The sequence below is a fragment of the Oryctolagus cuniculus genome, chromosome X (assembly GCF_051225735.1).
Source record: "Oryctolagus cuniculus isolate XC-2025 breed Fujian yellow rabbit chromosome X, ASM5122573v1, whole genome shotgun sequence".
NCBI classification, from domain to species: Eukaryota; Metazoa; Chordata; class Mammalia; order Lagomorpha; family Leporidae; genus Oryctolagus; species Oryctolagus cuniculus.
In genome coordinates, this window is record NC_142888.1 from 33802071 (window position 1) to 33938151 (window position 136081).

The 136081-nt window shown below is 54.0% G+C and overlaps 8 protein-coding genes and 1 non-coding gene across 24 annotated transcripts in view; 4 read left to right on the forward strand and 5 right to left on the reverse strand.

Annotated features, from left to right (window-relative positions):
* Positions 1-6225: 6225 nt before the first annotated feature.
* On the forward strand, positions 6226-10020 carry MAGIX (MAGI family member, X-linked). Of its 5 annotated transcripts, none has more exons than XM_051827105.3 (7): positions 6278-6398; positions 6491-6535; positions 7300-7446; positions 8111-8193; positions 8271-8507; positions 8608-8779; positions 9503-10020. In XM_051827105.3, the coding sequence occupies exons 1-7, from the start codon at positions 6350-6352 to the stop codon at positions 9799-9801; spliced, it is 1032 nt and encodes a 343-aa protein (XP_051683065.1). In that variant the 5' UTR covers positions 6278-6349; the 3' UTR covers positions 9802-10020. The 5 variants fall into 5 exon arrangements, with proteins under 5 accessions (XP_069923156.1, XP_008270828.1, XP_051683065.1 ...); XM_070067054.2 differs by having other exon boundaries at positions 6282-6398; positions 8274-8507; XM_070067055.2 differs by lacking the exon at positions 6491-6535 and having other exon boundaries at positions 6226-6398; positions 8274-8507.
* Positions 10021-13298: 3278 nt separating this feature from the next.
* On the forward strand, positions 13299-16095 carry PLP2 (proteolipid protein 2; the record flags this gene model as incomplete). The annotated part of the gene is given in 5 exon segments (NM_001082097.1): positions 13299-13456; positions 14584-14736; positions 14838-14933; positions 15502-15592; positions 15795-16095. Coding segments are annotated over 5 exon segments (459 nt in total). The 5' UTR covers positions 13299-13360.
* Positions 16096-16280: 185 nt separating this feature from the next.
* Positions 16281-26102, reverse strand: PRICKLE3 (prickle planar cell polarity protein 3). 3 transcript variants are annotated; one of them, XM_070067051.2, is made up of 9 exons: positions 25664-26102; positions 24438-24523; positions 23071-23254; positions 20340-20453; positions 19538-19675; positions 18764-18967; positions 18478-18664; positions 17594-17896; positions 16281-17009 (listed from the first exon to the last, which is right to left on the reverse strand). In XM_070067051.2, the coding sequence occupies exons 1-9, from the start codon at positions 25703-25705 to the stop codon at positions 16411-16413; spliced, it is 1857 nt and encodes a 618-aa protein (XP_069923152.1). In that variant the 5' UTR covers positions 25706-26102; the 3' UTR covers positions 16281-16410. The 3 variants fall into 3 exon arrangements, 2 of the variants coding, with proteins under 2 accessions (XP_069923152.1, XP_089180453.1); XR_016227994.1 differs by lacking the exon at positions 18478-18664 and having other exon boundaries at positions 25664-26038; XM_089324327.1 differs by lacking the exons at positions 17594-17896; positions 18478-18664 and having other exon boundaries at positions 25664-26038.
* Positions 26103-27250: 1148 nt separating this feature from the next.
* Positions 27251-38487, reverse strand: SYP (synaptophysin). Its single transcript, XM_070067052.2, has 7 exons — positions 38359-38487; positions 37071-37136; positions 35862-35986; positions 32968-33163; positions 32163-32354; positions 30565-30895; positions 27251-28776 (listed from the first exon to the last, which is right to left on the reverse strand). Exons 1-6 carry the CDS (start codon positions 38392-38394, stop codon positions 30569-30571), a joined length of 942 nt encoding a protein of 313 aa, XP_069923153.1. The 5' UTR covers positions 38395-38487; the 3' UTR covers positions 27251-28776; positions 30565-30568.
* A 2776-nt stretch (positions 38488-41263) lies between these two features.
* CACNA1F (calcium voltage-gated channel subunit alpha1 F) lies at positions 41264-67391 on the reverse strand. 4 transcript variants are annotated; one of them, XM_089324330.1, is made up of 49 exons: positions 67367-67391; positions 65678-65927; positions 65195-65300; positions 64840-64979; positions 64442-64584; positions 64209-64361; positions 63439-63635; positions 63228-63331; positions 62605-62762; positions 62246-62338; positions 62053-62146; positions 61858-61884; positions 61574-61734; positions 60525-60750; positions 57857-58064; positions 57643-57763; positions 57449-57530; positions 56256-56301; positions 55989-56040; positions 55426-55443; positions 54903-55041; positions 54609-54738; positions 54111-54170; positions 53807-53913; positions 53614-53701; positions 53126-53233; positions 52971-53023; positions 51871-52017; positions 50868-51069; positions 50626-50784; positions 49326-49436; positions 49137-49220; positions 48419-48439; positions 48061-48189; positions 47341-47406; positions 46980-47071; positions 46359-46518; positions 45951-46078; positions 45570-45666; positions 45298-45400; positions 45097-45198; positions 44791-44921; positions 44457-44591; positions 43524-43693; positions 42873-42980; positions 42628-42755; positions 42402-42514; positions 41810-42007; positions 41264-41575 (listed from the first exon to the last, which is right to left on the reverse strand). In XM_089324330.1, the coding sequence occupies exons 1-49, from the start codon at positions 67389-67391 to the stop codon at positions 41345-41347; spliced, it is 5904 nt and encodes a 1967-aa protein (XP_089180456.1). In that variant the 3' UTR covers positions 41264-41344. The 4 variants fall into 4 exon arrangements, with proteins under 4 accessions (XP_089180456.1, XP_089180455.1, XP_089180457.1 ...); XM_089324329.1 differs by having other exon boundaries at positions 62572-62762; XM_089324331.1 differs by having other exon boundaries at positions 62572-62762; positions 65770-65774; positions 67317-67391.
* On the reverse strand, positions 59155-59271 carry LOC127485048 (small nucleolar RNA SNORA32). The gene has a single exon (XR_007912248.1). It is a non-coding gene; the product is annotated as a small nucleolar RNA SNORA32 (small nucleolar RNA).
* Positions 67392-68566: 1175 nt separating the features above from the next.
* Positions 68567-79856, forward strand: CCDC22 (CCC complex scaffolding subunit CCDC22). Its single transcript, XM_070067057.2, has 17 exons — positions 68567-68841; positions 69925-70102; positions 72578-72710; positions 73687-73793; positions 73936-74002; positions 74134-74312; positions 76242-76436; positions 76954-77016; positions 77102-77221; positions 77622-77741; positions 77821-77937; positions 78064-78165; positions 78262-78369; positions 78600-78695; positions 78915-78974; positions 79055-79129; positions 79464-79856. Exons 1-17 carry the CDS (start codon positions 68792-68794, stop codon positions 79575-79577), a joined length of 1884 nt encoding a protein of 627 aa, XP_069923158.1. The 5' UTR covers positions 68567-68791; the 3' UTR covers positions 79578-79856.
* On the reverse strand, positions 79850-94344 carry FOXP3 (forkhead box P3). Of its 3 annotated transcripts, XM_089324332.1 has the most exons (12): positions 94207-94344; positions 87469-87703; positions 86842-86946; positions 86584-86722; positions 86098-86185; positions 85922-86026; positions 84982-85069; positions 84731-84811; positions 82993-83143; positions 82299-82375; positions 80949-81050; positions 79850-80766 (listed from the first exon to the last, which is right to left on the reverse strand). In XM_089324332.1, the coding sequence occupies exons 2-12, from the start codon at positions 87679-87681 to the stop codon at positions 80617-80619; spliced, it is 1299 nt and encodes a 432-aa protein (XP_089180458.1). In that variant the 5' UTR covers positions 87682-87703; positions 94207-94344; the 3' UTR covers positions 79850-80616. The 3 variants fall into 3 exon arrangements, with proteins under 3 accessions (XP_089180458.1, XP_089180460.1, XP_089180459.1); XM_089324334.1 differs by lacking the exon at positions 86842-86946; XM_089324333.1 differs by lacking the exon at positions 86842-86946 and having other exon boundaries at positions 86524-86722.
* A 4275-nt stretch (positions 94345-98619) lies between these two features.
* The window catches only part of PPP1R3F (protein phosphatase 1 regulatory subunit 3F), a 67463-nt gene continuing 30001 nt past the window's right edge, over positions 98620-136081 (forward strand). Inside the window, exons 1-4 of one of the 5 annotated variants that reach the window (XM_051827109.3) lie at positions 99078-100142; positions 109413-109468; positions 109714-109796; positions 112365-114767. In XM_051827109.3, coding sequence (XP_051683069.1) covers positions 99142-100142; positions 109413-109468; positions 109714-109796; positions 112365-113669 — 2445 coding nt within the window. In that variant the 5' untranslated portion in view covers positions 99078-99141 and the 3' untranslated portion in view covers positions 113670-114767. Of the gene's footprint in view, positions 100143-102681; positions 104704-109412; positions 109469-109713; positions 109797-112364; positions 114768-136081 lie in introns of those variants that run through there. The other 4 variants (XM_051827110.3, XM_089324337.1, XM_089324336.1 and 1 more) reach the window with 4 other exon arrangements.

The following is a 136081-nucleotide window of genomic DNA, read 5'->3' on the forward strand; positions in this document are numbered from 1 at the left end:
TTAAGATACCCAGAGACACCCACCGCGCTCACTCCCTTGATAGTGCAGAAAGTCACCGAATGCCCTCCCCCCCCCAACCCCCGAGCACGGCGGGTCAGCCCGCGGATCCCCGCCTGCCCTCGTCGCGTCCGTGGACCGTGGACCGAGCCACTGCATTGTATTCGTCCTGGGTGTCTCCGAGCATCCTAGGAATTTCTCTGGAGCTCCCCGACTGCCTCTCCCGACCCTGGATGCCACATTCCTCCCCCCCGCCCCCCGTTTCTCCCGGGGGTCCCCCGTTCGCCCCGATTTCCCGAGAAAACACGGCCTCCGCCTTATAGCCCTGGCACCCCGGCCTCCCTCTAAATAGCCTAGACAAGCCCTGTGGGCTGCCTGAGTGCCCTCTCTCAGAGGTCCCGTTTCCCCACATGGCCCAGGCACCTCCAGGGTCCCCCTGCACAGATGTCCAGAGGCCCCCAGCTCCGCCTCCCGATTCACCATGGACTCTGAGTGCCCAGGTGTCCTAGTGACCACAGACGGGCAGACGCCTCCCCGCTCCTCGGTCGCTCCCGCACTTCTGAGAGCGCCCCTCCCCTCCCCTCCCATGGTCTGGTGTATCGCCCCTTGGCTGGGGTGCAGGCACGGGTGTGGGTAGGGGGGCCCTGGGTCCCAGTCTCTGTCGCTCGGTCCCTGCCCGCTGCCACTGCCGCTTGGGTGCCAGAGCTGCAGTGTTTACCACCTGTCACAAGGAAAGGGTGTGGAGCAGACAAGGCAGGGCCTGGGTGGCCGGAGACCTGCAGCTTCTCCCTGCCTCTTCACTGCTCCACGCCCCCAGTGTCAGTGGTGCCCCTGTGCCCCCGTGGCTCCAAGCCCAGTAGTCATCCTGGTGGACTTAGGGTCACCAGATATGTGTTTTGGTCATCTGGTCATGCCTACCTGGCAGTCTGCCCAGGTCTGGACATGGCTGAGGCTGGCCTGTCCTTGTCCCATGGTCCCAATCGCAGGGTGACCTACCTGGCAACAAACAAGGAGGCCCGGTTCTGGGAGTCAGCCAGAGCTTTTGGCATAGCTCTCCCTCAAGTGTTGCTCTGTTAACTGACCACACTGGGTTAGGCTTCTCTCTTTCCACCCAAGGGATGTTGTCATTCCAAACATCTGAGACCCAAGGAGTTAGGGTACAATTGGAGCTCTGACAGCTAAAAAACAAAACAAAACAAAACAAAACAAAACAAAAACCAGCTAGAAACTGGAGCCCAAGACTCCCAGAGAATTCTGCAAACTCCCAACTCAACTTTGTGTATATCTAGTAGGCATTCAGTAAGTTTGCCCAGGACAGTCCTTATCAGGTACAAACATAGAAATGAATGGTGGAGGGGCTGCTGCTCTGGCGCAGTAAGCCAAATCTCCACCTGCAGTGCTGGCCTCCCTTGTGGGCTCTGGATCGAGTCCCATTTGCTCCACTTCTGATCTGGTTCTCTGCTATGGCCTGGGAAGGCAGTGGAAGATGGCCCAAGCGCTTGAGTCCCTGCACCCATGAGGGAACCCAGAGGAAGCTCCTCGCTCCTGGCTTCAGATTGGCCCCTCCCCAGCTATTTCGGCCATTTGAGAATTGAACCACTAAATGGAAGATTTTTATTTCTCTCTCTCTCTCTCTCTCTCTCTCTCTCTCTCTCTCAAGATTTTATTTATTTATTTGAGAGGTAGAGTTACAGACAGTGAGAGGGACAGAGAGAAAGGTCTTCCATTCATTGGTTCACTCCCCATCTAGCTGCAATGGCCGGAGCTGTGCTGATCCCAAGCCAGGAGCCAGGTGCTTCTTCCTGGTCTCCCATGTGGGTGCAGGGGCCCAAGCACTTGGGCCATCTTCTACTGCTTTCCCAGGCCAAAGCAGAGAGCTGGATTGGAAGAGGAGCAGCCGGGACTAGAACCGGCACCCATATGGGATGCTGGTGCTGCAGGCAGAGGATTAACCTACTGCGCCACAGCGCCTGCCCCAACTCTGCCTTTCAAACAAACAAATAAATCTTTAATAAAATCATAAAGAAAAGTATGGTGGGGCCAGGGAGGGGGCTCTCTTGGAGCTTTTGGGTCCACAGTTGGGTTTGGGACCCTGAGCATCACAGTATTGGAGTACTCATGAAGTGGGATAAAGGCTGGGCCCCTGGAGAATGAGGAGGCTCTGAAAGTGCTGAGATGAGATAACATTGAGAGCAGCCAATGTCAGTGGAGGAAAGAGTTGCATTCCAAGTTTGAAAAGGGGTGTATAGGGATAGTCTCCAAGGGGGGGGGGCGTGCAGTCCTTGGGTGCAGTTTCACTATAAGATGTATGGGGTGGTAGTGTGAGAGGACATGTGACTCACCACTTTGCCAAGGAAACAGAGGGCATGAAAGACCTGCCCAGGGCCCGACAGCCAGCAACCAATGCCAGTGTCAATTCACCCCCAACACATGTGGTTGGTGACCACTTCACTATGGGCTGTCGACACACTGTGCCCTGACATCCATTCTGGTGGACTGGGCTACCCCCCTGCTCCACCTGTCACCTCGAGTGTTGTCATAGGTGAATGTGGTCTGAACGGGGACACACAAGACCTCTCTCAGTGAGAGAGAGAGGTCTTTCATCAGCTAGTTTGCTTTCCAAACACCTGCAACAGCCAAGGCTGGATCAAGCTGGCTGAAGCTAGAAGCCTGGAACTCCACCTGGGTCTCCTATGTAGGTAGTAGGCGCAGTTTAATTGGAAGTCGGGTAGCGGGGATGCAAATCAGTACCGTTATGGGATGTGAGTGTCCCAAATGGTGATGTAACCCACTGCACCACCATGCCACCGCAACTATCCAGTTTTTGTTGAGCCTTCTAGTACCACAACATGGAAGAGGACAGTTTTCTCTCTGAGGCTCAGCATTTCAGGAACCTGTATGTGGATGGGGGTGGGTGGGAAGAGTGCTTACAGTTTGAGGAAGGGAGACCCTCGAGGCTCAGTAGCTCCATGGATGGGAGAGGCTTGCCTACTGGCAGGCTGTCTAAGGGCTGAGGATGGTGAGGGGTATTTCCAAGCACAGGTGGCATCAGTGCTGGAGCTAGGTCAGGGAGGGTGCTAACTGAATGGGAGGCTTAAAGATCTGGGATGGGGAATTGCTTCCAGACTGGGAGATACTCAGGCTTGGGGGATTGTGAAGGAAGGAAGGGTCCAGGGATGAATTACAGGGACTGGGGTCCCAGGATGCTGTGTGGGGGTTCACTGGGAGAGCTGACAGCAGCAGGGTCACAATTCTGGGGGCAAGCACAAGGATTGGGGCTGAGAAGTGGTGCTTACGTCACTGAAGCTGCTAGCAGGGTTGGGGATTCAGGAAGAATGTGAACAGGAGGGTGGAACCCTAGCTACTGCAATGTCTGGAGTCTCAACATACCCCTGCAGAAAATGGGAGTGATGACGTGTGTGCGGTCAAGTTGCCAAGGGAATTAAGGATGAGCCTTCCAGGGGCGGGTGCTGTAGCTGCACCCATGTGGGAGACCCGGAAAAAGCTCCTGGCTCCTGGCGTTGAATCGGCTCAGCTCCGCTGTTGTGGCCATTTTGGGAAGTGAACCAGCAAATGGAAGATTCTCTCTCTCTCTCTCTCCCTCTCTCTCTCTCTCTCTCTCTGTGTGTGTGTCTCTACCTCTCTCTGTAACTCTTTCAAATAAATAAAATATATCTTTAAACACACACACATATACATACATACACACAAAGAATGACGCTTCTGATTGCCTGCCTTATACCCAGCTAAGCTATTTGGTAGCAGTAATGGTGCTTATCTTTATTGTTTTCTAAAAATTTATTTATTCATTTGAAAGGCAAAGTGACAGAGAGGGAAGAGAGAGAGAGAGAGAGGGAGAGAACTTCCATCCATTGGTTCACTCTTCAAATGGCCAAATGGCTGCAACAGTCAGGTCTGGGCTAGGCCAAAGTCAGGATCCCAGAATTCCATCCAGATCTCCCACTTGGGTGGCAGGGACCCAAGCCCTTGGGCCATCATCTGCTGATTCCTAGGTGCATTAGCACGAAGCTAGATTGCAAGCAGAGTAGCTGGGACTCTGTTGTCAGCTGCTGCTGGTGGTGTGCCACAGTGCTGGACCTGGTGCATTAATATTAATTAATTAATATTGATTACGATCACACTGAGCTGGGCCAACTGCCCTTTTTTTGTATTTGTGAATTTAATCAAAGCCCCTCTTAGCATCTATCATTCATAAATATATACTAAGTGATCCCTTACACTTCATCTCGTTCGTGAGTCTAAATCCATCACTCCCACAGCGTCACAGAATTCATGAATTTTATCAAGCTTTTTAAAAAAAGATTTTATTTTTATTTATTTATTTGAAAGTCAGAGTTCCACAGAGGGAGAGGCACAGAGAGAGAGAGAGAGAGAGAGAGAGATCTTCCATCTGCTGGTTCACTCCCTAATTGGCCTCAATGGCTGGAGCTGCGGCGATCTGAAGACAGGAGCCAGGAGCTTCTTTCCGGTCTCCCATGTGTGTGCAGGGCCCCAAGGACTTGGCCATCTTCTACTGCTTTTCCAGGCCATAGCAGAGAGCTGGATCAGAAGTGGAGCAGCCGGGACTCGAATCGGTGCCCATATAGGATGCCAGCATTGCAGGTGGCGGCTTTACCTGCTATGCCACAGCACCAGCCCCCCAAGCTTTACTGTATTAATGGACTGAGTTACAATTGACACACAATTTGAAGGTTTTGTTTTTAATTTTATTGGTTTTCATGTTATCTGAAAGGCAGAGAGACAGAGAGAGAGGAATCTTTCATCTGCTGTTTCACTCCCCAAATGCCCCCCCGACAGCCAAGCCTGGGTCAGGTCAAAGTCAGAAGCCCAGAAAGAAATCAGAAGCCAGAGTCAGAAGTTTAGGTCTCCACGTGGGTGGCAGGGACTCAAGTACCATCATCTGCTGCCTCCCGATGTACACATTAGCAGGAAGCTGGATTGGCAATGGCGTATGCCAGACTCCAACCAGGCACTTGGGTACAGGATGAGGGCATCCTGAACTGTGCCTGAGCCAAGCACCTGCCCCCTAATAGATTTTGTATGCAATAAGTTTGCATCTGTGAAACTATCGCTACAATTAAGATAGTGATTCCTAACCGTCCCTGCCAAAAGTTTTCTCCTGAACCTTTGTAACCCTTTCTTCCTGCCCTCCTACCTAATCCCATCCACTTAGGCAATCACTGATCTTGCCTTTGGTCACTACACATCAATTTACATCTTACTAGCTTTTTGTATAAAAGGAATCATGTATCAGGTACCCTTATGAGACTGGGTCTGGCATCTGTTACATAGCATGATTATTTTGAGATCCATTTCAATTGTTCATTCCTGTTTACTTGTTGAGTTGTGCACTATATGCATATATATACCAGTTTGTTCATTCATTTACCTCCTAGGGGACGTTTGGAGTGTTTCCAGTTTTTGGCTATTCACAAATGCTGTGGACGAAATTGTATCTGTCCCTAAATTCATGTTAAAGCCTTAACTGCCACTGTGACTATATCTGGAAATCAGGTTTTTAGGAAGTAATTACGGTGTAGTGTCATCAGGGTGGGGCCCTAATCAGATAGGACTGTGGCCTTATAAGAAGAGGATGAGAACTCAGTTCTCTCTCCCTCTCTCTCTCTCCCTCTCCCTCTCTCCCTCTCTCCCTCTCTTCCCTCCCTCCCTCTTTCTCTTCCTCCTCTTCCTCTGTCCCCATGTGGGGATACACCCATAAGGCAGCCATGTAAAGGCCAAGAAGAGAGCCCCTACCAGGAACCAAATTGACCGGAGTCTTGATCTTGGACTTGAACGGTGAGACATCAGTTTACTTTGTATAAACCAGCTGGATTGTGGTATTTTGTTATGGCAGCCCAAGATGACTAAGACCAGAATAAAGCCGCCATGAACACTTGCATACTAGCCTTTGTGTAGGTGTATGTTTTCTTGCAGGTCAATACTCAGGAGTGAAATGGCCAGATGATATGTATACTTTTAATGTCTTAAGACACTGCCAAACTGTTTCCTAAAGTTGCTTCACCACTTTGCACCTCCAGTAGGCATGTATTAGACTTCCATTTCTTCTATATCGTCCACAGCAATTGGTATAGTCAGACTCAAATGTTAGCCAGGGTCCTCAGTTAGTAAAAACAGCAGCGCCTGAGACGGAGAGGCCAGGATTCCTACAGCAGACCTCCTTGCCGGCGGCTAGGTAGGTCACTTGGCGGGTCTGGCACCGGACCGGCCGGCTTCAGCCACGTTCCGACCTGGGCGGGCGGCCAGGTGAGCGTGCTCCTAGGCTCAAAACACGTCGCTGGCGGCCGTGAGTCCACTTGGCTGACCACTGGCCATGGAGCCGCGTGCGGGGGGCGCCGCGGAACCTAAGGGGAGCAAAGGAGGTACGCGGCGGGGTGGAGGGGGTTGGGGGAAGGAGCACTTTTCTTGCAACCTGGCCCCGCCTTGTTTGCTCCACACTCTTTCCTTGTGACAGGTGGTAAACACTGCAGCTCTGGCGCCCAAGCGGCGGTGGCAGCGGGTAGGGACCGAGCGACAGAGACTGGGACCCAGGGCCCCCCTACCCACACCCGTGCCTGCACCCCAGCCAAGGGGCGATACACCAGACCATGGGAGGGGAGGGGAGGGGCGCTCTCAGAAGTGCGGGAGCGACCGAGGAGCGGGGAGGCGTCTGCCCGTCTGTGGTCACTAGGACACCTGGGCACTCAGAGTCCATGGTGAATCGGGAGGCGGAGCTGGGGGCCTCTGGACATCTGTGCAGGGGGACCCTGGAGGTGCCTGGGCCATGTGGGGAAACGGGACCTCTGAGAGAGGGCACTCAGGCAGCCCACAGGGCTTGTCTAGGCTATTTAGAGGGAGGCCGGGGTGCCAGGGCTATAAGGCGGAGGCCGTGTTTTCTCGGGAAATCGGGGCGAACGGGGGACCCCCGGGAGAAACGGGGGGCGGGGGGGAGGAATGTGGCATCCAGGGTCGGGAGAGGCAGTCGGGGAGCTCCAGAGAAATTCCTAGGATGCTCGGAGACACCCAGGACGAATACAATGCAGTGGCTCGGTCCACGGTCCACGGACGCGACGAGGGCAGGCGGGGATCCGCGGGCTGACCCGCCGTGCTCGGGGGTTGGGGGGGGGAGGGCATTCGGTGACTTTCTGCACTATCAAGGGAGTGAGCGCGGTGGGTGTCTCTGGGTATCTTAAGGGGCATTTCGAGGTCTTGGGACGTCTGGAAGCGTGATGGGTCGTCGAGGCTGGGGGTCGGCGCTGACCTGTCCCCCTTTCCCCCCTGCAGGCCGCAGCTTTCCCCTACCCGCAGCTCCCAGCGCCCGGCAGCTCCTGGCTCGGCTGGACGCGCGCCCCCTGGCGGCGCGAGCTGCGGCCGACGTGTCAGCGCTGGTACGCAGGGCCGGAGCCACATTGCGCCTGCGTCCCAAGGAGGGTGCGTGTGGGAGTGGGGCCTCGGGGGCGGGGCCTTAGGGGGCGGGGTCGGAGAGCAGCTCTGTTCTGAGGTGGCGGGCCCCGCGGGCGGTTAGTGACGCTTCTGGGCGGGGCCAAAGAGTGCTTTTTTTTTTTTGTCTTTTGTTTTTTTGCTTCTTTTTTTTTTCCAGAAGGGCTCTGAGGGTGGGCTGCTGGATTTTTTTTCTGGTCATCAGGACTTGGCACGTCTTTTCCGAGGAGGCGGGGTCTAGAGAGTGCTTAGGGCGGGTCCTCAGAGGAGGGGCGGGCCTGGAATGGTAGGTAGTTTAGAGGCGGGGCCTGGAAGTTTGAGGAGCCCAGTCCCGGAGCAGCACCCTCCGGGGTGGAGCTAAAGGTGTTATTTGAAGGGCGGGGTCTGAGTGTTAGTAGCGGGCAAAGGAAGGTGTCAAGGATTACTCAAATCACTGGCCCAGGGTCATTTGTTAAGAACAGGGTTAGAACAGTTACTCGTGCGGTCTGAACCTTTATGAGAACTTGAGCTTGGAGCCTAGATAACTAAATGATAGCCGAGTGTGTGTGTGTGTGCAGCTTGGTGAGGCAAAGAGCTTAGGCTAGAATGTTAACTCTAGGAGTTGGTCCTTGGTTATTTTCATGGCGTGTTTCCCTTGCCCTCTTTCATCTCTCAGCCGATAGCGCTTTGAATTCTGCCGACATAGAAGTCACAGACAGTCGTCTGCCTCATGTCACTAACACGGAACACCGGCCTCAGGTACCACCTTAGCCCTCTATTTGGAAGCCATCTAACTTGGTACCGGCAATCAATATATATCTGTGTCCTTATTCCAGCAGCGTCGATCAGAGACTCTCACTACGGGGACAGCGCCACCCCTAGTGACTCAGGGTGAAGGACGTGGTACCTCGAAGGCACCCCAGGCCTCTGATCGCTTCTCTGTGGAGCTGGTGCGCGGTTCTGCAGGCTTTGGCCTCACCCTAAGTGGGGGCCGAGATGTAGGAGGGGACGCTCCACTTGTGGTGCGCGGCTTGCTCAAGGACGGGCCAGCACATCGCTCTGGGCGTTTGCAGGTGAGCCCTAGGGCATCCTACATTCCTAGGTGTTATCTCTACCTGCATCAGGTGCTTCCAGCTCTGCCATTTCTACATCACTGCCCCCATGCTCTTGCAGGCCGGGGACCTCGTGCTCTATGTCAACCGAGAGTCAACGCAGGGCCTCACGCATGCCCAGGTGGTGGAGCGGATCCGTGCTGGAGGCCCACGGCTCCGCCTCGTGCTCTGCCGCCCTCTTGAGAGCCAACCTCGAAAGGTTGAGGGGATGGGGAAGTCCCAGAAAGGCCATGGTAGGTTTCCCAGGGCCAGGGACCTGGGAGGATTTGCAGAGTGGAGAGGCTGGGATCTTGGGTGGAAAGGATTTGGTGGCCTCCCTGGTGAACATCAGGGATTTGGCGTCTTGGTTGGGGGATGGGGTGGGTCATGGTATTCTCAAATGTGAGGGCAAGTCCTAGGATAGGAAATTCCGGGGGGGGGGCATTAGAAGTACTGGGAAAGTACTGGGAGGTAAGGGATCTGGGGGGTTGGGGAGGGGACAGTGCATGGGCCGAAGTAAGACCTAGTTCTTGGGGGAAAGGCAGCATGGGTCTCAGCCGGGAGGATACGGGATGGAGATCTAGGGGTCTAGTGCTGAAAGACAAAGGATCCACAAAGGTAAGAATTGGGAGTGAATGATGGTAGGATAAGAGGGCAAGCCGGAGGTCCTACATGGAAGAGGTTGCTTCTCCTAAGGTCAAGGTTGGGTTCCAAATTACATTGCAGGCCGTGAGAAATTATTTGAGGGGCATGTCCTGGATCTAGGAGGGAGGGGTGTCGGGAAAGGAGGTGTCTGGGGTTGTGTGGGGCATCCTGGTCTGGAAGGGCATCTCCAGGGCTTGAAGGGTGTTTTTCCTAACAGATGAGGTCTCCATCTCCTGGAGCCCTTGATATCTTTCCAGTACACTTGGCCAAGGGCCTTGATTTCCTCTCCTCCACTCCATTACCCAATTTAACTGCAGTTGCATTATCTTCAGATTGCAGCCCAGATCCTGGGGGACCAGAAGTGATAAAGTCCCGCGGCTGCACCAGCGCTTCCCCAGTTCAGCCCCCTCCATTCTCCACCACGCCTAAGACTTGGAGCAGCAGCTCGGAGCCTAGTCCAGAGGTGACGCTTCCTCCTCCCGAACGCCGCACGGAAGACCCAGAGGACCACATCCCGGGTTCCCCAGGGCCCTGGCTGGTGCCCAGTCAGGAGCGCCTCTCGCGGGCCCTAGGGGTCCCAGCGCCGGGACAGCTCGCTCAGGAGGTGGCAGCTGGAAGGCGGAGGCACTGAGCATGCAGCAGACGGCTCGGTGCTCAGCTTGGTAGTGCCCAGTCTGGATCTGGCGTGTGCCCCGACAGCCGGGTACTAGAGAGCTTCCTCTGGATATCTGGTCCCCTCCCATGCTACAGTCGACCGTCCCGCACTCCCCTGGCGGCGCCAGTGGTACGGCCCTCCCCAGCCCCGCGCTTCTGGTTCCAGGCGGGGGAGCTAATAAAATGCTTCTATCTAGTCTCGACTTGCCAGGTGCTCCAGGCGGGGTGGGGCCGTCCAGTCCACCGTGTAAAGGAGGGATGGGTCGATCCGGTTTCGAGGAAGGCTTTTTTTTTTTTTTTTGTAACGAGTGACAAACTTCGTGCTGTTGCTTTCATATCTTCTAGCAATCGTCAGCCTGGCGCGTTTTCTCCACTCCTTTCCTCTTCGCCAACTCCTGCTTCTCTCCCATTCATTCATTTTCTTGGGGGTGACCAGGGGGCTCACACAGAATTCCTGCGTGTGGCGTGGCGGAGGGGGATGCCGAGGTGGTCCTGTTGTGGTGGCAGGAAAGCCCCCTCCTCCCCACCCCGCAGATCCTCAATCCCGCCTGGGGATCGTCCGGGCCCCTTCAGCTGTCGCCGGGCTGGCACAGAGGCGGTAGCAAGCGCGGCTTCTTTCACCAGCAGCTTGCGGTCTTCCACTTCCGGCCTACCAGGCCAGCTTTTGCTGACACCCTAAGGGCTGGAGCAGAGGCCCAGGAGCCCCCTTTGGGGGCGGAGCTGGGAAGGTGTGAGTCAGCGTCCTGGCAGGCCAGGCTAAAAAAAGGCTGGTAGAAAACCTTTGGGCCGCACCCCCCTTGTCCATAGATGGTGACAAAACTGTAGTGGGCGCTTCTGTGCACACGCAGCGTCCTCCGGCGCAGGGAGAAGCCCCAGAGTTTCCTCCACGCTGGGAAGCCAGCCCCACAGCAGGACTCCTGCAGGGGTAGCCCCCAGCTGGGCTTAGACCTGGCCTGTTACCGCAGCTATCAGCATATCTTGAACACTGAGCCCTCCCCTCCCCAAGGAGGGAAGCTGTGGTCAAACTGGAACAGGCAACTTTCGCCCCTATGGACAGGGCAGAGAGTAATTAAAGGACCAGGATGTAGGTCCCCGTGTGGCCCTGGAAAGCAGCGAGGGACTGCGAAGCCGAGGGGGGAGGGGTGGGGTATAAAGAGGGGAAGAGGTGAACATTGGCATGATTAGCGCTGTAGACATTGCGGGGGAGTGTGCCGCCTGGGCTTCCAGCTACCCCTGACTCAGCCTGGCAGAGGTGTGGCTCTGCAGGAAAAGGCACGAAAAGAACCTCCAGCCCCAGTCCTATAAACACAGTCACACCCAGGGGGCTAATAATAGTAACCCCAGCCACCACTTCACTTAGCCCTCCTTTTGTTCCTGGCTTTATTTAAATACTTATTTTCATCTAGTTACGCAGGTATTCAGTGACACTATGTTCATTTCACAGAGGCGGAAACTGAGGCCTGGACAGTCAAAATGGCTTGGGACAGGGAGTCTGAAAACAAGATTTGATGGAGGCCTGATTTCTAAGCCAATTCTCTTAATCTTGCCTGCATTCTGCAAGTATTAATTGAACAGCTGTTATCTTGCAGTTAAATGTCATAGGTACTATGGAGATGCTGAGAGAACACGCCATAACTGTTTATTTTTTTTAAAGGGATCATTTTGAAAGGCAGAGTTGGGGGGGTGGGGAATGAGGAGAGAGTTCTTCCATTTTCTGGTTCATTTACCAAATGGTCACAACAGCCAGGGCTGGGCCAGGCCAAAACCAGGAGCCAGGAGCTTCTTCTGGGTCTTCCACGTGGGTGGTAGGGACCCAATCACTTGGGCCATCTTTTGCTGCTTTCCCAGGTGCATTAGCATGGAGTTGGATCGGAAGTGGAGCAGCCAGGAATCCAGTCAGCACCTATGTGGGATGCTGGGGTCACAGGCAGCAGCTTAACCCACTAAGCTGCAATGCTGGCCTAAAAATTTCTATCCTTGTGCAGCTGTTGTGATGGGATTAGACAGATGTCAGACAAGAAAGAAAAAAATGAATAAATAAAATATAATGTCAGAGTGACAAAGGCCTCAAAAGGAAATTATGTTGGCGAATTAGGTTGGTGGTTATAAGGGCTGCTAACTTCTTTGAAGACAGACATTTGAGGGGGAACTTGAATGACCAGAGGCCACATGTAAGAAGAGTTGGAGGAAGAACTTTGACAGCAGTGGGAGGAGCAAGTGCAAAGGCCCTGAGGTGGCCAAGTTTGTGTTGGTCCAGAAACTCAGGCATATTCTCACATAGCTTGGAAAGCATAAATTCAGCACTGGGAAAAGTCTGTTTCATTCCTCCTCTATTCAATTACTCCTTTGGCAACCTGGGCTGAGAGAGAGGAGTCCTTTCATTGTGGGGGACCTCTTGTTTGAGGGGGGAAGGGCAGGCAGGCCCTTGGGCTGAGCCCTCCTTGCCCTGCAGCTATTCCCAGAATTGAGGTTCATGTTTCAGATGCAGAAATTCCGAAATTCAGGCTGAGCCCGAGTCGGGGTGGGATTACTTGCTCAGGATAGAACACTGCAACTGTCATCAGCTCGTTCACTCAGCCATGCACCCTGGGAGCCATCCCCTGATCTTGGCAAGCTCCCAGCAATAAACTTATGCCCATTTCCCCATTCGCCATCTAAGAGCTGGGTCCACAACCCCTCTCCTTAGAACGAGAAAACGAGACCAATGCCCGCCTCCTGTTACTGAGCTGTTTGAAGTTCCCCAGCAGGATCGCATTCTCATCTCTGCTAAGAGATTAGTCCCGCAGCCTGGGATGCTTTATCTGCTATTTCCAGGTCGGAAAAAACTCTGAAAACCCACTGTTCCCCTCACTGATCTGGCCCCATTTGGCTACAAAACCTGACCTGATCCTAACAAGGAACGGGCTTCAATCCTCCTTATTATTTGTGAATAGTCACATTCTCCCTTAAGGAACTCTTAACGTGTTTTGCTGTTGTTTTAACGTCAGCAGTCCCAGCCCCTGATGAGAGTGTTAAGGAACACACCATATACGCACGGGGAAAAACTTTCTAAAATTCCAAATATTCTCCATTCTAGAAACCTGCCCAGCGCCGTGTGTTTCAGGTTCAACCCTGGCCCCCGGCCGTTTTTTCAGCTAAAGAAACTGAGTCACTCGGTCCCAAATCCAAATTCCCACGGTGCTGAGTCGGCGCAGCCCCGGGCGCGTTCGCATTCAGAAAGTGCGAAGGGTCTCCCCATAATTGCGCCAGGTGCCCCGAGCTGCCAAGCACCCCGGAGATGGGGCACCTCTGGGGCTGCGACTGCCCATAGTGTCCGGGACGGGCGGGGCGAGGGGGCTTCCGGGGCGGCAGCCACCTGGCCCGGCCCCCTCCGGCCCCGCCCGCTTCTGCTCGGTGCGGGTGATTCACTCCCTCCTTCGCCCCGGGGGCCCCCTTCCCGGCCAGACGGCGGGCAAGACGGGCTGGGTGTACAGTGTCCTCGAACCCGCCAGCAAGCTAGTAGATTCTCCGCGGTCCCAGAGACTCCGGCCCACGCCATGGCGGACTCCGAGCGCTTCTCGGCCCCCGGCTGTTGGGCCGCCTGCACCACTTTCTCGCGCACCCGAAAGGGAATTCTCCTGTTAGCTGAGATTGTGAGCGTGCCGGGACAGGCGGGTGGGCGGAGGCGCTGTGGCGGGGGCGGGGGGGGGGCACTGGACCACGCGGAACTGCATGGGCTGGGGTAAGGCAGGCATGTGGTCGGGGCGCTGGGCAGAGGGGCGCAGGTGAGTGGGATCGTGCTAGAGGCCTGCAACTCGGGGCGCAGGGCGAGCCGGTGGGGTTTGACTAAGGTGGTCGAGAACTGGTGGCCCACGGGGCATAGCAAGTAGCCCGTAATGCATATAGGAGGTTTCGTGGGGGGAGCCCGCATGGACTCATCCGCGGAGGCATAGAAAGGGTCTTGGGGTCCCGGGAGGTGGGGGCCTCCCGTGGCAGGGCGTGGCGCGGCCTGGGCACTGGCTGGCGGGCTGGCAGCGCGCCCAGGGGCGGGGCCTGTTGGGGAGCGGCCCCGCGCTAGTCCCAAAGGGTAGGGCGCTCCACCCTTCGCCAGTTCTTCCTCGCCCTTCTGGGATCCGGCGGGAGGTCCTTAGCTCTTCCAGCCGTTTGGGAACCTGTAGTTTCCCCGTCCCCCTCAAATTGGGTGCCACCTTTGTGTCACTCGTGAAAGCAGTATGGCGCCTTTAACGGAGCCCTGCCTCTCTGGTGTTACTCCGCTTCCCAAAGGGGTTGCCCGGGGAACCTCACGTCCCCGGCCACCCCCCCCCCCCCGCCGCGCCGCCCGCCCCAAGGCCACGAAGCTGGCGCGGGTGGAGAAGCTCACAGAACACCTGGTAAAGCCACTCCCCTCAGGGCGCTCACATGCTGGAAGGGAGAAGGGGACAAACTGAGTCCCTCTCCCCAACTTTATTGCTTATCTGCTGAGTGGCCCTGGGTCAGTTGCTAAACCTCTCTGAGCCTGATTTTTCTCATATGTAAGACAGAAATACTTATGCTAGGACCCAGCTCATCAGGTTGGTGTGATGATTGCGTACATTTGCATTTGTTAGGAACACAGTGAAGACACAGAAAGTGTTTTCGCTTTAATTCAGTGTCATTTTTCCCAGTCCTGGCCCACGCTTAAGTTTGAGCCCACCCCCACATCCCCCCGCCGCCGACTGAAGTCAACCACCTCAGCCCTGGAAGCTGATCGCGGCGTCTTTTGCCCATGTTACCCTTCCAGATACTCTGCCTGGTGATTCTGATCTGCTTCAGCGCCGGGACTTCGGGGTACTCCTCCCTGTCAGTGGTTGAGATGGTCCTGGCTATTGTCTTCTTTGTCATCTACATGTGTGACCTGCATACCAGGGCGCCATTCATCAACTGGCCCTGGAGTGTGAGGAAGGGGGCCAGCAGGGGCGAGGCTGGGGAGGGGGGCAGGGGGAGGTGGTCGGGAACTCTGTGTGCTGACTTCCCTCTTCTGCTTGCACCTCGCAGGATTTCTTCCGGACTCTCATTGCAGCGATCCTCTACCTGATCACTTCCATTTTTGTCCTTGTTGAGAGAGGGAACCACTCGAAAATCGCTGCAGGGGTAAAGGCGGCGGGGGGGGGGGGGGGAGGGGGGGGAGGACTTCAAAAGCACTGAGAACAGGGTTTGAGGATCCAGGGGCCATTTTTGTGGCTACTTCCTGCAGAAAGTATGTGACCCTCCCCCTACCCCCAGCGGACCATACTTGCCCTAAGGGCTTGCAGGAAAGTCTGGCCTCACCTCTCCCCACCTCCCCGCTTTGCTTCCCAAGATGTTCATCTGCTATACAGGGCTGTCCCTTGCCCCACGCAGGGACCTTTTGGGGAGGTATAAACAGATGGCTGCTTTGTCACACTAGGCAACCATCTGCTAGAACTTTGTCGCAAACCCAGTATGAACCGCATCCCCTCCATGTGGGGTGTGGCTGCCCTGTGTTGAGAGGAGCTAGGAAGAAAGATGGGATAGATTTCAGTCCCCCTGGCCTTTCGCTAGGCCTGCCTGGTTTCCCAGGCAGGGGCTTGAGTCACCACCCTGCATGGGAGTCGCTGGAGGTGGTGACCACAGGGAGGTAAGAAGGGCAGTAGGCTGGCTGACCAGCTAGGTCAGTCCTCAGTCCTGTGTGCACTTCCAGGTCCTGGGTCTCCTCGCTACCTGCCTCTTTGGCTATGATGCCTATTTTACCTTCCCTCTTCGGCAGCAGAGACATACAGCAGCCCCCACTGGTAAGTGTGTGTATGGAGGAGGGGTGGGGAGGGGTCACTGAGAGAGCAGAGGAGAGGAAATGGATTTCCCATGGAAGGAATGCCATCCGGTCCCTTATTGTACTTATGGCTCTTGTACCGGAAATACTGTAAGTTTCACCGTTCCCGGCTGTAAAATGGGCATGTGGGTCCAGCCAATGCGTCCTCTCTTTTCCTCCTGCAGACCCCACTGATGGCCCGGTGTAGGTTGACCTCCCCTCATGTCTCTCTGCAACCAGAAAACGACTCCTCCATGGATATACCCCACCACCACCACCAGGACTCCCAACCTTGTCAGTCCATCCTCCTGGGTGTGGCCACTTTTCTGGGTGTGCCTGAGTCCTCCTCCCTTCTGTGGTACCCAAAAAGAAACACCAGTTCTGCCTGGACCCGTGCCTCCACCTAAGCCACAAATTGAGGGAGGAGGGCGCCTCAGATTTCTGTTTCCAGGCCCCAGGTATAACCTACTCCAAGTAACTTCTTCCGTGTGCATGTGTATGTGGGTGTGGGTGTGTGTGGGGGGGTGGTTCTGTGGAAGGATACAGAAATAATAAACATTGTTAAAATATACGATAATGAGTAAGTTAATCCTTCGAGTCAAATGGTGGTAAATCTTAAGCCGAAGGGGGGAAATGACAGTTGGAATAAGGAGGTAAAGAAGCCAGACCTATTTTACAACAAATATTAAATTACTTCAATGATACAAACACATGGAGGCAAGAGGAAGGGGATTTTTGACTTTAAATTGTGTGTGTGGGGGGGTGCAGGGCAGAGGTCATGGACACTGGAGAATGGAGCCTTCAAGCCACGATGCAGTTCTTGTCTCGGCTCTGGCGAGGCACCCTGGGCCGTGAGTCCCCGGGAAATGATGGGGATCCGGAATTGGGGGTCTCAGTGGCAGCGTCCTGAGCCGGCACCGGCCTGCACAGGTGCGGGGGCAGCGGGATGCGCTCCCCTAGGAAGAAGCCATCTTCCTCTGAGGACTCGGAACTGGGGCTGGAGGGCGAGCTGGAGCAAGATCCTGAGTCCGACCCCGAGCCCAGGTCGCACTGGTGGTGGCGACGTCTGCCAGGGTGGTGGTGGTGGTGGCGGTGGTGATGGTGGTGGTGGTGGCGACGGCGGCGGCGACTGGGGGCCCTGGGTGGGGGGCTACGTGGCCTGCGGCGCTGGGCGGGAGGTGCACTCAGGGTCCGTCGCGGACCTCCCTCAGACACCAGAGGGTCTCGGAAGCTGACCCGCGGAGTGCTCTGGCGACCGAAAGTGCTGTCCTCGGGGCATGGGGCCGGCTGGCCGGGGGACTCCGAGGGTGGCTCGGGGACGCTGCGAAGCCCCAGCTCCGGCATGGAGTGGCGGTGAGGGGCCCCTCTCAGAAAGCGGGACGGCTCCTCCGGGCCTGCAGCTGGACAAGGAGAGACGGGCCGACTACCTGTGTGGGTGTCGGCTGGCCGGCCGGCCGCCCATCCCGCAGGGACGCCCGTGGAAAGGCCTTTCCGCGAGCAGCAGTGGCGAAGCAGGGGCAGGGAACGCGGAGTGCGGGCAGCGTGAGGCCAGTGCACGTTGCGGGGCAGCGAGGGAAGGAAGTCTGCACGGATGGAGCAAGCCGGGATAGGTGTCTGGGGCGTGGCCTGGGAATGGGGAAGCGGTTTGGGAGGGGAGGGGGCGGGGCATAGGCTGGAGCCCACAGCAGGTTGCGAGAGAATGAAGGCGGGGTCTATGGGCAGAGGGTGAAGGGTGGTGGGTTGGAGGAAAGGGGGAGGAATTGGGCTCAAGCAAGGACAAGCTGAGGTAGGGGACAGGGCGTGCATAGAAACCGGGCTGAATCAGGGCTCGCTCTCCAGGTGGGTGTAGTTTGGGCTGGCGACTAGTTCTGCACGGGCATGGGGGAAGGGGCTGGCGATGAGATGCGGGCGCGGCGCAGGTTGCAGCTGGGAAAAGGCCAGGGCTGCGGCGGGGGGCGGGGCTGCGGCTGGGTGTGGCTCTTACCAGGCGCCGACTCGGTACAGGTGCCTTTGGAGGAGGTCTCAGACGCCCCCTCCGCAGCAGCCGGGAAAGAGGCTGTGTCAGCTGCCAGCGGTGCAGTGACCGTGCCCTCGCTCCAGCTGCGGGGGCCGGGCCCTGGAGCTGTAGGCTCGGCCCCAAGGCTGCAGGCTCGCGAGCAGAAGATTAGGCCACGGCGTGGCAGGAAGGGGCGACCCAGCAGGGGCCGCCCGCAGCGACTACAGCAGAAGCAGCGGTCTGAGGCGTGCCAGTGCTGACCCTCATAAGCCATCTGGCCCTGGTCCAGGCCTGTGGGAACCGAAGGGGGGGAAACTGAGGCAGGGTACTCTGGGGGCCTCCCCTTTTCCCAAATGCGGCCCTTCTCTGGAGAAAGCAGAAGGTGGGGGTGGTCGCGGGACTCTGAGGCATGGGCCAGGCTCAGACATCAGGTGTGGAGTGAGGCAGTGGAAGGCAGGACCTGAAGAAAGGGCCTGGGTGGTGGGTGCAGGGCTTAGAAGGTAGGGTGTGGGGAGAGGAGTGGGTCTTACAGCGCAGGGTGTAGCTAGAAGGGAGGAGGTAACCTAGGCTGGTGGAGGGGAGTAGAAGAGAATAGGGCATTGCTCCGGAGGCGGGGGGGGGGGGAGTAAAGGCCCTGTTTAGAGGGCAGCCCAAGGGCCTGGGAATTGGAGGGTGCTCTCGGGGCTGGGTCTAGCTGTTGTGTAGGTGAGGTTCAGGAGGTATGGCAGAGCCAGTGGCCTTGGAAGTGGGACTTACAGGAAAGGGTACAGGCCTGTGGTGCTGGGGCTAGACTTAAAAGAAAGGGTATATTATGGGGCCTGAGGTCCAGCTGTCCATGCACCCCTCTGTGCAGTCCCACCACGGTCACCCACCAATGTGCTCTCCACAGGCATCACAGTACTCGGCGTGGCGGGCCTCGTAGCAGGTGCAGCAGTGGGGGCGGCTCTGACGCATGACATAGCGCTGGCCTCCCAGCGAAGTTTCACATTCAAAGCAGCAAAAGTGGCCCATGTGCCAGTGCCGGCCCTCAGCCTCTGTGCACTCTGGGGAGAAGATGATCTGGAGGGTGCAGACCACCTGTGGCTGTCAGAAGGGCCTGCCCCTGCCCCCGCCCCTGCCCGCCCTCCACTCCTACCTCTGGGCAGAGAATGCACAAACCTCATCGCAGGCCTGGCAGCGTGGGCGCAGGCGTTCGGCATGGTGGCGCCCACAGTAGACCTTGCCAGCGTGATAGAAGTAGATGAGGTCAACTAGCAGCTCCCGGCACGTGGTGCACACGAAGCACTGCGGGTGCCAGCAGGCGCCCAGGCCTGCGCGGCTGGCAAACACTGCGATGTCGCCGCCTCCAATCTGCTTCCCGCACTGCCAGATGACAGAGAGACGTTCCTAGTCCCCAAGATGGTCCGATGGATACCGCACTTGGCACGCCTTTGGGATGGGCCCTTTCTACAGGATACCTTTGACACAGGCCCCACCTATACCCAAGGCTGAAGGAAGGGGGCACTGGTCCTGCTCATAGGGCAAACCATAGAGACAGGCCCTGCCCATCTGGGTGGCTTTACAGGCAAACCTCCCTTAAGGGGGGGGGGAGATTCAGAGACTGGCCAGGGAGCCATAGAGACAGTTACCACCCTCACTGGCATCTTAACAACAGGAATTACCTAACAGGCCCCACCCACCATGGAGAGGGCCTTGGAGACAAATTCCACCTGCTGCCAGGCTCTGCTACTATGGATCACTTCTTAAGGAAAAACCCTGGCCATGAGAGGACCAGAGACAGCCCCCAGCCCCCTCCTCCTTCCACTGCATATAGAGAAGGCACATCGGCTTAAGCGGCAGCCCTCAGCTTCCCAGGCCTGGGAGGTGGGTCTGCCCCCCCCTAGGACTTGCCACAAAGGCACTGTTCACTCACTGAGGTTTTCCATGGCTCACCTCCTCACAGATGGCCCCAGTGATAGTCACTGGGAACATGCGCACGGTGCCACGCCCCAAATTCTCTCGCTTCCGCTGCTGGCTGAAGGCTCTCAGCTCTTTCTTCTCATCCTCCTCCAGTGCCGTGCAGTACTGTGCCTGGGTTAGGGGCAGGGGAGCAGGAGCAGCGGTTCCAGGTTCCTCCCCCGCCCCCCCCCCCCTTGATGCCTGCCTCTGCCCATCTTCCAGTATTCACCCACACTCAAATTGTTGACTGCTACAGGGGACTGCCGCTTGCCACGCTGGCATCCCATATCAGAGTGCCAGTTGGAATTCCAGCTGCTCTGCTTCCTATGTAGCTCCCTGCTAATGTGCCTGGGAAAGTAGAGGAAGAGGGCCCAAGTGATTGGGCTCCTGCCACCCTTGCGGGAGACCTGGATGGAGTTCCAGCCTCCTGGGCTTTGGCCAGTTGCATCCATCTGGGGAGTGAATCAGCAGATGGAAAATCTCTATCTCTTTCTCACTCTGTCACTAGGTTTCTCAGATAAATAAATAAATCTTTTTTTTTTAAAGTTTACTTCTAGGCCTGTGTGTTGCTGGCTCACCTGCCTGAGAACCTCCCTCTCCCTCTTACCTCTTCTTCCAAGGTCCACCTGTGGCTTTGCCAAGGAATGTCCCTTGATGGGCCCTGCCTTTCTGTGCCTCTCACCTCACCTGGGCTCAGCTTTCCTCTTCTGAGGCCTGCCCACTTCTTTCCCACTGCTCTGCTCCTGCGCAGGCTGTGCCCGGTACCCGGTGTACGCTTGCTGTCTTCTCTGCTCACCTCACTGTCGTGGGGGGGCAGCTGGTGCAGCAGCTGCTTGATCCTGTATTTCTCCCCAGGACTGTTGACATAAGGGACTTTGTCCTCTGGGAGGCAGCTGAAAAACTGGTATACCTGGGAGGACATGGTGGGTGGGAGAGAATAATGGAGATTAGGGGTGAGTGGGGCCCCGACCTCTCCAAGAAATTTTAAGTCCTTTGAAGGGAACTTCTCCTGACTGCCCCACGTCTCCTTTGCAAAGGCCAGATGATTCCTCTCTGCTCCATAACACACCGAGGGTTCCCTCACACCTGGACCCCACTTCCCTCTCCAGCCCGGCTCTGCTTTTCTCCTCTTTATAGCAAAGCCTCAGAAACAATGTGAGAGCACGCACGCACGCACGTGCACGCCACTTCCTCACCTCCCGGTCTCTCTTGAGCCTATTCCAGCAAGCTTCCTCCACCCTCCTCCCCTGAACTTCCTTCAAAACTGTCAAGGTCACTGGATGTCTGCATTGTTAAAGTAATTGTTCGGTCCTTGTTGGACTTGACCCATCAGCACCTGCTGGTCACGCCCTCTGCCTGGAAACACTTTCTTCCTTTGGCTTTGGCTTCCTTTGGTCCCAGTTTCCCTCCCACCTTATTGGGGGCTCCCTTTTTTCTGTGCTTTTGGTTTCTCTTCAACTAGCTGACTCCTAAATGCGTGTGTATGTGTGTGTGGTGGTGGGGGGGCGGTGTCTTGGGACTCAATCCTTGCTCCTCTTGCCTATGTCTCCATTCACTCCCTTGGGAATTGCATCTGCTCTCATGGCTGTAAATGTCACCTATGGGCTTGGGTGTCACCAATCACCTACCTCTTGCCCTCTGACCTTGTCCCTGAGTTTTAGGCCACGTGGCCACTTAGGTGTCTCAAACTTCAGATGGCCAAAACCAAACTTAATGCTCCTATGCTTCAATCTTGCCCCTGCCTTGGCCAGACCCCATGCCAGTGAAGCTTCTCATTTAGGGGGTTGTCTTTCTCTCCGCTCCCTCTCACCCTCACAAGCAAATCACCTAAGCTCAGCTCTACTTTCCAAAAGTATCCAAGATTGGACTCACTATTTCCACTGCCAACACTGTCCTTGGCCAATGGGACAATGGCAGCGGTTGCCTCCTCACTAGCACCCCTGTGTCCACCACTCCCAAGGCTGCTCCACGCTCCGCAGCCAGGGGGATCCTGCTAAACCGTAAGACAAATCACATCCCTCCTCAGCTCACAACCCTCTTGTGGCTTCCCCTTCATTCAGAGTCAAGGCGAAAGTCTTCTTCATGGCCCCTAGCACCTGCCTAAGTTCACCTCCAACTGCTCTCCCTGCACTCACTCTCACCAGTGGCCCTAGCCTCCTTGTTGTTTTTCAAACATACAGGCCAAGCTCAGTCCTGCCTCAGGGCCTTGGCAGCAGCTGTGTCCCTTGCCTGGGATGGATCTAACCTCAGACACCTGTGAGGCTCACCTCTTCACCTCCTTTAAGGCAGCTCAAATGTTGAATTCTCACTGAGGCTTACCTAGGCTCACTCGCTCGCTTGCTCGTTCTCTCTCTCTTTCCCTTTCTCCACTTCTCTCCCTGCTTTTTATTGCATAGTCCTTACATCATTGGACACACAGAATCGGCCCTCTGTATCCAGGGGTTCTGCCTGTGTGGATTCAACCAATGACAGACCAAAGAGATTTGAAAGCACTTAACACATTCAGATGCTTTCTTATCATCATTCCCTAAACACTACAGCATCACAACGACTTACATAGCATTTACGCTGTATTAGGTATTATAAGCGACCCAGAGATGACTTTATGCATATGGGAGGATGTGTAGGTTCTTCACTAAGACAACACCATTGTATATAAGGACTTCGGAGGTCTGGCGCCATGGCTCACTTGGTTAATCCTTCGCCTGTACCGCTGGCATCCCATATGGGCTCCAGGTTCTAGCCCCGGCTGCCCCTCTTCCAGTCCAGCTTTCTGCTGTGGCCCGGGAGGGCAGTGAAGGATGGCCCAAGTGCTTGGGCCTTGCACCCGCATGAGAGATCAGGAAGAAGCTCCTGGCTCCTGGCTTTGGATCGGCACAGTGCCGGCCTTAGCGGCCACTGGGGGAGTGAACCAATGGAAGGAAGATCTGTCTCTCTCTCTCACTGTCTATAACTCTACCTGTCAAATAAAAAAAAAAAGGACTTCGAACACTCTCTAATTTTAGTATCTGTGGGAGTCCTGGAATCAACACCCTTGACAACACTGAGGGATGCCTGTATATTTTGCAGGTGTGTTTATGGGCTGGTTCTCCTTCCAGGAAGCCAACCTCCATCTGGGAGGATATGGTATTTTGTGTTCTCTTCTCTGCCATGTCCTTGGTGCCTAGAACACTGCCACACAGTAGGTGCTGCCTGTCTAGTGGTGGAGGGAATCAATCCAGGAAGACTGGCCAGTGAAGTGCTGGGGCAAAGGGTAGAACAAGGGTGGGGTGAAGAGACTCTGAGGAAGTGCTCTAGTGGACCACTCAGGGGTCCTTGTGAGGTGTGTATGTGCGCGGGGGGGGGGCGGGCGACCCCCCATCACAGAGCAAGGACACCCTCAGTTGTGACTACACACTCTAGCTAGCACTGCTGCAGAAACAGGCTCCCAACTGAGTGTGTGTGTGTGTGTGTGTGTGCGTGCGCATGCGCACTTGCAGGCCCATGCACCCACAGGAGAGCAAGAGTAGTAGTTGGCCTCTGGTCACCTGCTCAGGCTTCAGGCCCGGGGGTACCCAGGCATACTCCTCTGATGCACAGCCTGAGTCATCGTCCGAGATGGAGTGGCGCTGGAAGTCAGAGATTAGCCGACACATGATGCGTTCCAGGTCCACAGGCACGGCGTGCACTGCGTGCTCCTCCCGCGGGCATTTGCAGTGCTGGCAGATCTTTCTGGGGGGGGAGGGCAGCGTGAGGGTCAGTTAGTAAAGAGTTGCCCACTCTGACCCCTGAGCAGTCCACTTCCAACTCAGGGGCGGGGACTCGCCTATTATCACCATCTCCTAAGGGCTTTGGGGCAGGGGACCGGACTGACAGGAGGTGGAGCTATGAGCCGGGGTCTGGCTGTGGACAGGACAAGGGGGAGTATGGTGTTGGCTGTGAAAGGCTCAGATTCCAGCTGAGGGCTGCTAAGACTGGGGACAGGGGCCGCCGGCACTGTGGCGTAGCGGGTAAAGCCACCACCGGTAGTGCCAGCATCCCATATGGGCGCTGGTTTGAGTCCCGGCTGCTCCACTTCCAATCCAGTTCCCTGCTAATGTACCTGGGAAAAGCAGCTGAAGATGGCCCAATTTGTTGGGCCCCTGTCACCCATGTGGGAGACCCAAAAGAAGCTCCTGGCTGCGGCCTGGCCCTCTCTCTCTGCCTCTGCCTCTCCTCTGTAACTCTGACTTTCAAATAAACACATAAATATTCTTTAAAAAAAAAAAAAAAAGACTGGGGACAAAGAATGCGACTCTGAACTGGGGGTGGAGCTGAGAGCCCGGATGTCCCCGAGGTAGGCGTGGGGCTCGGAGACTGAGTTTGGAGGAGTAAATCTAAGGGCTTCCTCTCAGGATGAGTTCTGCGTTTTGCAGGGGAATCTTCCCCATAGGCAGGGCTGTAGCCTGTGATGGGGCTCTGAACATGTGGGTGGGCGGGGCTGTGAGCCTGTGGGTCCGGCCTGAGTCTGGGGCTGTGGGCTCCGTCTGTAGTATTTCATGAGATTTTCTGGGTACAGGGCTCCAGTAGGAGGAGAGGCGTTCTGAGCCTAAGAGAGAGTCTGAGGTCGGTGAGTGGTGCTCAGAGCTTAGGACGGAGCGTCTTCTGAGGAATGGAACTCAGAGGCTCCGGCAGAACAGTTCTGGGGGCGGGGGCTGCGGAGGGTGGCGCGCTCCTGGGAACTGGGATCTTGGAAATGAGTCCGAGGGCGGGACTCTGAATCTGAGCGTGAGGCGGCCCTACTCAATGGTCTGTGGGCGGAACTCAATCCTGGGGGCGTGGCCTAAGCTTCGGGGAGAGGGGGTCCCTTGAAGGTGGGGCTCTGGCAAAGACTGAGGCCCTGGGGCCATGTGTGTGTGTGTTGGGGGTCACTTACCTCCAGCCGTGCAGCAGGAAGCCGGGGCACTGCTCTCGGCAGGAGTTGCAGGGCTGGCCCCGGTCTGGGTCTTCTGCCTCTGGAGGCTGTAGTGGGCGGGGTGCAGATGAAGGGCCAGGCGAGGCTCAGGAACGGGGAGGGAGAAGTCAACGCCTGCCTCTCCACTCCCAAGCCCGCGACCGCACGCTGGGGCCTGTCCCACTAGGGCAGCGCTGGGCAGGCTGGGACAGCGCCTGGATCGCGGGGGAGGGGGCCACAATCGAGCAGAGGTGGGGCAGCTGAGGCCACCTCCTTGTATGCCCCCCCTTCAGGGAATTCCCCTCCCTCTGGCCTGTCTGGGACACCTCTCTCCCCCAAGCCACAGGCTCCTCCAGGCTCCAGAATGCAGGGGCTTTGCCCACCAGAGCCCACAGTCCCTCATCTTGGCATCTCCTTCCCGGTTTCATCTGAGCCCCTTCTCCAGCCAGGAGGCCAGCGGCACTCCAAGTCCACAAGGCAGGAGTCTGAGACCCCCCCCATTCTTCCTCAGGATCCCCTGCTCCCCCCTTCTTTTGGAAAATCAGGACCCCTTCCCCCAAACCCTGGCCTCACCCCTCACACCCAAGGAATTGGGGATCCTCTCCCAGGGTCTCAGGAGGCCCCTGCTCCATTTAGGAATCTTCACCCCAAGAAACCTTGGCTTTCACCCCTCATATCCTAGGACTATCCACACCTCTGCACTACCAAACCCAGACCCCACTTTCCCGGTCAGAGAAGCCCCCTCCTATCTAGGAAATCAAATGCCCTTGGCTCCGGTGCAAGCCTGAAAGCCTTGTTCCCCCGAAGCCCTAAGCGTTGGGGCACCTCAGGACCCAATCCCTCACTCCACATTCCCCAAGGTATGGTCCCGCTTCCCTCAGAAGTTCAAGAAGTCCCTTTCGACCCAAGACCCCAGGACCCACTCTGTTGGCCCCCGGAATCCTCTCCCATAATTCCCAGGAGAAGTGAGCCACTAGGTGCTGGCGTGTGGAGAATGGATTAGGGAGCGTGAGCCACTAGCTCTACACAGTTCTTCACCCATATGCCTGCAACAGCCCTGGTGCCCAGGTGTGGGAAGGCAGGGGCTGAGGGCTCACAGATCCTCTGTGGGACTCCTACTCGCTACTCCTAAGTTCTGCCCCCTTGTTCGGGCCTCAGTGAGCCCTGACTGCCCCCCACCCCCACCCCTTGCCCTGAGTCCAGCTCACCGCACGCCCCGATCGGCGCCTCCGAGACCCACGCGCGAACATGGCGCGCCCGGGCAGGGTCAAGCTGGGCCGGGTCGGGCGAATGGAATCCTCGCGGCCGTCAGGCCACCGCGCGTCCGGCCTGGGAGCTGTGTTCCGTAAACCCGACACCGGCGTGGGAGGAGCGCGCCCCGCAGAGCCCGCCCCTGGATCCGTGTCTCCCGGCGGCCGAGGCGCCCCCTGCCTAGAGGTGAGCCCACGCGCAGCTGGGGAGCGCCTTTGCAGGAAAGCCCCCTGCCTTCCCGGCCCGCGTCAGGGCTGGGCGTCGGAAGACATGGCTTCTTGAACCCCAGTGTGCCCCGTGGCCTCTCCCGGGACATTCTAGGGCTTGGCTGTTCTGTTGTGGAGGAGGGCGGGGGGACTTGGAGGTGGAGACCTGACTTGGAAGGGGTGGCGCACTGGGGTGTTTGGACGCTTCATGTGGATTTATCTTGGATGCTTATTTGGGAAACGGGTTAAAGCCACCTCTTTGGTCTTCCGCACTGGTGAGTTTCAAAGGGTCTCTTCCTCCCCCCCTCCCCCATGAATGCTGCAAGTACGGTACCCAGTCTCACCCTTAGGCCCAGCTGGTGCTCTGGCCCCCACCAAAGAGCTAGATCCACAGAGGGCCAGGATTACTTGAGATTTATGGGGAGGGAGCTGAAGTCACTGGACAGGTTCCAAGACCTTCTTCCACGCTCCCTCTCCATCCTTACGGGTCCAGCCTTCATGCCCCCTAATACCAGAAAAGTAGATTGATCTCGAAGTCTTCCCTCCTCTGCCCCATTTTGCTCTCTCCAATTAGATAGCCCCTTTCCTGAGCTCAGTCCCTGAGCCGGGAGTCTCTGTTTTGCGCTCTTGGGCTGCGCTGTGCCTCGGGGCTGGGAGGAGGGGGTCCTGCGCCCGCAATCAGAACTCAGGCGCCGGGCTGGGGTCTCTAATTAGGCACGGAGGCGGCGGCGGTTAGCCAGGCCTTTCATCAAGTGCGCCAGCGACCTCCCTCTGCCCCTATTACACACCACCTGGTCACTTTCCGGCCCTCCTTGCCCCAGGGAGGAGCTGGGGAGTGGTAAAAGAGAATGAATACATTAATGAACTAAGGAGTCACCCTGGCGCCCCGTCCCCCGCACCTAGCAGCCCTCCCGGTTATCCTGCTGGGGCGGAAGCGAGGGAATGGGGACAGCAGGACTGAGTAACACCGAGGGGCTGGGGTAGGCTGAACTTTCTCTGCGAAGCAATAGGGGGGGATTTGAGAGGGCGTCTCAGGGGCTGGGAAGGGGGCGTGGCTAAGGGACTAGACTTTTAGACGCAAACCCCAGAAAGACCCGGCATTCGGTAGCCGGCAGCCGGGATGAGGAGCGCTCGTCCGAGCGTGACTTAGGAGGGTCGGCGGGCAGGGAGGCTTCACAAGAGGATACGGCTCTTTGCTGTCACCGGCTGTCGGCGGCGACCTGAACCCTGTTCAGCAGGTCGCAGGCGGCGCTTTCTCTTGTCTCTTCTATCCCATCTCTCCTCTGGACCCTTTCCCTTCTCCCCAAAAAAGACACACCGCGAAAGTAGAGCCGGGTGGACTAGGTGGTTGAGGAGTTTATTTGGGGGAGGAGAATTAATCATATTTGTTCTTCCTTAGGGAGGGGGTCTTCAAACAATACCGCAGGGCGCGGGAAAGGGGGGGGGTCTGGAGGGAAGGGGGGAGGGGCCACAGCCAGACAAAATGGCAACACACGATCACAGGCACTACCGACATCACAGACACAGCAGAGGGTGCAGGAATGGGGCTCCAGACCGGGCCTCCAACCACCCCAGGACGGGACAGGGAGGGGTGTGGAGGAAGGGAGGGGGCAGGAGAGGGGGGAGAGGGGTGGGCCAGCCCCACGGACCCATTGGCTCTGTCCTCTGATTACCTAGCTGTCTCGGCAAGGGGGTGGGGGTGCTTTTCTCTGGATCTCACCCCGCAGTCTCCAAACCATCCCTGCCCTCGGCCAGGGGCATTCTCCCAGTCCCTAACAAACTCATTCTGCAGCTCCTAACCATGTCCCCCTCACCCCCGCCCTACTGCCCAAACTGGTCCCTTTAAGAAGTTTCCTTCACTGCCCCGTTGGGGCGGGGCTGACCCCTTTTAAAGCCACCACGCATGCCCCACTATAAGCCCTGCCCCATCTGGAATCCTGACCAGGCCCTCACCCCAAGCTTGGGCCCATTCCTAAATCTCACTTCAAGCTCAGTCGCCTGAATGTTCCAAACCACGCCCCTTCCATCGACTCTGGTCCTAATCCAAGACCTGCTCACCCTGGAGCCTCTCCACTGCCTGCTTCAAGCCTGGCTCCTTAGAACCAGGCCCCTCGCGGTCTTTCAAGCCTTGTCCCCACACCCCAAGTCACATCTCTGTCCTACTGAGAAACGATGTCCACTCTGGAGCCCACCCTCTGCCCTACTTCTAGCCCCGCCCTCTCCAGACCCATGCCCTCTGCTGCCTTCCAAGCCCACCAGAATGTCTTTAGACTCCAGGTCCAGTATGTCTGGAACCCAACTCCCTTGCTGACTAGTCCCCTCCGCTCCAGAGCTCCCCTCCAAGACCACCTTGGGTCCTAAGCTGTCTGCTCCGTCTCAAGCCCCCCCCCACCCAGTCACCCTTGGGTTGAATTTCCCCTAATGGCCTCTGTTCAGTCATTGCTGGAGGAACCAAGGCCAGAGTTGGGAGGAGGGGAAGGAGAGAGGGGGAGAGTCTGAAGCCATGTCCGCCCTCCCCACACAGCCGAGGTCTGGTCCCTCCCTGCCCCCCCTTTAGAGCCCCCAAGCCTCAGGAGACAGGGCTGGGGGAACAGAGAGGGGCCAGAGGATGCAGGGGCAGGGGTAAGAAATGGGGCCACTCAAGACTGGGCCCTTAGTGCATGAGGGCAGTGGGTGAGGGCAGAGCTCAGACAGATAAATAGATATTTATATATAATATATATAATATATATATATATATATAAACAGCAACGACAGGGTCTCCTGGTGTGAGGGCTGGAGACCTAGGGTGTAGGGTTGGGAAGGGGGGCAGGCCTTCTCCTGAGCTCTTGCCCACCCATGGGGTCCTCCCGGGCTGCACTGACCTGTAGAGACAAAAGACACAGAAAGGAGAGGGGGTCCAGGAAGCTGGTGCTCTCAGACAAGGGTTGGGCTCCCCGGCTTTGCCCTCCTCCTTGCTTTTTCTTTTCTTTTTCTTTCTTCTCACATAGTCTTAGAGCCAGCTGCATCCCGGCTGACCCTACTGCGAAGTTAGCCCTGACCTTGCCCACACTGGGTCAGGTATCAAAACCATGATGGTTTCCCTCCGCCAGTCAAGAAAAAAAAAATTAACGAATGTTCTAGCCAGTGGTGATAAATTACATTGCACAAAAACAGAGCCCTGTCTTTTTAGAGCTTCCTTTGTGGGGGGTCTGTCTAGTGTCACATAAGGTGATAATAAGTGAAATGGAAAGAAAAAATGGCATAAGCAAGGGGGGAGAGTGCTAGGGAGGGGATGTCAGAAAGACAGGCCCTGGGATCCCAGAGGAATCGGTTTCTTTTACTCAATCAAAAGTTTCTTAACACTAAGAGTGCTCTAAGTGATGTCTGGGCGGCATGGCTAAGTCATGGTCTAGTGGAAGAGATGATCAATACACATGTACACTACTAATTACAGGTTGTGATAAAGAAAAGCACAGGGTACCATGAGAGAGATAACAAGGGGACTTGTTCTAGATAGGGTCTGTGACCAAAAGGAGGAAAAGGAGCTGGCTAGGTAAAGTCATCAGTGTGTGTGGGTGTAAAACCACGGAGGGCGAGCGAGTCCAAAGGCCCTGAGGTCATCGGACTGTGGTTGAATCACAGTGAGTGGGGAGTGGGTGGTAGGAGGGGAGCTCAGAGAAAGGTGTGTGTGTGTGTGTGTGTGTGTGTGTGTGTATTGGTGGATGGGAATAAATGTGACCATAGTGAAGCTTTGGCTTTTAATTGAGTGAGATGGGAGTCACGGCAGAGTTCTGAGCACAGGAGAGCCGTGGCCTAATTTCGGATTTAATAGAATCCCTCCGGACTCTGTGAGTAGAATAGACTTGGAGTGGGGGTGGAACCCTGCGAAATGGTCCCTGGGTGATGGCAGGGAGAAGTGGGAAGATCATGGAAATATTCTGAAGGTAGAGCCAACAGAATATGTTGATGAATTAGAAGTGGGATGCTTAACAACCCCGCCCCCTCCCCCGCCCTTTCCATTCCGTCTCAGGGCCAGAAGCTACCTGTTCTAGCCTTCTCTGAGGGAAATCGCTCCTTTTTTAGGGCCCACCACGAGGACCGGCAAGTCATTCCAAGGCCCCGCTGCGCCCCTTTTCCTCTCTTGAAATTCCACACCACCTCCCTCACCTCAAGGATTGGGAGAGGCGGCAGATCTATCCTCTCCTCCCGGATTGGTGAGCTCGTCTGACCTTCAAGGCTCACGCCCATTTACCCGCCCCATCTATTGGATTTACCACCCTATTGGCTTGTCGTCACTTCTAAGACCCACCTTCTCTTCCCTGCGGGGGCTCCACTGATTCTCCACTGCGCAAGTCCCCCCGCTAGTCCTTCTTGTCATTGGTTGCTCTGCCCACTTCTTCCCCGCCTTTCCGCAGAGCTGCACTTCTACCGTCCTTCCGATTGGTTCTTCATCCTGCCCATCTCCAGGCCCCGTTCACCTTCTCCCCATTCATTGGCTAGTTTCTCACTCTTTTCGCATGTAGCCCTGCCTCTCGGCGCCTTCAAACACCGGCCTTTACTTGCCCAGCAAACGTCCTACATATCGCTGGCCCCTGACTCTTATTGGTTCGTTGGCCCGCCCATCTCCTTTCATGTACCCTCCTTGGCCACACTGCCCGCCCGTCACTCACCAGATTACATCTGATTGGAGAAGGAGGTGGGCGCACCCTGTGGGCCGTAGCCTTGCTGCCCATAATCGCCCTGAGGCCCGTAGCCACCGCCACCGCCGCCGGCTGGCTGCCCGTAGTCGGGTTGGTATCCGCCCTGGGGCCCGTAGGAGTCCTGGGGCCCGTACCCGCCGGGGCCCTGCCCGTAGCCCGCATCGCCATAGGCATCCCCGGGTGCGGGTTGCTTCTCAGGGGCGCCGGGAGGCGCGCGCAGGAATGGAGCGGCCCAGCCCGTCTCCTTGAACACGAACCACAGGTTGCCGACCCAAAGCACCAGGTTCAAGAAGCCGAACACCTGCAGGGAGACAAGGGCTGGCTGTCGTCCCCTGCCCATTGCTGGGCGATCCCAGGGGACGTCGAGCCCCCCCCCCCCCCCCCGCGCGTAGTCATGGGCACGTCGCGCCTGAATCCGTGGGCTCCCGCAGGGTTCTTAGACCCCTGAGTCCCAGAGCGTGAACGTCAGTGTGCAGGAAAAGCATCTTTGGGAGAGCGAGTTAGAATTCAGATTCCTGGAGATGTTGAGAGCCAACAGTGTAACATACACGAGTAATTTGCATATATAGGTATTACCTACATAACACGTTTATACATGGATAAAACATAATAAATTTAAGTTTGTAATGTGGCAAACTAAACATACATTTTACTACATAGATATCACTAACACATATACACACATATGTACATACAAATATATGTATAAGTGCACATGTAGAAAATATATAAGTACTTCTAAAGATTTCCGTATGTGGAACTTAGGTAAAATATTTATTAAAACCCAAAATGCTCTCTTTGCCTTTTGCCTTTTATGCCACACTCTCTTCTAGGCACTTTACATGTTGTACATTTGAAATCAGTTTTGAGGCAGGAGTTAATGTCTCCATCTTACACTGTGGCCCTGCCAGGCTAAGCTGCCAGCATAGTAAGACAGGAAACAGGAGCATCTGTATAGGACTTACCTGGTGCCCGGCCCTTTTCTGGGCACTTCGTATGCTGTATGTTAATTGTTTACTAAATACTCAACTTGGAGGCAGGGCCATGATTAGGTCTTCAAACTGAATCCCCAAAAAGGCTGGGTGCCTAGTTTCAGGTCACAGAACTTGCAGAGAGCAGAGTCGGGGACCTGAGCGCAGAGTCTGACTCCAGCCAGTAGGGGGCGTCCAGGTTATTTCATGTTGCACAGGAGGAGGCTGAGGTGCAAGAGGCTACTGAGTTGCTAGAGACGACACCACTAAGGCTGGATCTCGGATCCAGGTGTCCCAAGCCCAGTCTACAGAGAAGGCCTCATGTTCTCCCCTGGGGGACCTGTTTGTGGTGTTACAGTGATTAACAAATGCTGTCTCATCCTTCAATGCTCTGGTGTTGACATGCCTTCTCCAGGAAGTCCCCTTGGATCTCCCGATTCTCCTTTCATATTCTCTCTCTCTCTCTCTCTCTCTCTCTCTCTCTCTCTCTTCCTCTCTCTTTTTCTCTCTTTCTCTCTCTTTCCCACTCCCCCTGCCAGGCTGCGATTTTCCCAGCTTCCCTCCTCCAGGCAGTCCAGCCAGCTTCCCAGGGCTTACCACCGAGGTGTTGAGCCCCGAGGTCACAGGGTCTCTCAGCTCCTTGCACGTGTTCCCTGTCTGGCGGCACATGGACATCTCCTTGATGATGTTCTCTGGGTCCGTGGCCATCTTCACGTCTGACAGACCCTTGGCCCACGCCGATGAACTCACTAACCACATGAAGGCGAACACTGCCGTGGCCAGAAAGTCCTAGAACAGGCAGGGGTGATGAAGGCAGCAGTGTGAGTGGGCAGCTGTCCACTGATCACTCCTCGCAGCACAGGCTTTCTTGGGAGGAGGGTCCCCCCCACCCCACCCTGCCCCGCCCCACCCCAGAACAGGCCTGTGTCTCCCCTGACTTTACCTGAAGGTGGCCCTGCCAGCTTGCGACGTAGAGGATGTGGGGTGTGGGCATGTGATTGCGATATGTGGGTGCAGCTGTCGGGGGAGGAGCCCCGTGGGACGGTTTCCGAATTTGTGGAAAGTGGTGTGTCTTCCCACTCACATCCGCCCGTGGGAATTGGTGTCATTGTATGTCTGGGAGGAGGTGATGTGTGTGATTGATTGTCCCAGTGAACCTCTGCCTGCTCTTCCTCGGATCTAGACTGCGTGGTTGGGTGAGAATTGCCAGGCTCACAAGCGTAGGCCTGTCTGGGATTCTGTGTGGGCTGTGAGTCTGTCCCTGTGGCCTCTGTGACCCCAGATCCCTGCTATGTCCAGTGTGGACCCAGCCGCTGGCGCCACTGCAGCGCCATGGGTGGCTGTTAGCGTGGCTGTGTGCCTGTATGCCCCCCAGGCGCCGTATCTTTGTGGTCACACTCACCAGCATGGGCCCTTTGTTGTTCTCTCGGTACTTGTTCTGCAGGAAGATGTAGGTGGCCAGAGCCCCCATGGAATAGAGGAAGGCAAACACGGCCACGGTGACAAAGAATTCAGCTGATGATGAGTAGTCTCCCACGAGGAAGATCTTGGTGGTGCCTCCTCGGCAGGTGGGTGCATCGAAGTACACTTGGTGCAGCCTGCAGACACAGGTGGGCAGGTGTGGCCCGGCCCCAAAGATCCTCCTCCCCTGCCGCCAGACATGAGTCTCCCAGATTCTGATGAGGTCCCAGGAAAAGGAGGAAATGCCCCCTCACAGAGCACCTGCTGTGTACCAGTCACATTGCCTCATTGCTCCACGTACCCTGGTGAGATGGGTGCTATTCAGCCCTCACACCAAACCAGGCATTCTGGTCTTGGGTTTTCTTAGGTCTCGCCAGGCACCTTCCCACCCCAGGACCTTTGCACTGGTTAGTCCCTTGGCTAGGGATGCTCTTCCCCTAGATATCTTCATGTCTTACTCCTTCATCTCCTTCAGGCTTTTAACTGTCACCTCCCCAGTGAAGCCTTCCCTGGCTTCACGATTTAAACTGTCAGTCACTCAGACTCTTTCCTTGCTCCAGCCTGGACCTCCCATGTCGGTGGCAATAAGCTTGGGCATAAGCACTCAGATCATCCTCGGCTGCTTTCTCTTTATCATTTTTTGGCTGAAACTACAAGAAGGTAGGGTCTTCACCCCGGCTCTGTTTTGTTCACTGCTGTATCCTCAGGGCCTGGAAGAGCGCTGGCATGTAGGTGCTCAAAAAGGTTTGCTCAGAGGAGAAACAGAGGCTCAGAGCAGTGTATTGGCTTGCCTAAAGTTCACAGCTGGTGGGTGAATGGCAGAGTTGGGATCTGAGAACTCTTTCTCCCCTACATCGTGCTGACTCGTCTCTTTACCCCACGCCGGGTACTTGAGAGGGGAAAAAAACATATGCACAGGGGCCGGTGCTATGGCACAGCAAGTAAAGCCACTGTACTTCAATTCCCGGCTGCTCCACTTCCGATCCAGCTCTCTGCTGTGGCCTGGGAAAGCAGTGGAGGATGGCCCAAGTCCTTGGCCCCTGCATCTGCATGGGAGACCCAGAAGAAGCTCCTGGCTCCTGGCTTCAGATCGGTTCAGCTCCGGTCATTGCGGCCAATTGGAGAGTGAACCAGCAGATGGAAGACCTCTCTCTCTCTCTCTGCGTAATTCTGACTTTCAAATAAATAAATAAATATCTTAAAAAAATGTATGCATAGCAGAGGAGGACCTAGCCACTAGGAAGAGACAGAAAAGAGAGTTGAGGGATCTTGGAACAGGATGTGTGTGTGTGTGTGTGTGTGTGTGTGTAGAGGAACAGATGGGACAGTATCTTGAGACTAAGGCCTTTCCTGTGGTGTGATGGAGGGGAGGGTTGTAGGGAGAACATATGGCAGGGTGGGGGCAAAGGATTGGAGCAGAGATCCTGGAACTCTGGCCTTAGGGTGGGGGCCCGGATCCTGAGCTGGAGCGAATGGTTTCTCTGTGGCCTTGTGTAGCCAAGGTCCCGAGGCAGAGCTTATGCTAAACACTTTACTTAGTTCGCCTAATTTAATGACACCCCCACAGCGCTTCTCTAAAGTGAGCATTATTGCACCCATTTGACAGATGAACAGAGGCTCGGTGAGGTTAAATTACCCATCTAAAACTGTACAGCTGCCAAGTGCTGCAGCGAGGAGTTGCATCTGGGTTTGAGAGTCTGTGTTTCTAGGGGGCTGGGCAGGGAGAAGGGCTTGTCCCAGGAGGAATGAGAGGCAAGGCAGGAGGCAGGTACTGATTAGGGGGACTAGGGTGGGTAGACAGTAGAGCCTGAGGACCTGGGTCTTAGGCATGGGAGGCACGGGGGAGGGAGCAGTCTCCAGGGGATTTCTGTGGCTTCCCAAGCAGTGCCCCCATGCTGCTCCAAACTGTTTTCTTGCTGGCTTCTGTGACCTGGGGAGGGGGTTGTGGTGGTGGTGGGGGTCCCTGGCTGCTCCTCTCCAGCACAGCACACACTTTCCTGAGGCCTTTTCTTCTTGCCGTCATTGTTCGAGGCCCTGTGGCAAACACCTGCCAACTAGTAGCTCATTTAATACTCACCACCACCCTGTGAAGTGGGTCTCATTAGCCCCTTTCACAGATGAGGAAGTTGAGAGCCAGTACAGTTCTGTGACTTGGCTAAGTAGTGGAGGGGCCTTAGATGCCTCTCCTGAAACTGTCTGTGGCTCTGTCTCTCTGTGCCCTGGGACGTAGTGGTCACACCAGCCTGTGTGCACTCTCGTGCAGCTAGCGCCCAGCACCCAGTGTGAGCTCAGTGAGCGTCACAGTTGTCCAGGGGGCTTTCATCAGCTCCTGAACCTAACCACTGCCCTGTCGTTACCCTGTATAGGAAACTGCATGAGGAGCCCCTCCTTGAATTTCTCTCGATCTGCAATTATCTTCTTAATTCGTGCATTTGTTATCATGCAGGGTAGGGAGTTTGGTATGTTTGAGTCACCTTTGTGTCCCTAATACTTTGCGCAGTACCTGGCATAGAACAGGTTCTCAAAAAATGTGTATGGAATGCATGCATGAATGGAGATTAAATAATATTGGCTAACATTAACTGAGCACCTGCTGTATTAAGATATATATATATATTATATATATATATGCCTGTCTTGCTTATTACATGGTCCCAGATATCCAGAGCAGTGCCAGGTACAAGGCAGGTGTTCAGTGCACCAGTGGTGATCCAAGTGGATGCGGCCTCTTGAGGTGGGGGCTGGGCAGGGGCCCCTGGGGGGAAGAGGTTCTGGCACATCCCACCCCACCCCTGCTTCTCTCATGTCAATTGGGATCCCAGAGAGGAGTCACACCTGAAGGGGTACTCAAATTCAACCTCGATGCTGAGGTCACTCTCCGTCTTGTTGGCACACTCCACGCTCAGCCGGAGCTCCCCACTGTAGCTGCCGCATGTGGCAAAGGCGAAGATGGCAAAGACCTTGGGTAGCAGGGATGGCGATGGCCACAGTGAGCCTGTGTGCACGTGGGAGGGGGGTGCCCTCCTCTGGACAGATTGGGGGCCCAGCAGAGGCAGCAGCAGATGGAGAGGTTCCCCGCCCCCACCCCCTAATCAGGGCTCATCGGACCAAGGACAAGCTGATTACAGGGGTGTGGCTATCTCTTCCTGTTTCTCTCTCCCTGGGTGTCTCTCCACGCTCTGACTGCCCTCCTTCTCTGTCTCTGTCTCCACCTGCGTCAGTCTGTCCCTGTCTGTCTCTGTTCTCTGCGTGGCTCACTGCATCTCTATTTCTCTTGGTTTCTCTCTCTCTCTCTCTCTCTCTCTCTCTCTCTCTCTCTGTGTCTTTGCCTTTCTCAGATGTCTCTTTGTCTCTGACTATCTCTGCCTCTTTCAGTATCTCTTTTTTCCCTAGGTCTTTCTGTGTGTCTCGCTTTCTGTCCGTGTCTCTGTCTCTCACCTGGTGTCTGTATGCCTCTCTCCTTGTCTCCCTCCTGTCTGTTTTGCTGTGTGTTGTTTTTTTTTCTTTTTTCTGGGCGTCTTTCCCTCCCCCACCTTGTTTCCCTGGTTGTGTCCCTGTGCCTATTCCTCTCTACATCTCTGTTCTCTGTGTGTCTCCCTCTGCCCTTCTTTGTCTCTTTTTGCTTCTCTCACTCATCTTTGTATCTCTCTCTCTTTTTTTTTTTTTTGCAGCATTTTTGTCTCTGTCTCCATCATTCTCCATCTCTCATTCTCTCTGCGTCCTTCGCTGTTTCTGGGTTTCTTTAGTTTTGAGTCTGTCCCCCAGAAATTGGCTACAGGCTCCACCTCCCCCCCTCACTTCAGGAGAGGAGGTAGGACGTCACTTCTCAACAGGGGTACTCTTGGCCCTGTGACGTCACAGCCTGTCTCTGCTCTGGCCCCAACCCCCCCCCCATGTCACCCTGGAGCCCAATCCCCCCCATCCCCTTCCACCCCTCCTATGCATTCCTTACTTTCCCCTCTACTCTGCATCTGCTCTTCCAGACCCCACAGCTTCTCTCCCTGCATCCCCTACCCCCACCCCAGGAGCCCAGACCTCACTCACCCATTGCAGCACCTTCACGAAGCCGAGGGGCTCCTTGACCACCCGGAACTGACCTCCGGCCACCAGCTGAGGAGAGAAACGCGGGGAGGGGGTGGGGTTGTTGGAGGTAGAGAGGGAGGCCAGGGGTAGGGGTCTCAGGGGATGCACCCAGGGGATGGGGCACGTGACCTCGGTGCGGGATGCAGGGGGAAGGTGATGTTCAGAGAGAGGGTAAAAAGGAGAAAGTAACACCTTGAGGAAGGCATGAGCACCAGGATCTGTGAGAGAAGACCCATCGCGGGGTTCAGGACTGGCGGAGAGGTTGGGGTGATGGTGAGTCAGATGGGAGAGGAGTTAGGGATGAGGAAGATGGGGTTAGGGTCCGGATTAGTGGGGGAAAGGGGAAGGTCTGGAAGCCAACTGTGAGTGAGGAGGGGAAGGGGGTCGGGTGGAGAGGTCGAGGAAGGAGTCGGGTCCTGGGGTGGGGGAGGGGGTCTTGAGCGGTGAAGGTGAGTCATCACCAGGGCGGGCGGGAGTCGGGTTGGCTAGAGTGGGGGAGGGGTCTGCATGGTAAAGCTGAGTCAGATGGTGGGGAGGGGTCTGAGGCGACAGGGATGGAGAGGGGTTTGGTACTGGTTAGGGAAGGGGCGAGGTTCGGAGGTGCTGAAGAGTGAGATGGCGGAGAGGGTCTGGACCCATGAAAGTGGGGGAGGGCCGGGACGCGGCTTCACTGGGTTTGTGTTGGGGGAGAGGAGATGAGGGGTAGTTGAGGAGGCAGAGCCGATCGCGCCCCCCCAACCCCCCGCCCCCGGATCTGCTCTCAGGGAAAGGGTCCTGGTTGTCAACCGGGGTGCAGTCTATTTGGGAGGGGCGGGTGTCAGCTGTCCCTCACTCCCGCCCCCGCCCCCACACCTTATGTCGCTCTATTTCCTAGCTCAGTCGCAGCCCCCAGTCTTTCTTCTACTCTCCCCCCCAACCCCCCCACTCCGCCCCTTCCCCAGTCCTGAGAATCCCCCAGCCCCTAGGCCCCTTCCTCCTCTCCTCGAGGTCGCCAGTAAATCGCGGGGCTTCTGGTGGTTCCCGCTGCGACAGTGAGGATGGCCCTCGCTGCGGCAAAAAGCGCACACCTCTCCACCACCTCCCCTTTCCTCCCTTCGCCTGCCGCAGACCCCCCAGCCCCAGCGCCGGGGACCGGGTCTGTGCCGTCAGGACCCTGGCCACCACCTCTCAAGAGTCGGCGGGCTGAAGGGAGCCGCCGGCTTCGGCGGCTGGGAGCGGCGGGCTCTGTCCGCGGTGCTGGAGCGCGTACCTGATTCACCACGTCCATGTCTGCCAGCAGCAGCATCAGCAATGCAGGGGGCGAGAGGCGCCTGCTAGCAAGGGCGGGCGCGGGGCGCGGCGGGGGCGGCGCGCGATCGTCGGAACAGCCCAGGCGGCTGCAGCCCCGCCCCTTGCGCTCCCACCCCGCTCGCCGCGCGCCTGCGCACAGCCGGCTGTTCCCGGCCTCCATTCCAGCCCCGGGGCTGCAGGCTAGCAGTGTGCTGGGCGCATCATTCCCTCTGAAAACATAACTAGAGGTCTGGGGACAGAAAGGACCAAGTCATCCTAACGTATGATGTTTCGACGGGCCTTTTTCTGAGTTTGTTAAATGTGTTCACCGATTTAATCCCTGCGTGGAAGGGACTATTAGCCCTGCTTTCACAGATGGGGAAAATGAATCCCCAGAGAGGTTAAGTGACTTACACAAGGTCACCCAGCCAATAATTGGCAGTGCTCCGAGTCCCTGTAGTTTGAACATAGTTCAAGGTCTTCAGCGTTCCTTTTGGGAAGTCTGCATCTTGAAAACCTCTCCCTCTCTCCAACTATCTCCCTTGCTCCCACTTCTCTCTCCATCTTGCTCAAATACTTGCCTACTCCAACCCTACAGGTTACCTCCTGTTAACTCCTCAGTGCTCTCTTAACTGCTCTCCCTGTCCTTGGCTACGAAAACCAGGTCCATCAAGGTCAATGGTGATTGCCATGTTGCAAAATCCGATGGATCAAATACAGTTGAGGCTCAAGATGCTCAGCCTCACTCACACAAAAAGAAATGCATATAAAAATTACTAAGTGCTTACTTGCTAGTACATCATCTTTTTTTTTTTTAAATAAATGTATTTATTTGAGAGAGAAAAAGAGAGATTCCAATTGCTGGTTTACTCCCCAAATGCCCCAAACAGCTGGAACTCTGGCCAGGTCAAATCTAGCAGCCAGGAATGCAAGCCATGTCTCCCACATAGGGGGCAGGAACCCAAGTACTTGAGCCATTACTTCTGCCTCCCAGGCTCTGCATTAGCAGGAAGTTGGAGTCAGGAGCTGGAGCCGGTATTAAACCTAGGCGCTCTGATGTAAGACATGGGTGTCTTAACTGCTAGGCTAACTCCCTGTACCAGGTGCATCATTTTACATCTATACCTGACAACACTGATTGCCTCCAGAGAGGAGGGAAAATTTTGTACCTTTTGAATTTTGAAATGTGTATATAGATTTAAGCATGGAAATCCACACAAATATGTAATGGATGCTTTCTAGTTGTTGCCTTGTTGGGGGAAGCAGTATGTAGGAGCGGTTAAGTGCATGGGTTTTGGCATTCAACTGCTTTCATTTGAATTCCACCTCTAATGTTTACTCCTGTTTGACCTTGAACATGTAATGGTTTAAAATGATACCTATAGGGGTGTTGTACTGATGAAATAAGATAATCGCTGTAATGCCCCCAGCACAGAGCCCAGTAAATGGTTCATTTTACCTCTTTCACATCTCTGGAATCCACTCACTTCTCACCATCTCCTCTGCCACCTCGCCTGGCTAAGGCAACCATCATTCCTGCCAATTTTAGCTTCTCCACTCTCTTCCCCCTCCCTTCTGTTTTCAGCACAGCGTCAGAGTCTATTTAAAATGCAAAGTTAACTATGTCACTACCCTACTCAAAGTCCTCCTATGGCTCGCCACTGCTTTTAAGAAAAAAAAATCCCACAGTTTGGGGTTTGGCATTCAAGGCTCTGCATGATCTGGCCCTCAGGTGGTTTCTCCTAGCCCATCCCTCAACAGTCTGCCTTCAGCCCCCATGCCCTATACATGACCTGCTGTCTCCACTATACACCAGCCCAAACACTTCAAGCCCTTGCTTCAAGGTCCAGTGTGCGTCTATGTTCTGAGCCCTAGTCTCTATAATTCTTGCTTCCTCTAAATTTCAATCCTGGATTGATTGATTGATAGAACAAACTCATAGAAATGAGAAACTCCTGCTCTGAGTGCTGGCTGGAGATCCTACTTCACACAGGGCTCAGTGGTGGCCCCACCCCATACCACTCCCAATACTGCCTCCAATTCCTTCGGAGATGGACTGAGACTCCCAGTCTGGCTCAGCCATGTCACATATCTAATCCAGCTTGGTTTGCCCTGACGAAGACCCAGGGTGGCACCTGACACGTCGGAATGCCTGAGAAGCTTTCAGTGAATGAATGAGTCCCCAGAGGTGAGGCAAGAAGCAGACCTGGGGTCTGTGTGGGAGGAGAGTGCGTTACCCTCAGATGGTCTCAGGAAAGCTAGGCTGGGAGAGCTGAGTGGGAGTTCTGCCCTTTGCTGTCACCTGTGCGCCTTCTACCAATGGATTCTGGTTTTCTCTTTCTGAGGCAGAAGGTAGGAGGTGGGAGACGGCAACCGGTGATCTGAATTTAGCCTCCCTGAAATTCCTGCTGCCAGTAGAGGACCCCTGTGCCCGAGACACATCACACAGCAGGCTGACTCCAATCTCTAGGCAGGACTGTGCTCTGGGGTCCCGTAGTCTTCCTCAGCCTGACCTGGCTGCTGGCCCCTTGTGGCATCTCTGTCTCCCTTCCTCATCCATGCATCCCTACATCCTCTCTCTCCTCTTTCCACTGTCTCTGTCCAGCATTCTCCCCTCCCCCACCACCTTCACTCTCTCCAGCTTTTTTTGGCAGCCGTCTCTTTCTCCTCCTCTCCTCCTCCTCCTCCTCCCTCCTTTCCTGACGCTGAATAATCAGGCCTGGTTGTCCTGGTTTCTGGAAATACTCCTGTGTGGGCAGTGGTTCAGAGCTGGAACAGAGGATGGATGGATGGAAGGATGGATGGAAGGATGGATGGAAGGATGAGGGCTGATGGGCAGCCCAAAGTCCCCAGTACAAAGGCACTGAACACCGGGCTGTGATCCATGCCTGTGTCCCTCTGAGGTGAGCAAGCAGAAGGTTTATTGAGCAGTGTGTGTGTGTGTGTGTGTGTGGAGGGGTGGGATTTCAGAGGGCGTGGATGCAGGCCATTTCATCCCCCAGGTCTTCATCATCCAAGCGGGACAGGATGGACTCCTCATCACTGTAGAGTGAGCTGCTCCCCTGTGCCAGCAGGTCACTGGCAGCACTGTCCATTTCATCCAGAGTCAGGCGACACGCATCCGCAATCTCCTGCTTGGCCAGGGCCACAAAGCGCGGGTCTCGGGCAAAGAGGCCCAGGCCTTCAGAAATGAGCACCTGGAGGCACGGGGTGGGGGGAGGGTCAGGGTTGATTGACTGCAGTGTGTGCAGAGGGGTCGGGGTCGGGGGAACAGTGGTACGCACATCATGCTGAGAAGAGGGCATAGAGCCGAGGGATGCCTATGCGTACCACACGGAGCCTGGGAACCTCATTTCCCTCCTCCCGCAGCTCCCTTTCCACCTCTTTCTCTTCTCCCCCATCCCTCTTGCCTATGCCCCCTCTGGACTCACAGCTTCCACCAGGCTGTCGGCACTGCCTCTCTTGCCATGGCCAGGGTTCGAGTGGGTTCCAGGTACATGCAGGCAAGTGAAGGTGCGCAGTGGCCTGCTGGCTTTGCCCAGGTATCCCTCCCCTGCTGCCCCCTCCTCCACCAGCAGCAGTGGGGCATACAGGAGCCGACCCCGCTGAGGAGGGGTGGCCCAGGAGCCCTGTAAACATCAGAGGGTGACGGATGCAGGGGTGGGCTTGGGAGGTTCCAGAACTCAGCCCTGTGAGTCCTGTCCCTTTCCTCCAGCAAGCAACTGGAGCCAAACCAAACGGGTGCAAATGAGATAGGAACTTAGGCAAGTGTGCTCTGTGCAGTGGCAGCTCTGCCATCTGCTAGCCTTGTGATCTTGGGTAAACCTCTGTGAGCCTCCATTTCCTCATCTGTAAAGTGGGCGATAAGAAAAGTACCCATCTCACTGGTACAGCGAGTGAGGATTTTGCATCCCTTCACACGCGTCCTGTTCTTCGGAAGGGCCTGTCACGTAGCTTGTTGCCTATGTTCAGCAGAGGCCGCCCCCACCCCTCCAGACCTCATTACCTCCTCCACTGCCTCACCTGTGCCCTGCTGGGCCCCGAGTTCCGCCCGCGATGATAGGTGCCAGGGATGGGTAAATCTTCACAGCTACCCTGGCGTTGCAGACACTGGATGGTGAAGGAGGGCTTCCGAGCTGGGGGTGGGGGGAAGGGGGTGCCAGGGCAAAGACCAAGGTTAGTTCCTGTCCATGACTCTCTGTCCTGCTGGCCCTCGGGGAAGCCCCTTAGGGCCCCTCCCTGCTCTCACCTGCAGGCGTGGGGGGCAGCAGGCGGCGACGTGGTGCATGGTGCCCGTTCACATATCGCTGGGGTCTCTGAGGCGGCGGAAGGAGTGGGTGCGGGGGCGTCCCCGTCTGCTCATCCACGAAGGAGAGCCTGTGCAGGAAGGAGGGCAGAGAGGAGTGAGGCCTGGGCCGGGGAGGTGTGGCCCCCATAGGCCCGTCCTCCCGCCCAGGGCTCCTGGGCCCATCCTACATGGTATGACCGGTGTACTGGTCGGCGGCTTCTTCTTGCTCATCCTGCTTGTCTTGCCTGCTAGTTCCCTGGAACTGAGGACTCCCTTCTTCTGGGATGGTGAACATGAACACCCCAGAGTCTCTCCTGGGGAAAAGGAGGCATGTTAGGCAGACCAGATCCCCCTGGTAGGTGGCCCTGGGTCCCGGGATCCTCCTCATTCCATGCCCTATCCCCTAGAGAAATGTGGGGACTTACGGTTTGTTTGTTTATTTATTTTTAACTGAGGAAAATTCACATAACATAAACTAACCATCGATCTTTCTTAGGTGAACATGGGCTTTCTTTTCATAGATGTTTGTCTCATTAGAAGTATCCAAGGTTTAAAAAAAAAATCAAAGTACGTGCACCATCAGCTCTCTTTTACAGGTGAGGAACTTGAGGATCATAACAACTAAGTTCACTCAGCAAATGAGAGTGCCAGGATTTGAACTAAACCAGTTGACTTCCACATTTCGCACTGAGCTTCTGCAATGTCACTCTTATCAGCATCTGTTCCCACCAAAATTTCAAAACACCTTCATCCTTCCCAGGTTTCCACTTGAAGGCCTCTGAAATGACCCCCCTTCCCCCCTGGGTCCTGCAGCACAGACTCAGCGCCCCCTACCACGACAAGGCACTTGAACATACCTGTGACTGTGGGATCCAGCCTGGGACGCACTGGGCTGTCTGGTGTTGGGAGCCCCGCCATCATCATCGCTGGGCCCAAGGGTGAGTGAATCTGGAGGTCTGTCCCCAGTAGGTAGAGACACAGAAATCCTGGATCCCCGGCGAGATGGGGGCTGGGAGTCCACCGGGGCCTGTGGAACGTCACAAGATGGAGTGTAGCAACCATGTGACAGCTGCATCGCTTGGTCATTTCATTTCGTCTGTCTCTCCCGCTAGTCCATGAACTCCCCAGGGTCTGCATCTGGGCCTTGCCCTCCAACAGCCAGATAAATAGGCACCAGGCAAATATTTCTCTATGGCAGAGATGGCTTCTTCCCAGAGGCAGGGTCAAAGTCACTCAAGACTCAGGGAATATTTTACAATCAAGAGTTCTTGGGGTTGAATGTTTAAAGAGATGGGTATGTTTACCCTGACTGCACATTACACATGGATACATCTATTGAAATATCACATGGGACCACTTAAACATGAGCACATTTGTTTAAAAAAGTCAACATGTATAAATCGGTTAAAATAGGGGCTGGCACTGTGGCGTAGCAGGTTAAGCCACTGCCTACAATGCTGGCATCCCATATGGGTACTGGTTCGATTCCTGGCTGCTCCACTTCTGATTCAGCTCTCTGCTAATATGCCTGGGAAGGCAGCGCAAGGTGGTCCAAGTGCTTATAGCCCTTGCCACCCACATGGGACACCCAGATGAAGCTCCAGGCTCCTGGCTTAGGCCTGGACCAGCTCTGGGCATGGCGGCCATTTGGAGAGTGAACCAGTGCACCAAAAATTTCCCAACCCTATACCCTGTAACTCTGCCTTTCAAATAAATAAATGAATCTTGAAAATATTTTTACAAATAAATGCAAAAGAATTTCTCGGGGTGTGAGCACTAGTGGAACTCACTTTGTGTGTTTCTGGGTCTTTCTCGGGTTCCTCCTCCTCTTCAGCCTGTCCCTCTTCCTCCTCCTCCTCCTCCGTGTCACAGGTGAGGGCCTGCCGGATCTCAGGACCCAGGTCCTGCAGGCTCCTCAGACCGGCCTGCGGGGGTGGAAAAGGAGGCCAGGGGGTCTCAACTTCCCTTCCAGGGCCTTGTGTCCCACCCGGGAGTGCAGCAAGAGCCCCTCAGCCGCCCCGAGCCTCCGCGTTTCCGCAGTTGCCATGTGGGTTCCTGGAGATGGGCTGGAGCCCAGCCTCTGCACAGTGCTTTCACCCCCGCACCAGGCCCTTCCCTGCACACCTGGAGGACAGAGGAGGTGCTTGAGGGGGCCTCGGCCCCTAGCAGCCCTTTTTCTTTCCTGCGCCGGAATTTGCGGAAATAGTCCTGGATCAGGAATGTGGCATAGAATTTTCCCACGGTGACTTCCTCCTCTGAGGTCAAGGGCGAGAAGAAGGCAAGGCTGTTATAGGGGGCATTGGCCCTGTCCCTTGTCCCCACCTTCCTACTCAGTAGCACGGACTTACCCCCTGCCCTGGCCCCGGCCCTGGCCAGTGCTGGCTTTGGGATGGGGGCCATGGCTGGACATTCAGGGTGGGGATAGCTCACCATCCGGAGGGGGCAGGACTTCATCAAGCAGTTTCTGCTTTATCCGCTTCCAGATCTTCTTGATGACCATCCGCAGCTCCTGGTTGGCTTGCTCCAGGTTCCCTGCATTGGAGGATAATGTGGGGGGAGTGGGGGCATGACACAATAGGAAGAAGCACCCTCCCTAGGCACCCTGTGACTCCCGCCCCCTCTCCCCCAGACCTTCTGTCTTGATCTTCAGGGATGTCCGGACCAGGGCAAAGAGAGTGGCATTGAATGTCACTGTGCCATCTGCGTTGAGGGGCACGTTCATTGCCACAAGTCTCTGCGAATACCAGACAAGAAACTTATTCTGAGAAAATGCTGGGTATGTAGGCTCAAATGTCTGGGGAGCAGAAATCTTTGAGGATATGACCAAGCATCTTCCATGCCCCCCCCCCCACCCAGAGCAACTCCCTGGCCACCTGTGCCCTGCGGTGGGCAGGTGCACGCACCTTGCAGGCCACTCGGTGTGGGCACAGCTTCCCGAATCCCAGCGGGGGCTGGATGCGTCTGAGCAGGGCAACCACATCCAGGTGCTTGATGCGGCCCCTGGGGCAGTTGGGGAGGGACCACTGGATTGGTAACGCTTCCTGGAGTCCTTTCTTAAAGCCCTACCAGCTCACTGTTCCTCCCCCCACCCCCAACACCCCAAGGCCTGCTGGGGAAGCACCAGAGGGCAGTTGGAGAGGGCAGAGGACAGGGTTAGTGGAAACCCTGGGGCATCTGTTGACTGGGCAGTGGGAGGCTTAGGTTAGAGGTTCTAGGGCTGGGGGACCATCTGGGTCAGTGCATTTCCCCCCTTGGCAATGCAGGTCAGGGGTTAGAGGGCATACTTGGCCCCAGGGTCGTATTCAGACCAGATCCTCTTGAATTCATCAAGGTGATGGGGGCCCAGGATGGACCAGTCTCTGGTTAGATAATCAAAGTTGTCCATGATCACAGCCACAAAGAGATTTATGATCTGCAGGCCAGTGAGCGGGGAGGTTAGGCGAAGGTCAGAGCAGGGTCACAGCAGGTGGGGTCGGGTGGGGTGGGGGTGGGGATTGAGGGAAGGCTGCGGTGAGCTCATAGGGTCATTGGCTTAGGAGTCCTGTGTTTAGCTTCTTGTCAGACCAGTCCTCTGAGCACACTGGAGATCTGGGCTGCCTACCTCATTTGACCACCCCCCCGCCCCTGCCCCCCGAACCCCTCAGAGTTATCCCCCTTGGCGGTGGTGGTGATTGTGGGGAAACGGTCCTCACCAGGAAGGCACAGAGCATGAAGAAGCTGATAAAATAAGCGATGGCAAAATTGCTACCGCAGGTAAACTCCTCGCCAGGGCCAAAGTCAGACTCAGGGTCGCATCGACTCCCAGGAAGGCTGGCAAGCATGATCTCCTGCCATGCCTCCCCAGTGGCACACCTGTGAAGACACACACACGTGCGCACGCGCACACACACACACACAAAGGGCTGGCATCCTGGAGGAGAGGCTGTGAAGTCACGGCCAGTGGGGTTGCAGGGGAACGGGATGTGTGGAGGGGGAGTGAGTAGAAGGCCCACTTTCACCAGGGGCAGCGTCTGGCACAGCTGGCATGTCAGTATTTTGACAGCGAGTGTGGCCATGTTGATGCCAGTCACGTCCATGTCTGACAGGTGGACCATGGAGAGCTGGGGGGGGGTTACATCTGAAAGCTAGAACAAGAATGGCTAAGGCTAGAATATTCTACCAGGCTCTTTGACTCCCAGCCAGGAAAGGTCTTGGGCTATCTGGTGCCCCATGATTTCTGTAGCTTGGGCAGTCTGGAGCCCAGAGAGGCAGTGTGGGCACCATGCACATGTGAGGGGCTTGGGGGGCAGGGCAGAGCAGGGGGGAGATGTCACCTGAACAGAAGCAGCACGGCCTGCGGGAAGGTCTGGAAGTTGTTGTTCCGATTGATCTGGGTGCCATCCTGAAGAGCCACCTTGCCAAACATCTATGGGCACACAAGGACTGTGTCGAGTGAGGTGAACCTATGCCTCCGTGTGTCACCACCCACTTCATACCTCCTAATGCCTAAAGTGTGCTCACAGCCCTGACAAGCTTGCCCCGCTGATCCTATTTCACAGATGTGCAGACTGCCCCAGGGTCAGCCAACTCATCTCTCTGCCTTTCCACCCACTACCTCCTCTTTGGGGCTATTCCTACCCAATCAACCTCCCAGCAGAGGGTGCCTGGGGGATGCTCCCTAGGGATCCCACTTGCCTGCATGCCGATGACGGCATAGATGAAGAATATCATAGCGATGAGAAGAGCCACATAGGGTAAGGCCTATGGGGGTGGGGGGAAGGGGAGGATAGATGCTCAGGTCCACGCAGAGGGTTCCAAGCTCCCCCTGGCCCAGGCCTGCTGGCGGATAGAGTCCATTTCCAAGGTGTCCAGGACTACCAGTGCCTCCCAAATGTGGACAGAAGTATGGGGCAGGCATTGTGGTGTGGTGGGTTAAGCTGCTGTCTGCGACACCAGCATCGCATATGAGAGCTGGTTCCAGTCTCCACTGCTCTGCTTCTGATCCAGCTCCCTGCTAATGTGCCTGGGAATGCAGCAGAAGATGGCCCAAGTCCCTGAGCCCCTGCCACCCACGTGGGAGACCAGGATGGAGTTCCTGGCTCCAGGCTTTGGCCTGGCCCAGCTGCAGCTGTTGAGGCTGTTTGGGGGAGTGAACCAGTGGATGAAAGATCTCCTGCTGTCTCTCTGTCTCCCCACCTTCCGTAAGTCTGCTTTTCAAATGAATAAATAAATAAACCTTAAAAAGAATAGAGTAAGGTGAGTGGGGCCAGAGGAATTGAGAGCTCAGAAAAGGGAGAAAACTGGAGATGCTGGAAATGGCTTAGGCATGCTGAGAGATGTCATTTTGGGGGTTGATAGAGGGGCAAGTGAGAGGTGTTGCAGCGGGGGCATCAGAGGCGAGGGGTAGCAGTTCACCTGGAAGGACTTGATGAACGTCCAGAGCAACGTGCGAATCCCTTCACCCTTGCTGAGAAGCTTCACCAGCCGCATGACTCGGAAGAGCCGGAAGAAGGTGATGGAAATGCGGGAGCTGTCCTCCGAGCTCTGGGGTTGGGGGTGCAGTGGGCATGCTCAGATCGCATCTGCTCCAGCCACCTCCCTGTCTCCTGCCTCGGCCCTCCTGGTCCCCAGATCCCTCAGAACTCAGGCCCCAGGGTGCTTTGGGAGCATTTCTAAGGACTCTTGGGGAAGGAGGGAGGGAGGAGGGAAGGAGGAAAGGAGGAAAGGGGGAGGGATGGCGGGAGTCTATAGTCCCTGTTGTGAAGGGAGCTACCTCACCAAGGTGGCCACCATTCTGGAAGGAGACATGGCAAAGGCAGAGATGATGGAAGATATGATGGGAACAAAGTCCCAGATGAACAAGAGTAGACATGATGGAGCATATAGAGAGGATGACGGCAGGGCCATCATGCAGAGGATGATGCGAAAGGGTGTGTGTGGGTAATGGATTCAGATGGTTGTGGCAAAAGTGGACAATGGCGGTGCGAGGGGGAGGAGAGGGTAAAGGAGAGGGAGAGAGACATTGGAGCCAGCAGAGGAAATAATGGAGCCAGTGGTGTCAGATGACGGAGATGACGGAGATGACGGAGATGACGGAGGACCCAATGGAGAAGCCCAGCATGGAGATGTGTTGGAGACAATGTAGTTGTTGGAGGAAGTGGAGCCAACGAAGCAGTCAGAAGAGATGATGCAGCCAAAGCAGGAGTCAGTTGAGGTGATGGAACCCATGGAAGGGGAGGTAGAAGTGGTGGAAGAGATACAAGATAACGGGAGAAGCATTTTAGAGACTGTGTAGCTGGTGGATAGATTGCACAATGCAATAAGGGGGACTTTGGCTGAGCCCAACTGGAACTCAGAGGGGGCAGAGCTAGAATGAGGAGTGCTAAGTGTCCAGGAGTGAGGAGGATTGAAGGGACACCACTCACTCATGTGAAAGAGAGCCCTGGGGGCGGAGGGAAGGAGAATGGGCTAGTGGACAGGCCAGTCCTTACGTTGACTTCAGTGACGGCAATGTCCACCACGCTGCCCACCACAATAAGAGCGTCAAATGTGTTCCAGGCGTCAGTAAAATAATGCTGTAGGCAAGAGAAAAGCAGTGCTCTGTGTTTTCCTAGCCAGCAGGCCCAGGGCAGAGGGCAATGGGCTCTACCCAAAGGAGGTGCGCCTAGGGCTGGGGTCACCTTGGGTTTGAAGGCGATGATTTTGAGCACCATCTCAATAGTGAAGAGGCCAGTGAAGACCATGTTGAGGATGTCCATGGCGTAGTTAAAGGGAGCAGTCTGCTCATAGTGCTGGGGGAACAAAGCAAGGAGGGACAGAGCCTCAGGTAGAGCCCTACCCCCAAGCAAATAGTCCTGGGCCCAGGCTGCATTGACCCTGGAGCTATGGTAGTACCATGGTTTGGCCAAATCGTTGTCTGCTTCTCATAACGGGGAGCAGAAAGCCTAGTTTTTTCATCCCCAGCTTTTCTTGTAACCAAGATAAGTCATTTCTGACTAACAAGACATACACATCAGCCTGCTGTTGGCTGGCAGTTTTGGTGAAAAGCATTTTACCTTCTAATAGAAGACTTAAATGAAGACAGAGACCTGTGGTGCAACTCTCCCTTCTTTTTCCTGCCTTGAATGTGATTTTGATGTCTGGAGCTGCAGCAACCATGTTGTGACCACGAAGCTACAGCCCATGAGAATGAAAGCCAACTTGCTAAAGATGGCGAAGCAGAAAGATAGACAGAGTCTGGGTCTCTGATGAGCAATGAGCAAAACGTCTACCTCTGCATTTCTCATCATGTGGACCAATTGTTATATTTCTTTGACATTAAGATGCATATCTTTTTACACTTTAGAATCTCTGAAATTCAGACACATTTGATAAACAGTGGCAAGTTACAATGGTTACTAGGCTATTTTTTCATATTCTTTTTTTTTTTTTTTTGACAGGCAGAGTGGACAGTGAGAGAGAGAGACAGAGAGAAAGGTCTTCCTTTGCCGTTGGTTCACCCTCCAATGGCTGCCGCGGCCAGCGCGCTGCGGCCAGCGCACTGCGCTGATCCGATGGCAGGAGCCAGGAGCCAGGTGCTTTTCCTGGTCTCCCATGGGGTGCAGGGCCCAAGCACCTGGGCCATCCTCCACTGCACTCCCTGGCCACAGCAGAGAGCTGGCCTGGAAGAGGGGCAACCGGGACAGAATCCGGCGCCCCAACCGGGACTAGAACCTGGTGTGCTGGCGCCGCTAGGCGGAGGATTAGCCTAGTGAGCCGCGGCGCCGGCCTATTTTTTCATATTCTTACACGTCTGAAATCAGGATGCAATTGATAATCACTGGCCCTAGATTGAAAGAAATGTGACAAATGGCTCAATAAGTCTCTGTCAGCTGGGGGATTTGTTACTTGCAGCCTAAAGCATTCCTAACACTTCCCAAGGGATTGTGTGGAGAGAACAGGGGCAGGTGTCTCACAGGGGTCAGGGAGGGGAGCACAGACCTGCATGGCTAGGGCAACGGTGTTGAGCAGGATGAGCAGGAACATGAGGTACTCGAAGGCAGCCGAGTTCACAGTGGCCCACACGCGGTACTGATGAGGGTTCTTGGGTATGTAGCGGCGGAGTGGTTGGGCCTTGAGGGCGTACTCCACACACTGGCGCTGCATACAGGCACAGGGCATGAGTGAGCAGCGGGATCCCAAAGCCAGGGGGGCAGCAATTGGGGGCTGGGGTCAGAGGTCACCTGGTTCTTGTCCAGCTCACAGTTTTGGTACTCCTGCTCGCCCTGGGCTCGGAAGGTGATGATGACGAAGCCCACGAAGATGTTCATCATGAAGAAGGCGATGATGATGATGTAGACGATGAAGAACACAGAGATCTCTACGTGGTAATTATAGATGGGACCCTCATCTTCTGCGTGCGCATCAATGGCCTTGTACAGCAGCCTGTGGGAGGCAGTGTGGGGGTAGAGGTGGAGGTGGCCCGCTCAGACACGCCCCCAGACCACTAATTGTAGACACCTGGGAGTCTCCTGCCTGGCACCCTGAAGATGCCTAAATCCTCTGAGTTAGCCACCCGAAACCTCCAGAGACACACCAAGGAATCGCTCGCCACCACAACCTCAGAGACTCCTAAGTCTCCTGTCCCAGATCTCCAGAGACCCACAGACCCCCCCTATAGCCCTCTAGAGACTCCCCAGCCAGGCCCTCGAAGACCCCCAAGCCCCCTATGTTCCCACATACCTCCCAATCCCCTTCTCCAGCCACGTGGAGCTCGTGTTCAGCTCTCTGGAACTCTCCCACAAGCCCCTAAAGATCTCTGAATCCCGTGCCCTATCGATTAGAATCCCCTGCTCCATCCCCACAGACACCTCCAGCCAGTACCCCAAAGACCCACGCGGCTCTCTAGAAACTCCTGAATCCTCTGCTCTGTCTCTTCAGAGACTCTCTGCCAGTCCCTCCCACCCCACCCACCCTGGACCTCCACAGACTGTCATCTAAATCCCACCCAACTCTCAGAGAGTTCTACCCAACTCCTGGACATCACTCACGTCCCCAGAGAACCCCAGCCAGCTTTTGGGAGACGCCATCAGAACTCTAATAAGCGCACCAGACCCCAGAACACCCGGTCCCGTCTTGTGAGGTCTTTACCACCCGTCCACAATGGGGTCACACCCATCTAGTCCCTAGAGAGCCCAACTGCTGCCCAAAGCCCTGACACCCCCCCCAGGGGGCCCTGCCCCTCACGCAGGCCAGCCTTCGAAGGTGGAGACAGTGAACAAGGCCATCATGGCTGAAAGGACATTGTCAAAGTTGAAGTCGCTGTTGACCCAGAGCCGCTCCCGAACTAGGGGCCGTGACACGTCTCCGTCAGGGTAGACCAAGAAGGAGCCCCTGCAGGGGGGTGCAGACAGGCTTAGCAGGTGAAGAGGGATGGGAGCTGTGCCAAAGGGGCTGCGGTCCCCAGCTTCAGGAGGCAGAGTGGGTGGAGCTAGACAGCTTGGGTTGAAATCCTGTTCTTTCCTAGCCCAGCTGGGTGACCTTTGACATTGAACCTGGTGGTGCTTCCATGATCCCTATCTAGGAAACAAGGGTGATAACAGAACCTATTTCCTGGCTTGTCATAAGGATTAAATAAGTCAAGAAATGAGACTAGTGTCTGGCCCAGCGTTGGCACCGAATCATCGCCACCACCACCGCTGTCACCACCATCATCATCACCGTCACCACCAGCCAGGAAGAAGGGCCGCTGATGTTCATGGCAGCCAACATTTATTAGCACTAACCCTACAGCAGGCCCCGCGCTGGCCTTTCCACGTGGTGATTTTACGCTGTAGAGGACCCTTTGTATGTAGGGAGTCACAAACTCCCTGCAAGAGCCGTGTGTGACAGGCATGCTCTTCTCCCCGCTCTTCAGATGAGCAAAATGGGCCTCAGCAAGGCTCAGAAACGTAGCCAAGTCTCCTGAAGTGGAGCTGACCCGGGGAGTGTCGGATTCTGCAGACCCAGCTTGTAAGCACTAGTGCTAGCCTGTGTGGGAAGCTCTGCGTGAAAGTCAGGGACTTGAGGGGGGCTCGGGAATTGCTGGGCAGGGGGGCTGGGGGTGGACTGTGGAGAGAGGTTTTGGGGGTAGGAACGAGGAGCTTCTAAGGGCTTAGTGAACCCTGAGAGCCCCTGCAGTACTCTCGGGGAAGTTCTAGGGGATGTATCTGGTGGCCTTGGTGGGAGGGGTGCGGTTCTGGAGGTCTTGAGGGGCAGCTCTAGGGGTTTCACGTGCAGTGTAGGGGTCTCGAGAGCCTTTGGGAGGGCTTCTGGGTTCTGAGGCACGTAGGGTCTCAGGCACTCACTTGCATTCTTTGGGGGTGTGTTTGGCCTCATCAGTGCAACTGTAGAATTTCCCCTGTAAGGAGTACATCAGTCAAGAAGGTTCCCCGCCCTGCCTCTGCGTCAATGGCCTTGACCCCTGCCTGCCCCCCCCCCCCGCCCACAGTGTTTCTCCCACCTTGAAGAGCTGCACGCCGATGCAGGCGAACATGAATTGCAGGAGCGTGGTGACAATCATGATGTTCCCAATGGTCCGGATGGCCACGAACACACACTGCACCACGTGCTGCAGGCACCCATGCATACAGCTCGTGGACACCAGTGCAGGCCATGGTGCCCAATGGGCGTGGGGCTTTGGTGATGGACACAGCTCAGGGACTTGGGTTGAAGGGCTTGTGGTTGTGGGTCAGGGGACGTGCGGTCAAGAGGGCAGTGAGATGGGCCAGGAATGTGGGCGCACCAAGCAGGCATAACTGCTTGCCAGGCACGGGCATGTGGGTGTGTGCCAGGGACCTGGATCCCAGAAGAGCGGCCACTGGTAAGGAATGGTGTGGTGCCTTGTAGGGGGCCATGGCCAGGGGTGAGGCCCAGGCTGCGGGCCACGCACTGATGTAGACGGTCAGTTTGCTCAGGGATCCCTGTGGGTTTGGACGAGGTGAGGTTTACCTTCAGTCCTTTGGCCCTGTTGATGGCTCGGAGGGGCCGCAGCACGCGCAGGACTCGGAGAATCTTCACCACTGAGATGGCGCTGGAACTGAGGAAGGGCCAGGCCTCAGACCTTGACCTGGGCCTGGCCTTGACTCGGGACAGGTGTGTGTGTGTGTGTGTGTGTCTGTGTGTCTGTGTGTACATCACTCACTGGATGCCGAAGGAGATGAGGGACACGCTGACCACCAGCAGATCCAACAGATTGAACCAGCTACGGCAGAAGGAGCCACGATGCAGGAAGGCCCCAAACACGGTCATCTGGGGAACAGGACAGCAGGCTGGAGCACGCAGGCCTGGGCACGCTCGGGGGGAGGAGGGGGTGGCGACAGGAGAGGCGGGCAGTGGAGTGCAGGGGAAGCAGGGGCGGAGGCTGGCCGGGGCCACGGGGAGGGGGAGGAAGCAGGCTTTGAGGGTGGGCGTGGAGTGTGCTGGGTTAACCGAAGCCTGTTCGTTACCTTTAGCAGAATCTCCACAGTGAAAATGGAGGTGAAGGCGTAATCGAAGTACCCCAGAATCTGGGCAGTGAGAAAGGGGAGGAGCCACTGAGGATGGCTAAGGGGATGCTAGGTGTGGACCTGCTCACGTGTGCACCTCTCTATGTGAGTTTTGCGCGTGCTCTCTCTCTCCCCTCGCCCTTCCCTCCCTCCCTCTCCACCACCACCACCACCATTATCATCGTCATCAAAGACTTTTCCATAAGCCCAAAGCTTTGGCCATCAGAAAGCTCTGGGCTCGCGTCTGGACTCCTCTACCCCTAACCCAGCTACCTGGGTGCCCTCAGACTGTTGAACCTCTCTGAGCACAGCTTCTCCCCCAGTCTAACTCTTGTTCTCCCTGATGCTTCCCAGGTGCGCTGTACACGCAGGAGGGGCCGGCCCCAAGACTGATGCTCTCCCCGCCCAGCAGGTCGCCCCCCGGGGCGGGGAGTCCCCCTAGCCCAAGCAGAGGCTCACGTGGTTGCGGAAGGAGTGTGCTCGGATGGGGTCCTCAGCAGCCAGGGACACGCTGCTTAGGATGATGAACACCAGGATCAGGTTGGTGAAGATGTGGTGGTGGATGAGGGTGTGGCAGGCCTTCCTCAGCCTGCGCAGCAGAGGGCGCGTGGTTAGGGGGGATATGGGCCTGGTCAGAGCCCCGGCGCTCAGGGTGAGCCCCAGCGCCACAGCTCTGGTCCAGCCTTGGGCCTTCTGTGCTGCTCCACCTGCCACCAGGCCCTGTGCCCAGCCCCTGCCACTCCCAGCACTCACGGGTTGGTCTGGCTGAGACAGAAGAAGGCACTGCCCTCGGGGATGGGTACCACCTTCTCCTTGGGTACAACTTCCTGCAGGAGTTCCACACGCCCTGCACCTCCTTCCTCTTCTTCCTCTTCCTCCTCTTCTTCCTCCTCTTCCATGCCTGGCACCAGAAAAAGAGCAAAGGAGACAATTAATCGAGAAAACTGATGGAAAGCACCTGGACTAATGCTTGTCACACAGCAACTGGTTCCCATTTCCCTGCTAGAACGTCAGCACCGTAGGGAGGAGATTTTAGTCTGGTTGGTTCTTTGCTATGCCCCCAGCATCTAGAACAGTGCCTGGGACACAGCAGGAGCTCTGTAACTGTGTGTGTGTATGTGTGTGTGTGTTTAAGATTTATTTTTTTTTAATTTCAAAGTCAGAGCTACAGAGAGGCAGAGGAAGGGTGGGGAGGGGGGAGAGAGGTCTTTCATCCGCTAGTTCACTCCCCAGGTGGCCCCAATGGCTGCAGCTGCACCAACTGGAAGCCAGAAGCCAGGAGCTTCCTCCAGGTCTCCCATGCGGGTGCAGGGGCCCAAGGACTTGGGCCATCCTCCACTGCTCTCCCAGGCCACAGCAGAGAGCTGGATGGGAAATGGAGCAGCCAGGACTCAAACCAGCGCTCATATGGGATGCCAGAACTGCAGGCAGTGGCTTTACCTGCTATGCCACAGCGCCGGCCCCTGTAAACGTGTATTTGAATGGATGTTGTAGGTGGGGATTTCAAAAATGGAATTAAAAGATAAGTTCAACTTGGTGCAAAAAATTTTGAGATCCATGCATTTTTTTTTTCATAATATGTTTTTCCCCTACAAGCTTTCGGCAGTCCTCTTGTAAATACACACTATTGAATAATAAAGCCTCGGAGAACTTCTGCAGTAGAATGAAATGTCTGTTTTGCTTCTTTAACACCCATGGCCCCCAGTGTCGCTGGCCACGCACGAAGCCTGTTATTTTCACGGTGACCCTGGAAAAGCCCGTGCCCCAGAGAGAAGGGTCTCAGCGGTCAGAAGCTGTCCCGAGGTCCCACACCTCCTGCAACCGGCCCTGCCCACTTGCCTGCTCCTTCACTCTTTGCACCCTCCTCTTCCTCCTTCTCCCCACCAGGCACCTGGGGACAGGAAGCCGGGGGTCACTGATGGCAGAGGAGACACCAGGAGATGGACGCAGGGGAGGCATGGAAGGGATGCTATGCTGGGGGCGAGGGGAGGTGAACAGGCAGGAGGATGAGGGTTAAAGCCACGTGCATGCGCACACGTGCACACACACACAGGTTTTGGTGGTGGTGGTGGGGAGGTGTAGACAGTTCCCAGGCTTCTAACTCACCAACACCCCGTTCTCCTGTGGGAGGTTGCTCTCACTGCTCTTCTCCCTGTGTGAGGAAACAGGTGGTGATCACTGCAGATGGCAATGGACGGGCAAGGCTGAACGGGGTCCCTGTAGTCAGATCAGAAATTCCTTGGTTCCCATAGACCCTCCGTGCTTCAACCCTTGTCCCCACCCCCGGGTCTGTTTTTACAGTAGCCGGAGGGAGCCTATTACATTCTTTTCAGCACGTCTTTCCTCAGCTCACAACCCCTTCCCTTTGGGACTCCTCCCACTCAGAAAAAAAAGTCTTCCCCCTGGCCCAAGACATCCTCAATAGGATCCCTCTATCCCCCTGCCCCATTTGATCTCACTTCCTACCACTCTCCTCCTTTCTCACTCCATTCCAGCCTCCCTGGTGTTTTTAGACTATACTATGGACACTTCCACCTCAGGACCTTTGCACCTGCTGTTCTCTTACCTCGAATACTTTTCCTCCAGAGATTTGCATGGCTCACCCCCTCAGTTCACTCAGATCTCTGCTCAGCTGTCACTTCCTCATTGAGACCTTTCTTTACCACCCTAATCAATAGGATTTCACTACATGCTATTAACATACATTGAAATTTTATTATACATTCACTTGTTTGTGTTTTGCTTGCCTTCTCCAAGTAGAATGTCAGTTGCACGAAGGCAAGGATTCTGTTTGCCTCAACTCTTGCTATCTCCTCAGCATTTAGAATAGGGCCCTGCACAAAGTAGGTGCTCAATAAATGCATATGGGGGCCAGCACTGTGGTGCCAGCATCCCATATGGGTACTGGTTCTAGTTCTGGCTGCTCTACTCCCGATCCAGCTCTCTGCTCTGGCCTGGGAAAGCAATAGAAGATGGCCCAAGTCCTGGGCCCCTGCACCCATGTGGGAGACCTGGAGGAAGCTCCTGACTCCTTGAATCAGCAGATGGAAGACCTCTCTCTCTCTCTCTCTCTCTCTCTCTCTTTCTCTGCCTCTGTAACTCCTCTTTTCAAATAAATAAATAAATACATATTTAAAAAAATAAATGCATGTTAATTGAACGCGAATTGTCAGGGTGTATCTGGAGCTGAGGATTATCAGGGTGACCAGAGGCATCTCTGGTGGGGAGAGGTATCTGTGCAAGGTTCCCAGTAAGGGATGCCAGGGAGATTCTGTCTTGGGGGCAGAGCCAGACCTCACCTGCCCTTGTCCTTGGCAGTGCCCGCATCTCCACTGGCCAGGTTGTCCACAGCAATGGCAAGAAACACGTTCAGCAGGATGTCTGGAGTGAGCTTAGGCTGCCGAGGTCGGAGAAGCAGCCTGCCCGCAGCCTGCCTAGCTCATCTAATCCACCCAGACCCCCATCATCCTGCCCCCGATGGGTCCAAGGATACAGTTGCCACAGATGAAGAGGATAATGAAGTAGACGCACACCAGCATCCCTGGGAAGAAGGGGCCACCATAGGCCATAATGCCATCGTACATGACCACATTCCAGTCCTCGCCTGTTAGGATCTGGGGGTGGGAGTCACTGTGAAGCTCTTGGGATCCCCTCCAATTCCAGGCCCCCTCCCAACCCACAAAACCCCGGGGGTGTCCAGGTCCCACCTGAAAGACAGTGAGGAGGGCCTGGGGGAAGGTGTCAAAGGTGCTTCGCTTAGTGTGAGTCTGGTCGAAGTTGAACTTGCCCCCAAACAGCTGCATGCCAAGCAGAGAGAAGATGATGATGAAGAGGAAGAGGAGAAGCAGCAAGGATGCGATGGATTTCATCGAATTGAGCAGGGATGCCACCAGGTTGCTCAGAGATGCCCAGTGTCTGCAGCAGAGATGGAAGAAGGCAGGGTTGGTGCTGCATCCCCTGGAAAAGCCAGGAACCTCGGCAGGGCTCCGGCTCGGCACACACAGCAGCAGGCTGGGTTAAACTGGTCTTGGCATCAGGTTGGAAGTGATTTCAGAGTTGGGGTATAGAGAAAGAAGTTAAGGGGACAGGGGCTGGTGCTGTGGTGCAGTGGGTTAACACCCTGGCCTGAAGCGCTGGCATCCCATATGGGCACCGGTTCCAGTCCTGGCTGCTCCACTTCCAACCAGCTCTCTGCTACGACCTGGGAAAGCAGTAGAAGATGGCCCAAGTCCTTGGGACCCTGCACCCATGTGGGAGACCTGGAGGAAGCTTCTGGTTCCTGGCTTCGGATCATTGCAGCTCTGGCCATTGTGGCCATCTGGGGAGTGAACAATTGGATGGAAGACCTCTCTCTCTCTCTCTCGCTCTCGCTCTTGCTCTCTCTTTCCCCCTCTCTTCTCTCTGTGTAACTATGACTTTCAAATAAATGAATAAATCTTAAAAAAAAAGAAGTTAAGGGGGTAATTGAATTGGGGGTTAGGGTTGGTATAACAACGGGAGAGGAGATTAGGGTGGAGGTTCAAATGGAAGTTGGTGAAGCTAGAATTGGGTTTTAGGCTGGGACTGGGACTGGGCTTGGGGATAAGATTGTGCTAGAGTTTTGGGATAGAGGGATGGATGGGGATGAGTTCGAAGCAGGAGCAGGGATCGGGGTTGTTGTTGGAGATAGGGTAGCAGTTAGGGGTTAGGGACATGCGAGCTGTGTTTGGGGAATGAGGATGCTGTTATAGTCAGTGCTTATTAGTGGGGATGGAGCTGGGGGTTACGGATGAAGTGGAGATGGGGTTGGGCTTAGGACTGAATCTTAGGATCATGCGTGGTTGGGGTTGGAGATGGGGTTAGGGATGATGTTATGCTTGGGGTTTGGGAAGGGGATGAGTATGGGGAGTTGACTTTTGGAGGTGGGGTTGGGGATATTAGAGCAGGAGTTGAAATTGAGAAAGAGGATGGAAACGGAGCAGACACTCTCCCCAAATGGGTTTTAGAAAAACTTTAAAAAAAATACAGATGTTTCCATTAGGCTGAATAAGATAGCAGGTAGAAAATCCTAGCAGCAAAATGATTTATGGCCATTGTCCCCAGCAAATGAGAAACTGCATTCTAAAAGCCTTGGTAATGACTACCAAATGGATTTTTTAAAAAAAGATTTTATTTAGCCAGCGCCGCGGCTCACTAGGCTAATCTTCCGCCTGTGGCGCCGGCACACCGGGTTCTAGTCCTGGTTGGGGCGCCGGTTCTGTCCCGGTTGCTCCTTTTCCAGTCCAGCTCTCTGCTGTGGCCTGGGAAGGCAGTGGAGGATGGCTCAAGTGCTTAGGCCCCTGCACCCACATGGAAGACCAGGAGGAAGCACCTGGCTCCTGGCTTCGGATGGGCACAGTGCGCTGGCCATAGAGGCCATTTGTGGGGTGAACCAATGGAAGGAAGACTTTTCTCTCTGTCTCTCTCTCTCTCACTGTCTAACTTTGCCTGTCAAAAAAAAAAAAAAGATTTTATTCATTTGTAAGACAGAGTTACAGAGAGAGAGACAGAGAGACATACAGAGAGAGAGACAGAGACAGAGAGAGAGGTCTTTCATCTGCTCCCCAAATGGCTGCCATGGCCGGAGCTGGGCTGGTCTGAAGCCAGGAGCCAGGAGTTTCCTCTGGGTCTCCCACATAGGTGCAGGAGCCCAAGGACCTGGGCCATCTTCTACTGCTTTCTAAGGCCATAGCAGAGAGCGGGACTGGAAGAGGAGCAGCCAGGACTTGAACTGGTGCCCATATGGGATGCTAGTGCCTCAGGCGGAGGCTTAGCCCACAACACCACACTGCTGGCCCCATACCAAATGGATTTTAATATCCATGAAACCTTTGATTCTCGATGTTTTCCTTGGGCCTGGAACAGTGCCCAGCATGCAGTAGGCACTCAATGGATATTCAATAAGTGAATGGTGAGGGGCCAGCATCGTGGCACAGAGGGTTAAGGCATTGCTTGCAATGCCGGCATCCCAGATGAGCACTGGTTCAATTCCCGGCTGCTGCAATTCAGATCCAGCTCCCTGCTAATGTACCTGTGACAGCAGCAACAGATGGCCCCAGTGCTTGGGTCCCTGCTACCCATGTGGGAGACCCAGATAGAATTCTGGGCTCCTGGCTTCAGCCTGGTCCAGACTCTACAATTATGGCCATTTAGGGGGTGAACCAGCAGATGGAAGATCTCTTGATCTCTCTCTCTCTCTCTCCCCACATCCCCAGTCTCTCTCCTTGTATCTCTTCCTTTCAAGTCAATCAATCAATCTTTAAAAACCTGAATGGTGGCACGGATGAAGTTATCGCTGGAGTTGGGGTATAGCTGTTGGGGCTGTTTGGGGTCCCATTGTTCTCATCCTCCACGCACCTGGTGACCTTAAAGATCCTGAGGAGGCGCACGCATCGGAGCACAGAGATGCCCAGGGGCTGCATGGCGCCCACCTCCACCAAGGTGGTCTCGAGGATGCCCCCACAAACCACGAAGCAGTCGAAGCGGTTGAAGAAGGAGGAGACGTAGACAGAGGGGCCCAGCCCGTACAACTTGAGAAGCATCTCCACAGTGAACAGGCAGAGCAACACTTTGTTGGCGTACTCTGTGGGGAGAGGGGTGGGAGGGACATGCTGGCCAGTTGCCATGGTGCTGTGTGGGGGGGTAAGGGACACAGGGTGCTTTGGGGTAGCGGGTAACAGGCCAGGGCGAGTCTGGAGGCAGGGATAGGGTTAGGGATGGGGTGGGGGTTAGAGTTACCTCTGTGAGACCAGGAAGATTCCAACTCAAGGACAGAGCTAGTCGAGGGTTAAATTGGACTGGGACTGGTTTGGGGAGCAGGGTTCGAGGTGTGCTCAGTATTCAGGGTGAGATGGAGACCGTAATAAGTACCAGTCAGATTGTAAGCACTGGTAAGTGTCCACTATAAGCGGGCCATGCAATGTTCTAAGCGCTTTTCACTTTAAGGCATTCACTCCTCCCAACCAAGTAAGTACTATCATTCTCGTCATTTTGTACACGGGAAACAGGCACAGAGGTGTTAAACTTGTCCCGACAGTGTGGTGTTAAGCACTGGCTTCTGGCCCTGCCACTCTCTAGCTGAGTCCTGGGGTTTGTCACTGCACCCTTCAGCGCCTTGGCGTTCAGTACTGTGCCTTAGTACTGAAGTTACATAAGGTTGTGGGGGAAAGCAATTGATGAGCTTGTACATGTAGTCTCAAGAACCGAGTCTGATGCACACAGCAAGCACTACCTAAGTGCAAGCTACAAGGCGAGATGAGGCAGGCTAAGGTTTCTGCGCTTCTCTGGGTGGCAGAGCAGTGTCTGGGCTCCTGAGGTCCCCAAGGAGATCTTGTACTTGGGCTTGGGATGAGAGGGCATGGAGGGCACAGGAAGGGGATGGGAGCTGGGGAAGAGGGCTGGCGCACCCTGCGTCTGGGTGAGCCACACGGGCTGCCCGTGGTGCTCTGAGGCGATGGTCAGCGTGTTGAGGAAGACAAGTAGCAGCACGGCCCAGTAGCAGGCGGTGGACTTCACAGCCCGCCGGCAGCGCGCCCGGAGGCCCCGGTTTACTCGTCGGAGGCGGCGGCTGGGGGAAAGGAGAACCCTCAGGCTGAGATCACCTACCTAGGGTCCTGAGGGGGGGCGCTGGGGAGGGGCATCCAGAGGCCACGGAGGGCTTGGAGGTGGGTGGGAGTGTGTCTCAACTCACCAGACCTTGGTTTTCATGATCTTGTTTCTGGAAAAGAGGAGGATGGCAGGTGGGTGCCATAAGCTCCGCCCACCCGCCCCACCCCGGAGTGGCTGGGACCAGAAGTCAGGGGTCTCTGGTCAAGGTTTGACACCAGTGTCAGGACTAGGCTCAGGGTCTGGGCTGGGTCAGGGATCAAGGGCTAGGGGCCCTCACAGGCAACGTGTACAACCGGCCAGAGCCCCCTCCTCCTCGTCCTCGTCGCCCGCAGTCTCTGCCATCGAACCCGTGTCACTGGCTGGGAGACTGGCTAAAGGCAGAGTAGGGATCGAGATCAGGACCCGGCAGCCCCAGGGTCCTGCCTCTGCCTGCCCACCCCGCCCCCGCCCCAGCCTGTCTGGGTCCCCACCATGGCTGCTGGTAGAGTGCGTGGAGCGAGTGGAGTGACTGAACCAGCGCAGACGTCCACGCCGCCGACTGGTCAGCTCAGCCAGCTGGGGCCCTGTGGAGTCACAGAAGACAGTTGCAGGGGACGGTTTGGGGGCAGGGTCGGGCCTCGTCTAGGGTGGGGGATGTCACTTGGTGTCTGAGGCTGGCTCTAGATTCTGTGCCCAGAGCCATGGCTGGGGGCGGGGCCAGGGTTTGCTGCAGGTGGGGGTTGGGTCTCAGGACAATGGAATCCATGGGCCCAATGCGTGGAGCGGGAAGGGCGTGGGCCAGATCGGGGTTGCCTGCGATGGCCAGCCCGGCCCTCTTCAGTCACAGAACCAGAGGCGCCATCTGCCGAGGGGTCCTCGAGGTCCAGCTCCTCCGCCTGTGTGATCCAGTCCAGGTAGCCCCGTAGATCCTCCTCTAGCTGCTGCTTCTCGCGAAGCTTCTGGAAGTCCCCACGGGCTTTTGCTTTCTCCCTCTCCTTGGAGAACTCCCTGAGTGGAGAGGAGGAGAGAGCTGGGTGGGAGAGCTGTCCCACTACCTTTCCATCACCCTGCCAGCCACACTAACCTCTACTCCCTACATTGTTACTCAAGTAACACTTTGAGCAGTTCTGTCCTGACATCCCTACTTCTAATAGCAAGAGCTCCCACTTATCTTTATCTTTCCTTTCTTTCCATAGTGCATGAAAATGTGGGTGCATACATCACACACACATAATTTATTGTGCATGTTTCTATTGTCTGTTTGCTCCCATCAGGAGGTAATATTCTGGAAGGCAAGGATTTTTTTTTTTTGGTCCCTTGTTCCATTCCTAAAAAGTCTTACACACAGTTGATGCTCATGATTGAATATAGGAGTATTTTGGGTGGGTTTTGAAGGATGCCTAGGAGTTTTCCAGACATACTAAAAGGGAAACAGGGGTTGTTAGGGGTTGGGCAGTGGGCTAAGTCTCTCACCCACTCAGGACACCAAGCACAAGGTTGAGGACGAAGAAGGACCCAAAGATGACGAGGCTCACAAAGTACAGCCAGGGCAGCTCATACCCCATGGCATCCTGCATCTGGGGAGTGAGCGTATGCATCCGTCAGAGTATGCCAACACTTGTTCAGAGCTCAGTGAGGAAGGGCGGGCACAGCCTCGCAGCCGGGCACTCCCCATCCACCTCACCCAGTAAAGCACATCGGTCCAGCCTTCCATAGTGATGCACTGGAACACTGTGAGCATGGCAAAGAAGAAGTTGTCGAAGTTGGTGATGCCACCGTTGGGCCCTGGCCAACGCCCTCGGCACTCGGTCTGGTTCAGCGTGCATGCACGCCCCGAGCCAGAAGATGCACAGGGCGAGGGGTCCTCCTCCGCTTCCACATCTGTGAAGAGAGTGGAACTTGGGGCTTCAGGGGAATGCCCACCTGCAGGAGCTCCCATCCTGGAGCTCCACCCTCCTAGCCAGCTTGACTCAGGGTCCTGGATTTTTTCTAAGGCAACGGCAAGTCCTTAGCTCCACTTTTTTAGGGCCGAACGCTCTGAGGTCTGGATTCTGAGCTACTGGGAAGCTGTGGGTCCCACCAACAGGGTTAGAGAGAGTGGGACTCAGAGTCTGCGAAATTCGGGACCATTTGTTTCCTGCAAACAGCAGAGGCAGGGTTTGGCCTGTGATCTGGATGGGCGGTGACGGTCACGGTCTCGGTCACGGAGGATGGCAGCCTTAAATGTCCGACCGGAAGTTGGTCTGTGGGTGGAGTCTTGGGATAGGGGAGCTTCTATTTGCTACCGGGGTTTTAAGTCCCGGATTTAGGGCGGAGTCTTGGATATACGGGTGGAGGAGCCTGAGCTTAGGGGCAGAGTCTTGTGAATCCGAATGAGTTTCCTTGGGAACAGGATGGGGCCTAGGAGCTGGCAGAGGGGAAGTGTCCTGTCCCTGGACAGGTGGGCTGGCTGACCCGATCCCAGGAAGTAACAGGTCTTGTGCATGCGTCCTAGGAACAGCTCGAGGCCGATGATGGCGTAAATGATGATGACGAAGAGCACCAGCAGTGCGATGTGTAGCAGCGGCACCAGCGCCTTCATGATGGAATTGAGCACGATGTGCAGGCCTGCGGGCAGGGAAGGGCCGGTGATGTAGGGCAGAGTCAGCTCAGCCCCCCTCCACAACCCCGAGCGGCTTGCCACTCACTCGGAACCCCAGACACCAGCCTCAGTGGCCGCAGCACGCGAAATGCCCGCAACGCCTTCACGTCGAAGCCCCCGGGCTTCCCCCCGGTGTGCGGGGCGTCCCCGGGCCGGCCGGGACCCTGCTCCAGCAGCACGCTGAACAGCCTGACCAGGAACACGGGAGGGAGAGGGAGGCGGGGTCAGGCCATGAGAACCCTCCACCCTCGTCCCTCCCCTTCCTCAGCCAAAGACATGTCCCTGTAACTAGAAATGCAAAAAAAATTTTAAATAGGCTAGGCTTCCTGGGGCCGGGGTTGTGGCACAGTAGCCGCCTGCGAGCAACTGCGGTCCCTTCCCTGAGTGAAGAATTCAGCGGGTGGGATGGCGAACGAGAGTATGGTGCCCCCTTCAGCCGCGCACCCGACCACGACGATGATGAAATCCAGAAGGTTCCAGCCATTGCGGATGTAGGCGCTGGGGTGCAGCACCAGCCCGTAGGCCACGATCTTGAGCACGGTCTCCACAGTGAAAATCACCAGGAATACGTACTCCACTTGTTCCTGCGGGTGGAGCCAGGCGGGGAGGGGAGCTGGCAAGTTAGATGTGGGCGTGGCGGTGGGGGAGGAGAAAGAGGAGGGGGAAGCACAGCCTAGCTACAGGATGGGGCTGGGCAGAAGCGAGCCCTTTGGGTCTGTATGGGAACCTTGAGATGCGGCTTTATGGGGGCTCTATCTGGTTGGAGGAAGGGTGGGCTGGGCCTGGGAGGGGTGCTCACCAGGTTGTGGTTGGCAGTGTTGGAGTCATCTTCCGGGAAGGGGATGTAGACCCCCAGAGCCACGCAGTTGGCAAAGATGGTCAGCAGGATGAGGATGTCAAAGGGCCTCGCGTGGACACAGTTAAGGAGCCAGACAGAACACCTCAGAATCCCCACATGCTCTTGGGGCCCTTGCACCCTGATTCTGGCCCTTGACTCCAGGGTGGCAGATCCTGACTTCTCGACCCCTGCCCCCTACCCCACCCCCTCCGTAGGCCTTGATTTTGACCCCAGTGGAAGCTTTAGTCACCCTCAATTCTTGCTGTGATTTAGTCCTTGACCAAAGTGACTTTCACCTTTCTGAATGGCCCCTCTAATCCAGTTCTTGATGGTTGACCCCTCATAACCTCAGCCCTCCTCCATTTCAGCCTTGACCCAGTCCTTGACTCTTGGTACCCTGATGATCCTTGCCCCTTGAGCCCCACCCTTGGCCTTCCAGGATGCTTCCACTCCACGATGCTGATGCAAGACCGCCGCAGGGGATTGGCTAGGGTGAGGCAGAAGAGCGCGCGGGGTGACCTCTGGGCGCTGGCCACTGCCACTGTCTTGTGCTTGCTGTGCTGGGTCCTTCGCCTAGGGGTCCCCAGAGCCGAGGATCCGCTAATTTCATCCCCCACAGCTGGAGGCCCAGAGCACAGCCCCCATTCGGGACCAGGGCCTTCTCCATTGGCTGGATTGGGATCTGGGGTGCTGTCTGTGTGGAGAAACTGAGTTAGGGAGTAAACAAGGCGTGGGAACAAGCTGCTTCCTGCCCAATCCCATCCCATTGTTTGAAAGAAGGAGAGAAAAGTATGTAAAATTGGGGAGAGTTGGGAGTACCTGGATTAAGAATTGGGGAGGTAAAAGTGGTGTTGGGATTATGATTGTGGGTAGAGTAACAAACAGTTTACAGGGGATGGAGGGGAGATTCCTTTTCCAAGTGAAGTAGGGTCTGATGTCAGACTGCGGGCTAGACTTTAGATTGTCCTGGGGTGGGATTAAATTTCTAGCTGGAGGCAAATTTAAGGTGAAACTTGAGTGGTGACTTTTAGATTGGGCTGGGATTGGGTTTAAATATGGGGAGGAATGGAGTGTGGTTGGCTTTTGGTTGAGGGGCAAGACTAAGTCTTTTGAATGAATGGGGATTAGAACCAGGATCAAGGTTAGGGCGGAAGTTGAGTTTTGAGTGGGGTTTTCAGCTAAGACCGTCTCTAGTTCCCATGATCTAGTTTTAGCCTCTGCAGGACAGTAGGTTGGCTTGGTTAAGTTAGCCAGCTCTGGAGGAAAATGTCAAAGTTTAAATCCTGACTACTACTCGGTAGCTGTGGGCCAAATGAAATAATCTCGGTGAGTCTTAATTTCCTTATCTGTATAATGGGGATGATAATAAGAGTACCAAGAGCACCTACACGATAGGCGTGGTGTGAGGATCAACCCAGGTCAGCATTCAGAAGAATGCCTGGCACGTAATATTATTCCCATTGTGCAGATGAGAAAATTGAGGCCAAAAGGTCAGGTGACTTGGAAAAATGGTTGAATTGGGAGTCAAACTCAGCCAGTCGAACTCTACAGCCCATTCAGCTTACTAACACCAAGTGCATGGTGTTTCTTTCACTCTCCCTCTCTCTAGTTTTATTATTTTTTTTTAAGGGTCTCTTTTGGGAAAGTCAGAGACCACACTCCCTAAGAGTATGGACATTCAGGGGTTGAGGTTAAGGTTAGGCGACTTTAGAGTTCTTGGTAAGGTCTGTATCCAGGGTGGGATTTGGACTCTAACAGGGATTTGCCTTCCTGGTGGTTAACATTTGTGTTAGGATTCAATTGGAGGCTGGCTTTGGGGTTAGGGTTGGGGTGGGTGCTAGGATGGGGTCAGGGCCAGGATCGAGGGTTGGGTTTCATTTGGGAACTAAGGGAGTAGATGGGGAGAGGAGGCCTTGGGTGCAGTATCTGGGCCAGTCTGACCATCAGGGCTCAGATGGTAAAGAGGCTGTGTTTGGGGCTAGCTGGGATGGGAATAGGGTGATGTGACTCTGCTCCCTTGGAGGCTCCCCCCGGCTGGGGTCTGGGTGGGCAGTGGGTAGGTGAGAGGGGCTGAGGGTGGAGCAGAGTCCAGGCTTGCTCTAAGGGTCTGCAGGGGTGCAAAGCTGCTCTCACCTTTCCCGCCTTCAGATTCCGACATCCTCCTTTGGAGATTGAAGAGCCATCTGCGCACAGCCCCCCTCTCTTCCCCCAGCTTTAGAGGGATTAAGGTCATAGGGCGGGGCCATAACAGTGTCAGAGGGGTGGGTGAGCAAGGGGTGCAAGTGGACATTGATGAGCCAGAGCTTGTCAACACAAAAGGCACTGATGAAATGTTTGCCAAACATGTACCTGCTCCCAGAGAGTCAGAAACTAAAATAAGAAGAATATCATGGCATCTGAAATTTGAAGTACGTAGGAAAAATCTAGTATAATGTATGTGCACTATTTCCATAGGAAAAATGTCAAATATCATCAAATGTATCTCTGCCTTTCAAATAAATCATCAAATGTTCAAATATCATCAAATGTTAACTGGGTTCTAAATAACCAGAGAACTATACAATGTTTACTGATTGAAATATTCAGCATTGTGAGGATGTCAATTCTTCCCAAAGCAATCTAGAGGCTCACTGAGATCCCAAAACAAAATCCCAGAAGCTTTTTCTGCAGAATTTGACAAACTGGTTCTGAAATGTGTATCAACATTACAAAGGACCTGGAAAAGCTAAGATGGGAAGACTTGCTGTGTTTTATATCAAGGCTTCTTGATAGTAATCACAGGGGAGTAGAAGAAAACGGAGTGCAGAAACTTATATACATACTCACATGTACACGTGATTTATGAGAAATATTGGTAGTGCTGTATATTAGAGACAAGATGGGCTTTTCAATAAATGGTGGCTACATAAATATTTGCTAGGTGATTATTCCTTGGAATGCACAAATATGTACAGCATATTAAAAATAGAGCATTTATTGAATGCATGAATGCTAGTAACTATAACTTACATAGTGTCTTCTCACTGTATTTGTGTCAGGCATACAGTACAAGTGCTTTACATAAATTAAATTCCGTTTTAATCCTAGGAAGCATGTCCTATAGTCCCGCTTTACTGATGAGCAAAGTAAGACATGGGGAAGCAGTCGCTTGCTGCTTACACCGCTTCCCTTAACTTCTACAACTTTATAGCCTAGAAGATGAATGCCACCTTAAATGAATGAGTAAAAAAGTTCGTTTCTCCTCTCCCCACCACTTTCCTTTTACCCTTAAACAATCACGGGACTGTGGGTGGAAGAACTACAACTCCCATGAGCCATTGCGCGTTCAAGCCTGCGCGTTCAAGCCTGCGCGCTCGTGCGCGTGCGCCCTCACACTAGGCCGCAAGTATTCTCGCCTGCGCCACACTCGCTCGTTCACGGAACTACACTTCCCAGCTCTCCCCGCGCGGCCCGTGACCCTCCGTGGACCGAGAGCGCGGAGCGAGGTTTCAGCAGTTGCACCCTACTCTTTCGGGATTCGGCTCTGGACCCAGCCCCCGACTCCGACGCGGCTCCACCATGGAGGAGGCGGACCGAATCCTCATCCATTCGCTGCGTCAGGCCGGCACGTAAGTACCTAGCCTCCACTCACCCTTAAAAGCCCACATTCGGGACTCTAAAACCCAGGGACACCCCCCAACACCCCGTTACCCGGGAACCTTAAAACTCAGGACCTTGACATCCAGGGTTTCCACTTGCAGAATCCCAAGACTTCCCCACACATCTCAACATCAGAGACCTTCCAAACCCCTTGACTCCAACATTTAGTAACCCCAAACTGCGGGACCCAGACGTACAATAGAGCTTGTGAATCTTAAGAACTGGGGCCCTGAAATATGCGGATCTTGACATCAGTACCCCTGGACCCTTATATCTGCACTTGATCTTAGCCAAAAGGCCGAGAAGCGATGGACCCTTATATCTGAAGACCCTAAGACACTTGTGCTCTAGGGAACTGAAAACGTCAGGATCCTGGTTGTCGGGGGAACTCCACAGACCTCGGGACAGGATATTTAAGAACCTTCAGACTTAAGTTCCTCAGACACCTTGGGCTTTCAAAACCCCCGGACCCTGTAATATGGTGGTGTCAGCACTCGGTAACCCTGACACACAAGGACTCCCTCATTCAGGGGCCCTAAAAACCCAGGATTGCCCACACCTAGGAAGCCTGACTCCTGTATCACTTGAAAGTAGAGAATCTTGTAGCCAGAAATCTTGACTCTCAGGGACCCTGGCAATTAGAACTACGGAAAACCCGAGCCTCCCAACGTGAACTCCTCTCCAAACCCTAACCACTCAGTATCTAGGGATCCCTGACATGCAGAGAATACGATATCTGTGGACCTAGAAACCCAGAGACTATGCCACCCAGACCCCCCAGATGTGAAGGTTTTAAGCCTCTGGGAAATTTGCAATTTTCGGAACTTGGGTCCCTTCCATCCACCATTCTCCTACCAAGGTTTTAGGAACTGGGGATTTTACTAGTTTTTAGCTCTCCAAATGGAATTCACAGCCACTGAGACCGAGGATCTGCCTGAACATGGGCACCCCCCCCCCCCAGGTTGCAGGGCTTCTGGAGGGTTGCATGGCCCAGCCTGCTCCCAGTTTCCTGTCTGCTCCTGTCCCAGTGAGCCCGCCCTTTCCTTCTTCAGGGCGGTTCCTCCAGATGTGCAGACCCTGCGAGCCTTCACCACGGAGCTGGTTGTAGAGGCCGTGGTTCGCTGCCTGCGTGTGATCAATCCTGACGTGGGCTCTGGCCTCAGCCCCTTGCTGCCTCTTGCTATGTCTGCCCGGTTCCGCCTGGCTATGAGCTTGGCTCAGGCCTGCATGGTGAGTGCCCTCCTCCCAGCACACACTCACATACACACACGTCTCCTTCCTTCCTCCTTCACGAAGGAACCAAGTTCCTTTCAAACTTGTTTTTTTGGCCTTTCCTCTCTGTCACCTCCCCTTGTGGCTTAGTGTTCAGCTGCTGGCTCTAGGGTCAACTGAGTAGTTCAGACCCTAGCTCTACCCATCTGGAGAGACAGAGGGAGAGAGAATGATCTTCCATCTGTTGGTTCACTCCCCAAATGGCTGCAAAGGCCCGTGCTGGGCCAGGCCGAAGTCAGGAGCCTGCAGCTGCATCCGGGTCTCCCATGTGGATGGGTGGCAGGGACCCAAGTGCTTGAGCCATCACCCCCTGCCTCCCAGGATGTGTCAGCAGGACGCTGGATTGAAAGCGGAGGAGCCTGGATTGGAACCAGTGCTCCTATATGGAATATGGGCCTCCCACGTGGCGACTTAACTTGCTGCACCACAACGCTCGCTCCAAGAGTGACACTCTATAGGGGTGATGTTGCTTCCTCCTTCGTGCAGGGAGAGCACACGGTGGGAGGCTCTGAGGTGGTGGTGGTGGTGGGGTCAGGCATCCCCCAGTTCTCTGTCCTCTCAGTGCTGTGTTTTGTGTTCATCAGCTTTGGCTTCCATTGACTTTAGTGTAAGGGGCAGAGAACATGGCTGTTTCAGTGGTCCCGAGGTCCATGTGGCTGCCTGGCGCCAGCAGCAGGCAGGAAGGGTCTCTAACGCCGTGGGTGCCATGCCCGGAGCCCCGCTGAGCTCAGCATTGCTGCATTCTGCTGGCTTGGTGCCGTGCTCTGCCCCTGCTACCCGTTGCTGAGCCTCGGCCACCTCCATGCTTCCGTGTCTATCACTGTGCACACCCACTCCTGGAATGTGTTTCTGTATCAGTCACAAGCCTTTGATCAGAGATGTTGGAAAAAACCCAAAGTAGCTTAAAAGCTGGTGGTTTTCACACATTTTTTTTGACCGTGACCCTCAGAAATACGTGTATCTTGTAGTGTGGCCCGTACATAGGCAAGTATGTAGTCATGATGGCTTTTGAGTGTGTGCCAGGTACTGTGGGCAATAGGGTGCAACCTCAGGGAGTCCTCATGACAAGCTGCTGAGGTGGGTACCATCACTTCCTGCACAGGAAGACAGTGAGGTGCAGAGGGCTTACGAGGGTAGGAGGCAAAGCTTGGGTTTGAATCTAGGAGGTCTGTTTTCAGTCCACTGCTCCAAATAAGCAGCAAGTCCAGGAGAAAAAGCCTATCTTTCCTCCTTGCAAAGATTTATTTTATTTATTTGCAAGGTGGATTTTGAGAGAGAAAAAGAGACAGAGAAAGAGGTCTTCCATCTGCTGGTTCACTCCCCAAATGGCCACAAGGCCTCTGGCTGGACTGATCTGAAGCCAGGAGCCAGGAGCTTCTTTCTGGTCTCCCATGTGGGTGCAGGGGCCCCAAGGACTTGGGCTGACCTCCACTGCCTTTCCAGGAGCATTAGCAGGGAGCTGGATGGGAAGTGGAGCAGCTGAGACTCAAACCAGCGCCCATTTGGGATGCTGGCACTGCAGGTGGGCTTTATCTGCTGTGCCACAGCACTGGCCCCAAAAAGTTGTATCTCTCCAGGCCTGTTTCCCAGACCCTACCAGAACTCTCAGCAGCCTTGTCACCCACCTTTTTACAGATTTATTTATTTGAAAGGCAGAGTGGCAGAGGAAGAGACAGAGAAAGAAAGAGGTCTTCCATCTGTTGGATCACTCCCCAAAATGGGTACCATGGCCGAAGTTGGGCCAGGCTGACGCCAGGAGTCAGGAACTTCATCCGGGTCTCCGAAGTGGGTACAGGGGCCCAAGCACCCAGGCCATCTTCCACTGCTTTCCCAGGCCATAGCAGAGAGCTGGAGCAGAAGCGGAGCAGCCGGGACTTGAACCGGAACCCCAATGTGGGATGCTGGTGTCGCAAGCTACAGCTTAGCTCACTGGACCACGACACAGGCCTAGGAGTCCTTTCATTCTGAGCTCTTGTGTTGCCGGTCTTTTATTTTTCCCTGTTTATTTTTTTTAGGCATTCTGTATAATACGTTGATTCTCTGCCTATGATATGGACTCCAACAATTCCCAACTTGGCATTGCTAATTGCATTTTTCCTTTGGTGTTTTAGTTTCTTTTTAAGCATGCGGAAATACTCAACCTTCTCTTTTTAGTGTTCCCTCTGGATTTTGAGTCACACTTCGAAAGGCCCGAACTTCAATCTTACTTCTTACTCTCTGCAGCATTGACTAGTCCCTCAGCGGTGGCTCTGGGGGGGTGGGGGTGGGGGTGGGGGCTGGAGGCCATGAGGAGCCAGACGGAGGCTTGGAGGGTGGTGGATGGTGATGAGACAGTGGGAAGTTTGTAGCCTGAACCCAGGGCTCCCAGGGCAGGAGGGCCCTGGCTGCCAAGCTGAGGCCTAGTCACCTGATTTCACACCTGATCACCGCCAGGACCTGGGCTATCCCTTGGAGCTTGGCTATCAGAACTTCCTATACCCCAGTGAACCTGACCTCCGGGACCTGCTGCTCTTCCTGGCAGAACGCCTGCCTGCGGATGCCTCCGACGATGCAGACCAGCCTGCAGGTCCAGGGCCTGGGGCGTGGCAGGGGGTGGTAGGGAGACGTGGGCCTTCCTCGGGCGGTAGAGACAGAAAGTTGCAGGAAGCGAAAAGGCAGATGCGTGGGGTGGGGTATGGGTCTTTGAGATACTGAGGAGAAAGAGAGGATTGGGGTTAGAGAGGGGATCTGAGGCTGAGGGCTGGGGTGTCACAGGTCGGGGGAGTTGGTCCTGGGAGAGGGGCCCACCCCAGTGGAGCCACACTGCCTGCTCCGCCCACCAGCCGCAGGGTAATTGTGTAGGGGAGTCCTCCCACACCTCCTCCTGGTTTCCCCTGAGGTTTCCCTTCAGCTCTCACCGATGGGAGGCCTTCCTCTGGCGCTTCCCACAGTCCGCCTTCCTGTGAACCGCCTGGCTGTGCTCTGCCTCTGCGTGGAATCCACCATCCTATTGGTGGTCCCTCTCCTCTACTCGCTGGCTTGCCTGCCTACCCCAGGAGAGCAAGGACCTTTTTCCCCCCTACCTGGTTCACTCCCCAAATGGCTGCAAGAGCTGGAGCTTGGCCATACTGAAGCCAGGAGCCCCTGTTGGAGCTCCCACATGGGTGCAGGGGCCCAAGCATTTGGGCCATCTTCCATTGCTTTCCCAGGTGCATTAGCAGGGAGCTGGATTGGAAGTGGAGCAGCTGGGAATTTAACCAGCACCCATATGGGATGCCAGTGCCACAGGCGGTGGCTTTATCTGCTGTGCCACAGCAATGGCCCCCAAAGCAGGGACCTTTAGCACTTTGTTCCCTGTGGTGGCTTTAGTGTCTAGAACAGCACCTGGGATGTGGTAGGTCCTCAGTGTCTGTTGAATGACTGAGTGTGAGAGCGATAGCTGGGTAGACCTGCATCTCCAGAGGGAGGGGTCAGGAGCCAAGGCTGGTTTCTTGGGGTATGTACCTTTAGATTTCCACATGATCACCGGGTGAACACTCCCTCCCCACCCCCCACCCCCACAGGTGACTCAGCTATTCTCCTCCGGGCCATTGGGAGTGAAATCCGGGACCAGCTGGCCCTACCCTGGGTCCCACCGCTTCTTCGCACTCCCAAGCTGCAGCGCCTCCAGGTGGGAACCCCCCTCCCCACGACTCCTGTCAATCTTCACTTGTCCCTGCTTTGCTTTCCCTGTCCCCATTTGTCTGCCCGCTATGTTGGCTCCCTTCCGCTGTGTCCCCTGTCCTGAGGCCATGGCTCTGTTCTCCTTCCAGGGCTCAGCCCTCCAGAAACCATTCCATGCCAGCAGGCTGGTCATGCCTGAGCTGACCTCCGTAGGTGGTGAGGACGAGGCTCGAGGCTGTGTGTGTGGGGGGGTGGGGGGTGGGGGAGGCTAGGGAGTAGGGTGGAGGCAAGCCTGAGCTGACCACGGGGCCCTGTGGGGGCCTGGCCCACTCTGTTCCTGCCTCCAGAGCTGCGGGACTTCCAGGCGAGTCCTCTGCTGCCACCAGCCCCCACGCAGGTGCCCCAGCCTGCCGTGAGGGCGGCCTCACTCCTCGAACGCCATGCCATCCAGCTCTGCCAGCATGCAGGCCAAGACCGCCCAGGGGACGAGGACTGGGGGCGCCGTGCACCCCGCCTCCAACAGCAGGTACAGCCTGGTGCTTGGCCCCGTGCTGCGCTGCCCGGGCTCCGGCTTCCCTGCCGCTCCCATTTTGTCTCCTGGTGGCCCTCTGCTTCTCTCCTCTCTCTACTTTGTCCCTCTTGTCCCCAGTTTCCCATCTACATGCACTGACCTGGGACAAATCAGTATCCCTCCCCAGGAACTCAGTTTTCTCTTCTGAAAAATGGGCCGGTGATGTGCCTCTCCCCTCAGGGTTGAGGTTAGACTGAATGCCGTGCACGAAGGGAGCAGTCAGTAATCGTTGCCTCCATCCCTGTTTCTGTGGCCCTCCTCCTGCCTCCAGGTCCCTCACGTGCCCTCTGTTGCTGCAGGTGTCACGGATGTCCATTTGTCTGTGTGTTTCTGCACTGTCTCTTCCTGTCTCTCTCAGTCTGCGGGCTAATTGCCCATCATAATGTTTCCTCTTGTCTGCGCTGCCCCTCTGGCCCTCTGTCCACCTCTCTCTGTCCCCTTTACCCTCTGCCCACCTCTGCACTGGTCTCCTTCTCCCCTGTCCTCCTCTGTGTCTGTGTCTGTCCCTCCTCCCCCTCAGTCCGCTTCCTTATCTGTCCCTTCTTCCCCTCCATCTGCCTCCGTCCCCCCCCATCTCTCTATCTGTCCTCTCTTCCTTGGCCCACCTCTGTACTTTCTCTGTGTCCCCCTACCTCCCTGGCTGCCATTTGTTTTGTCTTTTTCTCTCTCTTTTAAACTTTTAGGACTTCCAAGACATAAAAGTAGAGAGAGTATTCTAATGAATCCTACATGCCATTTTGCCAGTCTGTCTTTAAAGAGAGAATCTCCCATTTGCTGGTTTACTGCCCCAGGGCCTGCAATAGCTGGAGCTGGGTCAGGGTGAAGCCAGGAGCTGGCAACTCTATCTGGGTCTCCTATGTAGGTGGTAGGGACCCAACTTCTTGAGCTGTTGTCACCTGCTGCCTTCTAGGGTGCACGTTAGCAAGAAGCTGGATTGGATGCAGAGCAGCAGTCGAGACTTGAACTGGCACCCTGATATAGGATGCTGGTGTCATAAGTGGTGGCTTAACCCATTGTACCACACTGCCAGCCCTAGCACGTTATTATTATTATTTTTTTTAATGTAACTACTGGACTATTTTCACAACTAATGAAATTCACAAGTCTCTTTTTTTTTGACAGGCAGAGTGGACAGTGAGAGAGAGAGACAGGGAGAAAGGTCTTCCTTTTACCGTTGGTTCACCCTCCAATGGCCGCTGTGGCCAGCGCACCGCGCTGATCTGAAGCCAGGAGCCAGGTGCTTCTCCTGGTCTCCCATGGGGTGCAGGGCCCAAGGACTTGGTCCATCCTCCACTGCACTCCTAGGCCACAGCAGAGAGCTGGCCTGGAAGAGGGGCAACCGGGACAGAATCCGGCACCCTGACTGGGAGTAGAACCCAGGGTGCTGGCACCGCAGGCGGAGGATTAGCCTAGTGAGCCGCGGCGCCGGCCCACAACAGTCTCTTAAGGGCATCTAATGCTGAGTTCACAGTCAGAGTTCCCCAGCTGTCTGGGAACTTGTCTCTGCCCCCTTTTTTGCCTGGTACCTTTGATTCTCTCTGCTCTGGCCCCACACATCCTTTCCATACCTCTCTCTGATCTGGGGGCTCCAGGCTTACTTCACTCCCTTCCCACATCCTTCTGCAGTGTGCGGAGTGAGTGGGTAGAGAGGAGTGTGGCCATGAGGAAGAGGAGCCCCCAACCCTGGGGCGATCCCAGATGTAGGAGGTAGAGGAGGAGGGCAGGGGCCCACCTTCACAGGAAGGTTGGAGGGTGGCTATGACCTGTCTATAGCACTTTGTTGGTAGCCTCTTGGAGGAGGCAGGGTCTGGGGTGTGTGTGTGGGGAGGGGGCGGGCAGACAGGCCTCCATAGCCTCCTGTTTCCTCCTGCCTTCTCTTCCCAGGAGGATACCCGGGCCAAGCGGCAGCGGCTGCAGAAGCAACTGGCTGAGAATCTGCGCCAAAGCTGGGCCCCTCTTGGGGCCCCCACACAAGCCCGAGACCTGGGAGAGCTGCTGCAGGCCTGGGGTGCTGGGGCCAAGACTGGTGCCGCCAAGGGCTCCCGCTTCACACATTCAGAGAAGTTTACCTTCCACCTGGTGGGTGGGCCTTAGTGGATACGGGCTGGCTGACAGGGCATGGCAGGTGCGAGGGTTGCTTTGGGTATAAACACCGCACTTTTACCCACACGGCTTCCTGTGTTCTCCCCCGCGGGCCCTCTGCCATCTGGGGGTGGAGCCCCAGAAGGGTCAGACCCCAACTTCCCAGGGCCTTCAGTGGAGAAGGGGTGGATGTGGGGGTACAGGTGAGAATGCAGGGGTGATCTTGGTGCAAAACCCCGTCTCTTCCCTGGGCAGTTTCTTCTTGGTATATCCCCTGTCCTTGGATGCTCACCTAGAGGGGCCCCATCCTTCTCATGGGCATCTGGGGCTTGAGAGATGGGACAGGTGTGTAGCAGCTGGGCAGGGTCACAGTGGCTTCCCCATGAGCGAACGTTCTAGTCTGAGGTCCCCTCTTAGCAGCACTGTGTGACAGCCATCAGTGGTTCAGTGAGCATGGGCACAGTGCAGACAGGTGTCAGGGCCCTCACCAGGACCCCCCTCCCTACTCCCTTAGGAACCCCAGGTCCAAGCAGCGCAGGTGTCAGATACGCCAGCCACCTCGCGGCGGCCTGAACAGGTGAGCAGAGTGGTGGGAGATGTCCTGGGTCCTTGGCTGCCTGCTGGGCCTGACACTCCCACCCTGGCTGGCCTGTGCCTCCTAGGACACGAGGGCAGCTCAGGAACAGGAGTTAGAGTCCCTTCAGGAGCAGCTGGAGGGAGTGAACCGCAACATCGAAGAGGTTGAAGCTGACATGAAGACGCTGGGCGTCAGCCTGGTGCAGGTGAGGGCCTAAAGGGGTTCAAGGGATTGGAGGGGGCTGGGGGTGCTCTGTAGAGGTCTGCAGATACCAGAAAGCTTTGTGGGGGCACACTGGGGATCTTTGAGGCTCTTGAGGGTTCAGGAGAATGGGTGGGGGAGAGTGGGGGAGAGGCGGGGAGCTTGGTGGACCTGTAGGGGTTAGAGGTACCTGTAAGCATCAGTCAGGCCTTGGAAGTGGCTGGGAGAAGCAGGAGGGGTACAAGAGTCTGTGGATATCTGTGGGGCAAGACAGTTCTGTATGGCAGGGGTTTAGGGGCTTCTCAGGGCTCTTGGGTGCCAGTATGCAGCTGGAGGGGTCAAATAGGCGTAGGGGGCTAGAGGGCCGTGCAGTCACCTACGGGGGCGGGCTGATGGCATGCCAGGTGGAGACCGAGTGCCGGCAGAGGGAGCTCAGCACGGCGGAGCGAGAGCAGGCCCTGCGCCTGAAGAGCCGCGCGGTGGAGCTGCTGCCCGACGGGGCTGCCAACCTTGCCAAGCTGCAGGTGGGCTGGGGCTGGCGCTGGGCGGGGGAGGGCAGGGTCTGGAAGGCGCAGCCTGGGTGACACGTCGTGTCCCTTCCAGCTCGTGGTGGAGAGTAGTGCCCAGCGGGTCATCCACCTGGCGGGTCAGTGGGAGAAGCACCGGGTCCCACTCCTCGCCGAGTACCGCCACCTCCGAAAGCTCCAGGATTGCCGAGAGGTAGGTGGTGGTGGTGGCGGTGGTGGTGGTGGGTGTCCTGGGCTGTGGCTGAGGGGGGTTGGGTCCCTCCCTAGGGGGCCAACCCTGGGCTGTGCTCACTGCCCTGTGCCCACGGGCTCCTGGCAGCTGGAATCTTCCCGACGGCTGGCAGAGATCCAGGAGCTGCACCAGAGTGTTCGGGCGGCTGCTGAGGAGGCCCGCAGGAAGGAGGAGGTCTACAAACAGCTGGTAAGGCCTGTGCCGGGGGCCCCGGGGGCCCTGGGGGCCAGGGGAAGGGGAGGGCTGGGGGGCCCTGGTGGAGTGCCTGCTGTGTCCCCCGCCTAGGTGTCAGAGCTGGAGACTCTGCCGAGAGATGTGTCCCGGCTGGCCTACACCCAGCGCATCCTGGAGATCGTGGGCAACATCCGGAAGCAGAAAGAAGAGATCACGAAGGTGCACCACCATGGTGGCCGAGGGTGGGTTATGCAGGCAGACAGGTGCAGCATGGCCACGTGAGGACCTCATACTCGGAGAGGCAAAGCTGTCCAGCCACACCCCGACACAGAAAAGCCACACACAGCCCACTCCCTGACACAGACACGGGCCCTGGCCGGCTGTGGTTGCATATACACGCGTACCCTCTGCCCCACCCACGGGCTCATGGCCCCTCTGGTGTCTGCCAGATCCTGTCTGACACGAAGGAGCTTCAGAAAGAAATCAACTCCCTCTCCGGGAAGCTGGACCGCACGTTTGCGGTGACTGATGAGCTCGTGTTCAAGGTGTGGGGCGGCCCCAGGGTCGGCTGTGAGGGTTGGGGTGGGGCCAGCTACTGCTCTGGGGCCCTGCCCGAGCCTTGCGGGTACACTGATGCTCTGGCTTGGCTTTGCTCTGTGGAGGGTCAAGTCAGGTGGCGGGGAGAGGGTAGCCTTGTACGGGGCATGCAGGAGGTGATGGTGGGGGGGGCAGCTGCCAAAATGTTCGAGATTCCCTCTGGTTAGGATGCCAAGAAGGATGACGCTGCTCGGAAGGCCTACAAGTATCTGGCTGCCCTGCACGAGGTGAGGGGAGCAGTGTGCCCGGGGGGCTGGCTGGGGCGGGGCCGGCCTGGGTGCAAGCTTCGTGCTCTCGCTGTCCCCAGAACTGCAGCCAGCTCATCCAGACCATCGAGGATACAGGCACTATCATGCGGGAAGTGCGCGACCTTGAGGAGCAGGTGAGGCCTGGGGGGTGGGGTCAGTATGGCCTGGGGCTGTGGAGCCAGACCGAGCCTACAGCTAGAGGTTCAGCCCCACCCTTCATGACTGTGCATTGAGCCGGGCCAGGCCAATTGGCAGAGGCCTTGGCCTGACAACTTGGTGGGGAATCCCACCACAGAGTGAAAATTGCTTTAGCTGGAAGGAGCGGCAGGTGCAAAGGCCTGGTAGTGCTGGAACAGGGCCTGGGTTGGGTGGGGCAAGGGGCCCAGCGTGGTCAGAATGGAGCGGGGTGGCCAGCAGGAGCTGAGAAGAGGCCCTGTGTGCTGAGGGGGTGTGTTCACCTTGCCTTAGATTGAGACGGAGATGGGCAAGAAGACCCTCAGCAACCTGGAGAAGATCCGAGAGGACTATCGAGCCCTTCGCCAGGAGAATGCTGGCCTGCTGGGCCGCGTGCGGGAAGCCTGAAGAGCTCCCAGCACAAGTCCCCCCACCCCCCAGCCTTAGGCAGAGATCTGGGGCACTGGAGGCAACAGCCCAGCACTTGCCTCTTGCCTCTTCTGTGTGCTGCGTAGTCAGTCCCTCCAGCTGCTGCCTTGGACTCCAAACCCCTGCCCATTTGACCATAACCTTTATCTGGGGCGACCATCCAGTACGTGGGAGTTTGGCTGCAGTTTATTGGTGGGGGGCAGTGGGGAGGTTGGGTGCCTTGGATCCCCAAAATAAATGAGGGGCTCTTGTACAGTCTAGGCTGAGGCATGGATTGGGGCTCAGGGCTGGGAAGTGGGGCGGGTGGCAGTGAGACATGGGTAGGTATTGGCAGTCAGCACACTGTGCATGCGTGTGTGTGTGTGTATGCATGTGCATGTATGTGCACAGGCATGCACAATACACAGGTTGTGTCTGTGAATGAGCACATGTGTTGGGAACTGCAGGCGACTGGAATGTGAGGTCCTGAGGGTGCTGACACTGCCTCTGTAAGGGGGTCTGGGCACACCAAGTGTGGCACTGACGTGTGGGCCCAGAGACTGGCTGTCGGCTGTGTGCCATGGGCCATGGGAGTCAACAGGGTGTTGGCTCGTGTGTGATTCTGTGGGGGACTGTCCAGCTCTGAGCCTGTCTGAGTATACCGAGGCAGGCTTTGTGTTTTCGCGGTTGTGTTGAGTCCAGGACCCGGGAGGGTGACCCGTCTCTGTGACTTTCCCAGTCCTGAGGTCGTCTGTAAAAGTGGCTGAGGCAGGCTGTTGTATGTGGCTGGTTGTGAAGGCACCCTTGGGCTGGAGAGCCCCTCACATGGGTGGGGTGGGGGTGGGGGCTGGGCTGGGGCCCCCTATGCAGCCTTGGGGCAGAGGATGGGAATCCAGGAGGTTAGCTGGATGGGAACAGGGGCCCTGGCAAGTAAGAGTGGACCCCTCACTTTCTGGTCCCTGTAGGCATGTCCAGGGCCTGTCACTTCTGTCCCCCCTCCCTGTTTTGGTCTGTCCATCCTTCTTTCCTTGCTTTGAGGTCAGGGGCCAGGTGTGGGGTTGGAGCACCTGCTGGTCCTCTGGCTCCTTTTCTTGCGGAACTCAAACTCATCCACGGTCCACACAGCCCCCTTCTCACTCTCCACTCTCACGAAGCACTTGTGCAGGCTCAGGTTGTGGCGGATGGCGTTCTGTGGGAGGAGGGGCAGCCAGTAAGGGACAGGTGGCCGTCGCTCTCTGAGGTCAGCAGCCCCCACCAACGCCCAGCCTCCTGCCCTTCCCCACATGCCTCTGAGCCCAGCCCCAGGCCTACCTACTCTGAGCTGCCCCAGTGCTCGGGCCACCCCAGCCACAGCCCGGGCAGAGCACTCACCTTCCAGGTAGCAGGGTGGTTTCGGAAGAAGGCGAACATGCGAGTGAACCAGTGGTAGATCTCGTTGAGTGTCCGCTGCTTCTCTGGGGCCTCCAGGATGGCCTGGAGGTGGTGGAGGGTGGGATAAGGGGAGTAGCCCTCCCAAGGTTGCGATTGAGAAGGGTGGTAGCCTACCCTGATGGGAGGGTGCAGCAAGAGGGGGGAGAGAGAGATGGCGCAGGGCAAAGGACCAGGGATAGAATGAGCTGTGGGGCGAGGCAGGGAATCAAGAGTGGGGCTAGCAGTGGGGTGGGGTGTGGGTGTGGTCATCTTGGGATTAGGTGAGGGATCAGGGCTGAGGCTGGAAGAGAAGTTGCGTTCAGGGTCAGAGCTGGAGTGAGGTTACAGGTCTGGAATGGACCTGGAGTTGGGGTTCTCTGTGGGGGTGACTCAGGGTTTGGGAAGGTGAAGAAGGGTCAGGAGTGGGGTCAAATTAAGGATTTGGAAAGGATAAAGGGCCAGGTAGGGTTAGGGGTCAGGGGATGAGGGTTGGGATCACATGACATTAGGTCAGGAGTCAGAGGTGGGCCTAGTTAGTGAGTCTTTTCCTTGTCAGGGGGGTGGTTAGGTGCAGAGTCCAGGGGGAGATCAGTGTGGGGCGCGGCGTGACGTGAGGGTGAGGGTCAGGGAGTCTGATGTGTTTGGACTGAGGAATGGGATTGTGACTGCAGTGAGGTGCAGGGTCAGGAGGGGGCTGGGCCCAGGGTTCAGTTCAGAGCCCAGCGAGGGCTGAATGGTGTGTGTGGAGGTCAGGTGAAGGTTCAGGCTGGGCTCAGCTGAAGGGGAAAGGTTCTGGGAGGGCACTTGGGAGCGAGGCAAAGGGGCTAGAGTTGGGCGAGGTTATGGGTAAAATGGATGTCCCGAGGAAGGCTGAGGGCTGGGGTCCAGTGTGGGGGTGCACTGACATACTGCAATGCATCAGAACTGGGTGGAGGGAGGTTGGGGTTAGGTTGCTAAGATGGCTGGGGAAGGAGTTAGAATAATACCTGGGGTGGATTTAGGGCAAGGGGCTGAGGAGGGGGTCAGTTTGGGAGCTAAACTGTAGGGCCACGAAAGGGCAAGGGCTAGGTTGGGCTTGAGGTGGGCCTCTGGAAAGGGGTGGGGTTCGGGTTAGAATATGATTTGTCCTGGGGATGTGATTTAGGGACAAGTCTGAGGTGAAGCGACCACTGGGGATGGCACCTGACGCACGCTTTGGGGTTACCTCAGGGCAAGGCCTTGTTAAGGCAGGGAGCCTCCTCGAGGGAGGAGAGGCAGAACCCCCCCCCCCCCATCGCTTCCTCTTGCTCAGGCCTGAGCTGCGCAGCTTACCCAGCGGATGAGGGTGGCGTAGGTGAAAGGGGGCCGCATGTTGTGGAACTTGAAGTAGTCCATGTTGTGGAAGAACTCTGTCAGAGGGTGGGGAGTGGGGTGGAGATGAATCAGGCCCCGGCCCGGGACTCCTAGTTCCCTGTCCCAGCCTCCCTCTACCCCCACGGTCAACACCAGGGCCACGGTCGCATGCAGGTGCTGTTTCCTGAGCACTTGACGCGGCCTTCCCTTTTGCACCACCCCTGCCAAAATGGTTCTTGCCGAGGTTGATGTCACTTGCGAACCAAGGCATGTAAGTGGTCAAGTGGCAGAGTCAGGATGACACTCAAGGGCTCTGGTCCCTGTGAAGCCCGTAGCCCAGGCCTGGCAGACAGCAGGGGGTTGGTGGGCTTGGGCAAATCTACCTCATTTGCTTTGGTGGGGGATGGAAGTGCTGCACAGAGCAGCCAAAACCCATGTCCCATCAGAGGCAGGGCTACAGCTGGACACCTGAGACTGGAATGGGGACTGTCGGGAAATCCTGTCATGTGGAGAGGAAGCTTTGGCAAGCAGATCCCTGAAGGCTGGCTGGTGGGGGTGGGGGCAGCCTGGAGCTCCACTGTATCCCCCCCCCCCCGCTACCCCCTCCACACACAGCCCCAGTACTAGTCAGGATTAGGATTCAGGTCAGCATGTAGGGCACAGCCCGTCTTACCTGGGAATGTGCTGTTGCCATGACTGCCCCACAGGTGCCTCCGTACAGCGAACAGGCTGTCTGAGGCTTCCTGGGGGCTGGGCCAGGCCGGCACAGCACTGCCCTGGGTGCCAGCAGCTACAATGCAGCAGGAGCTCTTGTCCGATGGGGCCTGTGGGGAGGGCGAGAGGCTGGTGACTCACGGGCTTCACATCTCCACTTTATTTTTATTTTACTTTTCAATTTAAGAGAGCAACAGACAGATCTCTCATCCATTGGTTTATTCCCCACATGGCCGCCATAGCAGGAGCTAAGCCAGGCTGAAGCCAGAATCCAGGAACTCCATCCAAATGCCTCCCCCCAGCCATGGGGGGGACCCACCTGCTGCTTCCCAGGTTGCACACATTAGCAGGAAGCTGGAATTGGCAATGGAGCCTGGACTCAAACCCAAGGACTCCAATATGGGATGCAGGTGTCCCAACTGAATACTTAACCACTATAGCAAGTGCCTACCCTTCCACTTTATTTTTTAAAAGATTTACTTATTTATTTGAAAGGCAGAGAGAGGAGAGAGAAAGAGAGAGAATATGAATATCTCTCATCTTCTGCTTCATTCCCCAAATGGCCATGGTAGCCAGGTCTGAACTAGGCTGAAGCCAGGAGCCAGGAACCCCATCCAGGTCTCCCACAAGGGTGGCAGACTCACGCACCTGGGCCATCTCCTGCTGCCTCTCAGACTGTGCATTAGCAGGCAGCTGGATCAGAAGTAGAGTAGGTGGCTCTTTGAACGGGTGCTCAGATATGGGAATGCAGGTGTCCCAAGCAGTAGCTTTACCTGCTGTGCCACAGTGCCTCCCTTCTATTTTATTTTCGAATCAGTGTTTCTAAAAAGCAAGGGTGGGGCCGGCACTGTGGCATAGCAGATAAGGCCACCGCCTGCAGTGCTGGCATCCCATTTGGACACTGGTTCGAGTCCCAGCTGCTCCACTTCCGATCAAGCTCTCTGCTATGGCCTGGGAAAGCAGTACAAGATGGCCCAAGTCCTTGGGTCCCTGCACCTGCATGGGAGACCTGGAAGAAGCTCCTGGCTTCGGATTGGTGCAGCTCCAGCTGTTGCAGCCATTCGGGGAGTTAACCAGCGGAGGGAAGACCCCCCCCCCCGCCCCCGCCGCCTCTCCTTCTCTCTGTGTGTAACTCTTTCGAATAAAAAAATAAATCTTAAAAAAATAAAAAAGCAAGGGCACCGTCTTCTCAGTTTCAGTCTGGCCAGGGTTGAATCATGCTCTGCTACCACTCAACTACAACCTTGGGAAAATCACCTAAACCCTCCTGGTCTTAGCTGTCCTCCTCTATGCATCGGGTGTGAGAGTGGTAGCTACCTCATAGTGGCATTATGAGGTTTGAAGAACTTAACGCCAGCCAAGGCCCCCAAACAGCACCTGACACCTGGGGTAGGGGGGTGGCTTCGTGGCTGTGTGATCCCTGTCCCCCAAGCTTTGTTTAATGCTCTGGGGACACCACCTTGAAGTGGGAATACAGAGCCACGTGCTTTCATTTTGCACTGGCCCCTGCAAGTGATGTTGCCGGTCCTTCGGTGGCATAGTCTCCCTCCAGGAAGTGGCTCTCTGCTGTTGCTTTGCAAACTCAGGATCACAGTGTTCTGGAATTGTAGGGTCGGAGGGTATATGAGTGGAGGGGGATAGGTTCCTAGGTCTGGGCACGTGGAGTCCAGGGACTGTCTAAGGTTGGGCTTGCTCACCGCGGATGGATCCTTGCTCAGTGACATTTTCCGGGCCAGGTGGGCCTGCATGGCGTCCAGCTTCTCTTTCTCCAGCACCAACTGTGATGACAGGCACAAAAGTGAGGCCTCAACCTTGACTTTCTCTGCCACATCTTTGCCCGGGCTCTGGTCGTCCAGCTCCTACCCTGTCCCTCATGCCAGCTCTCTGTTCCTGGCACAGGTGGACATCCCCTTGTCCCCCCACTCCCACCCCATGTCTCCCAGCATACCTGCTGCTCCAGAGACTGTACCACCTCTCTCTGGAGGAGACACTGCGCCCTGCCCTTCTCGTCCAGGAGATGGTCTGCCTGGCAGTGCCTGGGTAGGGGAAGGTGCCATGCGGGTGAGCACAGCAGGCCTGGCCTCCTGGCTCAGTGTTCAAGTGGGGATAGCTCAGATTCTGTGTGCGGTCTCTCAGAGCCTCAGCTCCCCTTCCCTCTCTGCCTCGCTTTCCCTCTCACACCTGTCATTCCTTCTACACATGCCACTTGTGCCAGGCCTGAGCTTGCCACTTGAACTTCGCCATGGCTTTGGAGATATTGCTGGAAGGGGAGCAGGGTGAGTTGGGAGTGGGCTGGGCAAGTGAGAGCGGGAAAGGCACTCAGTGGGAGGGGGCAGCTTTGCTGAGTTGCTGCTAGTAGTTGGGGAGAGACAGAGAGAGAGAGATGTGGCTGAGAGGAGGTAGCAGCAGTCACAGGAGAGCCAGGGCTTCGGGAATCTGTAGCATCAGGTTGGTGTGTTGACATAAGAAGCAGCAAGGCAAAGCAGTTAGGTGTACAGAATCTGGAGTTTGGTTGACTGGGTTCAAATCCTGGCTTTGTCACTTAGGGACTGGGGGAGCTTGATCAAGACATTTACTCTTCGGCCTCAGTTTTCTTGCCTGTAAGATGGAGGCAGGCAACAGTATACACCTTTGTTAATTGTCGGGAGGGGGCCAGCTGTGCCCCTCCCGACAGTTAATATGCCCTGTTATGTGTACGAGGAGACGGAGGCCCAGAGAAGCTAAGTAGCGTTCGCCCAGCCATGAGAAATGGAGGCGGATTCGAACCCTCAGTCTCGGCTCTACCTCTCACCTCTTGCTCCCTGTCTGGGTAAGGCCTGAGCTGAGACCTACACTCCAGACCTCTACCCACTAGCAGCCCCCACCCCCACCCCCGAGCGGCCACTCACTTGAGGAAGTCCTCTGGCTCCTCAAAGACCTTCTCGCATCCGGGCCACTTGCACACGCCATTTGCCAGCAGCGGGTAGGCGCCCTGCGGCGCGGCCGAAAGGGTGCTGGGGGTGGGCAGAGGATGTCAGAGGCGGGGATGGCAGGGGGAGGGTTCTTCCCAGTCCTGCCCACCAACCTGTCCTTCCTGGGTACGCCAGGGCTTGGGAAGGTGCAGAGCAGTGCTGGCTCCCTGGACACCCACTCCAGGCTGGCCACGTTGATTGCTGTGGATGGAGACAGGACACTGCTGCAAGCCTCTCATTTCAAACTTTTCACCCTACCTCACCTGGAAAGCCCAACACCCAGAGGTGCTGCTGCCTGCCCATCCCCCCATCCCCCAAATCCAAGGCTTCTGGCAGAGCGGCTCAAAGACTGCCGTTGGCAAGCGCTGACATTTTGACTGACTTTGCCAAGACCTGTGGTTCTGCAATTTTGACATTCTGCACTTTTAAGGTTCTGAAGCTGACATTTTTTTTTTTGGAGGTTAGAGTTTCCATGACTCGGAGCCCTGATTCCTCTGACCTCCGGGGGGCCGCGATTTAGAACAGCCTGCACTGCTCACGTTCAAGGATTTGAGGAGTCGGGTTCTGTGAAGCCGTGGGGTGCCAGGTTGAGGTGTTACCAGGTGGCAGGCCGGGCCGGGCCTTTAGGGAGAAGACCCCGGTGGTGGCAGTTGGTGGCGGGAGGCTGATCATGGCTGGGCTCTCCAGCGGGCGCACCTGTAGCACGGAGGTCCGGGCGTGGGCATCCACTGCTGAGAGCTGGGATGGAGCGGGGCCGGGGGGGGGGCACGTATGGTCGGCGCTTCAGCTTGGCTCCGGGCTCCCTCCCCACAGTGCCCCCACCTACTCCCTCCTCCCTGCTCATTCAGGGTCCATACCTGGTGCATGAAGTGTGGCCTGTCCTGGAGGAGTGCCTGCAAGTGGGGCGAAGGGCCCAGCCGCACCCCAGAGGGTGCCACCATGACTAGGGGCACTGTGGGCAGCTGAGGGGAGAAGGCAGGCGGGTGGGATGCCATCCTCATCTTCTGTGTTCTGTGCCTCATTTGTATGCTCCTTACCACAGCCCCACATGCACCCCTATGGGAGCCCCATAGTACATGCGTGGAGATTGAGTGACTTTTTGAAGATCAAATGGCTAATAAGTGGCAGAGCTGGCTACAACTCTGTCACCTCATCTCCTTAGGCCCCAGCCTTCTCCGCTTGTCACATGTGGATGAGCACCCCTGGCTGTGCCCTATAGGCACCATGATAGGGTCCCCTCCTCAGCTGAAACAGGGATTGGGAAGTCGGCGGGAGCCTTGAATCTCTGAGGCCTGACAAGTGGGGACTTTCTTGGCCCTGAGACATCTGCATAAGTCACAGACTTGCCTGGGACCCAGAAACCACTTCCTGTGCCCCAGCCAGCCCCCCCCACCCCGCCTCCCGCTCGGTGCCGCAGTAAAGGTCGGCACCTGTGGGCCCAGGTACCCCACCCTGCCTGTCCCATCCTGAGCCCTGGGCCTCACCTGCAGTTGCGACGGTGGCATGGGGTTCAAGGAGGAGGTGGTGGTGGCATGGGCTCCGCCTCGGAGGTCCCGGCCCTGGAAGGTTCCCCCTGGGCCCCTCGTCCCCAGCAGGTCTGAGGCCTTGGGTGCAGCCTTCCAGCTGGGTGAAGCTCCTGGGGATGGGCCGAGGGCCAAAGAAGGGGCCGAAGGCTTGGTGGGCCTGGGGTTGGGCATTGGGTTCTTGCCTGAGGGTAGGCTGCAGGGACACAGGGGGAAGCAGTTACATATGTGCTGGGGGTGGGGCAAGATACCCAACCCCTGGAGCACGTGGACATCCCCATTGGTCAGAGGAGACATTGGCTGGGGCATGTCCCCACAGCTGCACCCAGCTCCGGTAATGTGCATATGCACGCGTGCACACACACATTGGCGTCAGGAACACAGGTACACATGTATATCCACACACACCCCACCCTGTCCCTCTGCCATGAGCACAGGTCCAGCACCAGGCCAGCCTGCACCTGCCGCCACAGCCGTGGTGTGGATGTGTCTTCCGCCAAGGTGACGGGTGATTGGTTTGTGGCGCCACAGCCACAGTAGGTCTTGGTCAGTTCCCCCAGACTTGAACCCTGGCTGCAAGCCTCAGCTCCTGGTCCCCTTGCACACTGCACAAGGCCACACAGCCTTTGCTGGATCCTGCTGGGGCTGCTCTCTGGCTTCCTGGGGTGGGGGGAGGGAAGGAGGCATTCTTTAACCCCTGTGCCTTGGGCATGTGCTGGAAAGACTCATGGGACTGCTCTGAAGGAGACAGACTCGAAGTAGCTGACAGCAGGGCTAGAAAGGAGGCTACTGAGCAATCCGAGCAAGTGATGAGGGTGGCACAGGCTGAGAAGGGGGCAGGGAAGCTGGTGAGAAGTGGGGAGAGTCTGAATCTGTTTTCAAGGTGCAGAAGTTGCTGGCAGCTTGGACATCAGGTTGAAAGATGGAAGGCCAAAGTGAAGGCTAGATTTTAGCCTGAGCAGTTGGAAGGACGGAGCTGACATTACCTGTGGTAGGGAACACAGGACAGGGGACAGAGCTGGCAGTGACAATCCAGGGGTGCACGGATGCAGACAGTCTGGCATTAGATATGTGAGTGGGCATGCTGGGTGGGCAGCTGGACACCAGAGTCTGGCCAGCTCTGGGCTCCTGCCCCGCGTGGAGCGGGTGCGGCAGGTGCCAGAGAGGAGGAGAGATGGCTCTTCTGAGCCAGGTCCTGTGAGAGTTCCCCTACCCAGCCCCATCAGCGGTCACCGCAACCTCTGCTCCCCAAGCCTTTGCTTGTGTGGTCTGCCCTGCTTGGAACACCGTCCTCCTCTTCCCTTATCCAAACCCGACAAGGCCTAGTCTTTTCCTCATCCCCCAAACACCTCCAATAATTGGCTCAAGGTCCCTCTGTTGAGCCCCACTCTCCAAGGGGGAGGGCCTCGATTTCTCAGGACCCTGTGATTCCAGTTAGAGAGGAAGCCAGAGCTGGAAAGGAGTGCCCAATCTGATGCCCATTTTATCAAAGGGGACGCTCAGGGGCAGAATTCCATAGTCCCATGGCAACCAGAGACCTGCACTTCTTTCTTGGGGAAATGTATGGGCACATTTCACAGGCCCCCCTGCTGGGTGTGTGTGAGAGACAGAGAGAGAGAGACAGAGAGAGAGGGACAGACTCCTCATCCTACCCCCACAGCGCTAGGTTGGGCACATAGCTACTGAGAACAGCCCTGGGGGGTGAGGTGGTCTAAGAGGGTTCTGGGGGAGCAGCTTCTCATTCCTTTCTTTGCCACCACCTCCTGGGGGACGTCAGACTGAGATGCTGAGGCAGATGGATGTGAGAATTCAGGTATAAAAGGCTTAGTCTCTTGGGAGGTTAAGGTATTACTGTGGGAGAACCAGGAGGTCAGGTCTATGCAGGCTCTGAGCTAGGGCCTGGGGAGCCCTGGTGGGTGAATGTATGAAGGCAGAGGTGGGGTGATGCGTCTACAAGCCGAGGAGCACCAAACATGGCCAGCACACCACTAGAAGCTAGGACACAGGCATGCGACAGATTCTCTCACATGGCCCCCAGAAGGGATCAGCCCTGCAAACACCTTCACCTTGGACTTTTGGCCCCCAGTACTGTCAGGGGATGCGTTTCTGTTGTGTAAGCCACTCAGCCATCCTTTGTTACATCAGCCCGAGCAAACTAATACCAGTGTTGGTGAGTGAGTGGATGTTTCCTATGTACTCCGTATGGCCCGGCCCCTATGGCTGGCCTGTGGTCACTTGTGAAGCTGCCTGGACACGTGGCCAGAGCTTATAAGAAATGTCCACCCCCAGACACGTGCGGAATGGCCTGACTCAGGGAAGCACTGATGCTTTCTCAGAAAGGGGACCTGGATATGGTCTGCCTGCTGGTGGGGGACCTGGAGGGCTGGGCAGCCGGCTTCCTGCACTGTCTGTTGGGGCGGCCCTTTCTGACTGGGTTTCTCAGAAGCGGCATGCAGGATGTTTCTGGGACCCAGAATATGTTTTCCTATCGGGGTCTGCATCTGGGCCCTGCTGTCACAGCCCCCAACTTCCCCAGATTTTTCTGCCATTGACGTCATGGCGGCCGGATGCACTGGGCTCCACTGGCCCCAAGGAGGAAGAGAAGGGGGCAGACACCCCACCCCACGGGTTTCGTTCCGAGAACTGGCTGGCCCATCCTGGAGCCGGCTTGGCCCACGTGGGGGTGACGTGGGCGCTGGCGGATGTGGTGGGTGACGTCCATCTGGCCACCATGACAAGCCCTGAGCTCTGTAGAGTTGGCTCTTACTGGACTGTGGAGAGATCCCATGTTGGAAGTTCAAGGCATGCCATGCAGGTCTATAGATCCTGGGACCCCAGCACCACAAAATCATAGAACGTCATTTCTCAGACTCAAAGAACCTCTTCCCCTGCGAATCTCACATTCATAGCCTCTGTGGGGTCCGTGGGTCCAACTTCTCAGTACGTATAGGCCAAGGTGTACAATGCACTGGGGCTGCCTGTAGGCTGGAGGCTCCCGACTTCACAGAGCGTCTGGCCAGTGCCCACAGGCCTGGGATGGCAGCAAGCCTAAGCCTCCGGGCCAAGCCCCACAGGAGGCAGAGTCCCTCTGCCTTCCCCGAGCCTGGGCCGGGCTGTGTGGCTCCCAGCCTTTTGCTGTCTTCAGGCTCCGGTGTAAATTGGGACAACCAGTGACAGTAACTGTCCTCCAAAGTTAAATGCATGTGAGCCGCTTAGTGAAATATCAGTGGTTGGGAAATGGACACCTGTAGGGCTTCGGTCTCCCTGCCCATTCTGGGACCAGGTTCCCAAACTCAGTCCCATCTGCCAGCAATGGGGATGGAAGGAGAAGGTTAAGGCTGGCGTGCCTTCTACCTGGGCCTCATGGGACAGCAGGAAAAGCTTGAGCTTTGCCAGGCTCTCTGGCGGGGCCCCAGGCTCAAGGTCCCCAGGGACCAGTGTCAACTCTGGAGACGCAAAGACGGATGGATGGACTGACTGGCTGCCATCTCTCCATCAAAACCATCCTCTGGCTCCCGTGCTGCCGGACCCCACACTAGGCTCGTGAGGGCATGCTGCTCATGTCAGGGCCCAACCTGGGAGAAGGCAGCAGGGGCAATGGCAGCCCAGGCCCCCTTGGCCCTCAAGGGTGCTGAGGGCTAAACTGAAGTTCACAGTCGGGGAAAGAGCCAGGGTCCCCCTGAGGGTCCTGAGATCGCAGTGTGGCCTTAGCTCTGCCATTAGATCTCTGAGAGTCCCTGAGAGAGGCTTTCCTGCCTGGCCTTGGGCCTCAATTTGTCCTTCTGTGCTGGGCAGGGAAGAGGAGGGGTCAGGAGGCACTTGGAGTTGACAACTGCTCCTCTATCCAGAGATCCAGAGACTGGCTGAGAGCCAGAGATACATATACACACACATCTACAAAGATAGAGATAGAGATAGAGATAGAGATAGAGATAGAGATAGAGATAGAGATAGAGATAGAGAGAACAAGAGATATAGTGAGAGATGGAGAGAGAGACATGAAGTGGGACAGAGAGATGCATAGAGATCAAGAGACAAGGAGAATGAGAGAGTGAGTGAGATGTATTGGGAGAAACAGAGGGAGAGAAGAGGGAGGGAGAGGAAGAGAAGGAAGGAGGGAGAGGGAGAGGGAGAGGGAGAGGGAGAGAGGATGAATCACCCCAGATAAGAACAGTTGCCAGTCTCTGCCTGGGGGAACTGCAGCTTCCTGACATAATGGATAATGAGGAAGGGCGCCATGCAAAGGAACCCCCACGACTGGGTATTGCATTGTACGGCGAAGCAACAGGCAACGTGGCAGCATGGCCCGGGGACAAGAACAGGCACTGGGGACCGGAATAGTTAGCAAGCTCGGACATGGATGTGTGTTTAGCGGGATGAATATGGCATTTGTAACTGGAGGGAGAGGAAGGGAGAGGATGGGGTTGTTTAACCAAGGTTTCTGAGATAATTAGGGGAAGAGGGCGGTGACTGAATAATCAGTCCATTTTCTCAACAATTCCTCACTGCTCGGTTGGAAATGTCATCATCGTCACGTATCCCAAAATGAATTCCAGACCCGTTAAAGAGGCACATTTTAATAGCTAAGGTTCATCTTGGCTCTTGTCATGTGTCAGGCCCTGCACTACACACTTAGCGTGGTTAATACATTTAATCCTCACAAAGACCCTTTGAGGTAGGTACTATTAGAATCAACATGGCACATATGAGGAAATGGAGATAAGGAGAGACTGAGTGCTTGGCTAAAAATCACACAGATGGTTTGGGGTGAGGCTGGGTTTGTCCCAGACAGTCTGGCTCCAGTACCCACACTCTTAACCTCTGCAGTTAATGGAAAAAATGAAGCCATAAAGGAGACCAAAAGCCAACACAGGTGAACACTTATCTTATTTTCAAGTGGGAAAGGACTTTCTAAGCACAAAACCAGAGATAGAAACCACAGAAGAAAAGACTAACCCATTTGACTATGTAAAAACATCACAAGCATCACAAAAAGCACCATGAACAAATAGAAAAAGCAACCAATGGATTGGGGGAAAATATTCGCTATATACATATGGCTAATGGAAGGTGAGTAGTCTTTCAAATAAAGAGCTATGGCAAATCAATAAGAAAAAGATGAACACCCTATTAGAACCAAGGACATGACCGGATGACCCCCCCCCACTCCACCCCCAAAGCACAAGTGACCGATAAACAGTAATAGTAATCAAGTTTCAAAAATATGGCAATGTTTGTTCTTACCTGTTAGGACTAGAAAATGATAATAACCACCCAGAATGAGCTCAAGTAGAGGGAGCGGACAACAAAAGGATGACATTTTTGCAGAGGGGTCAGAACCGTTAAAAATGCACATCCTTTTTTGCCCCAGCAACTCCATTTTCAGGAACCCAAGGAACCAATCTGATGTGTTTACGGGGAAAAATGGGAACAGCACAAATGCCCCACACTTGGCACTTTGTCCAGTCAACCATAGTTCATGCTGATGTGAGGACAGGCTCAATAGTCATAACAGCTGTGAAAGATCAGGTGTTGAAACAATAACAGCTGTGAAAGATCAGGTGTTGAAACAAGGTGCAGCGAGCTACAAAAATGTTACTGTTGATCAAGCAAAGCATGAGCATACCCAATATGCAGCATGATTTGAATCTGGTTACAAAAATACTAATAGCTAACACTTATAACACTTAGCAGGTGCTTACGGCACCCCAAGCCTCGGCTAAGCCTGCAATGACTTCACGTGAGCTCTGAGCAGCCTGCTGCTTTCTTCCTGGATGTGAGATTCAGTCGTTAAGACTCAGATGTTAAGCCATGGATGACAATGGCATAAAGTGCAACTCCTTCCCCTCCCCCTAGCCTTTCCGGAGGGGGTCTCCTCTCCTATGAAGCCAGCACAGATTCACCATGACCTGATAGCTCACAAATCCTCCTGGTACCGGGGCAAGGCAGAACTGATGCTTGCGCTTGGAAAAATGTGAATGTCCTAAGCAAGGCTACTCAACACACCATCACTAAGCATAGCTGTGTTCCAGGCTCTGTGCTGGGCAGCCGGTGGGAAGACAGGTAGGGAACAGTGAGACAAGAGAGCAGGAGAGGTAGGTGGCAGGTGAGTGGGGCATGGAGAGGGGGAGGAGATAGAAGAAGGGCGGCCAAGATGGAGGAGGCAGAGAGACCAGGCAGACGGGCAGAGCCTGGGCAAGACAGATGGACGGAGAGTCTGCGAGTCAGGGAGCCAGATGTAGAGAGGGCAAAAGACAAAGGGCAGGGCCGAGAAGCACACACAGAGGAAGGGTGAGGAGAGACAGGGACGGGAGGCATTGAGAGAGGAGACGAGAAGAGAGAGATACAGTTGAACTTTCCAGTTACACCTGGGCAGCATTTCCTGTGGGGCAAACCTCTGAAATCCACAAAGACCTATAGTTGACCCCCTTGAAAAATCCTCTCCATCACGTATCCTTCCATCCATTTAACTCTGTCTGCCCCAGGGCCCATGAACTACTTCACTATCAGTCAGTCTTCCGGCATTTAGTAGGACTATTCTTATGCTTCAAAAGACCTTACCTGATGGGGGCACGGCAGCTGCGTGCGTGCGATGGTACCGCAGGGCCCTCGACCCCCCTCTTCCCCTCCCCCAGTGCTTACCTCCCTGCTAAGTCCTCCATCGGGGCCCACCTCTGGTGGGGGAGAGCGGGCACTCACCTTGGTGAAGTGGACTGACAGAAAAGGATCAGCCTGGCTTGTGGGAAACTGTCACATAGCAAAAACAACTTTGCTTTTATACCGAGAAGAAAAACCAGGGCGTGGAAGCCACAGACCTCTCTCTTCTAATAATCCAATTTTTTTTTTTCGATGACTGTGTGCGCTGATAATCACGGGGTGGGGGGGGTTCTCATAGTTCTCTCTCTCTCTCTCTTGCTCGCTCGCTCTGTTTCTCCTCTTCTTGGTTATGAGACTTAAACGGAAATTTTGAAATTTTGGGTTTTTTCTTTGCCCTTTAAGAGTCATCTGAAAATATGATTTCTTCCCCTCACCACAGAGGTGAGAGGTATCAATGAGATAACAGGGTGCATGAGAAACCACAGTTTTTAAAACAAAAGTGTGTAGAGTTGAAAAAAAAAATGAAGGGAAAAGAACTCAAACAAATCACAGGGGTGTCCTGGAGGAGGCAGACACCATTGTGTGCACGAGAGGGTCCATGAGGGCCTCTGGGAAAAAGAGAATCCCGAGTGGTCCATGTGGATAGGAGACACCTGGGCATGAGATGGCATCAGGCTGGGTTTCCAGAGGCCTCGCCCTACTCCGGGCCTCAGTTTCCCCTTAGGTGGAATAGATATGGTCCCCACTGTTCCTACTGCCCAGGGAGGGGAGCTCTGCAACCCTCTTCCCGCGGTGAGTGAGGGTCATATAAGTTACTTGATGCAGACAAAATGGGGAGTCCACCCCCCAACCCCACATTTCACAGAATCGAAAAATCTGAGAATCACTGGCTCCCAGAATCCACTGAGAGTCACTGAGTGAGGAAAGAGGGGAGAGTCTTACGGCCACCTCACTGGGAAGGTCTGAGTGCCCCCCCCCCCCGCCCAATATTCACGCATCCATCCTCACAAAGACCTCCAGAGGCCCCTTGCCACTCCAACCCTCTTGCATCAGCAACATCCTGGCCTGATGCCACTGAGGCCCTCGGCCTGTTCGATTTTCTACTTTGAAGAGCTCCCCTGTTTCCCAAGGCTGTAGATTCCAAAGACGCGCCATCATGCCGCTGGCGTGGATCTCGAACTTTCTAGATTCAGCCAAAGCCCTGAACTCTTCCAGCGAACGAGCACATTCTATCTTCACCATAGACCTTTGAGGTCAGCTGGACGTTACGTGCAGTTACACAGGGGTCTCAGGTTTTAAATTCTAGGAGGTGATGACACGGATGTTCTGGGATTTGGAGATTCCTTGGGTTGGCTTGAAGCTTGTGAGCTTTTAAGGTTGACCAAGATTTCGTGGTTGCCTTTATTTCTTCAGTGCGTCCTCCCGCCAGCCACTGGTCCATGTGGGAGAGCAGCCTCCGAGCCCGTCGCCTGATAGGGCCACGGCGGACACTTCCAGCTCCTGGGTCCCCCGCATGGCCCAAGGTTCCAGTCATCTGGCGTCCACTCCAATCCCTCTGCAGGACTGGCTTCAGGCCTGGAGAAGAGAAACCAGAACAGCTTTTTATTCACCTAGTATAAATCTAGTGGCCAAGACCCAGCCCGCTGCCCCTTCTTCTGCCACCTTCTAGGCCCTCAAAAACTAGAGAACCTCTTTCCTCAACTCCACTCACCTTTCTGGAAAAGCCTAGAATGGGCCTGATGGCCTGGCTTTGTGAAGACAAGAAAAAAAAAAAAAAAAAAAAAAAAAAGGTGAGCAGAAAAAAAAAAGACCAAAAAAAAAAAAAATCAGCCAACAACAACAATTAAAAAAAAAAAAAGCCCAACCCTCCCTCCCATAAGTTCAAAACAAAACTTTCACTAGTTGGGGCTTCTGAGTTGGTGGGACGCATCTGAGCTCCAGATTTGGCCTGTGTGTGCTGGGCAGCCAGGGGACGCAGCAAAGTCGGAGGAGGGCCCCAGCCTGGAGGTCTCCAGAGACCCCGGGGATAGCAGGTGCTTAACAGATGTTGGCGTGTGGGAGGGAGCAGGGGAGGCAGTAAGGAACATGTTTGTCGGGAAGGAGTCCTAGGGAGCCGACTATAGGGATAGCCCCAAGATGAATGATCCCATGCTCCCTGCGCACTTGAGGCTGAACATCCCTATGCCTCCTGTGTAATTATAAACCAGGCCAGTTCTAGAAGCTGAGGCCTCGTTCCCTGCCCCTGTCCCTGTGCTCTTCTGGGAGAGGGGGTTGGTTTTCTCTCTCAAGGTCAGAGATGCCAGCTGCATCCTCCTCACACCCTCTGCAGACCATCCCTCCCTTACTGTCACTTGCAGAGAGAGAGAGAGAGGGAGGAAAACTGAGTGAGGGTGGTAGGCCAGAATCCCAAGAGGCCACTGGAGTGGGGCCTAGGGTGTGGGAAGGGCAGTCAAACTACTGCTGAATCCAGGATCCTTGCAGAGTGAGGGCTGGGGGTCAGGTGGCACAGAGGGGCAGAGTTCATTACCTCCTCTCTCTACCGGAAGTCTTTTGGAATACAGGGTTGGGAATTAGGGGAGAAAGAGCAGGATTAAACAGGTCAGGGCAAGTTCCCAGAGAAGGGCACCTTTGACAGACTTGAAGGAGGTGAGGAGGGAGCCATGTAGGTGACTGAGGAACTCCAGAGGAAGCAGCCAGTGCAAAGGCACTGAGAGTGTACCCAACCTGTTCAAGGTGTCCAAGGAAGCCGATGTGATTAAAGCGGACTGAGGGAGAGGAAGAGGAGGGCGGAGGTGAGAGACAGGGGACAAGAGGGGGTTAGACCATGTAGGGCCTTGTTGGCCCTGGTCAGAACTTCGGCTTTCGCTCGGAGTGAAGAAGTCATGGGGGGGGGGGGGCTGTGAGCAGAGGGGAGACAGAAACTGTCTCACAGCATAGCAGGATCCCCTGATTGCTGAATGCAGAATGGAGTTTCAGGGGCCAGGGTGCAGGCCAGTGCATAGTGGGCCACTGCTCTGGGTGACTGATGACAGTGTTAGTGGTGGAGGTGGTGAGCAGAGGTGTGGATTTGGGAAACAGTTTTAGAAATAGAGCCCACAGATCTGTTGGAAAATAAGAGTCTTGGGACTGGAACAGGACACAGTTAATGTCTAAATGGGGTGAGCAGGAAGGGGTCTGCAGACTGCTCCTTGCTGCCTTGATGTTTTTAGACGAGAAAAAAAGAGAGCGCTCTCTTGTGTAAGCCCCCATTATTTCGTGCCTTTTTTCCCCCCTTCCTGATCTCTGACCCCATCTTGGACATGAGGAGGACAGGGGCTGTTGGGAGAATCACCTCCCTCCTAGGAATGCTTGAGGGTTTGATGAGAAAACAGCAATGTTCAGACACTGGCACACAGTAGCTGATCAGTAAATACCCCCCCCCCCAGGATGGAAGAGTAATCTATGAATGGACATGTTCAGTGGGCCAAAGCCACATTCGGTTCCTACAGGTGAGATCTTAAAGGGAGAGTGAAATAAGTTCATTGGCTAGAGGAAACAGAAGGCAGTAGGAGCAGAAGCAATAGGAGCAGAGATGAGCAGAGATGGGGAGAGAAGGGACACGGGGTCACGGGTGGGATGTGGAAGCGGGGGTAGGAAGGAGAAGGCTTTGGTTAATGATTACCTTGGCCAGTGTCTGCCAGCTCGCCTAATCAACTCAGGCTCAGGGCTTACAGAGCTGGAGTTAGAAAAAGCTAATCCTCTAGAAAGTTGAATTTCCCATTGGCCATTCATTCAACAATGGTGCCAAGTGTTGGAGAATGCTAAGGATCAAGCAAGGACATTAAAGAACAATCAAGAACATTCTTGGCTAGTGGCACCACTCAAGCAAAGACTGCGGGACAGGTAGCGGGAACCCAGTAACTTTTTGCTTTCTTAGGTCTCACACTGGGATGCAGTCTAGGCCTATCTAGGGACCCGGGGCATTCCTGGGGCAATGGGAGTCACACAGGGTTAGGGAGATGGCAAACGCATCCCGAGAGGGACATTCTTTTCGATTGCTGCGTACACATTATGGTTCTGTGGTTCGACCCCACAACAGCCTAGACTACATATGCACTGTCCCTCTCCTCTGGCCTTGTTATTGGGTGCTCAAGCGTTTCTTCACCACCACCTGCACTGCCCTCTGTGACTCTGCTCTTTCCCGTCTGGCCTCCAAGTCCTCCCTCTGTCCCGCTACACTTTTCTAGCCTCAACATAGGCTCATCCCTTAGTAGGACTGCCCTTTGAGGGCTCACCGCCTCCACTGGGGCTCTCCCATTGGCTATCTGCTGTCCGCCTCCTCTCTCCCGCCTTCATTCTCCACCCCCATTGGCTCTTTCCATTACGGTCCCCACCTTCTGGACGCTCACATCCCGCCTCTTGATCTCCTTATAGCCTCTGTATTGGCTAGCTTCGCCTTGGCACCGCCCCTTGAAGCCATAGTGCTGTAGCGCACGCTCCCAAGACCCCACATTGGCTCGCTGCAGCCATTCTCGTCATCCTGCCTCTACGTCATCTGCGCGCGGCTTCCCATTGGCTGTTCCGTTTCTATCTTCCGTCCCTCCGCCTACGCAAGCCACGAATCTCCCACTTTTCGGGCTTCTCCCTCTTCGCTCCCTGCTGCTCCCATCGCCTGCAGCCATTCCACTTTCCCAGCCACCCACTCGCCACTGCCACTCAGGCTTCCTCATGAACTGTCCTACTTCGGCTCGCTACATCCTGGATCCCGCAGCACCCCCATCCCGGCCTCCCCATTGATTTCTCCGATCAGCCCGCCCTCCTGCACCGCCCACTCTCGGGCATCCCCATTGGCTGCGTGCTTCTCCGGCTCCCAATTCATCGCCTGCGTCAGCCACGCGCAGCTGCCCATTGGCTCCCTGCTATACCCGTCTTCATCTCGCCGCCTACGCCCCCCGTGAGCCGTAACCCCCCCCGCGCTGGCCTTCCCATTGGCTGCCCGCCCCTTCAGGCCCTGCCCCCGCCGGTGCCGCCGCCGGTGCCGCCGCCGCCGCCGCCGCTATGGCGCGCACGGCCCCTGTGGAGCCCCCGCTGCGGCATCCCGCGCCCCCCTCGCCAGCCGCGGGCGAGCCCCGCGCCTCGGTTGAGGCGGCGGCGGCCCCGCGGAGGGTGCTGTTCGCCGACGAGGCCCTGGGGCTGCCGCTGGCGCAGCTGCGCCGCTACCGGCCGTGGGGCGGGCCCGGGGCGGGCAAGATGGCCGCGGCGACCGGGCAAGATGGCGGCGGCGGCGGCGGCGGCGGGGCTGACGAGGACGACGATGGCGAGGATGGGGATGAAGGGGAGGAGGAAGAGGAGGCCTGTCCCGAGCCCTCGCCGCTGTGCCCCGTCCCCGCTGGCGGGGGGTTTTACCTGGTGCCCACATTTTCGCTGCCGCCCGCGCCGGGCCGTCTGGAGCGCTTGGGGCGCGTGATGGTGGAGCTGGAGGCGCTGCTGCCGCCTCCCGGAGCGGTCCCCGGGGGTGTCGGGGTGTGGGTGCCTGGGGGACGCCCGCCGGTGCTGCGCGGGTTGGTGCGCGTGCTGAACCGCTCCTTCGAGAAGGCGGTGCACGTGCGGGCCTCACACGACGGCTGGGCTTCCTTCTGCGACCACCCAGCGCGCTACGTCCCGCGCAGCCCGCCGTGGGCAGGAGCAGGAGGCACAGGAGCAGGAGATCCCATCCTGGATCCGGGTCTCGGCCTGGGGCCCGGCCAGGCAGCCGCCTCCTCGCCCGACGACGGCGGCCGCACCGACCGCTTTGCCTTCCAGTTGCCCTTTGCTGAGGGCGCGGGCGATGGGGCGCGCCTTGACTTCGTGGTGCGCTATGAGACCCCCGAGGGCACTTTCTGGGCCAACAACCACGGCCGCAACTACACAGTCCTGCTCCGGATCGCACCCGCTCCCACACCCACTGATGCCGAAGGGCTGCCCCAGCAGCAGCAGCTGGAGCCACAGCCCGAGTGCCAGGGTCCCGTGGAGGCAGAGGCCAGGCAGCTGAAGAGCTGCATGAAACCGGTGAGGCGCAGGTAATGTCTGCCAGCGCCACCTCCGCCAACACAGGGCCAAATGTCCCCCCCACCCTGGTGCAGGCTCCCCCCTCCCTCCCAGGCCTGCTCTTCAGGACAGGGAAGAGGGGGCATTCAGTTGGTTAGGCAAAGTGTGATGGAGACCTTAACGTGTGTGAGGCACTGTTTTCATTCCTGGGCTTTCATTCATTCGTTGGTTGAGTTCCCCCCTGTGAAGCCCTGGGCAAGACAGATATCCTCGTTAGTCTCAGGGATCATACAGATGCCTCTTGCGGGCCACAGGTGGAAAGGACAAGCAAGCAGCTGAGATAAACAGGGACAAGCTTAGCCGCTGAGCAGAAAGAGGAGCAGAAACAGAGTGAGGGGTAGCTGGGGGAGTGATGGCTATTTTAGACATGGCGCTTAGGGAGAGAGCTTTTGAGGAGGTGAGTGTTGGATGACGAAGAGGTATGTGCAGATGTGGGAGGTGGTGGGGTTTGTAGGAGGGGAACAGGGAGTACTTGTTGGAGGTACAGTTGGGAGTCCTGGGTGATAAGAGGAAGAGTTGTGTGCATATGTGGAACGAGAGTGTTCTAGGTAGAGGAACAGTGAGTGCAAAGGTCCTGAGGTGACTGAGCTTGGTGTGAATGATGGGCAGTGTGTTGGAGCCGAGAGAACAACAGTGACAATGGTAGTCTAGACCGAGGGCCTTGCCAGTGGGGATATGGAATCTGATCCTATCTGACTGCAGGGCGCTAGGGTCTCAGTGGTGGAGAACTTGGTTGAGGAAGTGATGGTTCCTGGCTTTTCCAGTTCAGCCATGTTTGACCTTGAAGCCTGTGCACGCTCTTTACTGTTATGCTCCAGTGTGAGGCCTGCAGAGGTGAGGGGCTGAGGCCATTGTCAAGGGAAAGTAGTGGCTCTGGCAGAGGCAGAAGCAGACAGGAATGAGACTTGCCCGGGGGCTTGGAGAGATAGCCAGTTATAGCCCAGGAGGCCCCGATGCTAGGTTTTTCCTATGAAGCTCAGAGTTCTTCAAGGGCAGCAGCCCGGCCCGATTCTTTGTGTGGTCATCTCGAGTGCCCGTGCTCAGTAGAGTCCCTGGGGACATACATTGCCCTGTTCCTGGAAGAACTGGGAATGGGACTGGGAAAATGCTTTCTTGGGACCTTGTGTGTGCTTGATTAGTACAGTGGCTGCAGCAAGGGATCTGTGGGATCTATTGGTCCTGACAGGCTTCGGGCTATAAGTGGTTCAGAGAGGTCTAGCTCTGGGCTGATGGGCAGATGCGCCCCGGGAGGAGAGCCCGCAGGCAAGCACCTACTCACCTAGGACCTGTGAGCCCCGCTGCCTCTGGCAGCCTCATGGAGAGGGAGCAGGCAGCATTTCAGAGCAGGTTTTCTGCCATCAGATTGCCTGGGTTCAAATCCTAGCCCTGACCATGGCCGACTCTTAACCCCACTCTGCCTCAGGACCCTTGTCTGGGAAACAGATAATTACGGCATGTACTTTATGGGATACGAGTAAAAGCACACAAAACCTGAGCCCAACTCGACTCTGCCCATCGTCAGCTATAGAGCCTTGCCTCTGTTTCTTCATCTGCTAAATGGGTATGACAGTTCCTTTGTGTGACTGGATTGTTTGTGGCAAACGGGCAAGCTATCTGAAGCCTGGTGGTAGCAGAAAAACATAAAGACGGCCAGTATTTACTGCTCTCTGTGATAAGTGTCAGACCCACCCTCTCTCCTTCGGCTTTTTGTGCATGCTGTGTGGTGTAGGTGCTGTGGTTATGGCCATTTAATTGAGAGAGAAATTAACCCCTGAGAGGCGAGCCAGCTCGCTCAAAGCCACTCAGCCAGGAGTGACAGGACCAGGGAGGAAATGCTAGGGGCTTTTTTTTTTCTTTTAATTTAAACTACTGATCCTCTGGAAGACCTGGCGGGATTCGGGGCAAATTCTGAGATTTCAAAGTTGGAGTTCCCAGCACGTTTTGCTTTCTTTTTTTTTTTTTTTTTTTTTGGGGTGGTGGTGGTGGGGGATTGCTTTATTGGGCTATGCCTTCATGAAGTGTACTGATATTTGGGGTACAGTTCGATGGATTTGTACATATGTATGTACTTGCATAACCACTGCCCAGATCAAGAGATTGAGCCGTCCCAGTGCCCCATCCATTCTCGTTTCTATCGCTTTGCCCAAGTCATCTCAGCCGGCTGTCGTGGGAGCCCTGTCTGGAAGATGCGACAGTTTGGGTGACAGTTTGGTCATTTTAAAGAGTGTGAGAGGAAGGGAACAGAGAAATCAAAACCTTGCAGGGCCGAGGTGGGTGGAGAGCGTGTTTTTCTTTTAAAATACATGGGGTGGTTTTAAGGAGAAATTGAAGCAGCTCGTTCAGACAATTGTTTTGGTATCTGGCCCCGGGTCTGTGGTTCCTAACATGACTTGTGATATTATTTTAAGTGGGCAGATGGCTTTTTGATAGCTTCTTTATCTTTTGATCTTAGCTCTTGCAAAGGGGAGGCTGGTGCTCACTGCAAGATCAGTGATAAGGTTTTCTTTGTAGGTCGGCGGCGAGTACATTTCAACTTATTATTGTCTCAAAACCTGTGTGCCACCGGTGCCTTGGAGCGCTGTTGAAGAACAGCCAACCCCTGCGACCCAGCCCCACTGGGAAATGTAGAGGATCACAGGGGATATCCTTTGCCTGTGGGAGCCCCATCCTGGAGGGCTTCCTGTTGAGAACGTGTTGGCTGCAGGTCCACTCACTGTACGCTGGGCATGACCCTATGAGGGCAGGGGCACGGGAGGTGTCTGTAGCCAGCAGAAATGCAGAGCTGTTGGACTGGTCTTGGGCTCACTCTTAGGCTTAGAGAGAACCCATCAGCAAGCATTTCTTAGGGGCCTACTATGTGCTGGGCATAGTGCAAGGCTCAAGCAGGGAGAAAGAGAAGCTGACTGGTGCTAAGATGGCCAAGGGCTTGGGGCGGAACTGGGTGGGAGGGGTGGGTATGGAGGACTTGCGGTATGCCCAGGCACTTTGCTAGGGTTTTTAATTGCGAAGTCTCGATTAATCCTGTGATGTAGGTGGTTTTTAATCCTCTTTTCCTGGATGAGCAAACTGAGGCTTGCAGACTCCAGAATCCCCGGGCTGTGGTTCGGGGAGGAACCCTCCTGATTTGCTTTGGCTCAACACCCTCAAATGGTGTTTTGGTTCCTCTTACATAAAAGAAAGACCAAGGAAGAACTTACTCCGTGCTCCACCCTGAAGTGTGGCCTCTGCCAGCTTCTGGTCTTACACCTGTCTGAGCTGACGCCGGGGTCTGTTATTCCAGAGGGCCTTGCTCCCTCCTGCCCCAGGGCCTTTGCCCATGCTGCTTCCTTCACCAGGAATGTTTGGCTTGTAGACTTCTCATGTTGACCCCCACCCCCCCCATCCACCTCCACCTGGGGCAGCCCAGCAGCCCAGCTGTTAGAGACATGAGATGTAGTGAGCCACAGATTCAGGGTCATTGGCTACCCCACGTGGCAGTCTTTTTTTCTGACCCCCCGTTGTCTCTTCTCTGATGCGACTCTGCAATGTCCTTTCCCTTCAGACTTTTAACCTCCTGCTTCCAAAAAATAAATAAACAGACAAAAAACAAAATAGAAGCCATAAGAAGGGAACTGCCTACAACTTGCAGCTCCCCAGCCTGCAAACTGATTTCCCTCTCTTGTGGTCCAGGCGTGTGTGGGGGGGACTCCTCCTCCCCCTCCCCCTCCCCCCTCCGGCCAGCTCCTGATGGCTGCCATTTGCTCCACATGTGGACATCAGCCATCCCCTTTCCTCTCCTGGCAGATGTTCTCCTGGTCCCGGTGGTTGATTTCCCCGGGCTGGTCCCCTGTCCTGTGTCTGCTGAGCTGAGCGCATCTTCTCTCCTCACTGCCCCTAGCCAGCACCTAATCGCCCCCTCCCCCCCGCCATTTAATGTCTAAAGCTCTGCTGGCACTTTACTTTGTCTGCTCTCAGCCCCTGCATCGGCCAGATTCTGAAGGTGGCTCACGCTGGTGGTTCTTGAAATGGGTCGACTACTCTGACCTAAGATACTTTCTTCCCAGGCCTTGGGACCATACGCTGCTGCTTCGCCTCCGAATTCTCTGGCCCTTCTTTTCCTTCAGCCTCTTGCCTCCCACCTTGGTGTCTCCACTTGACTGATACACCAAAGATTCCCCCCAACTCTTGTTTGGGGCTGTGTTCATCCCCTCCCCAGTGTTCCTGAGTAGCCTCTCGCTCCCTCACTCCCCCCAACCCCGCTTCCCTTGCTTGGTTTCCTTCTACGCTTCCTTAAGCCCTCTCTGAGCCTGTGCTCCGGGCCAGGCCCCCTTGTTCTCGGGCATTCTTTTCCCTTCTCTGAAGGCGCTGCCCGGAGTCTGCAGCGAGGCCTTCATCAGGGGGCTATCCGATGACTCTGCCCTGCTAGACTGTAAGCTCCATGAGGGGTAGGAACCTGCTCAGCTTGTGTTCACCACTGTTATTTCCCACAGGCCTGCCCCTGCCCCGCTGCCTGGCACTTAGCAGATGCGCAATAAATGTCTGTTGAAAGAATGAGTGCGAGTATTTTTTTTTTAATGTCTTCCTCCACCTTAAGTCATAAGCTTCCTAGTGGGCTTTGCTCGCCGTTGCGTCTCCAGGGGCTGTCACCGGAACTGCTGTACAGTAAGATCTCAGTTTCGCAGGGTGCACCTGTAACTCAGTGGATGGGGATCCTACGCATGGTAGCTGAGGTGGCAGCCTTAGGGGAAGCCAGAACGACCGCAGTTGAAACAGGATGGGGCAGGGGTGAGCTTCGTTGTGCTTTTTTTTTTTTTTCTGGAGAGTGACTGTTTAATGTGAAAGTGATCGCCTTTTACTCCACAGAGAACTGGCAAGGGGCGTTATGGATATGGATGGGAGGGTGAAGCCATGTGCTAGGGAAGTGGCACAGCCAGGATGTCTGCCTGCATGGTCCCACTCCAGGGCCCTGTGCCCTCGTTTGGAATGGCTGTGCCAGGCTGGGCGATGTGTCTTACCAGCTGGCCAGCACTGGGCAGCTTGCTTTCCTTCCCAGAGCCCTGGTTTCCCTCAGTGGGACCTTGAAGGGCATTCCTGTTTGTTCAACGCTTTACACAGACTTTTCAAACATTGCCTCAGCTCGGCAGTGCCCTGAGGTAGGTGTTATGACTGCGATCCCCTCTTTACAGCTGAGGCGCAGAGAGGTTGAGCAACTTGCCTTAGGCTACACAGCTCCAGATTTCACATCCCGACCCTTACTTGTGATGTGAAATCATCAATTTGCTGGGTTCCAAGGTTCAAAAACATCCCCACCAGCATGGGAGGTTAGCAGAGTGTGGCACGATGCGCGGTCAAGGTAAGCGTTTCCTGCAGAGAACAAGCGTCTTTCAGTTACACTAGCATGTGTGCTGAGTTAGAGCGAGCGTAACATGCACTTCTGACCGCGGCGCATGGTCAAAGGAGGAAGTTGGCGCCATGCAAGAGGCCCGGGGCACCATCACCTGCTCGCTCTCCACTTGCTGTCGTGTTTTGCAGGTCGCGGAGCTGAGGCTGACACCCGTGCTGGGGAAGGCAAGGCAGTGCCCCACATAGCTCAGTGCAGGCTTTCCCAGCTGCCTTCACACTCTTCTATTCGGAGAGCAGACGGCTTGGGGTAACCGAGGTTCCAAGTATTGCAGGAGAGTCAGCATTCTCAAATCAGCTTGACTCCATGGGAGCCACAGGTTGCTGAGTTTCCCTTTGGGTTTGCAGTGCCTGACCCACTTTGGGCTGGCAAAGTTCTTTGAAAACATGAGCACATGGGGTACACACGGAAGACTCTGGTAGCTGTGGGGATGGCAGTGATGCGACTGCTCTGGGAGGCTGCTTGCCTTCTCCATCCTGGGCTTAGCAGCCCTTGGCTTGCTCGCTCCCTCTCCGGCTTGGGGCCAACCCTCTTTCCATTCTGGCCTAGGCTGGGGCCAACAGCTCCTCTTTGCAAAATCTTCCCCTTCTCAGTCCACCCCCGATACTGTCTGAGGGCAGCAGCAGTTGAGTTTCCAGGAGGAAAGGAGACTGGTGTGGCGCTCTCAGATCTGGCCCCTTGGATAGCTTGAGTTGTGTTCCCATGCTACAGGACATGTGGCCAGGCCATCCCAAGCCTCTGTGCCCCTGACCTGCTACCGCCTGCTGGCCTGGAGGGGATACCACGTGACACTCGTGGGACTGGTGCCAGAAGAGCAGGTTTCCTTCTTGAAAATGAGCAGGCATACTGTAGGTACAGTTTTGTTGTTAGTCTCCCGCCGTGTGTGTGTGTGTGTGTGTGTGTGTGTGTGTTTCTAAGAAGCCCTCTTCTCTGTTAGTGCTCAGTGACTCAGTCTGCGTTTGCACCTGATTTCTCTTACTGTCCTGGTTTTGATGAAACGCCTAGCTGCTCCTGAGTTTCCGCTGCTGGAGACATTGCAGAATAGCTGTTCTTGTTGTCTTCCTGAGCCCACAATTTCAAAATACTGTCTTCAAAGTGGAGCCCTCCTTGGATGTTGTTACCGGTGTGGTGTGTGGCCAGTGGGTGTCGAGACAGTTCCTTGAGCCTTAGTTCCTGCACTGGCCAAAAAAAAAAAAGAGGGGAGGGAGGTTGTTGTTGGGAGGGACAGATGGAAAGGTTTGCAACCGATGTGGTGTATGAATAAGAAGGGCCATGTTGGAGGAGGCAAATGCTAAATGTTTGTGCCTCCTTTCATTTCTCTGCATTTGGTGGTGGGGAGAGCCACCTGTGCCTCTATTGACTTCACAGATCTTGAGATTGGCTGAGTTTCTTGACCTGATTTTTTTTTAAAGATTTATTTATTTATTTGAAAGGCAGAGTTACAGAGAGGCAGAGAGAGAGAGAGAGAGAGGGAGGGAGGGCGGGCGGGAGGGGTCTTCCATCTGCTGGTTCAGTCCCCAAATGGCCACAATTCCTCTGGCTGGGCTGATCTGAAGCCAGGAGCTTCTTCCAGGTCTCCCACATGGACTTGGGTCATCTGCTGCTGCTTTCCCAGGCCATAGCAGAGAGCTGGATCGGAAGAGGAACAGCTGGAACTTGAACCGATGCCCATATAGGATGCCGACACTGCAGGTGGCGGCTTCACCTGCTATGGCACAGTGCCGACCCTGTCCTGATCTTTGAGCATTCCCTCTCTCTGTGCCTCCCTTGGCTGTGGTTGAGGTGCTTTGGGGGATTTCTGAAGGATTTATTTTGTATTTATTTTTCTTTTTTCCTCCTGCCTCTTCTTCCTTCAGCTGAACTTTAGACTCCCTTTCCTGCTGGCTGGCTGGCTGGCTGGCTGAGTCCTTCCCTTTTCTCTCTGCTATCTGTCACTCTGTCATGGCTTGCGAAAGCCTGGTGTCCTGCATGTCAGGACTGGGCAAGATGACAAGGGAAGACTTGCCTATGGGAAGGAGGGCTGGCTTTCTGTCTGTCTGTGGCTCTTGGTTTAGAAGACCAGAGGAAGATGACGTTTTCTGTAATGAAGGGCTTATGCCAGCGAAAGAAGCACAGCTGGGCAGAAATCATGTGGAGCCTCAAATTCCAAAGACCTGGATTTAGACTCATGGAGGAAACTGGTGCTAGGACCAAGCTGGTTTGCTCTGTGTCACCCTTTCTTGCCCATGTGGGAGCTGGTGGCTGGGTTCCCAGACTCATCCACCCCAGGCCTTGTGGTATCTGAGGAAAAGGCCTCTGGCAGGATGTGTGAGCCCTACACCATGGAGGAAGGCAAACTGGCCCCTGCAGTGCTTTCAGACTTTGGATCTGTGTGCATGGTTCAAGCCGCCTCTGAGATTACCGATAAAAAGCAGTTATCACAGCCGCTCTGTGCCTTGGGGTCTCTGAGCCATGTGTCTGTGGAGGTCGGGAGACTGGGACTGAATGCATGGGTGAAAGGCCGGTGCAGAGAAACACCTGCATGAAGGTGGGAGCGAGGGATCGTGTCTATTGTTGATGCCCCCTCTGTCTACTTCCAGGAAGGATTGGAGATGGTTTTGGGTAAGACCCTGGTGTCTCTTGTCCAAGAAGGGTCTGAGTTTTGCTCTCAGCTACGTGACTTTGAGCCATTTGCTCAGCCTCCATTTCACCGTCTGTAGAATGGGGATAATAGCACTGCTTGCTTCAGAAGATTGAAAGGACCTACCTCATGGGGTGGGGTGGGGGGGGCGGTTATAAGGATGAAATTGATACACGAATAGGAGGAGTACTTAGAACAGTCCCTAATGCCATAGTAAGGACTATTTCTGGGTCGGCTAGTGACATTCTGTTTCCGTGAAGGCAGTTGGTTAGGTGTTTTCAAAATGTTTCAAGCGTTTGCAGAAATGTCAGCGTTGTCACACTGCCCCTCCGGAAGTGGCCTTGCGTCAGTTCCACATCTTAGTGCTTCCCTTGCTGTAGACCTCGGATGCCAAGTTGTGGGAAGGAGGACAGCGGTGCTTCCTTGGTGAGAGCCCACCCCTGGCAGGATCTTGCTGGGATACACTGGGCTTCTGCCACTTAGGGATTTCACTCACCTGGCGAAGCAGGAGCAAGACCAGGGAGCACTTCTGTTGCTTTAGGCCCTGCTATGTGACAGGCCCTGACATCTGGCCATCTGTCCTCACCCCTTCCCCCAACCTTGGCGTGCACGTCCTGGCTCCTCCATGCTCCGTGTTACAGGCGAGGAGGTACAGTGAGCTGCCAGGCTGACGTGGGGGTGGGGGGAGGGCGGATGTAGGCCCCGCCTTCTCATTCTGTTTGCTTTCTTTCCTCCGAGCTGCGGCTGCTGCCCGCGGGCGTGGTCTTCACCTGCCCTTGCTCCAAATAGATAGCTTCTTCCACGGCCAGGAGTTTCCCCTACAGAAATGACCCCAGCTGTTGCCAAAACTAGGCCCAGTGCTGAGTGCTGAAGTTTGTTCTGTGGCAGCAAAATGAGGGCAGCAACTTAGCTGCTCAGTAGGGAGAGAATGGTTACCTAAGTGGCAACGAGTGCGTGTACTGTTGCGTAGGGAGCGACCGTTTTTCACTGTGTGCGAAAGTCCATCCTGATGCCTCGTTACTGTTCCATGGGCAAAGCCAGCTGTGAAATGATGTCTGTAGGATCTAAAATGCTTTCAGAGGATGTCTGCAAGGAATTTTGCCAAAAAGGTCGCAGCGGTTGTTTCCGGCTGATGTGTAGTCCCCCCCCCCCCCTTTATACTTTCCCGTATGTCATAACTTTCCGATGACCGTGTAGGAATTTGATGGGCAAGGCAGCCCATGTACTCTCTCTGCCCCACAGGCCTGTTGAGGAAGAGCTGAGGATGAAGAGCCTGGATGATAACGCCCCTGCTGTGGGTAAGCAGCTGGCGAGCTTGGCGACTGAGCCCTTATCCGCCATTTTTTCTTGCCCCATTTTCTTTCTATAAAAAAAAAAAGAGAGAGAGAGAGAAAGAAAAAAAGAGCCCCACTTCGCGCCCGGCTTAGGCTATCCTGGAAAGCTTCAGAGGCAACCCTGCCAAAGGGGCTGGGATGGCAGATACTCTGCACACAGTCAGGACTGCTTGTATGTCTGTCTTGCCCAACACTTCTCTTCTCTCCAGCAGAGTGCCCTGATGTTCAGGAGTCAGTGGGCCCTCTGGTGGCTCCCACCCCTCTCCGTCCATGGCCCCAGATGACACTGCAGGTAAGCGGGGCCTGGCAGCCCCAGGGGGCCCAGCCTGATGGGAGGCTCACAGTATGAGCACAGCTGGACCTGGGTGGGGGTAGGGCCAAGTAGCTGTGGGTCCACCCTACGTTGGAGAGCCATCCCCTAAATCTGAACCTGATGGGGAGAGGGAGAAGGCAGTTATTCCCCTGGGGCTAGGAGACCTCTCCCTTGGTAGGGAGCTTTGGGAGAGCTTGCTCTGTGAGACCCCAAGGAGACAGCACACACAGAAAAGCTGTCTTTATGAGGGCTTGTGTGTCACTGGGGTGAGATATATGTTATTTTAGATGATGAGAAATGCTAAGGAGAAACAGGGATGGGAGGGAGCAGAGAAGGGGAAAGCCTTGGAGATCAGTAGTTTGTGAATAAAAATGCCAAGGAGGTGAGAGAGGGAGTCACGTGGATGCCTAGGCGGGCAGCACCCTGGGCAAGTGTGAAGTTCGTGGTTAATGTGTGTGGGGGAACAATGTGGAGGCTGGGGAGGTGGCAAGGGACAGAGGGGGTGACAAACTACAGGGGAGGCTCTGGCTTTCGCTCTAAGAGAGTGTGTGTGTGTGTGTGTGTGTGTGTGTGACCACAGAGGAGTCCTGAGCAGGGGAGGGACATGATCCTGGTTTCTGTTCTAACCTGCTCCCTCTGTTGCTGTGCTGGAAGACAGACCATGGGAATGAGGCCAGAAGCAAGGGGCCTGGGGGTAGGAGATCAGGGACAGCATGAGTGGCAGGGGAAGGAGAGTGCGTCTGCAGATACTGGGTGTATGTGTGTTTTACCTTTGTGTTACGGACATTTTCAAACGTGTAAAAGGAAAAAGACCAGTAGAGGATCAAGAAGCCACGTATACCATCAGCGAGTTTCAACAAATACCAGCACACCTCCATTCCACTCTCTTACCTCCATGCCACCTCCATGTGCCCTAGGGAATTAGTTTGGAAAAACTAATCCAGACAGTATCCCATTCATAAATCCTTCTGTTTGCTAAGAACTCTTAGGAAAACAAAACAAAACAAAACAAAACCTTTTTATTCCCACACCCTTCGAAAACCGACAGTCATTTCTTAGTGCTATCAAGTGTTTGGTCAGTGTTCCATCTCCGGTCAGAAGTGTCTCAGGAGCCCATCAAGATTGATGACACCATACATTTGCTGGTGTTTATTGAAGGAATCGTGTTTGTCCTGTAGAGTTTCCCTTGTCCATATTTGGCTGACAGCATGCTGGTGGATGTTTCCTATTCTCTTTTTATTAGTCTATTAATCCCATTTAGTTAATTTAGTCTTTAACTTATGAAACCATTGATTTCATTCACTTATTACATTTAATTTATTATTCACTCAATGTGAATAGCGTTGACTCTACTTAATTCTGTTATCTCCACTTCCTTTATTAGCTGGAATTTTTCTCTAAAGGAAAACTGTCTCATATCAACTGTTGAGCTGCTTTGAGTCTATATAGGAAAAGCAGTGTGAATATTTAGTTTTTTCTCCTTTTATTTAAAAAAAATTTAAAGATTTATTTATTTATTTGAGAGGCAGAGTTACAGAGAGGCAGAGAGAGAGAAAGAAATCTTTCATCTGCTGGTTCACTCCCCAGTTGGCTGCAACGGCCACAGCTGGGCTGATCTGAATCCAGGAGCCAGGAGCTTCTTCCAGGTCTCCCATGTGGGTTTAGGGGCCCAAGCACTTGGGCCATCTTCCAGTGCTTTCCCAGGACACAGCACAGAGTTGTATCGGATGTGGAGCAGCCGGATCTCGAACCAGTGCCCACATGGGATGTCAGCATTGCAGGTGGCGGCTTTACCAGCTATGCCACAGCACTGGCTCCTCCCCTTTTATTAATCAGGAAAACAATGAGCTTTACCAAAGGAGACAAAATAAAGGAGTTTTTGGTTTTGTGTCATTATGAGCATGGTGTTCTAGACACATTTGATGAGTTTCAATCCATTGCACTTACCTGCTTATGTATTTATTTTGAGACAGAGACAGAGAGACAGAGAGAGAGAGAGAGAATGAACAAGAGAACATGCTCCCATCTGCTGGTTCACTCCCCAGATACCTGAAAAGGTCCTGGTCTGGCCTGAACCAGAAGCTGGGAACTCAGTCCAGGTCTTCCACATGGGTGGCAGGGACCCAAGTACTTGAGCCATCACCAGTGCCTCCCAGGGTGCACATTAGCAGGAAGCTGGAGTCAGGAGTGGAGCTGGGACTTGAACCCAGGTACTCTGATAGCTAGGCCAAGCACCTGCCCCTGAACTCATCTTTCTTTGTTTTCCACACACATTTTTTTGTAGTACCCTTGTATTGACATCTGTTGAATTCCTCAGCTTTATCATCTGCAGGAAGCCCCCCCCCCCCCCTTTTCTTTAATTTTGTCCTAATGTAGACGTCTGACTCACTGGAATTCAGAGAATGCCAGGGGACTCTCTAAGGCGTTCTCTGGCAACCCCTGTGGGGCTGGGTACGGTCTCTCACCAGTTCTTCTTGTCTGTGCTCATTCCCTCCTCTCCTCTACTTCATTCTTTTCCTTTTCTCTCCCCTGACCCCATGGCTCCAGGTTTCTGAAGTCACCATGGCCGGCAGCCTCTCAGAACAAGGTGATGTCCCCAGGAGCAGTCCACCTGTGGCTTTTACAGAGGTCCCCCAGGCACCAGCCATCAGGATCCCCCCTGCCTCCCTTCTCTGTGGCCTGAGCGGCTCCCCCAAGGACCAGGCCTCAGGGCCTGATGCAAGTGAGGGGGCCACCGGGCCTTTCCTGGAGCCCAGCCCGCGACAGGTGGCAGCCACATGGGAAGGATCAAGTGAAAATGGAGCGGGTCGAAAGGACCCCACGGTGGAGGCTGTTGTGGATGAGCCCCCCGGGGGGCTGGAGGTTGTGAGTGGGTTGGAAGAGCTGCTTGGCGAGGACACCATCGACCAGGAGCTGGAGCAGCTTTACCTGTCCCACCTGAGCCGCCTGCGGGCTGCTGTGGCTGCAGGTGGGGCAGGAGGCGGTGGGGAGGGCCCCACGGATGGGGGCATGTCTCCCAGCCATCCCCTGGGCATCCTCACAGACCGTGACCTGATCTTGAAGTGGCCTGGCCCGGAGCGGGCCCTGAACAGTGCCCTGGCCGAGGAGATCACGTTGCACTATGCCCGCCTGGGGCGTGGCGTGGAGCTCATCAAGGACACTGAGGACCCCGATGAGGAGGGAGAGGGCGACGAGGGGCTTGCCCTGACGCCCACCAGCCCCGAAGGGGACAGCCCCAAGGAATCGCCTCCAGAAATCGTCTCGGGGGCCCGTTCTGTGGTAGCTGCCATGGGAGATGTGTGGCTCCCCTGGGCGGATGGCTCAGCGTGTGACAGCTCCGTGGTTCTGGGTACAGAGGGTCAGTTCACTGGGGAGGCAGAGAACGGGCGGGGCAAGGACACTGACTCTTTGTGCACTGACAGGGTGATAGCTGGGGTGACCCGGTCCCCAGGGGAAGCTGGGACCTGGGCCCGCATGGAGGTTACCACTGGGTGGGCAAGCAGCTTGGTTTCTTTACCTGGCAGGGAGCATGCTGCTCTGGCCCTTCTGCAGGGGCAAAATCCCAGCCCCCTCGAGCCCTCGGGGGCTGAAGTCTGTTATTCTAATGTGGCCAGGCCTCATGGAAGCTCCCAGAATGAAGAGGGTACAGGCCTGAGCCTGGAGCCCCCAGAGAGGTCCCCTACCCTGGCAGCCCCTGCAGAGAGTGTGTGTGCAGTGCCTCCCCAGCTCCGGGGGCCCTTGACCCAGACTCTGGGGGTCCTGGCCGGACTGGTGGTGGTCCCTGTGGCTCTGAACAGTGGCGTGTCCCTCCTGGTGCTTGCACTGTGCCTCTCTCTGGCCTGGTTCTCGTAGGGGCTGCATGTGGGAACAGCAATAACAGGTGTCCCCCCTCCTATCTGGGTTCTGGGGGAGGGGCAGCCCCTACACCACCCCAGAGGGATGAGATGGGACCTGTGGCCTGTGCAGTAAGTGGACCTCGGCCCTTTGCTTCTGAGAATGCTTGACTGGAGAGGCCTTCCCGCCCCACTCCTGAGCTCTCCACCTGGTGTGGGCTCCTGCAGCGATATGATACAGATACCGATGGAGAAGAACCTGGGGCCGGTGGATGATGTGAGTGAGAATTTCTAGAATGGAACTGGGCATGTCCCCCTCCCCCCACCCCACCCCTCACCCCATCCCCTGAGCCTGTATTTATTTTTGTATAATTCTCTGGACGAGGGAAGAGTGGTCGTGAGCTGGTCTTGGGGCACAATTACCCAGAGATATATTTATTAACAGCCAACCTGTGCAAGCTGCTGGAGCTTTATTTTTAATTTAATTTATATAGAGTACCTATTATTATATGCCACAATAGAGCTCTATGAGAAATGATGTGTGTTGCTGTGCGATTGGTCTCCTGTTGGGCCTGAGTGTGCAGGGTGGTCATGTGCTGGGGGAGGACCATGGTGGGCGGGAGGGGGAGGGGGGAATGGGCGTGGTCACGCTTGCTGCTGCTGCTGCTGTTGCTGCTTCAATATGTCCTCGGGGATCTGTATCTCTTCACCTCCCGGTCCTAATACATTGTGGTCCTTTGGTCTTTTTACATTGTGCCTGTGGGAGCCTGCTTCTGTATAAATGGATGATGGTGGTGGGAGCCAGGGAGGAAGAGCGGCGGGCCACCTGAGGGTTTGGTGGCAGTCATGGTTGTGGATGTGGGGACATGGGCTGTGAATCAATCACAAGGTTTTGAGGTTGCTGAAAAACAGCCTTTGACACCAGCAGAGAGCCCCTTCAGTCTGCAGGACAGGAAAGGCCTCAGAAAGGACAGAGGGATTACTGTACTGTGAAAAATTCCTGCCTGAGTTGCTGCCCGCAGTGATCACATTTCTACTTACAACGAGATACCCAGAAGCTTGGAAAGAGAGAATAGATGGATTTACTGCATGCAAATAAAAAACTTGCATAGCCAAAGAAGACACCATATATTTATTTACTTCCATTTACAGCAAAACTTCCTGCAAGTGGCATGTATTCCAGCTTCCCTCACTTCCTCCCTTCTCCTCCATTGCCTCAGTGCTTTTCTGAAATAGCCCTGATCAGAATTGTTGCCCAACCATTTCAGCAAAACTGCTGATGCCTCTGATGATAACTCATGTCGTTAGAGCCACAGTTAAGGCTCAGACCTCATCTGAAAAACATTTGTTAAAAATTTATTTGAGCAGGAGCTCGGAGTGCAATCCAGAATCCAGGTCTCTCATGTGGATGGCCAGGACCTAATACTTGAGTCATCACTACCATCCCCAGGCTGTGTGATAGCAGGAGTCAGGAGCTGTAGGCAGGTATTGAACCCAGGTACTTCTTTGTGGGGTGTGTGTGTGTGGGCATCTTAACCACTAAGCCAAATGCCTGCCCTTCTGGCATTGTCTTAATTGGTCTCTTGGCAACACTTGACACAGTTGATCATCTCTACCTTGAAACCATTTCTTCACTTGGGTTTCTAGGTCACCATACTGTCCTAGTTTTTCCTCCTTCCTCATTGCTCACTCTTCTAGAACCGTGCCCAGCACATAGTAGGTACTCAATAAATACCCATTGAATGAAACCGATGAAGGAACAGAGAAATATCCATGGGGAAATAGAGACATGGCTAGAGATCTTAGTTGGTCATTGAGTGGGGACAAGCTCAGTACAGCTTGAATGTTGATGAACCATCTCCGTTCTGCTCTGAGGACACAGAGGGAGGAGCTCATAGGCTAGTGGGCTGACAGACACAGTATTTCTTTTTAAAGATTTATTTATTTATTTGAAAGAGTTACATAGAGAAAGGCAGAGAAAGAGAGAGAGGTCTTCCATCTGCTGGTTCACTCCCTGGCTGGGCACAATGGCCGGAGCTGTGCTAATCCGAAGGTAGGAGCCAGGAGCTTCTTCTGGGTCTCCCACACGGGTGCAGGGGCCCAAGGACTTGGGCCATCCTTTACTGCTTTCCCAGGCCACAGCAGAGAGCTCGATCGGAATTGGAGTAGCCGGGACTCAAACTGGCACCCATTTGGGATGCCGGCACTGCAGGCGGCAGCTTTACCTGCTGTGCCACAGCACTGGCCCCAGACACAGAATTTCAATACAGTGTGGTTAGTGCCTTCACAGTGATGGGTCCAGTGGGCTGTGGGAGCCCAGCACGGATGCTGAGCCAAGTTCAGGGGCTCAGGAAGTCATGGGGGATAAGGTGCCTGTCTGAACTGAGTTGTCAAGAAATGAGAAGTAATCCACCAGGTAATAAAGGGAAGAAGAGGGTGCTATGGTCGGAAGGAAGATCATTACAGAGATCTGAAAGTGGAAAATGGCGAGTGCAGACAAATTCCACACACCCACGGGAGCCTGTCTTTCTGATTAAGACTGTCAAAAAAGTCAACATCCAGACATGTGTCTATGGCCTTCCCTTGGTGTGATGATATGATCATTGTGTAAAAAGGCAACTTTATCCCAGGTAGGTTGGAAAAACTAGATAAAATGGACACATTACTGTATACACAGAACTGTCTGGAAAAAGCAATGGAGAACTTGAGTCATGCTGTAACTATTAAGAGAACAGAGTTCTCCCAAAGTCACCCCACACAGAAACTCTGGCTCAGACAGCCTTTGCTGGTGAAACAGCCAAGAAATAATTCCAATTTTACAAGAGCCATTCCAGGGTGGAGAAGAAGAGTGAGCATTCCCAATTCATTTTCTGGAGCTGATAAAACCTTGATACTAAAATGTGACAAATTGGAAAAGAAGGCTACAGAACAATTCCAAGAACATAGATGCAGCAAAACAAAAGACAACCCCATAGATGCAAACATTCCAAGCCAAATGATAGCTGCCCAAGTTCAATGTATGAAAAAAGTATAATATGACCAAGTTGGATTCTCGCAAAAATGCAATGTATTTTAATATTTGAACTCAACATAATTGGCCTCATTGGCAGATTACAGGAGAGGCAACACAGTCATCTTGATAGCTATAGTGAAAGAGATAGACAAGATTCAGCATCTACTTGTGATTTTAATCTTAGCAAGCTAGTGAAATGACCTTTCTTAGCGTAAAGGGTGTCTATACAGATTTACCATGAGCCACATACTCAAAAGTGGAAATGTTAAGAACTTTGACATTGGGGACATGGCAAGGACATCTGCTATCACCATTTCTACTCTGCATTGTCCTGGGTATCCTAGCCAGCACAGTTAGGCAAGGGAAAGAAAGAAAATATTTAAAGATTGGAAGTAAAGAGAATTGTCATTTTTTGTAGATGCTACTGCTGTATTTATGTTTTTAAAAATCCACTGAGTTTTTTTTTTTATAAGATTTATGAGAGAGGGAGAGACACTGACTGACTTTCCATCCACTGGTTCACTCCCCAAATGGGTGCAATGGCCAGAGCTGGGCTGATCTGAAGCCAGGAGCCGTTAACTTCTGGGTCTCCCATGCAGGTACAGGGGCCCAGACACTTGAACCATCTTCTACTGCTTTCCAAAGCACATTAGGGAGCTGGGTTGGAAGTGGAGCAGCCAGGTTTTGAACTGGTACCCATATGGGATGCTGGCACTGCAGGTGGTAATTGTACCTGCTACACCACAGCACCGGCCTCGCTGTGTGTGTTTACAATCCCAAAAAAAATCCACCAGTAAATTAGTAGAATCTCTAAGAAGTTAGGAAAACTTCTGGATACAAAAGCTATATTTGAAAATATATTGTTTTTATATACCAACATCAAATAGACAATTTTAATAAAAATACCAGTTATGAACTACTTAGAAAGTAACAGGAGAGGGCAATAAATTTTTGGAAAAGATATAGAAATTTGTTTTGAAAGACTTTTTTTTTAGATTTTTTTTTAATTTGAAAGGAGAGATAGAATCTTCAATTTACTGATTCACTCCTCAAATGCCTGCAGTAGCCAGGGATGGGCCAGGTTGAAGCCAGGAGCCTAGAACTCAATATGCTTCTCACACCAGGATGACAGGGACAGCCATCATCTGCTGCCTCCCAGGATGCATGAAGGCAGAGTAGCCAGGATTTGAACCAGACACTCCGTTATGGGATGCGTTTTTTTTATATCTTTTTATTTGAAAGGCACTAAAGAAATACAAGAGGGGAGAGAGAGAGAAAGAAAGAGAAGTCTTCTATCCTCTGGTTCATTCCCCAAATGGCCACAGTGGCTGGGGCTGGGCCAGGCTGAAACCAGGAGCTTCTTCCAGGTCTCCCACTGGGTGGCAGGGGACCAAGCACTTGGACCATCTTCCACTGCTTTCCCAGGCACATTAGCAGGGAGCTAGATTAGAAGAGGAGCAGTCAGGACTTGAACTGGTGCCCATATGGGATGCCAGCACTGCAGGTGGAGTCTCAATCTTCTACACCACAGTGCCAGTCCTGGGATGCAGGCATTCTAAGCAACAACTTAACTACTTCATCAAACATCTGTCCCTCAATAGATTTTTGCTTGTGTGTAGGTCGTGGAAAGTTAATTCTTAAATTTATCCACAAGTGCCAACACTAGCCAGGACACCCATACTTTAAGGATATCATTGCAGGTCCATGAAAGACTAGTGATCTCAGAAGCAGACCCATTCATAGGTAGACAAAGAATAGATGAACAAGGAAGTATATTGCAGGCCATTGGGGGAGTGGCTGGACTTTCAGTAAATGGAACAATTGGTTATCCATATTGAAAAAAATGAAATTGGATCCCTACTTCATAACACAAAAATATTTCTAGGTGGATTTAAAACACAAATGTGAAGGCAAAGCCAAAAGCTTTAAGAACTTTGCAGAATACCTTTGCATACTCGGAGGTAGAAAAGCTTTTCTTCAACAAGATACAAATACATTAACTGTACATGAAAATGATGAAGCATTCACTGAATTAAGGATAGATGTTGATCAGAAGGTACCATAAAGAGTGAAATTACAAGTGACAAATTGGAAGAAGACAATGGAAGCTTATATAAGTGATGACTCAAACCTAGAATACTTTAAAAGGTGTAAGTAAAAAGAAATTAATTAGAAATTAAATGCAGTATATAAATTATGATATATTCATGGAATGGGATACTGTATGGAGGGAATGACAAATTTATAATGACATGAAACAATATGGGTGCATCACATAGAAATGATGTTGAAAAAAAAGAGCCAAACAAAAGATTACACCCTGTATGATGCAATGACTCAAGTTCATAGACAAAACCAACATGTTACCATATATGAGAGTCAAAGCAATGTAGTATTATCATATGAGAGGTAAAAAGGGAATGCTGACCTCCAAGTCACGTTAGTGTTTACCTCTGGAAAGGGGCCCAGGGAGCTTCTGGCATGTTGATAATGGTCTACTGCCCAACTTGGGTGGTGGTTTATGGATTTTCATTTAATTAATATGAGGTGTCTTCTAAAAGTTCATGGAAAAATGTGTATTATGAAAAAACAATGCATTGACTTCAAATGCTTTTTGCACCCAGATAAACTTACATTTTAATTCCATTTGCCATTAACTTTTTTTTTTTACAGGCAGAGTGGACAGTGAGAGAGAGAGACAGAGAGAAAGGTCTTCCTTTGCCGTTGGTTCACCCTCCAATGGCCGCCACGGCTGGCGCGTTGCAGCCGGCGCACCGCGCTGATCCGATGGCAGGAGCCAGGTACTTATCCTGGTCTCCCATGGGGTGCAGGGCCCAAGCACTTGGGCCATCCTCCACTGCACTCTGGGCCACAGCAGAGAGCTGGCCTGGAAGAGGGGCAACCGGGACAGAATCCGGCACCCTGACCGGGACTAGAACCCTGTGTGCCAGTGCTGGAAAGCGGAGGATTAGCCTAGTGAGCCACAGCGCTGGCCCTGCCATTAACTTTTTGAACTACCCTCATGCTATTGAAGGTGTACATGTATGTTTTAGACTCTCTCATGCCAAGAAAAGAAATCACAGATTAAATAGTGCTGTGAGGAATGGGAATCGAGTGTCTTGTCCGGACCACACAGCGTAGGTGGCCTACTTCCTTCAGGGCCTCCCTTGGGCTCAAGGGGCTTCTCCTCTATCCTGGAGGCAACAGAGGCTCCCTCAGCCTTGTTTGTGGAGATCCTCTTGTGGGGAGGTACTGATCTCATGCTTCCTGAGACCAGCCAGTGGGGGTGTGGAGAGCACCTGCCCATTTTGTCCTCGGATGTTGGGGGGTCCAGCTCCCTTCAGGGCTTATGAATTCTAGAGGCTGGCAGACCTCATGGGAAAGCCTGCAACTCCCATGTGCTGTTCGTGTGACCCTGACCAAGTCACCTGTCCTTTCCAAGCCTCAGGATTCTTGTAAGGCAGCTGCTGCCCATTAGGCAGAGTGGTTGCAGACTTTGGGGAGAACATATGCAACCTCTTTCACCTGGGCTCATGCTCGATGGCTCTAGCAGTCAAAGCAATGTAGCATTGCAGGCAGGAGCAGGGACGGGGACAACACAGTCCGGGTCTGAATTGTCCTTGGTCATGTGACAGGTAAGGTAGTTGAACTTTTTTTTTCCTTTTAAGATTTTATTTATATGAGAGGTAGAGTTACAGACAGTGAGAGGGAGACAGAGAGAAGGGTTTTCCATCACTGTTTCACTCTCCAAGTGGCCGAAGTGGCTGGAGCTGAACTAATCCAAAGCCAGGAGCCAGGAGCTTCTTCTGGGTCTCCTACTTGGGTGCAGGGGCTAAGCACTTGGACCATCTACTGCTTTCCCAGGCCATTAGTAGAGAGCTGGATTGGAAGAGGAGCAGCCGGGACTAGGACTGGTGCCCATATGGGATGCTGGCACTGCAGGCAGAGGATTAATTTACTGTGCCACAGTGCTGGCCCCCTAGTTGAGCTCTTTATGCCTTCGTTTGCTCACTGGCCATCAGCACGAGACTTTCCCTCCTCATAGTGTTATGTGAGGATGAAATTATATGACACATCAGTGACCAAGGGCAGCATCTGGCACGGAACAAGTCCAAGTGCATGGCTAGAACCTTCTAGTTGCTGCTTCTGATGACACCCGCCCCACCCTGCAGTGTGTGTATCATTAGAAAGGCAGCCGATGTACAGGGTGGGGACCTTTCCTGGCCTGCCTCCTCCAGTGGGGCATTGAGTGCCACAACCCTCCCTAGATTCCCCTGCCTCTGAAGCTGACCAGGGAACATCCTGTAGGCCTCATGCCTGGGCCATTCTCACTGAAGTGGGGTCCTGAGGGAGAGGGAGGAAGGGAGAGAGGAGGGAGGATGCATATCCTTGCCTGAATTAGTTTGCTGTTGCTGATGGAACAAATTGGCAACACACTTGGTGTCTGAAAGCCACACAAATTCATGACTGTATGCTTGTAGAGGTGAGAAGTCTCCCCGCTCAGCAGGGCTGTGTTCCTCCTTGTCCTGTGCACCCTTCCTCCATCATCAAAGCCAGCAATGGGCAGTTGAGCAAGACCCTCACTCATCCAGTGGCAGAGAACAACATGCCAACAGCCAACGAACCTACGTGGTCCTTACAATAATGACAACCCTGTCAGTATCTGCTTGCCATGATTCTGCAGTAGACCCTGGCTGAGCAGTTTGCACGAATCAGGCTACTCTCATGCCCACTGCCCGGGTGCAAACTCTGTTTATCACCAGTTTACAGATGGGGACACTGAGGCCCGGGGGCCCTTGTGTGTCCTCATTAGCCCTGAGCCTGGTCCTTTGCAGGGGCCTTCCTGATCATCTTCTCCTTTCTCCTCCTCCTCCTCCTCGTTACAAGGCTCAGCATGTTAATCTCACAGTGGCCCCTACTCTACCTTCAGCCTAGCTGTCACCTGCCCCCTTCCTACAACCTATCCACTTTCCATCCTCGATGTCTATGGTCCAGGGTGAGGCCAAGTCCAAACCTGAGCTTCCTGCTAAGTCAAAGCGCCCTTTCCCTTTCATTCAGGGAAGCCGGATGGAAGTCTGTGGTCCCACGCTGAGGCCAGGTGTCACCAGGCACAGTTCATTCAGCCATGCAGTCCATCTTATAGTGATATCCATATTTCCCAGCAGGGGGCGTCTCACCTCCAAGACCTGGGAGGCCTTAGAGAAGACAGAGATGGAGGCAGGATCACAGGCCTCCAGATGCCTGACCCCCAGGCTGTGGTGTTCCTCAGAGCCTCCATCTCTGTGTGTGGATCGGTGAGGACAGCCTAGGCACAGCTCTGTCCCTTCCTCCGGAAGTGCCCCAGACTTAATGCTGTTCAGGGCTTCCTGAAGATGACCTTCCTCTTCTTCCTTCCACCAGGAGCTCGTTTTTGTGGCTAACAGGATATCCTCAGATATTTAAAGAATTCTGGTGGATTAAATGATATGCATGTCTTTAGTAGTGAAAAAACGTTTACTTGGGGCCGGCGCAGTGGCTCACTTGGTTAATCCTCCACCTGCAGCACCGGCATCCCATATGGGCACTGGGTTCCAGTCCCAGTTGCTCCTCTTTCAGTCCAGTTCTCTGCTGTGGCCCGGGAAGTCAGTGGAGGATGGCCCAAGTGCTTGGGCCCCTGAACCCGCATGGGAGACCGGGAGGAAGCACCTGGCTCCTGGCTTCAGATCGGCGTAGTTCTGGCTGTGGTGGCCATTTGGGGGGTGAACCAATGGAGGGAAGACCTTTCTCTCTGTCTCTCTCACTAACTCTATCTGTCAAATAAAAAAAACTATTAAAAAGTTTACTTACGTATATTTTTATTTATTTGAAAGGCAGAGAGAGAGAGAAAAATCTCCCATCCTCTGCCTTGCTTCCCTAAATGCCTGCAACAACCAAGGCCAACCTAGGAGCCAGGAACTCCATTCAGGTTTCACATGTGGGTGGTAGGGCCTTAACTACTTGAGCCATCACCTGCTGTCTTCAGGGCGTGTGCATCAGCAGGAAGCTGGATCAGAAGTGGAGTATCTAGGACTTGAACCTGGCATTCTAATATGGGACGCAGACATCCTAAATAGTGGCATAAATTGCTGTGCCACAATGGCTGCCCAATCTCTTAATCTTCTTTTCTTACCTAAAGTTTGCATTATAGGCTTTGTTCCGTAAGATACACTGGCTTGGCAACATGGACATCAGGGTACTTTGTGCTACAACTTGGCTGATCCTGTGAGCACAGACCTATGGGGACAGTCCCAGCAGAGCCTGGGGTTTAGGAACCGACCACCAAACCCTCCACTCTCAAAGCCAGATCCTGGCCAGCTGCCCTCTCTCCCTGCACCCAGTCCCTTGAATGCCCAGAGCCTGAGTGCTGGGTCTAGAACTCCTGGTTGGGATCCGCAGTGCACCAGGCCTGCTGGGGTTGGGGAGACCAAGGTCAGGAGGGTCCATCGGAGAGGAGGCAGCAGAACCTCTCCATGCGGCTTGAGGGATGGGCAGCATGGGGAGGGGAGTGCTCCCCCACTACCTGCTCACTGAGCTGCTATGCAGCTGTGGTCCCGTTCCTGCCCTCTGTGAGCCTCCGTTTCCTTTCCTGCACAAGAAGTGTAATTACACTCCAAGCCTGCAGGGGTGCTCTTACCTGCACAGAGAGTGTGATTGCAAGTGGAGCAGCCGGGACTGGAACTGGCGCCCATATGGGATGCTGGCACTGCGGGTGGTGGCTTTACCGACTACGCCACAGTGCTGGATTTTCACTGTCACTCATACAGGAATGTTCATGTAATAACCCTATCTGTAATGGTGAAAAACTAGAAATAGCCCAATTATACATCCACAGTGAATGCATAGGTAAATTGTGCTATGCTGGCACCATGGGATACTGCATAGCTATGAGAAGGAATAAACCAAGGCACACACAGGAATACTATTAAGAAAAAGAAGCCAGACACAAAAGAGTGCTCACTACATGAGTCTCTTACATATGGATTAAAACCAAACAAAACTAGTGTGTTGGCACATATACAACTGCATTAAAATAGTTTTATAGAAAATAAGGATTCTCATCCACTTGATTGGCAAATTTTTAGAAATTGAGAAAAAATACGCACACAGGAGCAGACATTTAGCTTAGTGGTTAAGATGCCTGCTTCCCATATCAGACTCAGTTCCATCCCCAGCTCCAGCTTGTGCCACCCACATGGAAGAACTGGGTTGAGTTCCTGGTTCCCAGCTCCAGCTCTGGTCTGCCACCAGCTGTTAAGGGAATTTAGGGGAGTGAACAAGAAGATGGGAGCTCTATCTTTCAAAGAAATAATTTAAAAAAAAATTAAAAATATTGTACAGTAGAGTTGACTTTTGAGGGTTCTATGATTTTTGGATACGTGTATATTCATGTAGCTGGCATCACCATCAGGACACGGAACTGTTCCATTACCATAAAGAACTTTACTGTGTTACCCCTTTATGATCACACCTTCCCTTCACCCTTAAGGCCTCGCTGCAACTCTTTACCACATACTTTTGTCTTTTCAAGAAGGTCATAAATGGGGCTGGCATTGTGGTGTAGTGCCTGAAGCTACTGCCTGCAAAGCCAGCACCTCATGTAGGCACCAGTTCGTTTCCTGGCTGCTCCACTTCCAATCCAGTTTCTTGACTATGGGCTGGGAAAAGCAGTGGAAGATGACCTAAGTGTTTAGGCCCCTGATGCTCACATAGGAAACTCAGATGAAGCTCCTGGCTCCTGGCAAGCAGTGGTTTAACTTGCTGTGCCACAACACCAGCCCCAGTGCTCCAATTTTGTTCTTTTAAACAATTATTTTGACTATTCTAGTTCCTTTGTCTTTCCACATACATTTTAGAAATTGTTGGGGCTGGCAGGGGTGCTGGGTTCTAGTCCTGGTTGCTCCTCTTCCAGTCCAGCTCTCTGCTGTGGCCCGGGAAGGCAGTGGAGGATGGCCCAAGTGCTTGGGCCCTGCACCCGCATGGGAGACCAAGAAGCACCTGGCTCCTGGCTCCTGGCTTCGATTCAGTGTAGCTTGGGCCGTGGCGGCCATTTGGGGGGGTGAACCAATGGAGGGAAGACCATTCTCTCTGTCTCTCTCTCTCTCTCTCTCATTGTCTAACTCTATCTGTCAAATAAATAAATAAAAAAATTTGTCTACACAGTTATCTACAAAAATCTTTGCATTTGTTTATATGTTCTTTCATCAACTTCTTATAGTTTTTAAAAAAATATTTACTTATTTATTTGAAACGCAAAGGGACTGAGAGAGAGAGAGAGAGAGAGAGAGAGAGAGAGAGATATCTTCCATCTGTTGGTTCATTCCCCAAATGGCCACAGTGGTCTGGACCAGGCTGAAGCCAGAAGCCATGAACTACACCCAGGTCTCCCATGTAGGTGACAGGGGCCCAAGTACTCAGGTCATCTTCTGCTGCTTTCCCAGGTGCATTAGAGGAAACTGTATTGAAAGCAGAGCAGCCAGGACTCAAACTGGTACTTTGATATGATATACCAGCATCACACGTGGTGGCTTAACACTCTGAGCCACAATAACAGCCCAATTTATAGTTTTTTAAAAAGATTTATTTATTTATTTGAAAATCAGAGTTACACAGAGAGAGGAGAGGTAGAGAGAGAGAGAGAGGTCTTCCATCCGATGGTTTACTCCCTAATTGGCTGCAACAGCAGGAGCTGCACCGATCTGAAGCCAGGAGGCAGAAGCCAGGAGCTTCTTCCGGGTCTCCCACGCAGGCGCAGGGGCCCAACATCTTCTACTGCTACCCCAGGCCACAGCAGAGAGCTGGATTGGAAGTGGAGCAGCCGGGACTAGAACCAGCGCCCATATGGGATGCCGGCACTGCAGGCGGCGGCTTTACCCACTACCGCCACAGCGCCAGTCCCCCCAATTTATAGTTTCAGCATATGGATTGTGCACACATTCTGTTAGATATTGGTCAGGAGCTATCGTAAATAGTATTGTGTGCTTACTTTAAAAATTTTGTTTCTAGTTGTTCACTGTTAGCATATAGAAATATACTTGATTTTTTCATGTTGAACTTGTATCCCGCAATGTTGCTAAGCTGACTTGCTAGTTTTAGGACTATTTTTATAGATTCCATGAGACTTTCCATATAAATAATTATGTCACCTGCAAATTGAGGACTTTTATTTTTTTTCTGTCCTAACCTGCAAGCGATTTATATTTCTTGCCTTTATAAATGGACTAGGACCTCAAATGCAATGTTGAATAGTAAGGGGGTGAGAGCGACCAGTCTTGCCTGGTTGCTGCATAGGAAGCAAGCATTTGGCTTTTCTCTGTAAGGTATCATCCAAGGTGCAGAATTTTTTTGTGGATACCATATATGAGGTTCAGAAAGTTATTTTCCACTCTTGGTTTGCTGAATGATTTTTTTAAAAAAATGAATTGATTTGTGTTGTGTCACATGCTTCACATGCTTTTTCTGCATCACTTGAAGTGATTATGTGGGTCAGTCACTTTAGTTTGTCATGAAGGTAGATTGCATTGATCGAATTTTCTTTTAATCTTTTTAAAAGATTTATTTGAGAGGTAGAGTTACAGACAGAGAGGGGAGAGACAGAGAGAAAAGTCTTCCATCTGCTGGTTCACTCCCCAAATGCAGCAACGGTTGGAGCTGAGCCAATCTGAAGCCAGGAGCCAGGAGCTTCTTCCAGGCTCCCACGTGGGTGCAGGGACCCAAGCACTTGGACCATCTTCTACTGCTTCCCCAGGTGCATTAGCAGGGAGCTAGATTGGAAGAGGGGTAGCTAGGCAGAGCAACAGAGAGGGGAAGAGGAGGGAAGAGGTGAGGCGAGGCGAGGCGAATGAGAGATTGATTCCACTTGTTGGTTCATTCCCCAAATGCCAGCAGCAACCAGGGCTGTGCCAGGCTGAAGCCAGGAACCAAGGACTCCATTCAGGTCTGTCCATGTAGGTGGCAGGGATCCAAGCACTGAGCCATCATGAGCTGCCTGCTGGCATGTGCATGAGTAGTAAGCTGGATCTGAGTGGAGCGGGCACTCAAATCCAGGCACTCAGATATGGGATTTGTGCTTCCCAAGTGGTGTCGTAATCACTGAGTGAAACACCTGCTATAAACACGTGTGTCTGCTATAAACGTGTGTGTGCATGTTTTCCTGTGGACTTAAGTTTTGAACTCCCTTGGGTCAATACAAGGAGCATGTTTGCTGGATGGTACAGTAAGAGTCTGTATATTTTTGTAAGAAGCTGCCAAGCTGTCTTCTATAGTGATCTATCATGTTAAATTCCCACTGGCCATGAATGAGAGTTCCTGTTGCTCCATGTCCTCACCAGCATTTGGTGTTTGTCAGTGTTCTTGATTTTGGCCATTCTAATAGATATGTAGTGTTACAACATTTTTTTGAGAGGTTTTCAACTACAAATTCAATTTTAATGGACACAGATTTTTTTTCATAAGTAGTTTACATTTTTTCAAGAAATTGTTCCATTGCATCTGAATTGTCTAATGTATATGTATAGAGTTATGTGTAACACTCTCTTATTAGTCTCTTAATACCATGGAGTCTGTTTTATTTTATCGTTGATATTGGTCATGTCTCTTTTTTTCTCTTAGTCATTCTGGCTGAAATTTAACAACTTTATTCATCATTTCAGAGTGCCAGATTTTAGCTTCATTGATTTTCTTAATTCTTTTTATCTTTTTCTTATTTTTAAAAAAGATTTATTTATTCATTTGAAAGTCAGAGTTACACAGAGAAGGAGAGGCAGAGAGAGAGAGAGAGAGAGAGAGGTTTTCCATCCTCTGGTTCACTCCGCAATTGGCTGCAATGGAGCTGTGCCATTCTGAAGCCAGGAGCCAGGAGCTTCTTCCGAGTCTCCCACACAGGTGCAGGGGCCCAAGGACTTGGGCCATCTTTCACTGCTTTCCTAGGCCATAGAAGAGAGCTGGATCAGAAGTGGAGCAGCCAGGACTCGAACCGGTGCCCATACTGGATGTGGGCACTGCAGGCGGTGGCTTTACCTGCTATGCCAGGTAAAGCCCTTTTTTATGTTTTTAATCTCATTGCTTTTGGCTGTTCTCTTTATTGTTTTCCCCTTCTGCTTTTCCTCCTCCTCCTCCCCGTCCTCCTCCCACTCTTCCTCTTCTTCTTCATATGGTAGAAGCTTTATTGATTTGGGACCTTTCTTCTTTTATGATACAAAGGTTTAATGGTATAAATTTTTCTCTCGATTTAACTGAGTCTTGAAAATTTTGATACATTGTATTTTCATTCTCATTCTAATGATCCTTGAGACTTGGTCCCTGAGCCCCTGAGTATTCTACTTTTCAGTGTGAAGTATCAGTGGTCAAGTAGGATTAACATCCAAATCTAGAAGAGATGATTATGAATCTTTGCAGCCATTTGGACCTGTGGCTGTGAGTATTTCAACATTCAATGTGTTCTATTAGTAGATGTTTTTGTGATCGTATTGTGTAACCAGCATAGACACACTGAGAAAGGTCTGTCATGCTGATAAGAGGGGTGATGAAATCTTATGAAGGAAACGTTGGTGCAGAAGGATTACATGGTGGTCATGCCTGGATGGATAGTCTTGTGTTCCCCATATCTTGCCCATGACTTTTTTTTCTCATGCTTATTGACAACATAGTGCAGACATTTATCTGAACATAGATTAAAATAGCTTCCATGGAGTGGGAATTTGGCATAACACTTTTTTTAAAAAAGGTAGATAAGTAGCTATAATTCATTAATATCAATTCTGATTACTGGAGTGAGACAGTGTCATCTAAAAAGCAGCCTGCTTGTAGTTCAGCGGTTAAGGCGCCTGTGCACCACGCCAGAGAACCTGGGTTTGCTTCTGGCTTTGACTCCTGACTCCAGCTTCCTGTGAATGGGCCCCCTGGAAGGCAGCCACGATGGCTCCAGTGTTTGTGTCCCTGCCACCTGCAGGGGAGACCTGGATGGAGTTCCCAGCTTCTGTCTCCAGCTCCCCTGGCCATTGCAGTCATTGTCAGGGGGCAGGGAAGTGAGGGACAGAGAAACAGGCGCTCAGTGCTTGCTCAGGCTCTGGGACAAACAAGAGCTTGACAGGAGAAGACGGACAAGGGGGTCAGGCCAAGTCAGGGGGCAAGACCAGGGCATGGTGAACACCTGGCCATTCCGGTCCTGCTCCAAGACCAAAGCCTTTCTGAGCGTAGGAGCGACCCTGGGGACAGCAGGCTTGTCTCCTCTCCTGTGGGCAAGACCGAGCATGGGCACCCCGGGGACAGCCTGGCCTGGCCATTGAGCACCTGACCCCGGGGAGGACTATCTGGGGAGAAAAGCAGGTGTGTCGAAGGAAAGTGAATTAGGAGCCACGCCCATTTACAAGGTTCTGTTTACTCCTGCCCCCAGCACAGCCTTCCTGTGGGTCTCTGTGAGGACCGGGAAGCGAGGGCTAAGGGTGCTCCGCCAGGGCTCCGTGGGCAGCTCAGTGGCAGGACCTGTGCAGCCGCAGAAGACTGGAGGCTCTGCCAACAGCCACAGCCCCGCAACAAAAGCGCCTTTCTCTCCTTGCGGGGAGGGAAGTGATTCGTTCTCATCAGACTCGCTGACCCGGAGGTGCCTTTCACATCCCGCTGGTCACCTAACAGCCATCAGCGTGGATCCGGGGGCAGGCTTCAGCCTCATTACCTTCTCAGCTTCCAACTCCCACAAGGGCACCGGCCGCGGGGAGGGCAGATCCGACCAGCAAGGCCCTGCAAGACGATCTGACCACGGAGCCACTCAGTGCCCCAGCAAGTCCCTGCTGGCTGGTGACGCAGTGCGAGGGTCCTGGGCTGCAACTCCAGCGGGCCGGGCGGCGCAGCACTGAACACGCTCCCTGGGACGCCTGTATTCCATGTTAGACTGGCTGGGTTTCAGTCCCAGCTCTACTCCCAACTTAGCCTTCTGCTAATTTGCACCCTGGGAGGCAGCAAGCGATGACTCAAGTACTTGGGTCCCTGCCATCCACACAGAAAATGTACATTGAGTTCTGGGCTCCTGGCTTCAGGCTGCTGTAGCCCTGGCTGTTGTGCGTTTGTGGGGGAGTGAACCCGAACCCGCAGATGGAAGATCTGTCTGCCTTTCACATAAATAAAAATAAACTAATTAATTTTAAAGCTACCTTCTGTAGTCCTTGCAGGTATTCTCTGTGGAAGTAGTTACTCTATTGAGAATAAGTATATAATGTTGGAGAATTGTCTTTAGTTTTTTTTTTTAAGAATTATTTATTTATTTGAAAGCCAGAGTTACAGAGAGGCAGAGACAGACACGTTCACACACACACACACACACACACACACACACAGAGAGAGAGAGAGAGAGAGAGAGGGAGGGAGGGAGAGAGAGAGAGGTCTTCTATCCACTGGCTCACTCCCCAGATGGCTGTAATGGCTGGAGCTGTGCTAATCCGAAGCCAGGAGCCAAGAGCTTCCTCCAGGTCTTCCCACATGGGTGCAGGGGCCCAAGTCCTTGGGCCATCCTATGCTGCTTTCCCAGAGCATAAGCAGGGTGGTGCATTGGAAGTAGAGCAGCCAGGACTCTAACCAGTGCCCATTTGGGAAGCTGGTGCGCAAGTGGTGGCTTTACCCAGTATGCCACAGTGCCTGCTCCCTTTGAGTGATTTATTTTTAAAGATTTATTTATTTATTTGAAAGGCAGAGTTACAGAAAGGCAGAAGCAGAGAGAGAAAGAGAAAGAGAAAGAGAAAGAGAAAGAGAGAGAGAGAGAGAGAGAGAGAGATCTTCCATCCACTAGTTCACTCCCCAGATGGCTGCAATGGCTGAAGCTGCGCTGACCTGAAGCCAGAGCCAGGAGCTGCTTCTGGGTCTCCCATGCAGGTGCAGGGGCCCAAAGACTTGGGCCATCTTCTACTGCTTTCCCAGGCCACAGCAGAGAGCTGGATTGAAAGTGGAGCAGCTGGGACTTGAACCGGCGTCCATATGGGATGCTGGCACTGCAGGCAGCAGCCTCACCCACTATGCCACAGTGCCGCCCCCCCCCCTTATTCTTAGCATAAGACATTATATTGGCTGTGACACATCATTTTGCACACATTATTCTTGGCGCCTTGTTCTATATGGGACTTGTTTGTAGAACATTACAATTGGGATATTTGGACCTAAATATAATGTCAGTTTATTTCAATAAAAGAAATTTCTCATGTCTCTGGTAGGGGATGAATATCCTGATTATAAGATTTTCTGTAGTCCCTCGAAGCCATTCAACTAATTCTTCAGAAAATTACATTTTAATCATTGTTGAAACTCTACCCATGGTGCAGGCTTGAGACTTCTTAGCTGATGCAGGAATTATACATATCTTGTACTTTTTCCTTAGATTGTCATTTAAAAGAAAGGTTTCATGATACAGGAAAACAGATGTGTGAAGTGCATTCCCAGTTGATGCTAATGATGCAAAAATAACTCCTTACTGAAATGTATACTTAAAATGGTTGAGATTGTATATTTTGTTATGTTTATTTTTAATGATTAATTTATTATTTATCTGAAAGACAGACAGAGGGAGAGACTGAGAGAGATCTTCCATCCATTGGATGCTCACAACAGCTGGGGCTGAGTCAGACCAAACCGGGGAGCCCAGAACTCCATCTGGGTCTCCCACATGGGTGGCAGGACCCCAAGTACTTGGGCCATCACCTTCTGCTTTCCAAGGTGCATTAGTAGGGAGCAGGATGAGAAGTGAAGTAACTGGGACCCAAACTGGTACTCCCATGTGGGATGCTAGCCTCGAAGGCAGCAGCTTAACCCACTGTGCCACAATGCCAGCCCCTGTGTGTGTGTGTGTGTGTGTGTGTGTTTAATCACTACATTCCTCAAGGTCTATTTACAAAAAAATTGTTATATACATTCAAAAAGTTAAAAAACAACAAACTTCTGTCCTCCTGAAGTCCCATAAAGTTGTCATATGTTCTTTTTATTTTTTTATTTTATACTTTAAAAAACATAAAATTTACAAAAAGTTATACAAATGGTACAATTGACTCATATACTTTTTTTTTGATAGGCAGAGTGGACAGTGAGAGAGAGAGACAGAGAGAAAGGTCTTCCTTTTCCATTGGTTCACCCCCACAATGGCCACTGCCACTGCGAAGCCAGGAGCCAGGTGCCTCTCCCGGTCTCCCATGCTGGTGCAGGGTCCAAGGACCTGGGCCATCCTCCACTGCACTCCCAGGACACAGCAGAGAGCTGGTCTGGAAGAGGAGCAACCGGGACAGAATCCGGAGCCCCAACCGGGACTAGAACCCGGTGTGCCGGCGCCGCAGGCGGAGGATTAGCCTAGTGAGCCACGGCGCTGGCCACACATTTATTGAAGTATATTTATTGTTACTAATGCCGAGTTGTTTAGTTTCAATTATTATTATTCTTTACCTTAAGTACTTCAGCGTGAATATGCCCTACGAACAGAGAAAAAGCGATTCTCTTCAATAATCACTGTACAATGATCACAATCATGAAATTAAATGGTGAAAAGATTTTTTTTTTTGAACCAGAGTCCAATCTATGATCATGCAGCACGAGTTGTAACATCATCTGTTTGCTCTCCTTTCATGTGAAATAGTTCATTAATTTTTCTTTATCATTTATTGACTGTTTTAAAGAGGACAGACCAGTTGATTTGCAGAGGGTTCATTGGTTTGGGCTTTTCCATGTGTTTCTTGTCGCTCAAATTTTCTTTTTGCCTTCTGGTGCCTGTAACCACACTGGGGCTCTAAGTACCACAAGCATGAGAGACAAGATTTCAGCCTTGAGTCAGACAGACTCAAATAAATCACTGATGTAAGGTGATAATGACATTGACAAGTACACTAACAGAGAAGTAAAGCGGTGGCAGCGAAGTCATCGGGCGAGATCTTGGGAAAGGATGAGGAGGATACTGGGAAAATTCTGCACTCCTGCTGACAACAGGTTCCTGCCGTGTGTTCTCGGCACTCTTACCTGCCATCTTTACCACCACACTGTTTACTAACTCTGAGGACATATGCGCTATCATTTCCTTATTCAGATTTTCTATTGTACAGCTTAAATTGATGATATTTGTGTTTGTGAGGGAGACCTGAGTTGGCAGCTGATCTGTAGGGAGTGCATCAAGATGGGGCCTCGGTGGCAAGGGAAAGTAGCTGCGAGTGTAGCATGTACTAAACTACGAGAGGCAGGTAGGTGATCCAGTAAGCATGCAAATGACATGCTGTTAGTTTTTCACAATATTGTATAGTTTTTAAAATTTTTTTTAAAAAAGATTTATTTATTTGAATGGCAGAGTTACATACACACACATACACACAGAGAGATAGAAAGAGAGAGAGAGGGAGAGAATCTTCCATCCGCTGGTTCACTTCCCAAATGGTCACAATGGTCAGGGATGTGCCAATCCGAAACTGGGAGCCAAGAGCTTCTTCCAGGTCTCCCGCATAGGTAGCAGGGGCCCAAGCCCTTGGGCCATCCTCTGCTGCTTTTCCCAGGCCATTAGCAGAGAGCTGGATCGGAAGTGGAGCAGCCAAGACTCGAACTGACACTCATATGGGATGCAGGCAGCTTTACCCACTATGCCACAACATTGGCCCCAGGCCCCATTCCTTTTTTTTTTTTTTTAAACTATATTTTTAATAATATAGAGGTAATGTTACTGCTACTTTAGTGGCAGGATTCTCATATAAAGAGTATTTGAAAAGTACTTTAGACCCCAAATGCTGACTTATAGACTATCAGATATAAAAACAAATTAGATGAAAGCCATATTGAAGGGTGCACATTTGGCACAGTGGTTAAGCTGCTGCTTGGAACACCCACATCCCAAACTGGAGTGCCTGGGTTTGATTTCCAGCTCCACTGCTGATTCCAGCTTCCTGATAATACACACCCTGGGAGGCAGCAGTGATAGCTCAAGTAACTGGGTACCTGCCACACTTGTGGGAGAGCTCGGTTCAGTGTCTGGTCCCTGGTCTCTTGGCTGTTGCAGGTGTTTGGGGAATGAACCATTAGATAGGAGATCTCTGTGTCTCTCTGCCTTTCAAATAATAATGAAAACAACCAGAGGTGGGGGTTTGGTGCAGCTGTTTAAGACACCACTTGGAATGCCCACGTCACATATTACAGAGCCTGAGTTCAAGTCCCTGCTCTGTTTCAGTTCCACTTTCCTGCTAATGTGCACCCTGGGAGGCAGCAGGTGATGGCTCAAATCTGGGTCTCTGTGATAGGGATTCCAGGAACCTCTGGAGAGGAAAGGAAGAAAGGTACATGATGTAACCCTGCAGGAGCCGGGAGAGAGCAGATAAAGATATACAATGTAATCTTCAGATGTTGTAGCATCTACTGAAGGTCTTGCCCATCTTGGACCTGATTGAGCCTTAACTTCTATGCAAAGTGAGCTACTACGATGTTAGTTCTTTGATTGGCACACACTAAATGCTTCATTAGCATACACCTTAGAAAAACATTAAAAATAAAACCCTAGTCACAGCTCTTCATCGACAGCCCCTTTGGGAGCAGCCCCTCCCAGCTGCCAGTCTTCCCTTGCTTTGCTCACTGTTCTTTGTCAGTGTGTCTCATTCTTCTTGGTCATGAGACAAAGAACTCAGCAGAGACAAGAAGCGGTGACCCAGTGGTAGAGCAGAGGATGCAACTTAGCTGCAATACACAGAGCAGCAACACAGAGGACTGTCACACACGTCAAGGAGCTGTGACACGGGAGCCGTGCTGCTGTTCCTGCGGCGAGAAGAAGAATCTGCCACATTTCTTGCGGATGAGACACAGACCTGAGCAATTGGAGCCGCAAACTCCTCCTGCAACATCTGCTAGCCACGTGGGAGACACAGATGGGAGTTCCAGGCTCCTGGCTTCCGCCTGATCCAGCCCTGGCTGTTGCAGGCATTTGGAAAGTGAACCAGTAGATGGAAATTTGAATTAGGAAATGTGAAAGGATTTTTATTTTGAGTATAAGCCCTTAAACCAATAGCTAATGATTTTTAGATACTTTTAGGAAGGCCTGCTTTTGAGAAATACAGAATACTTTTGTGGTACACATCAGTGGTATAAAATATACTAAAGCATTGCAATAGGTTTTAATACCAGCTCTTACATAATTCCTGCCATTCTGGGCAAGTCTTTTAACTTATGAAAAAACCATTTTTGGCCTTATAAAAATAGTGAGTTCAAATCAGATATTTTCAACTTATTCTCCATGCTGATTAAATTTTTCACTTGGTTTGGTTGGAGAGAATACATCAGGTACAGACATCATCTGCTTTGCCTGATTTGTTTATCATAAATCACCAAACCCTGACCTGAGTCAGGTGGCAGCATCTGAACCGAGGTTGAATTGCTACCAAGCAAACGAGCACACTGCTTGATGCTTGTTTTTCCATGTGGAGACCTGAATGCCTATTCTTAGATTATGTCAAATTCTGAATTCTCTGGCTCTTACAGAAGGATTGCATTTAAACTCTCCTCCCAGTGAATTCTGCAGTGACTGAATGAGAAAACGGCCAGAGATTGTCTAGTTTCGAGTTTCTGGGGCTGATCAAGCAGGGAGAGTGCATGTAGGTCAGTGATGCTCCAGGTGCGGGGGAGTGAGAGGCCTGTGCTGACTAGCTCAGCTTCCTGGCCCTCAGTCTGTCCTCATGAGGTACTATCTAATGCTACATTTTACAGGTTTCCAGCTTGAGACATTAGTTGATAGGATTTGGAGTTCAAAGGCCATAATGTGGGGCCAGCGTTGTGGTGCAGTGGGTTAAGCTGCCACCTGTGACACCAGCATCCCATATGAGTGCTGGTTGGCATCCCAGCTACTCTACTTCCAATTCAGCTCCCTGCTAATGTGCTTGGAAAAGCAGCAGAAGATGGCCCAAGTGCTTGGGCCCCTGCCATCCACGTGGGAGACCTGGAAGAAGCTCCTGGCTTTGGCCTGGCCCAATGGCTGTTATGGCAGCCATTGGGGAGTGAACCAGCAGATGGAAGATTTATTCTCTCTCTCTCTCTCTCTCTCTCTCTCTCTCTCTCTCTCTCTCCCTGTTACCCTGACTTTAAAATAAATACATAAATCCTCTTTTTAAAAAAGGCCATAATGTACTTCCTTGCGTAGTTAAATGAAGTATGTTTTACACATGTGTTTTCCAGATTGCTGATGGTTAATTACAATTCTGAATTTAAAGGAAGCACTTTATGTTTATGGAAGAAATTACCTTGCATTAGTTGCCTACATATTTTCATTCCACATTCGTGATCCATTCAATTGGAATACTTACATTAAAAGAGGATTTTCTGATAACTTCCAGGAACTTTTTGAGCCTAAAATGTACCCTTAGGAAGATCATAGCCTTAAAAATGTTATTAAACAAGAAAAAAAAGATAGGAGTCAGTGT

Coding starts and splice junctions, on each gene's coding strand:
- MAGIX (XM_051827105.3), top strand. CDS start 6,350: ATGGAGCCGCGTGCGGGGGGCGCCGCGGAACCTAAGGGGAGCAAAGGA. Junction 7,447..8,110: donor GCGCCTGCGTCCCAAGGAGG/GTGCGTGTGGGA, acceptor TTCATCTCTCAG/CCGATAGCGCTTTGAATTCT. Junction 8,780..9,502: donor GAAGTCCCAGAAAGGCCATG/GTAGGTTTCCCA, acceptor CATTATCTTCAG/ATTGCAGCCCAGATCCTGGG.
- PRICKLE3 (XM_070067051.2), bottom strand. CDS start 25,705: ATGTTCGCGCGTGGGTCTCGGAGGCGCCGATCGGGGCGTGCG. Junction 24,524..25,663: donor GGCGCCGATCGGGGCGTGCG/GTGAGCTGGACT, acceptor CGCCCACTACAG/CCTCCAGAGGCAGAAGACCC. Junction 18,665..18,763: donor GCTGCCAGGCCTGCGATGAG/GTTTGTGCATTC, acceptor TGCACCCTCCAG/ATCATCTTCTCCCCAGAGTG.
- SYP (XM_070067052.2), bottom strand. CDS start 38,394: ATGCTGCTGCTGGCAGACATGGACGTGGTGAATCAG. Junction 35,987..37,070: donor TCGTGAAGGTGCTGCAATGG/GTGAGTGAGGTC, acceptor CTGCTACCCAAG/GTCTTTGCCATCTTCGCCTT. Junction 30,896..32,162: donor CGGGGCTCAACACCTCGGTG/GTAAGCCCTGGG, acceptor GTCTCCCTGCAG/GTGTTCGGCTTCTTGAACCT.
- CACNA1F (XM_089324329.1), bottom strand. CDS start 67,391: ATGTCGGAATCTGAAGGCGGGAAAG. Junction 64,980..65,194: donor ACACTGCCAACCACAACCTG/GTGAGCACCCCT, acceptor CTCCACCCGCAG/GAACAAGTGGAGTACGTATT. Junction 42,981..43,523: donor GCTGGATCCCACAGTCACAG/GTATGTTCAAGT, acceptor CCTTTTCCCCAG/GAGAGACTCTGGGGTGTTCA.
- CCDC22 (XM_070067057.2), top strand. CDS start 68,792: ATGGAGGAGGCGGACCGAATCCTCATCCATTCGCTGCGTCAGGCCGGC. Junction 73,794..73,935: donor CCAAGCTGCAGCGCCTCCAG/GTGGGAACCCCC, acceptor TTCTCCTTCCAG/GGCTCAGCCCTCCAGAAACC. Junction 77,742..77,820: donor CCAACCTTGCCAAGCTGCAG/GTGGGCTGGGGC, acceptor TGTCCCTTCCAG/CTCGTGGTGGAGAGTAGTGC.
- FOXP3 (XM_089324332.1), bottom strand. CDS start 87,681: ATGCCCAACCCCAGGCCCACCAAGCCTTCGGCCCCTTCTTTGGCCCTC. Junction 86,947..87,468: donor TGCCACCGTCGCAACTGCAG/GTGAGGCCCAGG, acceptor TTCTCCCCTCAG/CTGCCCACAGTGCCCCTAGT. Junction 80,767..80,948: donor ACCACCCTGCTACCTGGAAG/GTGAGTGCTCTG, acceptor CTCCTCCCACAG/AACGCCATCCGCCACAACCT.